This window comes from Ciconia boyciana, chromosome 2 (genome assembly GCF_034638445.1).
Source record: "Ciconia boyciana chromosome 2, ASM3463844v1, whole genome shotgun sequence".
Classification (NCBI taxonomy): Eukaryota; Metazoa; Chordata; class Aves; order Ciconiiformes; family Ciconiidae; genus Ciconia; species Ciconia boyciana.
In genome coordinates this window covers 25,222,070-25,366,248 of record NC_132935.1, presented here as the reverse complement: position 1 = coordinate 25,366,248, position 144,179 = coordinate 25,222,070, and the positions used below count along the sequence as shown (strand labels likewise).

Sequence of the window (144,179 nt, the reverse complement as noted above, 5' to 3'; positions counted from 1 at the left end):
GCCTCCAGGAGTAGCAGAACTTGTACAGTTCCACTTTGGAGAGGGAGGAGCTGAAGAACAGTAAGGCAGCATAGAGAAATCCACAGCTCCCTTTCGAATCCTATAGCTGTGTCACATGAAGGCATTTTCTCTAAGCATGTGCTCTGACTATGCTGTAGATCAGCACACAGCTGCCCTTCAGGTAGGAGGGGAAAGGTTTAAACTTAGAAGTTTCCCCCACAGAAGCTCTTCACTCTTTCTTCTTTAGATAAGATGGATTTCATCCTTAGATGATGACTAGCACTTTATGTATTCATTCTCTGCCATCTGGGAATATAAATCCTTTCACACAGGCATTTGAGTAGCTTTTCAGTGCTTTACGTCTTTGAGCACTTAAGAACTAATCCCATCCTCAATACACAGTTTTGTGTGCTGGATTACCTATGGCAGTGTGAGAGGAAGAACTTCTCTCCTGGCAGGCTGGAGCACCCTGTTGGCTGGTCTTTACTCCCTGGTAGGAAGGTGAAGCAAAGATTTCTTGCAGCTTCGGCCTCTAATAGTTCTGCCATTCCCAATACCCTGAAGCAACTATGCTCTGGGTTTGAACCGAAAGGAAACTTCCCCCCCAGCACACATCCCAAGACTGGCCAGACTGTCAAACACTGGCTGGGTTTCTAATGCTGCTGCCTCTCCAAATGTGGCTTCAGCTGCTTTCTGGGTGGTGGCATTTGGCTATTTGTCATGAATACTGACTGGCAAGCATCAAATGCTCAAGGAAACAAGTACCGAGCTTTAAAACAGTTGTATACTGGCTGGAGCCAACCGCTCTAGGAGGCTTTGGGCAGTCAGAGAAATAAAGAGTACATGTGGAGATGTGCCTGAAGACATTTGGGGTGTAGTTGGTGACAAATCAGATATTGTTACTCTCATTTTACACCAAGTACGTCTTTGCTGGCTTCTGGCCTTCTGCCCCAGGTCCCATGGAGACATACCATCCTGACACTGACAACTGCCAGGAGCTGGGGCCAGCTGGGGTCAGGAGGTGGTGGCAAAAGGGAAAAGGATGCTTTTGAGCTGGGGACACAAAGCAGGAACTAGAAATTAGAAATTTTGGAAGACTAGCGAGCTACCCCATTTAGTCCAACAGAGAGAGGAGCAAGAGAAGGAAAAACTGGCAAACTCCACGTAAGAAATGGAAAGACTGTTCACTCCTTCTCTTGAAACCAATTTGAGCAGGAGAACATGATCCCCAGAGGCCAAGGAAGCAGCGTGGTGGTGTGGGGAGGTGCAGGGCTTGTCTAATAGACGTTAACTCCCAGCCAATCTGGGAACCATATTTTCCCAGGAACAAGGCAGGCAAGGCAGCTCACAGCCATGCTCCCCCACCCTCCCAGCTGGGCCGAGCACTGCCTTAGCACAGCTGACAACCTAGCCCTTAATCTTGTTCCTCTGGATAAACGGATGACAGCCATGTATCGTCCTTCCCTTGTTGACTTTTACTTCTGGCACCATTTGTTTCCATTTCTTTTCAAGGTCAGTATGAATTGTCTTGGGCAAAAATTACTTAATAATGAAATTAATAAAATGAAAGAATGTTAAAGTAATACTATAAACACATCTTTTGGCAACCAGTCCAGCAAGAGAGGCCTTAGATCAGATTATTCTACAATTACTTTTTATAAATATATGTAAGCCATTCCTCAGCATAAACTTTCAGATAGCACAGGCACTCAACAGTCCCTTGTAGGCTGCGGATTCATATCTTTCAAAGAACTCGGCAAGGTTTGCTGCATGAAACTCTCCAGTCTAAAGACAGTGATATAACTGATTGCTTTAATATAATTTTCTAGCAGAATGTTCCACGGAACATTATGCCCTGAGATAGCATCTGAAAGTGGTTGTTTGGGAGAGGTGTAGGAGGACCAGGACTCAAGACTCTACGGCAACTGAAAAAATGGGGTCCCAAAGTCATAATAAAAATGATTCCCTGCGATAGGAAGTTCTGTTTACTCTTTGAAGCTGAGAGCAAGAGAAGAAAAATAGTATTTGGTATCTAACCAATTGGAACAGGTGGGGCATTTTACACTCCGGTCAGAGAAAGCAAGTATGTGTATCACCCTGCAAGAGAGCAGCATGAGGAAACTAATAGAAAAGAAAAATAGTTCACAGGAAGAAGAAAATAGCATCCCTATAAAAAAATTATTCCTTAGGAGTACATGGGTTTCCTGGCCAGAGTCATGGCAAATCACATCGCAGGCCGTGAAGTAGCCAGCCAGCCCACAGCATCATAAGGAGGAAATGAAGGCAAAAAAGGACTGGGGACACATCTCTTGAAGCAAAAAACATGGCAGCACTTCTGTCAAGGCTAAGTAATAACTGGGCCTGGAAGGGACTCATGAATGGACAAAATAGAAAATTATTTTCCAGAGCATTGCACATTGAGCAGAATCTCATGTCTGTACTAAAACGTGTAAAAAGTGATGTTGTTTTGCACAGATTACTATCTGAGGAGCAAAGCCCGAGACAGTCAGGTCTTTCATCTTGATAGTTACAGACAGGAACAGAAGAAATCTGATGATTTTCTACTAATGTCATGATACAAGTTTTTTCCTCCACAAAAAAAGATTAAGTGCATTCTGTCAATTAACTTCTACCCTTCTTGTAATAAGCAGTGAAAAAGTATTTTAACTAAGCCCAGCAGTAAATTAAAGATGTGTGTATACAGAGCAAAATTGCTTCTTTCCTTTTTACGGTTACAAAAAGACCATCTGACTCCAATGATAATCAGCCACTCCACATGATCCTCATTAGCTCAGTCCATGGAACACCTGAACAAAAGCCAAAGGAATTTGGACGTGTTACTCATTCTGCCTTTTCTTTATTTTTTTCATCTAAACATCTGTTTTCCCATGTTGACATATGAGCTCATAACTTGCAGAACAAAGACAAGCCGGGCCTTCATGTAGCAGCATGTTTATGTAGGTAACACTGGGCTTTCTGACACTTTCTAGATATCAGTTCTACCCTTTAGCCTGTTGCCCAAATTCACTGCTACTTTATGAGGAACGAGCAAGAGGCACTGAACGCTTCTTACGTGGGGTAAGATTTTCAAAACATAACCAGAAGTTATGGCATAATTTAATGAGGGATATTGGTTAAATATAGCTTTATAAGGAAAACTTGATTGTGATTACTTCACAAATAGCAATGCTATGACCACTATCACAGATCATGTCTATTTAGCTGCACAACACCATAGCATTTTCAAAACAAATGGAGCACATGTGCCCTATTCTGAAGCTCTTGCATTTTAGGGCCACGATCTTGTAAAAGTGTGCACTTTTCACAGATCATGGGGACCCCTTGCAATAACCATTGCTAAGTAAGTGTGTGTAACATCTCAAAGGACCAGGACCTCAGTCTCCCATGACTTAAACACAGAGCAATCCTACTGTATTTAAGATCACGGGATCCTGTGGAATGTCTTCCATGTGGAAAGCTATGAAAAGTGTAAGTGCTCGCAGATCAAATAAGTGAATTTAGAAACAAGATGAAAGATAAAAAAGTTAGAGATTACAAAATGGAGTACAAAGTGGAGTTGCTTTGGACTATAACATGGTTTGGACTAGTACTGCTGGTGTTGGCTTCTCTTTGTTTACATTACGAATGCTGTGCACCAGAACACACTTCCTCCCCCCTACATATACCCCAAGTTTAAATGAAGGTGGGTTCAATGTTAGGCATTGAAGTATTTTTAAAAGTTTAACACTTTACAGTATTAAAGTTTTTCTTGCACTAATGCAATTAATATTATCTTTAGATTAGAGTTTACATAAAACCAAATATCTTAAATTTATTCCTTTGTTCTCAATTACATAAGGAGAAGCTGGAGTATTGAGATCAAGAAAGTGAAAGGTAGAGAGGGACAAGAAGACGATAAAGGACACAGGAGTTGCTGTGGGAGGATCTTGGAAACGAATGAGAGAATGAGTATCATCAGTAGGTTAAGAAGGTGAAGCAGTAATAGTATGGATGTATGGATTTGTGGCCACCTGGGAAACTTAATTAATATGGAAATACTGACTACCAAACACAGTTCTGTGTAGTGCTCCAGTAATGTAAACAGAGCTGCAGGCGTCAGGAGTGCGGCATCTGGCTCCAAAGGTGCGGGCTTGTTTCAGAGACTGAGAGAGGCACCACTTCCAGCACCAGCTCCACAGAGCTGGAACTTTTGAAAGCTTCTCCAGACAGTGGTGGCACAGAAGTGGAGAGGACCCTGGTGCTCCGAGTGGCTCTGTATTCATCAGATGTTCAAACTGGGGAGCAGCAAATGTGGTTTCAGTAGACTTTGGGTTTATTCAGGTTTCTTCGTGTTGTGACTCTTCAGGCACAAATTGTTTTATCTCTCCTCAGCTCATTTCAGGGAGCCTGTACTTCCCATCACGGATTTCTGGAGATGCCCATTTCCATCATGTTTATTGATTGAAGGTTAAAGATCTAGTCATAATTACTAGCGTTTCAGCCACAAAAGATAGCCATAACTTCAAATATTAGCCACCACCACCCCATCAGCTACAGGAATGATCTCACACGTCTTTCCCACCTAGGAAGAGAGTTCAAATGCCAGTTTTAGCTGACACTGGTCTCATAACAAAGACTGACATTAAGAGCAACGGATTCTTAAATCAGATCTACGTACAGCAAATGCAAGGGAATGCAGTTTGTTTCTATTTTTGTCAAGATGTGTTGCATCTGAGATCAAAGCTGTGTTGTCTATATGGTACACACTGGGAGGAAGCATTCATGCTGTGCAGTTTGAGGGGAAAGCTGGGGAGGATGGGGAGTTAAGATCCCTGTGTACAGGACAAATGAGCTCCCCTGGAGCGTGACAGACCATGCTGTAGCTTCTCCACAGGCTCAGCATCTGTGCAGCACATCTGGCCAGCTGATGCTAAACAAGGCAAGGACACCCTCCTCTCATACCTCCCAAATACCTGGAGCTGTGTTTTTCATACCTTCTCTTGCGCTGGTGCTGGCACTGGCACTGCACTGACACTCTCTGAAACCCCATAACGAAGGGACCTTAAAGATCATCTTGTTCCAACCCCCCTGCCATGGGCAGGGACACCTTCCACTAGACCAGGTTGCTCAAAGCCCCATCCAACCTGGCCTTGAACACTTCCAGGGATGGGGCATCCACAGCTTCTCTGGGCAACCTGTTCCAGTGCCTCACCACCCTCACAGTGAGGAATTTCTTCGTTATAGCTAATCTAAATCTACCCTCTCTCAGTTTAAAGCCATTACCCCTTGTCCTATCACTACATGCCCTTGTAAAAAGTCCCTCTCCAGCTTTCTTGTAGGCCCCCTTCAGGTACTAGAAGGCTGCTAGAAGGTGTCCCCAGAGCCTTATCTTCTCCAGGCTGAACAACCCCAACTCTCTCAGCCTGTCTTCATAGCAGAGGTGCTCCAGCCCTCGCATCATCTTTGTGGCCCTCCTCTGGACTTGCTCCAACAGGTCCATGTCCTTCTTACGTTGGGGGCCCCAGAGGCTGAACACAGTACTCCAGGTGGTGTCTCACGAGAGTGGAGTAGAGGGGAAGAATCACCTCCCTTGACCTGCTGGCCACTCTTCTTTTGATGCAGCCCAGGATACCGCTGGCTTTCTGGGCTGCAAGTGCACATTGCCGCGTCATGATGAGCTTCTCATCAACCAACACCCCGAAGTCCTTCTCCTCAGGGCTGCTCTCAATCCATTCTCTGCCCAGCCTGTATTTGTGCTTGGGATTGCCCCGACCGATGTGCAGGACCTTGCACTTGGCCTTGTTGAACTTCATGAGGTTTGCACGGGACCACCTCTCTAGCCTGTCAAGGTCCCTCTGAATTGCATCCCTTCCCTCCAGCATGTCAACCACACCACACAGCTTGGTGTCATCGGCAAACTTGCTGAGGGTGCACTCACTCCCACTGTCCATGTCACTGACAAAGATGTTAAACAGCACCGCTCCAATACCGACCCCTGAGGAACACCACTTGTCACTGGTCTCCACTTGGACATCAGGCTGTTGACTGCAGCTCTTTAAGTGCGACCATTCAGCCAATTCCTTATGCGCCAACTAGTCCATCCATCAAATCCATGTCTCTCCAATTTAGAGACAAGGATGTCGTGTGGGACAGTGTCAAATGCTTCACACAAGTCCAGGTAGATGGCGTCAGTTGCTCTTCCCTTATCCATCAATGCTGTAACCCTGTCGTAGAAGGCCACCAAATTTGTCAGGCACGATTTGCCTTTAGTGAAGCCATGTTGGCTGTCATCAATCACCTATTTCCCATGTGCCTTAGCATAGTTTCCAGGAGGGTCTCCTCCATGATCTTGCTGGGCACAGAGGTGAGACTGACTGGCCTGTAGTTCCCCAGGTCGTCCTTTTTTCCCTTTTTAAAAATGGGGGTTATATTTCCCCTTTTCCAGTCAGTGGGAACTTCACCAGACTGCCACAACTCCTCATATATGATGGGTAGTGGCTTAGCAACTTCATCCACGAGTTCCCTCAGGACCCACGGATGCATCTCATCAGGTCCCATGGACTTGTGCACCTTCAAGTTCCTTAGATGGTCTCGAACCTGATCTTCTCCTACAGTGGGTGGTTCTTCATTCTCCCAGTCCCTCCCTTTGTCTTCTGCAACTTGGGCAGTGTGGCTTGAGCACTTGCTAGTGAAGACTGAGGCAAAAAAGTCATTGAGTACCTCAGCTTTCTCCATATCCCAGGTAACCAGGTCTTCCATTTCCTTCTGGAGAAGGCCCACATTTTCCCTAGTCTTCCTTTTATCACTGACATACCTACAGAAGCTTTTCTTGTTGCCCTTGACGTCCCTGGACAGACTTAATTCTATCAGGGCTTTAGCTTTCCTAACCTGGCTGCTCAAACAATTTCTCTGTATTCCTCCCAGGCTACCTGTCCTTGCTTCAAGCCTCTGTAGGCTTCCTTTCTGTGTTTGAGTTTGTCCAGGAGCTCCTTGTTCATCCATGCAGGCCACCTGGCATTTTTGCCTGACTTCCTCTTTGATGGGATGCATCGCTCCTGAGCTTGGAGGAGGTGATCCTTGAATATTAACCATCTTTCCTGGGTCCCTCTTCTCTCCAGGGCTTTATCCCATGGTACTCTACCAAGCAGATCCCTGAAGAGGCCAAAGTCTGCTCTCCTGAATTCCAGGGTAGTGAGCTTGCTGTGCACGCTCCTGGCTGCCCTAAGGATCTTGAACTCCACCATTTCATAGTCACTGCAGCCAAGGCTGCCCTTGAGCTTCACATTCCCCACCAGCCCCTCCTTGTTGGTGAGAACAAGGTCCAGCATAGCACCTCTCCTCGTTGGCTCCCCTATCACTTGGAGAAGGAATTTATCATCAACGCATTCCAGGAACCTCCTGGATTGCTTATGCCCTGCTGTGTTGGCCCTCCAACAGATACCAGGGTGGCTGAAGTCCCCCATGAGGACCAGAGCTTGTGAACGTGAGGCTGCTCCTATCTGTCTATAGATGGCCTCATCCACTCGGTCTTCCTGGTCAGGTGGCCTGTAGCAGACCCCCACTATAACGTCACCTGTCCCTGCCCTCCCTTTAATCCTGACCCATAAGCTTTTGGTTGCCTCCTCACCCATCCCCAGGTGGAGCTCCGTGCACTCCAGCTGGTCATTGACATAGAGGGTGACACCCCCTCCTCATCTCCCCTGCCTGTCCTTCCTAAAGAGTCAGTATCCTTCCATTCTAACACTCCAGTCATAGGAGCCATCCCACCACATCTCCGTGATGCCGATAAGAACACAGCCCTGCAGGCGTGCGCACGTCCCTAACTCCTCTTTTTTATTGCCCATGCTATGTGTGTTTGCATAGAGGCATTTAAGTTGGGCCCCCAATGAAGCTGACTTAGTGGCTGGAGTGGCTGGAATTCCTTTGTGCTGCTCTTCAGGTGCTCTGCTGCTGACCTGTGATCCTTCTCCAGGCTCTGGGCATCTATTGCTGGCACTGGCATCAAACTGGTAGGAGTGGGATGGATTGAGGTTCCCCTCCCCCAGCAACTTTAGATTAAAGCCCTCTTCACCAGCTTGGCAAGCCTAATACTGCTGTTGTGCTTGTGACCCAGGATCCTTCTGAAGTATCTGTTTCTTCACTGCACGGGGTGCTGAGATAACTCTTTGTTATAAGTTCTTCCAGAAAGAAAGTGTGATGGCAGCAACGGCTCACCAGGGGTAAATGTTGTGGGCCCAGACACTTAAGAGCTCTTGAGTCATGTATACACAGCTATAGAAACTTAAGAATATGGTTGTAGCAGGCCCTGCAGCAACACAGCTAGATGCTGCCCCTGCCCCTAAGAGACTTACAACCTAATCTGAGATGAGACCAAATGGAAAGGGAGAACGGAAAAACATCAAATAATAAGAGCAAATATAGTGTCATAGTTTAACTCTGGCTGGCAACTAAGCCCCACACAGCCACTTGCTCAGTCCCGCCAGGTGGGAAGGGGGAGAGAATCAGAAGAGTAAAAGTGAGAAAACTCGTGGGTTGAGATAAAGACAGTTTAATAGGTAAAGCAAAAGCTGCGCATGCAAGCAAAGCAAAACAAGGAATTCATTCACTCCTTCCCATCGGCAGGCAAGTGTTCAGCCATCTCCAGGAAAGCAGGGCTCCATCACACCTAGCAGTGACTTGAAAACACAAATGCCATCACTCCGAACGTCCCCCCCTTCCTTCTTCTTCCCCCAGCTTTATATGCTGAGCATGACGCCATATGGTCTGGAATAGCCCTTTGGTCAGTTGGGGTCAGCTGTCCCAGCTGTGTCCCCCCCCAGCTTCTTGTGCACCCCCAGCCTACTCGCTGGTGGGGTGGGGTGAGAAGCAGAAAAGGCCTTAATGCTATGTAAGCACTGCTTAGCAGTAACTAAAACATCCCCGTGTTATCAACACTATTTCCAGCACAAATCCGAAACACAGCCCCATACTAGCTACTGTGGAGAAAATTAACTCTATCCCAGACAAAGCCAGAACATTCTCCACCCCCTATTCAATACCATTTATGTCATGCTCAGATCCCACACTATCCAATACATCCTCATTAACCACCAGCCCCCTTCCCATCCTTTGATATAATACACAGATACCATTCCCTTAGTCTAGGGACCACCCCTGTAAAATGTCCACAAAAGTCCAAAAAATATCCATTGAGTTCATTTAGTCCATGATTTTGGGCTCCATCTGTTATGGTGGTCACTCCAGACAGGAGAGGTGGTGTGTTGCGTGGAGTTACTGGGCACCATAGGCAGCTCAGGTCAGGTCACTGTTGCACTTGCACTGCTTCTTGCAAGACTTGTCCTCCATTGGTTCGCATGGTTCCTGCTATAGTAATTCCTGTAACATGCAACTTAAATCATGGGTTACAACAATTTAAAGGTATATCCATTACAATGTCCACCCCTGGTCCCTTTGGGCCAGGTTATAGGGTTTAACGTTGCAATGAACTCCTCCCCTTGTTCCTAGCCTGGCTAGCAACAAGGGGTTCCTGCTATAGTAATTCCCATAACTTGCAACTCAGATCCCAGGTTACAATTTAAAGATATTTCCATTACAATCTCTACCCCCGTCTCTTTGGACCAGACCCTCAGGTTTAACATTGCAATGAACTCCCCCCCTTACCCCTGCTCCGGCTTGGACTTATCCACAGACTGCAGTCCCTTTGGGGTGTACCTGCTCCAAGTGGAGTCTCATCTATGACCAACAGCCCCTTCAGAGCTATAGCTGCTGTAGCACAGGCATAACCACAGCCACAGACACTTCAAGATGTACTTGCTCTGGTGTGGACTTATTCACAGCCATAGATGCTTAAGGGTGTACTGCTCCCACGTGGACTCATCCACAGGTCACAGTCCCTTTGACTCGAGTTCACACTCGAGTTCCAGCCTGTCCAGAACAGCAGCACAGAAACAGCAGCAATGCCCTGGCCATCTGCCAGCCCAGGCGCAAAGCCATTGCTGTTATCAAAATGTTCCCAGGCACAGCAGAGTCAGATGATCAGCAGTACGGCAGTACAGCAAGCAGCGAAAACAAAAAGCAGCCACTAACAAGCACTAGACTCTGATATACAGTAAGGCAAGCGAGCCCCATGGCAAGCACAGGAGCCTGCCAATTAATAGCTAAACAGCAATAACAGCTATAAATTCATTCTAGCACATTCCAATCAAATCTGTCATTATCTTGAACCCTTCAAGCCCCACGTTAGGCATCAAAAAGGACTGTCATGGTTTAACTCCAGCCAGCAACTAAGCACCACGCAGCCACTTGCTCACTCCCCCCAGGTGGGAAGGGGGAGAGAATCAGAAGGGTAAAAGTGAGAAAACTCGTGGGTTGAGATAAAGACAGTTTAATAGGTAAAGCAAAAGCTGCGCACGCAAGCAAAGCAAAACAAGGAATTCATTCACTCCTTCCCATGGGCAGGCAGGTGTTCAGCCATCTCCAGGAAAGCAGGGCTCCATCATGCCGAACAGTGACTTGAGAAGACAAACACCATCACTCCAAATGTCCCCCCTTTCCTTCTTCTTCCCCCAGCTTTATATGCTGAGCATGACGCCATATGGTCTGGAATATCCCTTTGGTCAGTTGGGGTCAGCTGTCCCAGCTGTGTCCCCTCCCAGCTTCTTGTGCACCCCCAGCCTACTCGCTGGTGGGGTGGGGTGAGAAGCAGCAAAGGCCTTGACTCTGTGTAAGCACTGCTCAGCAGTAACGAAAACATCCCTGTGTTATCAACACTGTTTCCAGTACAAATGCAAAACACAGCCCTGTACTAGCTACTGTGGAGAAAATTAACTCTATCCCAGCCAAAACCAGCACATATGTTAAATAAAAGCAGCTAAAGTCTTAAAGTTGCAAACAAGATTAAACATTAAGAAACACTTTATAAAGGTATGGACAACCTGGGAAAGATTGCTTGGAGAGAAAGAGTGTTTCATCCAGTTCCATGATTCTGCAGATTTGTATAATTCCCAGTTGGCCCAGAGGTTTCATATCTGACATACTCCTTCAAAGAGGGTGTAAAAGAGAAGAGTAGTTTCTTGCAAATCAATTCAGAAAATACAAAGGGGCACCTTTAAGGGGCACGCAGCGAACAGGCAGCCACAGCAGAGTGGATGGCTGAAGGAAGAGCAGTGTTACAAGAAACTCCGTTATGAAATGCTTTCACAGAAAATTTACATGCAGTGACACCCAACAGGAACAAGTTTTACAAATCTGTTTTCATGCTCTGCATTTATATTTAGGTCTGATTTAAGCATTTATTTCAATCATAGCAGTTGTACAAATTCATTCACATAGTTTGGTTCTGACTGTTCTATTTTGATTTATTAAAAAACCCACCATAACGAATGAGAAGTAGCCATCTATGTTCTTTAAACACCTTTCTGTACTGTGAACTCTGAGTGCTTCACAGTTATACTCACAGCCCTATCAATTAAGAAAATGCTGTTATCCTCAGTACTGTGAGAAACGGAGTTACTGATAGAGACAGACCTTTGAAGTTTTGAGGTACCTATCTCCCAATGAAAGGGAATGTGGGTGTCTGACGATCAAAGTGCTTTGCAGCATGGCTGAGAAAATTGAGCCTGCCTCTTTGCACCCTCAGATATTGTAGCAAGAGTGGCATCCTTCCTGCGAGCACTCAGCTGGATTCAAATTGCATTGTTCATACTATGTGTTGAGTCATAAGAGGGTTCAGACTATCCTTTCTCCATCCTTCCTTGCTTCCGTGTACACCCAACCTGGGAAATATTGTACATTAAGTTCCAGCAATGTGGGGATATAGGAACTTTGTGCTTTGGAGATCCCATGCCTAAATAAACTGCCCAGGACATGACCAAATTCCAACTTCATGTTATATATCAGATAGTATAAACAACTTTAGGTAAAGTAATGCTGATTATAATCCCACGGTGAAACTGCCAGCAGTGCTAAATCAGATTTAAACTTCAATAGTTCCTCTTACTTCCTGCTATTTTCCTGCTATATTCCGTCATGCTTTGGTCTCTATAGATGCATAGAGGTGAAATGATACATGTTCTAGATACACCACTATTTATGTCACATTTGGCTTATACATTTTGATTCAAGAAGAAAGAAAAATTATGTCTCCTAAGGTCGAGATTCTAATGAGAGGATTGTTGTTTCACTTGATGCATAAAAGCATTTATGTTTCAGCCTCCCAGCACCTACAGCAATGAACAGGGCAGAAGGAAAGAGAAGCAGAAGCATTTAGTCAGTCAGCCTTTATCTTTTTCCCCACTTTCGTCTTTCTCTCCTTCCAGGTGCATGAAAGGGGAAGAGCACACAACAGTTAGCTCTTAACAAACCAGACTAAAACCCAAGCAAATCTCCTGATTCTTATCAGGGCAATGACACAGCAGCACAGTATGTTTAGAAGAATGAATGATAATATTTTGCAAATAAGTATACACGCTCTTGAGACACCTATTTATGACCAAGTGTAATTTGCTTCCTATTCTTGATAGAAATTGTATCACACAAGAAATTGTATCATGCAAGAAGACCTACAGTGCATTCACTGCCACTTAGGTCCCCCATCTGACTGCACAGATAATTTAGAAAGACTAAATTCTAAATTCTAAATACTAAATTCTTCTTATTTGTGTTTGAAGTCTAACAGTCCAATGTTACATACTGATGTAGCTGCTACTAAACACTTCATGCTGTATTTCACACTGGCATGAAAGCTAGACTTTGCAAAGTGTTACATTTTTCTCCTGGACATACTTACCCCTGTTAGTTATGAAGTAGGAGACACCAAGACTTGCTAATGGACAATTTCAATACTTAACCTTTGGCATACACCTTGTAGGAAATTCCCTTAATTCAGAAACAAATTCTGAAACTCGTATTCAGATTAAACTGCCTTCAACATAAACAGTTGGTGTGTCACTCAAGTTTATGCTGGATAACCAATGGAGAAATGGTCTTATAATCTCTTTGTGATACCTTCTGCTGTATGGAATGGCTTCAACATTAAGTGTGGGTAAAACTCCTACCGACATAGTAATAACATCAATAGTAATAATAGTAATAATATCAATAAAGCGTCATCTGGCATTATCTAGTTTTGCCAAGAGACTTGCTATCATAGTAAAGAAATTAAAGACCTGTTTATTTCTATGTGTTCATGGAGCATTTCCATTTATATTCACAGAACCACATTAAGCAGCTATGTAACATTTCCCACTAAGAGCGAAGATGCTGCCTGGGAATGACACCTGTCCTGGCACAAGCTAATCATTCTCTAAAGAGTGTTCCACTGAAGAAAAGATCAGAAACAGGACTGAAGAAAATATAAAATAAAATACTGGAAAGAAATGGCCTCTAGAGTACCGTATAATCAAAAGAACCCAGCCAGCTAGAAAAAAAGAAACCCAGCTCCCAGGCAAAATAAGTTACAAAATTAATTAGTTTCCTTTGCATACCATTTTTAGGTTACCAAGGAAGAATAGTTTTGGTCTTCTCAGCTGCATGGCTAATGAATAAAAGCCTAGATGCTATAACATCTCCCATGTGGCAGCTTGGGAGCTTTGATTCAGAAAGTGCCAAAGAAAAATTAGTATGGAAAGCAAATTTGATATAATTTATATAGAAGATGGTCTTTCATACTGCAGCTCAGATCTGGAAAATAATTCAGGGTCTGCAAGAGAGGTCACTGAATTGTGACTGTTTGCAAATATCAAGCTATTTCCTACTATTTCCTTTGCCTTGTCTTTCCCCAGTTGGAACATTTTTCTTAAGCAGTAGACAAATAATAATAGAATGAAGCACATAGCAGTGAAATTAGAGCTCTCCATCAGCTAGTGTATTTTGTGCTTCTTACACCAGGAGGTGAACTTTACTGTAACTTCTCTGACTCTGAACTTATATAAAGGATAGAGGGAACTAACGAGTACAGTAGGATGAATGGCAGTAAAAATAGAGCCGATTTCAAGATTTACTGTGAAGTGCATCAGGGCTTTAAATTTGCTATATATTGGCCAATCTTGTATGAGTTGCTCCTGTTAAAAAATGCCCAATTGCCTTCTGGTCTGAAAGAATTTTGACTCATTAATTCACATTATCAGAGGCAATTCACGTGATTCAGGAAATATTAGTACTCAAATGCCTTAAGAGAACAGTTTCCCTTATTTTTGAACAGCTAGATCACTTATCATTACTTCACTTAAATATATTTTCCAAAAAGACTTCAGTAATGAAAGCATAACAGAAGATAAGCATACATCTAGGAATTCTGTACTAACTAAAAACATAAGAAACAAGGCAAACTTTAGTCATGCTACCCAAGATCTTTATGAAACACATATATCTCGAGGATCGGTTATTCAGGTTTTAGCTCCTGCTTTTATTGACGTTGCAGGTCCCACAGCAGCCGGACTGCTCTGAACGACAGGATTACATTGGATAAGCAATATCTGCCATCTGCTGGAAGGATATTTTCTAGCACTGATGAGGCTGGCGTCATTTGATTCGGTGGCCAAATACAGGAAAACGGAACTAATAGCATTCTAGAAGAAGCTGAGAAATTGAAACTTAATCTGCAACATAATGAAGACCTTCACATGCTGTTTACCAGCAGAGAACTGAGTCACGGAAGAGAAATGTTACAGAGCGACCTAATGGAAGAGGACTAGAGACTTGATCTAAGTCCTAATCCACTTTTCTGTACAGTATCCCACACTGCTCTCATTTTAGCTCGTAAACCCCACTAAAAACATTTTTGTATTCACAGCATTTCGACAGAACAATCTTCCTTCATCCACTCGGCAATTATTTGCCAGAAACATAGAATACAGCAATACTGCACATTCAAACAGAAAAGGGTCTCAGTCTTCTCTCCTTATTTTACATAAGAAGTAAAGCATTTAAGTTAATCTTGATGATAAAACATTTTAAAAAGGGAATCAAACTCAGTGTTCCCATAATGGTATTATTGATATAGATGGCTACTGTTACACACATATACATTACATACAGATATACTTTCACATTAAGTATCTTTGGGATTTTGACAGAACACTGTTATTTGGCTGTGCTTCATAATGCCTTTCAAAGTATTCCATTAGGCTTCAAATTCATATTTCCATGATGTGAATGAATGGAGTGAAATGTTATAATCACCTCTGAGCTAAAAGAAATTGCAGATTGCCTTTGCTACTCTTAGAGCAGTAGTACGCTACCTGATTTGGTTAATACATTAGTGTGTTGGAGTTAGATTGGTAGCATTAACTATTATGACAATTATCCATCAGTTCCGAACCCACAGCCCTGTTATCATCTGCATATAATTTTGCCACACATGAATGGTCCAGTCTGGAATTTTCCATGCTGGATGTTTGCCTTCGGACAATTTTCTAGAAAACTTCAGTCAAAAGCTTTCAGCTGTTTCTGAAAACATAACTAAGAAAAAAAAGAGACATTGTTTTGACCACGTTAAAAAATTCTGGCAGGCCTTTCTTTAAATAGCTTTAACATATTCATCCTTTGGTACAGGGACTTCCCATTTGCAAGCTGGGTGGCCTATTTATCAAAGATGAACTTCTTGCTAACCTCATGAAATTTTACCAATATTTGGCCACATTATAGACCTCAGAGCCTGTGCGTAACAGATGTTTTCAGTAGAGACCCCAATTTTGAATTAAACTCTCCTAGAGTCCATCCACCCGAGCAGGCTCCAACCTCCAGGCTGCATACAACTTTCGCCACGTTTCTGGGTCCGAGCTGTTGTCGTTGCTGGATGAAGTCTGGATGTGTGATCTGAGAGCAAGGATGCATGTTCAACAGTCACAACACTGGGTCTTGGTGGTATGGGAGAGAGAAAAGGGGAGCTGCTCAGGACGGGAATGCTGTGGTGAGTGTGGGTGGTACGGTACGGTACGGTATGGAAGCTGCAGCATGAGAAAGGAAAGCTGGAATGGGCTGACAAGGTGCTGAGAGCAGTGGGATGGGAATAATTGAGAGGAAAGAAAATGCTGGGGTGGGTAGCTTAGGATCTAGTTTAAGAAGGGATTGAGATGAAGATCTAGAGGAGTCTGAGAGTGAACAAATAGGTTGGTAGGAAGGAGGCACGAAAGCGAGATAGGTTTAATTAGTGATCAGATATGGTGGAAATGGTGGCAAATGTCTAGGAAAAGACACTAGAACAAGAAGCTGAGAGCAGATGACAAATCTAAAGAAAGAGTTTGGAAATCATTGTGAATGGGGAAGCTGAGGAAGAAAGACTAGCTGAAGAGTTAGGAGAGAAGGAACAGTATGGGTAAGCCAAGCATGGAAACGTGAGCTGAGGAATGAAAAGTGGCCAGTCAAGGAGATAGGGTGGGAGTAGAGCTAGGATTTAGTTGGATCAGAGATTAGTACTGTCTTGAGAAGTCTGTCAGACTGAGTATCACCAGCCATCATTTATTCCAAGACTCCTTGAGCAATATGGTACGTATGTCTCAGTGGACTATGTACTAGGCATGGGCTGTAGGCTGGGCATCCCCAAATGATGTCATTACACACTTTCTTCTCCTCCTGTTTCATTCACTGATCTGCTCTGATGATGCATTTACTACTAGTGTAGTAAAGGAAACTGTGGTTTTCGCTGGCCAAGATGTGCTGTGAGCAGAGGTGGCTGAAGTCTTTCATTTCAGTAAACATACCACCTATCAAAGACAGTATGGTTTTTGCTTGGTTTTATCACTTCCTTCTGAAAGGTTGTGCATGTCTGTGTATGCATGCATTTCTTTTAGGTTACCTTTTCTTCACAGAGTGGGAGGGAGGTATGAAGGAGGAGACACAGGGATCTATGACCTCAACCTACTGTAAAGGTGCCTCCCTCATTCTTGCATGCTTCTTTAAAAATGGACCTCAAGTATTTTCATGCTGCTTCTGGTATGAAGAGAGCTGAAAAGCATAAGCTCATGTTCAGAGAGTCAGCACATCGAGAACCACAGGCTGGAGAGGCCAAGATGCGTGGGCAGAGCTGTGGGCAGCTGGCAGTGAGCACCAATGGTTGACTGGAAGTTGCTGCATTTCTTGTCCTGGGTCATGTGAAGATCCCACTGTGTCCCTGGCCATGCACTAATTTTGTTGAGAAACCTAATCTCAAGAATTCCCCACCAGTTTATTCACAATTTTTGAAGACCACATTGGTCTCAGGGGCACTCTACTGATAGACAGTTAGTAAGCCGTTATTTTTAGATTTTCATAATCATGGTTAGAAGTTATTTTGTGACTTCAGCAACAAACAAGATGCCGTCTTCTCATGCGACTGAGGAGCAGGGGGAGAAGTAATGCAGAGACAAACAGAAGTTTTGTCCCTGTCCACTGAAGACTGTAGTGAAAATGCTCATTTCCCTGAGAGCAAGAGGAAATATAAAATACATGAGACTAGGGGAAACTTAGTCATGTGTAGAACATTATGGATGAGTGGATTTAGAATAGGTACTGACTCATTGCTCCCTGAAAAACTGCATATAAAATCTCTAACATTCTGTAAAAACGTGTGTTTTGCTAACTAGCAAAAAAAAAGGAAAAAGTATCCAAATATTTAAAATATTTCATGTGTATCTGGAGTATAATTTTAAGAGAGCCTTACTAAAGCTTCCACAACTGATCTTTAGTCTCTTTAGACTGGATTTAGAACAAACATGAAAGAACCCATGTTATTCAGTGACAGACAAGGAAGGCTTTTAAACTAAGTGGGTGATGTGTGTACTTAAAGGCTTCCATTGCTCTCTGGTGGCAAAGGTTCCCAGGCACCAAACCTTTCCTGAGCGGTCAAAAACAGAGGTTTTTTCCGCCTCCTCTAAATTCTAAGCTATTTCCTTTCATCTTTCTCCATCCACCCTTGCCTGTCCCTGTCTTGGGTTCATGTGAGTGCAAAGAGAGTCCTGTGGTATTGCTGCCTAGTACCCAGAAAAAGCTGTGCTGCGCAATAGCTGCTCTGTCTTATGTGCTGCAGCTAATTAGTGTCAGGAGGAACAAAATCAGAAAGAAAAAAAATGACATCTTGAAAACATTCTTTCTTTTTTTTTAGGATCAAAAAATTATTTCACTCTCCTGGGCTGGTGTCAGGAAGACAGAATCCAAATCATGTAAATACACTTCAAATGTGGGGTGATGTATTTATTCCCCATGCACAAAATTTCTCCCTCCCCCTCTTAGCTGGCAACATTGAGACAGAGCTAAAAAAAATCTTTTGAGACTCACTTGGAACTTGCTGCTGCCTCTCTGTAGCCCAGTTTCTGCATGGGCTTAAATTCACAGGCACATGCCAATACAAAGCCCCATATTGAGCTCAGTGGGATCATTTGTGACACTTCTCTTTCTTGATATGATTTCAAGGTTTTGGCAAGTCTTTATACCTCTCCATTAAGAAGAATTTCAATTCCTTGGTCCCTGAGTAATTTGTCTTTGTTTTAAACTCCTCCCACTTGTTATCATAAGGCCAAATTTCCAAAGCTACAGAACTGCTAAAGTTAGGAGAGAGGCACAAAAGGGGCAAGGGCATGGCAAACATTTCTGGCAGAGGGCACCAAGCACCTGTGTGGAGGACTGACTGTATCTGCACAGGATTCAAGCTTTCTGCATGCTGTGCCTGTGACCAAGGATAACATGACCAAGGATTGTATGTTTAATAAACACTTTTGAACCAAGTTGAGGGGATAAGAGATACCTACCAAGCTTTATCGTAAAGAAAGTAAGGTCTCAGGGACATGAACTGCCTTTTTGTTCTGTTTGTACACTACACATCTCAGTGGGTTCCTCAAGGGAACTCACTGCGCAATACAAATATAAGCAGGTGAAGAACTTGGATGATCCAAGGATCACTTAAGCAGTTAAATCACAGCCCACTTTGTGTTCCTTTTTTACTTCTGCACCTGCAAGGAGTGTTCAGCAACACCTAATGTTCAAGATGTGCAAGTCTAATGTGCATTTTATCTAAACACAAGCTGAATAGAAAAGACAACATTTTCAACACTGTCAGAATTGTTAATACTGAGTAAAAGCACAAGCATGATCGGCATGCTCCTCAGAAAGCAGAAAGTAGTGTGAAGTCCTGCTATTCTTTTTGGTGGCTTCTGGCTGAGAGGATTAATGCAAGACATGGAGAACTACACTTGTCCAACACTTTAATCTCAGCATTTTTCTCCAGATGCTGCTCGCCTGGTTTTTCTACTTGACACCACAGTGCAAAGCTCTCTAGGTGATCTGCATCATTTTTCAGCACTGGATAAAGCTGTTGACAGTCTTACAGCAGACAAAATTCATTAAATGGGTGCAAGTTTGGAAATCCTGTTTTCTAATGCTTTACTGCAGCATCTTAACAACCACCTCATGTTCCTAGTCACTGACTTCTTGTTAAAATGTCACATAACTGATTAGGAATCCTGATAATACAAGGAAAGAAGCCATTATTAGTGTCATTTTTACTATGAATGCAGCTCTCGCTTTCCCCTTGTACCGTAATAGACTGCAAGCAGTCACTACCATGGCTGATGATAATGAAGGGAGCACAGGGGACCAGATGAAAGGTTTCTTTTTAAGTCATCCCAGACAATTTCCCAACACTGTAAGTCTCTGACTACCCTTCATTCCCCTGATCTGCCTTTCTCCAGCACCATAGCATCTTCTCCTCTTTCCTGAGAATTAAACTACTCTAGTTCTTCCCTTCTTTAGGAGAAGACAGTTCCAAAAGCTGATTTGATTTCTACTGTATTTTTTTGAGGCTTGGATAGTTATCAGCCTAGACACACAATTTAACCAGGCTGGAAATGTGCCAGGTGCTCCCTAGCAGCCAAGACAGATACAAAATCTCTAAGGAAGAGCCAAAAATGGAGCATACTAAGTCAAGTTCTCTTTCTTTTTCAGGATGTTGTTCTGCTCTAACACATGTAGCAGATGGAGCCTCTTTCATACTTTTCCCAGACAGACTGATCCATTCAAGTATTTGGGTCCTTACAGCAGTAACTAAAAGCAATGTTGCAGAGGTGCCCCAAGGCACATCATGGAGCGGATGCCAGTGTACAAGACCCCACAAAAAAATTATAATGATGTATCAAAAAAGGTATTGTCCTGCCCTGAACAGTTTGCACTATAACACAGACAGGATAAAAGCAAGATGTAACATACTATTGTGGTTTAACCCCAGCCAGGAACTAAGCCCCACACAGCCGCTCGCTGACTCCCCCACAGTGGGAAGGGGGAGAGAATCAGAAGGGTAAAAGTGAGAAAACTCGTGGGTTGAGATAAAGACAGTTTAATAGGTAAAGCAAAAGCTGCGCACGCAAGCAAAGCAAAACAAGGAATTCATTCACTCCTTTCCGATGGGCAGGCAGGTGTTCAGCCATCTCCAGGAAAGCAGGGCTCCATCATGCCGAACGGTGACTTGGGAAGACAAACACCATCACTCCAAATGTCGTCCCCCCCTTCCTTCTTCTTCCCCCAGCTTTATATGCTGAGCATGACGCCATATGGTCTGGAATAGCCCTTTGGGCAGTCGGGGTCAGCTGTCCCAGCTGTGTCCCCTCCCCACTTCTTGTGCACCCCCAGCCTACTCGCTGGGGGGGTGGGGTGAGAGCAGAAAAAGCCTTGACTCTGTGTAAGCACTGCTCAGCAGTAATGAAAACATCCCTGTGTTATCAACACTGTTTCCAGTACAAATCCAAAACACAGCCCCATACTAGCTACTGTGAAGAAAATCAACTCTATCCCAGCCAAAACCAGCACACATACACATGGAGTAACTGGAGTAAAGACTAACAAACTTTTTAACTACATGATATTCTAGTTCTTGTTTCTTGTTCAGTTATGTTATATATTATAGTGGCATATGTTTAAATAAAAAAAATCAGAGAGTGAGTTACAGGGACTATACAATTAGGAAAGGGCAAGAGTGCAGGCATAACTCTGGAATGAAAAACATGGCAGGATCCAGGGGAACAGGAAGAGCTAGGAGGAAGGTAAGTCAGAGGACAAATAGATGAGGTTGCAGAAATGGCAGTAAAAGAAACAGGGTCCACAAGAAGGCAAAAAACACCTAGCATCCACTCTGGAGCACACAGTATGTCATTTGTGTCCTGTTGAATAAATGAACCATCTATTGGCTTTTTTTAAAATCTCCTCTTTTCATTACTGTTTGAATGTTACTGCAAGAAATGCAGTATTTCAGAGCAATTTATCCAGAGAACTTTGGGAAAAATGATCACCATAAACAGAAATACTTTCAAAGATTATCCAGACATCAACATTCAGAATTGCATGTAACTGTTGGAGGCACTTTGGCATCTGCATAATTGTATGACCTTGGATTTTAATAGGAGTCCATTGTCTTGTAAAGATTTTTAAGCATCTGTTATTTCTTCCCTAATGCACACAGACTGCTGATATCCTGAGAATATTTTCTTATTATTGTTCAGAATAATTCCCCAAAGAACATCCTACACTTCATGAGAGGATTTGAGAGTATGATTTTAATACAGGAGATAGAATGTCTATTTTAGACACAGTAAAAATGGAGCAATTGTTGAATAGTCTCCATAAATGACACATAATAAACCTAAGTATCATAAAAGCTAGTCTTTAGGTTAGAGGACTGCTTGTTTTTTTCACTTCAAAGGGACTTTACAAATAAAATGGAAAAAAGAACACAAGGGAACATGCAGCATTTTCTTAAAGTCAAAGGCCATAGGCCAGTAAGATGTGCTGATAGCACGGAGATAGCACAGCTGCAGGTAGAAAGCTGGGATTCTGCTCAGAAATTCGGCGTGCAGTCTGCAGCGTTTGCATCATACTGGTTCATGATCACGAACATGCTTTGAAAAATAAGTGGAATTAAACATCTGTGACTTTTTAGGTCTTCCTTTTTTTAATGAAACACTTAGGCCTGTTCACCTTTGGAAGGTGTAAAATGCTTCTTAAAGTTCAATATACAGAAGAATCAATTAATAGTGAGTTCAGTAAAATGGAACTAGAGGGAAGTGTTCATGAATTTGAGTCAAACTGCTGACTAGCAGTTTAGCTAGAAGACAGGGTAGAAAATCCACATAGGTTGAAACAGTTCAACTTCTTTGCAATAAAATATTTCTGTTCAGAAATGCCAAAAGCTTTAAAACACTAATTTTTGTTCCAAAAGAACATTTTCTCATTTTAAAAATAGCCGAAGTTAAAACAAGAAAAAGACTAAGTAAAAGACATAACTCTAAATGAAACAGGAAAAAAGGCATGTTTCACATTTTGATTGGCCAAAATTGTTTCTGCCTTTTCAGAAAGGAATTTTTGCCATCGTCCCCACTGTTCTGGTTTAGCTTTCAGCCCAAAATATCTGTTTACTTTGCAGCTTTCTTTTTATTTACATACTGATTTTCAAGATCTACAAGTGTATTTTCTCAGTGTAAAATGCACTGTTTTTTCAGTATTTTTTCAATACTTAGAAGGCTGGACCATATGACATAGAAGGAGAGTTGCTTTTGGTTAGCCTGGGAAGAGAAGTCTAAGAGGAAATTAATTGCTGTCTTCACCTAAATGAAGAAGAGTAATAGAGAAAACAGGGCCAGACTCTTCTCAGATGTGCACAGCAAAAAGACAAGGGGCAATGGCTGCAAGCCACATCACAGGAAATTCCAGTTGGATATAAAGATAATATTTTTCACAGGAGTGTGGCCAAGCACTGAAACTTGAAACTAGAGAATCTGAAAAATCTCCATTCTTGGAGACTTTCAAAACCTGACTGGACAAAGCTGAGCACGCTGACCAAACTTCATAGTTAGCCCTGCTTTGTGCAGGGGATGGGAATAGATGCGTCCCTCCAACCTAATTTACTCTGTAATTCTAAATGTGAATGTTTTGCACAGTAGTGCTCTGGTTTAGATCAAAACCATACACGGAATGATTAAGTAACATGATTGTACATGTTACCAAAGGTACATGATTACTGAAAAGCATGGGTCTGGCAGTTAATGCATGAAATCTAGGTGGTCTTTCATGCTCTACTTTAGACTTTCAGGTTGAGCTTGGCTAACATCCAGGAGGAAATTTTCAAAAGCAAACACTTCTTTTCAGTACCTATGTTAGACATTTAGATAGATCAACTCATATAAATAAAAGAGGACAAAGAGTAAATTTGAGTAATTTACTGTAAGCATTCACAGTTCTTAACCATTAGTTTGCATCCTGAGTTTGTTTTGGACCACTCCAACTAACTTTCCAACCAAAATGCAGACAGCATGCTCAGGATAGTTTACTGCAAGCACTGTTGACAAGGTTTGGCTTTCTCTGACCTACAGAGTCTTGTGTTGAAACATCTTCACAGATCCTTATGGCACACAGCAAAGCATACATCCCTCAATTTCATTCTATAAAAACCTCACTATGTCAAGCTGCAACACAGTCCTCACACTGTTTCAGACATCTTGACCGAAAAAACCTTACAAAAAACCAGCAGTTATCTCTTAGGGTCATAGGAACATCACATGGTACCCAAATGAAATCCAGAGGCACAACCTATTCAGTATGGACACAGTCCATCAGCTATAGGAGTCTTAAGCAGCATGGGTGTGACCCAGCGTTGTGCCACCCCAGGGCCAGGAACTGAAACGATCCCTGGGATTATTTTATTGAGCACTATAGACATACACACTATAGACAGTGTGATCTTTCACAGAGTCAGGTTTTGATGAGTTTTAAAGGAGGCTGAGGTTTTTAGTCTGTATAGGAATAATTTCAATCTGAAGTAGATTTTAAAATCAGGAAAACGTTTTTTCTTATTTGATTTTCTAAAAAGTCAAATTGGTATGTAAATTCTCACATTAAGAATAACTAAGAATGCCAAATCAAGCACCCTAAAGTTAGGAAATGCCATCTCCAGCATTGATGGTGCAGACTGAATTAACATATATTCTATGTATTATTCATAGTTTCATGACTGACTGTTGTTTTTTTTTTTCTCCTCCCATGTACAGCTTTCCATCTACTAAAAAAGGGACTGAAAAAACATTATATCCTAGCTCAGGCAAGGGTTTGGGTTTTCCAGGTTTCCAAGAGTACAGCTGCCCAGAACAGGTCTTCTCTGTGGTAGACCTCATAGCCAAGGGTGCTCAGGCTTCACAGCACCCTGCTATACAAGCCATCAGGGGAACAGGACCAGATTAGGCTTCCTGTGAGAGCCCCAGGTGTGCTGCATGAAAAGCTCACTGAAACTGAGACATTTCCCTCCATGATTGTAATTTCCTGGAATTGGAGTATTCTGGTAACATTTGGTATTTTGGAATATTCCCAGCTACTTCTAGGTCAGAATGACAGAAACCAGCCCAAGCCTATAACAAAATTACTTAGAGTAGAACATAGAGGAACAGCTAAAAGAGCTTGAATATGTCTACACTGATGTCCCTGCTGCTTCTGTCACTAGCTAGGTCAGGTACTGACAGTGCAGGAGAATCAGCAATGTAGACTGCAGTGCAAAAGGCTAAAAGCATAAACGAGCCTGCACATTTGGATTCTGTAATTGTATTGCTAATAAATGAACCACATGGTTTCAAGCTAACTTGGTGCCACAGGTATGAACAGCAACCACCTCTTGATTAAAATGCTGTATTAGGAAAACTGTCTTGCCTATAAAATAAAGCTGTGAAAACTCTACAAAGATAAATGTTAGAAGACCTGTTACAGGAGATATTTAATGTACACCTGAAAAAATACAGAGAACAATTTCGTATAACCAGTGATATGAGCTAATAGGCCTATAATTCGGTGTTTGCTTTCTGTTAATTCGAAGGATTTTTTTCCCAGCTGGGTAGCAAGTCTTTGCATATTTATTTTTCTCAGTGCTTAGGGCTGATAGAAATTTGAACGTGAACAGTCTGCCAAAGTGTTCTTCACCTCCCAAGACACTCATGAGCTCTATCAGTCATAATGACAATTTTGCTTTGATGACTAAACACTATTTATGTCAAAGGTTTAATGAGAACAGACTTATCCTTCATACAGGGAATTAAGTTTATGATTTTTGTCAGAATGTTTCTATATTTGAATTATATGGTTATGCACAAGAATGTGAACTATAATGAAAAATAATGTAACATTAATAAAGACTTTGAAGAACACAGTACTCCTTAACAGTGAATTTTGACTTAGGATTCTGTGTCAGCTCAAAAAGCTGATCATGTCAACAGGAAAATTAAATAAGGTCAAAGCGGGACATGGATTACTCATCTTCTAACTGAACTGTCCTCTTCCTCTCCCCTTAGGTGGGAAGAAGTCCTTCCTGAAGCACTACATTAGAAAAACTGAACTTGTTCAAAGACTTGCTGAGATCATTCGCTACTCTGAGAATAGGAGGTCACTGAGAGCTAGCCCAGGTGCCCCGGCCATAGCCCAGATGAACAAGTTCTCAGGGGACAAATTTTTTTTGCAACCTACACCTTCCCTCAGAAGCCCCTTTTGAGCCTCTCTCCAAATGGAGCTCTGTGCTCTGTCTCTCTCCCAACCCTCAATTTGTGTGTTGGTGGAGACTTAGCCCCAAATACCCCAGACATTGTGTTGGATGAGACGTAAGGCCAAAATGTCCTAGCCATAACTCAGATAAATATGTCCTCATGTCAGCTGAAGCTCAGCACAAGATTTCAGCCATGGCCCAGGTGGAAAAGATCTCAGGAAAGAATCCTTTTGACACCCCATTCTTCCCTTTGGCAGCCCCTTTCCAGACCACTAAACTGCAGTTCCCACTCTTTGTGTCTCTTCTAACCCTTACCCCAAACCTAGGGGTCAGCTGAGCCCTAACCCAACATCCTCAGCCATAGCCCAGGTGAACATGTCCTCAGGGGGAACATGTCCTCTTTTTGTCCCTTGCCCCTTTGGCAGTCCCTTTTCCAATCCCAGTCCAAGTGGAACTCTAGACTTTCTCTCTTCTCCCAACCCCAAACAAAACCAGATCCCTAAGCATAGGTGTGGGCCGAGACTTAGCCCAAGGCCCCTAACCATCAATCAGATGGAATCAGAGGAATTTCTCAGAGGGTAATGCTTTTTGAAGCCCCTTTCCTGCCCCACTCCAAATGGAGATCCAAACTTTGACTGTTCTCTGTCCCTAAGCCTAACTGTAGCCCCAACTCTGACACCTCATATCAACAGAGACCAGCCCAAGACCCCAAGTCATAGCCATGATGATCAAGTTCTCAGAAGATAATTCCTTCAGCAACCCTTTCTCAGGTTGACTCGAAGTGGAGCTCTAGGCTCTGCCCTGTTAAAACTCTAACTTTGAATGCAAAGGATGGGTTGAGCCTTAGCTCCAGACCCTGAGCTAGCACCCACATTAAAAAGATCTCAGGGAATAATTATTTTTTCAGCCTACCCCTTACTCTGGCTGCTCCTTTTCTGCCCCACACCAACTGTACCTCTAGGCTTTATCTCTCTCCCAACCATGTATGTAACATTAATGCTAACCCTAACCACAGATATCAGCTGAGCCTCTTCCAACATGCCCAGCCATGGCCTGAATGAAAAATGTCTCAGGGAATAATTCTTTTCATGTCCTACCCCTCTTTGGCCACCCTTTGTAGCTCCACTCCAAGTGCATCTCTAGGCGTGATGACTCTCCTGCTCCTAATCCAATCCTTAGCTCTAATCCCAATCCTCAACCTGGGCCGAGCCTTGGCCCAAGGCACCCAACCATGACCCAGATGAGTAATTTCTCAAGGAAAACTCTGTCTGCAGAGTGCCCAACCCTTTCCTGGCTATTTGTTAACATTGCAAAGGATGGTGATTATTGGATCAGAGATTTTTTATTGCTGTTCCCTCCTGCAGGATAAATAATGAGTATCTGCCTTAGTATTTTCAATTATGTACTCAGTTCACCTTAAAGCAATTTGGAGTCATTGTCTATGTGAGATAGCATAATTGCCTATTGTTCAAGATTTTTTCAACTTCCTGACACAAGAGAAACCTTGAATGTGTTTTGTTGGGATTCTGCTCACTTTATTTAAATGCTGAGAAGCTTAATTTGCTTCTGCTGTATCCATATGACTTCTAGTCTAAAGAATATCTAGAGCTATAAGACATGTGGCTTCAATATTGTTTGAGATGATAATCATAAAAAACGCGTGGAACAGGTATTTGAGATCTAGTACCTTTTTCCTCATGCCATGCCAAATGGCAGGTGCTGAGTTTTAAATATGGTTGTGAAAAGGTATTATATAGGGTATATCTAATAGCAGTTGTGGTAAAACCAGGAATGTTTGCAGGGACAAGATAGATTACATTAACAAAAATTTAAAATTAAGCTTTGTCTTCATTTGTTTTGGTTTTGTCATTATTTTCTCTTTTGTAATGCGTCATTCAACCTTCTCCTGTGATGCCTGGGAGAATGACATGAGAAAGATGTTTTATATTCAGCACTGCCAGAAAGATTACTCGGGGCAGCTTTGGTCAAATCTATTAAGACATTTGAAGATTAATATTAAACTAATATTAGTATTAAAATTAGTATGAAATAGAATGTTTATTTGATGAGTACTGTCAGAGTAGTATGTATGTTCCCGCCATTTTTAATGAGTCACACAAACTTTCTTCAAAATATTTCAATTTGCTACAAACTGTATGCCTATTTATGGCTGTACCTCATTAGTTCAGAATAAAAAGGTATTTATTAGTTTCAGATTAACTTGCTTCACCAGCCTAATCAACCCAAAAGTGGCTATTCTCAAGTGAGGATCTGCTACCTTTTTTCCCCACATAAATCGGTTTCCTACGACTCCTCGGCTATTCACGATGGTGCCACTCGGTGGTGCCACGGTGCTGCATTTAAAAAGCTTCATCGGGTCTTAAATTCAATCACTTGTATTGTGGAATTCATTCCCACCAGGTTATTGCAGTGTTTTCTTTAAAATGAACAATATCTGCTGTTCTGTGGCCTCGGTTTAAAAAAAAACAAAACCACTGTAGCTGAATGATGCTTTCAAATTTGTTATGCATATTTTTACAGATAATGTATTTTGAACTAAAACTATGTGATCACAGTTCTGTCACCTCTATCTATGTAGGGCAACATCTTAAACAAAGAAACTACTTATAGAATAATTTATTTGACATGCTAGGGTGTCTCAGTTGTGCAACAACCAGTACAACGACAGTTAATATTTTCCAATAAATGTGCATCGTCTATGCTAAAGCATAAAACACTTATAAAAAAACAAAGTATTGTGACTTTGAATAAAAAAAGTTAATCTTCAAAAAGTATATAAATGTCTACCAGTAAAATGCTCTGCTGAGATGGTTGCTACCTCTACTTCCAGCAATATCCTTCATTCCAACTGAAGTGAATTAGAAAAGAAGGAATTGACTACCTGGTGGTATCATAAAAAAAACCTAGGACTTAGAAGCAATGTAGGAGTACTTTAATAAAAAACTTTGAGAAAAGTAAAAACATATAAATACTTGTATGTGAAAGATACATTGACTTTACAAAATAAAGTTATGAATATATGAAAACAGCATAAGCTATCACTATACTGTTTAAACAAACAAATTTTATTTTACATTTTAAATTTCAAGTATCCCATGCAGATTTCAATGCACTAAACCCAGACATTTTTCTAGCAGGTTATGAGAGGAACATTTTTTATAAGTAGAATTGCAAATGGAAAGAATGGGATACATTACTTTCCAGCAACGCACCACTGCAGACTACAGTCACTGTAAAGCCACCCAACAACACCAGCTCTGAGGTTCTGACAGCTCAAATTCTGCAGGAACTCTGGATGCTGTGAGACTGGATTTCTGAAAAATCAAGACATGCATTTGGAATCAAATTTTTTAGAGTTCATTGTTAAAGTACGTGGAGAGACGCATTTTTTTGAGTTCCCAATGACAAAACAACTCCCACTGTGATGTACACAGTTGTATTTTACATAAGCTATTCAATTTGATGTATTAATCCAGTTTGCTGGAGTTAAGCTCTTAGAAAACATGGTGCTCAGAAAATATCTATGTGGTTATATTACCTTGACTGGTACATTTAGAGATAACTAAAAGCACACCCATCTTTTGGCGACATTTTCAAATGCTTTCTCTGCAGAAGAGATGGCCTCTGAGGGGCCCTGACCCCAGCCTCTGAAGCCTGACAGGAAGGAGCATCTACCTGCAGGTCCGGGAAACCTCTGACGTGGCCCCGCGGCTGCTTCTGGAGTTACACCGGTGGCAACAGCACCCACAAACCGGCAGTTAACATATCCGCACCGGACCTGTGCCGCCTCCCTGGGGCAACCGCAAACTAAAATAGAGCTGATTAGTGACCGTTACCGTGGAAATGCACCCACGTTACTGCGGGTCTGGGAAGGCCCCGCTGGGGCAGCGCCAGGCCACCAGCGCCGAGGCCGTCCCTCACCCGCCGCCTCAGCACCGCTCCGGGCGGACCGGGGGCGGCCCGCTCCGCGCAGCGCTGCACGTACCACAGCACCGGCACGGTGCCCACAGGGGAAGGAGCACGGCCCGCCGAAACGGCGGGAGAGGCGGACAAGCGGCCACCTCAGCCCGCCGCCCCCGGGCGCAGCCGACCGCTCCGGCCCCGTGCGAAGCGCCGCGGGGTCTCCCGCCCCGGCCGCAGGGGCGACGCGGCCCCACCGCCGGGCGGCGCCAAGCAGCGCCTCGGCCGCCCCCGCCCCTCCCGCCCCGCTCGCTGGCTGCCACGTCGAGGTTGCTCTGCGCGCCGCCCCCTGCCTTCCCCGCGGGCGCTGAACGAGGCGGGGCGGGGGAGGAGGAGGAGGGCGCCCGGCGGCCGCTGAGGGGGCGGGAGGCGGAGGGCTCCGCGCCCGCCCGTCAGGCGTCACACTCCGCCCCGCGCGCGGCGGTGATGGCGGCGGCGCGCTGCGGCAGGCGCTCGGCGGGGCGGTGACGTTGCGCGCGAGGCGGAGGGCGGGGAGGAAGAGGAGGAGACCCGGGCGCCTCCGGGGCTGAGGCAGCTGCGTCCCGCCGAGGCTCCGCTCCTGTCCCGTCCATCTCCGCCACCCCCCCACCCCCAGCGGCTCCGGCTCGGGCAGGCGAGCGCGGCTCTCCTGAGGCCGCGATGCGCTCGGCCTGAGTGCTCCCTCGCCGCCCCGCCCGGTTTGGGCCTCTGCGGGGCAGGGGGCCGCGATGGCTGCGGGGAGCTGGCAGGAGACGGCGGCCCAGCAGGCCGAGGAGGCGGCGGCCCGGGTGCGGGACGTCCTGTCGGGCGGCCTGGGCCTGCTGCGTGCGGAGCTGGGCCTCGAGCTGGGCCTCGACCCGCAGGGCCTGCCCACCTGGCTCGCCCTGGTGGTCCCGGCCGCGCTGGGGCTGGGGCTGCTGGGGCTGCTCCTGGCCGTGGCCTGCGGAGGCGGTCTCCGTAAGAAGCCAGCGCGGAGCACGGCGGAGAGGAAGGGTGATGAGGCGGCTGGCGCGGGCCTGACAGCCGGCGGGGGCCAGGGCAAGACGGCGGGCCCGGGCCCCGCGCAGCTGCACCTGAAAGGCGACGAGCAGAAGAAGCGAAACAAGAAGAAGCTGCCGGAGAAAACGGCGCGGGTGAGGGGGGCTGCGGGGACCGCGCCGCTCGGGAGGGAAGGGGTGAGGTTATGGTGGGGCGGGGGAGGGGGGATGAAAGGCTCATTGACGGCGGCGGGGTTTGCTGTGGCAGCCGGCCGGGCGCGGCGGGTCCCCGGCGGGAAGGCGGGGGGGAGGTCGCGGCTGACGAGCGGCCCCGAGCGCGGCTGCCTCTCCCCACGCCTCGTCCCCGGTGCCCCCTGCTCGGTGAAACGCCTGCTGGTCAGATAGGCACCGGTGAGAAGGGGAAGGACCGGCCGCAGGGTCGGGAGGCCATAGAGCTCCCCCCGAGCCGCCGTGAGATTCACCTGGGTGCTGTTTGCCTGTGTAAGGGATGGGGCGGTCCTGACTGTCTGCTGTGGAGCCGTCTCGTGTCGTCTGGGTTACTCGGTTGCTTTGAAAACCTAGAGGAGCAGCGCGCACACACGGAAATTGCACCTTAATAGTCCTGGGTGACGAGGAAAACGCTCGTTTCTTTTTGGAAGCTTTTTCATGGAAACAAGAATTATGCAAAAGCGTTAGTTGTGTATTCATCGAATGCTTGCAGGCTTAGGAACCAGTAGTGGAGACCTTAGTATGGCTTAGAATTTCAAGCCAATTGCAGTCCAGGCAGGTATAGACTACTGGAAGCAGCATTGTAAGCCCCATAAATGCTGTGATGATTCAAACTTGAGTAAGGCTTTTTGCTGTGGCTTTTCGACAGAACACATTAACATCAATCTTGTGGTGAGCTTGCCTCAGTAGGAATATGTCTGATTTGGTTGTTACAGTAAGGATCATCTCCTTTAATAAGGAAATCTCTGTCTTAGTAGCCCCTTAAAAACAGATCATTCCTGTCTTTTTTTTTTTTTTTTAAATCCTCAGTGTGTGGTGTGGGAAGGTTCCATCTTTGCCAGTATGCGTGCACTTCATGAGAAAATTAGTAGAATACAGAAATTATCAACTGTCCTTTTAAAGCTTCCAGTTATCGTAGTTTTGGGCCTTGAAGGGATTGCTTCTATAGCTTTTATATTGTTAGTCTGTTTGTAATCCTATTTATGTCCAAATGGATTATAGGAATGAAAGTGCAGCAGATGTCCCCTGCCTGTTACAACTTGTCTTTTAATTATATATTGCTCTATAAAATCTGAATTGTTTACCTCATGACCAGAAAAAGGAAAGAAAATAGGTTTGTACCTTCATTTGAGCCTGTGGCAGTATTAAGACTTGAGAAGTTTGTTGGTTTTTGTTTTTTTTTTTTAAATGAGAACTTGAGGCTAGAATATCTTAAAACAAAAAAAGTCTGCATACGCCACCAAGCTGTCTTTGAGCAGTGAACTACTGAAGTTGATTCTGGAAGTTGCAAGAGACTGAGCGCTGAGCACCAAGAAGAGGAAGCATTGTGATTCAGAATCTTTCCAGTGTAGCAAGGTCTCCATTTTGGAGAAGGCACGTTAAAGATGCAATTTTTTTTGCTATCTTGAACAGCAAATCCTTCAAGATATAGTAGATCTGTTATGCCTTCTTGAAAACAAAGAATAATCCTGGAAATAATTTAGATTTTGCTTGTTTTATTTTCTTTAAACTTCAGTATAAAAACAAAGCATAAACTCTTGCAAGTCATCATTGAAGACATTAAAAAATGCCTCAACAGGAGATAGAGTGAAGAGTTAGATACACTGTTAACTTGACAATGCTCTCTAGTGTAGGGCTTCATAAAAGCAAACTTTGTATTAATTTTATATAAAACTTAACTAACTGATATTTTTGGTGAATATAAATACTTGTACGCAGGCACAAAATAAAGTTAAGGCTATGTAAGAGCAAATACTTTCATAATCAAAAGAGTAAAATAGTATTTCAGCTGTCAAGTTGTCATTCTGTATTGTTAAGATTTTTAAAGTTATTTTTATAGTACTTTGTATTCATTATTTCCATGCAGAGGTGAAAAAAAAAACAAAAAACACCTTTTCCAAAAAGAAAATGCACAAACTGAATCATTAACTGTAGTGCAAATAAGTTTATACCAGTGGCAAAGTTTAATAGGCCTGCCTCGTGCTCATTTTCCAGGATAAGTTCATAGAGACCTGTATTGGCATGTCCCAATATTTTCCAACTTTCACATGAAAAATTCTCAAAATATCATTGGCAATTTAAAGATGCAACAAAAATTCTTACCGATTGCTGCCTAGTCATTTTTGTCTTGTGTTTTTGTACACTGTGATGCTAATACTGAGGTCTGTGAAGGGAAAAGAGTAAGCCTATTATCAGTAGATTTACTACAGGGTTTGCTATGCCAGGGTCTAGATTTCCATTGCGGGCATTTCAGAAAGCTTAGAGCAATTGGTCTGTAGGATTAAAGAGCACACTACAGATGTCTAATTAAAAGCTGTAGGGTTACTTTAATACAGAATTACTGAGCTCATTGTATGCCAGGTGATGTGTAACTCTCATCAGTCAGGATCAGAAATGTTCTTCACTGTACTTTTTCTGAGGAAGAGTATTATTGCTTTGTTTCTTGCATGTGGCTTTATTCAGTTCCTGTATAGGTAGGGTGCAACTTAACTGATATTTTTAGTAAAGTAAGTTTAGTTGAATAGCACTGTGTTGACTCGATACAGTAGCAACTCTGAGATTCTGTTTATTTACTTGCCGTGGGCAGACTGAGGAAAAAAATGAAGCTGAAACGGTTTAGCATTCATTAACATAATGGTTTACAAGAGCCAGTTCTGGCTTTCTTCAGCTGCTTGGAGCAAGGTAGTATCGTGGTATCCTTACTTTAGATTCTGTGCAGTAAACCTGAAGCCTCTTCTTTTCTTTTTGTTTTAGCTCCTGGCAGGGGCAGAGCTCTTTGTCTCCTGTCACAGAGTTCTTTGGCCCCTGTTAAGATTTTTTTTTTTTCTTTCCAAAAATCTCTTGATATTTAATTTTAATTTCTTTCTCTTCTGAATAATTGCTGTGCCTCCCTCTTCTACTTTTTAAACCTTCAGCACAGCAGAAAAAGGTGAAACTGTTTCTACATGGTTTCTCTACAATCTGCAGAACACCATAGAAACTTGAGAGTAACCATCTTCTGTACTCTGCTACAGCATTAGAAAGCTATTCATACCATCTATTTGTAGATGCAGAAAATACCAAATTGACTATGTACTTCCTATTGTTTGAAGTACACCTGGACAGTAAATGCTACTACACATTTTAGTAAAAGCATTTGCATTCATTTCAGGAAGTTTCCTACTTGGTCTGCTTGAAAGAACTTTTCAAGCTATGACTGTTTTATGCTTATTGCACTTAGAAATAGCCTGCATAAAGACTTTTTCATACTTTCAACTGATACTTGCATGTTGGTTTTGTGTATATGTTAATTGTCAAATTGCAGGAGAAGTAGGGCTGTAGGATTCTCCAGTGCTCAAAGAGAAAATTGGTTAGTTTTTTTCTTAAGATAAGCTTACAGCAAATAATATTGGCAAACAGATTCTTTCATTAGCCAGAGATATTCTAAGTAGCCATATCTTTATAATGTGTAACCAAGGACTTCGGCTAATACAACGTTGTAAGACTCAAATGATAGCAATTTTATTACTGCCATTTGAAGTGTGAAACTGAGTTATCCATTATGCTGTACCATATTTAAAGAACAATATTTTTCATTTTAACAGTCCCAGCAGAACCTTTATTCTACTTTTGGATTATCTTAAGGCCCTCGAATGTGTGTGAAAAAGTTTCATTTAAATACTGGGATTTTAAGGTCAGCAGGCAAGAAATGCGTTCAGAAATCAGTAGTGTTATTGACAGCACTATTTCTGCCTTGTTCCATCTTCCCTGTAGCTTTTAGGATGAGAAAAAAAAGATGTCAAATAATAAATTGCACAATTTGAATCAATTAATATTGTCAGTGGATGTTTAATATATTACCATAAAGTTTTAAACTTAGTCTTTTTGGCTGTAGTTGTCTTTTAAAATAAAATTTCTGAATACTATAGAAAAGCTTTTTTCTTTCCCGCTTCTGTTACTGGCTTTGGTATATCCAAAAATGGTCACATGAATTTTGATTAAAATTCTATGATTCATCTGTGGGCAGAAAATAAATGTGGAAAGCTTCCACTGAAAAGGAGACTACTACAATTAAGGGAGAAATGTATCAAAGTACAAGTTTTTAAACTTATTTCTCATGGTGGTTGTTTACATGATCAGATGATCAGACAGTGTTTTAAACAGTCATGTGGATGAATTTTTCCAGAGGGTTCTTAATGGATATGAATTAATTTATTAATTCAGAGAAACAGCTGATTTTTTTTTTTTAAATTAAAGATTAAAACTTTTATCTATTGAGTTCTTGAGAGGGATTAAGAAAATGGTTTTCAGTTTAAGGTATGTATGTAATGGCAAAGAAGCAAAGCAAGGTACAGAATTTAAAAAGTTAGTTGGCTGTAAATATTTTTGACACAAGTCCAATACCAGATGCAGCAAATCTGTTATCTAACTCTACTGCTAAATAACTTAGACGTAGTGATTCTTTCTCCAGCTTAAGATCTTAAACATCACGGGTACCAACATGGATTGAAAGACATCACACCACTAATAATATGGCTGTGCGGAATCTGGAGAAAATAGAGGAGTTCAAGAACTGATTTTTGGCAACGGGTTATTTTCAAGATTGAATATCAGGTCATTGGTATCCCTGTGGAATCAAGTACTGTGAGCTTCATTGAGAGGAACTTTAGAGAGAGTTTTGAGATGCAGATCTGTAAAATAGACTTCATTTTCATAATGCTGAGAGGAATGTACTGCATCTTAGATATGAAAAGTCTAGTTTAAAGCTGGTTGTTGCAGGAGTAGAAGGGTTAGGTGACCTGATCTTTCCATTTCTATTAATAGTACAAAATAAGAAGTTGGCATGCTGGCTAACTACAGTAAGCAATACTATGTTATGCACTGGTGAAAGCATGCCAAGGGTGATTTGTAAGCATAATATAACAAGGCAAGACTTATATACCTGTACCAGTTAAATTGGGGATCGGATCTGATATTTGAAGGAATAGGTCACGCTAAGCTGTTATATGGCCTTTGTTTGACTTTAAAGCAATCGGGTTCATGTGATGCAGAGTTAAAATAGCTTTTGGTTTTTTAATAACAAAAATAACTAAAGATAATATAGTTTAAACTTTATTTTAAAAGAAATTGAAGAAATTAAAGTAACTAGGAAGTAGTTAGTTATGCTTAATGTCTTAATTTTCAGTTTTAAATTTATCTGAATTATTATGAATGTGAATCAATATGAAACTTGTGTGGACTCTATCAATTACTACTCTTGACAGTTGTTTTTCACTCAGTGAAATCAATGGCTAACAGTAGTATAATGTTTTGCTTATTTTCATCTTTTCTGCAGTTAAGCACATTAACTTCAGTCATAGCTTTTTGTTAACAATAAACATGACTTAAAAATTATCACATTTTTGCATAGGGAATATATAGACCAAGATGTATGCTGTTGCTGCCAAAGGTGATGATAAAGACTAATTTAATGACTGTCCAGAGTTTTAACTTTATATGTTAAATAATACATGTTAATTTTCTTTCCTTTATTATGTGAGGGAGAAATGGTAGACTAGCATAACGACTATAATCAAGTCGGTCTGAAAAGAACAATGGGATATCATGCTTAGTCATGCTTTGTGTTTGACTTCTAATTTCTGTTCTACTATGAAGTTTTAACTTGTGAAGGAAATGAGCTGTGATGGATATGCATAGGTAGAAATTGCAGCAATGTGTTCAAGGTAGAAATGATTTTTAAAATTCAGCCCATTGCTGAACTGCTATAAAGTGGTAAATGCGTTCATTTAATTAGATAATTTATGGCACAGACAACTGTATGTTCTGAATCAGTTTTTAGAAGAGCTGCAGAGAACTGTAGCTGGTCTGAAAGCTGGTAACTTTCAGAAATTTACCTTTTGATAAGCAATTCCTGTGTTAAGTAGGATTGAGATGAAATTAGGAGACTTCCGCCTTCTTTCCTTTCTCATTTCTGTTTGGTAAATATAGAATTGCAGTAGATATTTTGAGTATCAATCCACAATTCTGTCTGCTTTACTTGATAATCTTGCAAGCATTTTTCAGTCAACAAATAGTTGCATTTCAGTAATAGCATAATTTGAGCTTTGCTTCATCTGCTTTCTCCAAATTTTTTATTATTCACCCTTACTGTTTACACAGCCTAATGGACGGTCTTTCCTTGATGTATCTGAGGATGAAGTAATACAAACTGTCCGTAAAGAAAATATAAAGCAGCCTGTGGATGCAGAAAAGAAGAATGAAAAGGTCAGTTATGGATGTGAAATGACAATGTCAAAGTTTAGTGCACGTTATTTTGATGTCTAATAACTCTATTTGTGATTTGAAATCCTGTTACTTACTGAGTGAAGAGGCTTATTTCTTACTATGAAGAGTACTAATGTAACTTGGTGTCAGAAAGAACTAAAGTAGTATTTTCTTAACTTCTGAGATCATGCCTTATCATGGAATGTTTGCATCAAGCAAACTCCCCTCCCCACACCCCACTAAACACCGATATCTCTGTTCGCCATGTGAAAATGTTAAACGTACAGAAATTAAGTTTGTGTTTCATCTTTGCTGGCTTCAACGGAGATGCAACATAACGATAGCTATTGTTAAGTGGCTTGAAAATGGCCTAACAATTGCGGGACTACTGTTCAAAGGATTAAGACCATGTGCCTGCTTATTTCTTTTGTCAGATGTATCCATTAGTGATTAGAGTTCTTAATTTCTGATGACAAATATGGGCTTTGAAGTCTGGTGTGAGCTTTTTGTTATGCAAATTGAATAGCTACGTTAAAAACATCTTTTTTAAAGCTTGGTCTGTAGCTTTATCTAAAAGGTAACCATACTGATGGCAGTGTTATTTTTTTTGTATTGTGAGGACTAATATCTTCTAGCCTTATTGTAAATGCTGTCATTTGTAGGCAACGTGGATATGTTTATGTTAGGCCTTTGAAGATAATTTTTGGCTTGGTTCTTTTGTTAACGTTGTGCATGAAATTTTCCTACTGTCATGGACTTCTGATTTATTTTCTTCAACAAAATACATTTGTTCTGACTATACTGAGGAGTATTGGAAAAATAAATGATTATGCATAAACAATCAGAAACCAGCAGTTGATTATTGTAATTTGTTTAGCTTGTTCAAGCTTTAATTAACTTACTTGACTATCCTCTAATAACTTGTTTTGCAGTTAGTATGTTGGCTAAAAGACTATATCCTGTTAGTTGGCTGTAGGGCTCTAAACGTTTTTAGCATTGTCAAACAGAAAGACTTTTCTGTGAAATGGCTTTGCCTTAAAACTTCATGCTGTGCATTTTTTTCTCTTCTCCATGTATCACATATCAGATTGACTTTGTGGGTTTTTTTCAAGAACATAATAAAATTTTATCCTGAAGGAATAACTATATTTTTCTTTTCAACTTTCACTTTATCTCAAGCAGGTTTCCAAGTAGATAAGGTGTTTAAATGCTAAACTCGAGCTTTACCTTAAAATGGCAAACATAGTGATCTGAATTTTAAAATGTTAAGTTGAAGTTGCAGCTCCAGGAAATCAGTACCACTATATGGATACAGATGCTTATTCAACTGATTATGTTTTCATATTGCTTTGGGGAACCGTGGGCAAAGCATGATTGCCTCAGGAGTTGATTGTTACCCTTAAATTAAAAATATACCCAAGAACTTTCTTTAAACTACAGGCAACTTTACAGGCATCTAATTATTTGGTTAAGCCTCTCAGGGTATCTGTTACATTTGTAACATTATAAACCTGCTAAGAAGATTGTAAGGGGGCCTGTGTATGTGTCTTTGGTAGCTTGGGATGGGTAGTATAAGTCAATGGGTGGGATTTAAGTAGTATGTGCATGTGTGTAGATATATGAATATATATAATCTATGACCTGAAGGGTATGATTTTTTTTGTGCTTGAATATATGTTGTCAATGAAAATCGCACTCCCTTTGTGTTTCTGTATTTCTTAGCTGCTTCAGGGTTGTGAATTTCATGCATGTTTTTTCAGGATAGTTATTTAAGTTGTATTCTCTTGTTCTGCTTTGGGGGAGGGGAAGCTTTGGGTAATGTCTGGATTGTGGCTGCTCATAGGGTTTATGATTCTCTTGACACTTTGAGTAGTTTCTTCCCTTTTTTCCATTTTAGTGACTTGCACAGTGCAGGGGTTTGGGGTTTTTTTCTTAGTTTTTAGTGTAAGGGACTGTATGAAACAAGTGACTCTGTGGAAGAGATTGCAGGATGTTAAAACTTCATTGCCTATTCTGTTTGCAAACACACAACTGCCTTGTGTTGAATACTAGAAATAAACAGACCACTAGGGATGAGGAAGAAAGGTTTATTTTTCTATTGTTCTTGCATGGGGGACAGTGCATCTTAAAGACTTGAAAAATTTTGGCAGGCCTGCCGAGTTCCTCATGTGCTCTTTGGCTGGTGGCAGAGCCAACACTGGCAGCTTTCTGTGTTGCAGAAGGTGACACTTTGAATGAATAGGCTTCTGCAAAATGATTGGCTGTCTTGCTCAGTAACCTTTAACATCTCTTGCTGTTTCAGTCAGTTTGTTACTGAGATAGAGACTGTTACAGCACTAAGTTTGGCAGTTTGTGAGTAAATTGGATAAGTAATTATGGTTCTGGTTTCTCAGATCATGTTCTAGTAATTCAGGTTAGGAAAGTAAATATATTTTCAAGATTTGAATTCTTGATCTTTTTAAAAACAGTGTTTGTTAGTAACAAACTTATTTTTAAAATTGTTAAACTTTGTTTTAATGAGAAGTGTAAAATTTGATGTTGATACCTCTGTAGGAGCTATTTATTTAAGAAACTGGAGTTATAACTTGGAGGAGCAGTCATCTTAAACTGCTGTCTGGGAGACTTCTGAAGTCATTTCAGGTGTTCTCTTAATGCCAGAGGACAGTTGGGTAGTTATGGCTTTGTGGGTGGGAGATTCTAAGACCTCAACTTCCATTCTCAATGTAGCTGAAAATGGGAGACATAGGTACAAACTTACTAACCTTCCCTCTGCTTGAGCTCCAAGAAGCAATTCATAACTGTTTTTCATGCTGTTTTTCACTTTTCTTCTTAATTCTTTCCTTAGAAGGTGCTCTGGCAAATAATTTGGCTTGTTCATGTTTTTAGAACCCATTCTTCTCGGGTTGCTTTTGAAACCAGCCTTTCTCTTTTGGAGGCTTTTCAGAAGTTAGATACCTGGTATGTTGGTAAAGGTAGTCTACTGAGCAAGTAAGTGAGATAATTCAGTTTGGGTGCGTCTGTATTGTGGGTCCCCTAGTGCAGTAAACCATGTGCAAGTCAGTTCCCTAAGTGTTATAGGTGTGTTGGCACAGCATTGCATATAAGCAGTGAAATTTTTATTATCTCTGGTGCTGCGCTAACAAGCTCTACTGCTTTCAGTACCTGTATTGAAGCTACATGATACTTTTTTGGGCATGCCAACTCAAAGGCATGTGAATTACATGCCATTGTGGGCCCATAGGATATCTGCTGCAGCTGTGGTGATAATTTGGCTGTTACCAGTTATGAATTCTAGAGAGATCGTTATACTCTTCTTGGACATCTAAGACTAGAAAATCATATAGTTTGAACTCGGGTATAAAGCTGACAATTACTAGTCTTACTCTGGCAGAAGCATGTATTCCAGAAAGACATCAAGCATTCTTAGAATATCCTTATTCAAATATTCCAGAGACGGTGAATCAGTGAATAGTTCCCCTTATAGCATTTGAGTGGGTAACCATCTTTCTTTAAAAAGTTTGGGTTTTTTCATTCAGGGTTAACTGGTAGTTCTTACACCTTTCTTCACTAGATTGAAAAGCTTTTCAGTACTGTATTTTCTTTGTAAGAAGGTAGTCAAATCAATTTGCCATCACTTTAGCTTATCAAAAGATTAAACTCCAAGGCTTTTTGCAATATACCGTCTCCCAATATCTTGGGTCATTTTTCATCTTTTTTTCTCAATATTATCTTTTTAACACTTTATATTGCTACCTGTTGCACCAAAACTGCTCACAGAAGTAGTCATCTTTGTTCCTCTTTGTTCCTCTTATCTCTGCTTGTACAGCCAAGAAGCCATAACTGGTGAAACCTTGGGGAAAAAAAATCTGTATATCTATTGTATGGACTCTATTCACAGTTCCTGTTTTGAAGTCATTTTCCAAGCTGGAATTCTCTTACCCGCTTTTTTTAAAGGAATCTTTATTCTTTTTATTTCTGCATGTATAATGTTATACTTGCTTCTGCACAAAACAAATTTTGCCAGAGTGGGATCTGCCTGCCAAATAGTTCATTACTCCTCTGTCACTGTGATGCTATCAGCGTAGCTTCTTCCACCAGGCTTTGTGCTCTGTAGCATAAGTAATTGTTGCTCCCACTTTCCATTTGTGTACTGCATAAGTCTTTCATGTTGCTTCAATAGCCTTAACTTAGGTTTAGGCATTAGTATTGTTTAGTACTCCTTTCAAGGGACTGTCCATACAGAGGGTTGTTCAGGAAAATCTGTTTCAAATTTACTCCTGTATTTTGGTGGGGGGGAATTCTAGATCACTAAGTAATTAAGATAATGTTTTATTTTTATTCTAGTCAAAGAAAAAAAAGAAATCAAAGGGAGATGCTAAAACAGTTCAGGATATGTCACGTCTAGATGGAAAGGAAGTTGATGAAGGTACTGAACACAAACACACACAAAAAAGCAATGAGACATATTTTGGCTTAAATGCTGTTTAAGATTTACTTGTTTGTGCTTCATAAAGAAGCATAAGAAACTCATTTTGTCATAACTCCATAGTCTCATATTATGTCTGGAAATCTGATCTTTGAAACAACAGTATTTAATAACTTCAGCTGATTTTTTTGAAGTTAAACTTACAAAAACTGAGAAGTTGTGAATAGCAGGGCCCTCATGTTGTTGATGTTTTGCTCTGCGAAGCAAAGTATTATCGCATTGCATCCAGAAAAACTTACCTTTGGCCAGTTGTTCATGTCTTCAAACTAATGTTGAAGTTGACTGCCATGTTTGTGATTTTTAAACTGAACCTGTACTTGGACTTCAGCTTGATATGAAACAAGCTAAAACTTTCCTTTTTGCTCTCTGACTTATTTAGTGATGTTTTCATTTGGGGGATGTTTTAGGAACCTGGGAAACTAAAATCAGTAACAGAGAGAAGCGACAGCAGCGTAAGCGAGACAAGGTGCTGACTGACGGTGGCTCAGGAGAATCAAACCTCCAAGGGGTGGAAAATACAGTTACTGTTTCCGTTGAGCAACTGATGCCTACACCATCGCTTCCGGTTGGTCTCAGAAAAAATAAAGGTATGATGGTCGATAGGTCTGTGAACAAGTCTTAGAAAGATAACTTTACTTGAATGCTTAAATAGTGACTCTGTTTTGGATGTGTGGTAGGTATATTTGGAGGTGTAACTCTTGAAATTATTTCAAGCTGTGTAAAGGTACTTTTCATAGTGCAAAACTCCCCCTTTTTTAAATGAGCCACCTTTTGGGAAAGGTCAGGAGAGAAGGTTCTGGAGTAAGTGGCTGAGAAACTGGCTTCCACACTGGTGCTCTGTCAGTAGCTGCACAGCTGCATAGGCATATGCCCCCATTCCTTCACTTGTGCTCTGCTGACTCTGCCCTTCGTGTTTCTGGAAGCTTCAAAGGCACCCTCAGCACTGCTGCAGACAGCACCAATGCCTTAAATTTTGAACACTTCCATGTGGGAAAGTTATGCCCATGAGTTCTCTTTACAGATTATTCACTGCTTATCACGTAGACATTTTTGCCAACATAGATTTAGTAGTACCTGTACTAAAGCTGTTCGTAATGGTGGGGCACATCTGGCTGAGATTTAGTAATCAGTTATTATAGCTAAGGATTCAAGAAGGAAATGTAGGCTTTAGCTTCTATGGCTGCTACTGTTTCAGAAAAAAATTGCATGGGCTGGTTTAAACTGTGTAGGCACAGGAATTCATATTTGTCTGCAACTGAAAAATGGTTTAGGAAGCAAAAAGAATCTGAAGACACAAACAGTTCAGCTTTCTAACATACTTTTAACTTACTGATATATTGGGTGCTTTAATTAGATGAAACTTGATGTTCTAGCAAAGTGACAAAAAGACTGAGCCTAGCAACTGTCTGGTACCTTGTAACAATTTATTGAAATTTGCATGTCTTACCTGGTGTTTTTATTGACACTTGTTTGCATCTTGATTCAGTGCATGGTTCTTGTCGTTGAGGACTAGATCAATTGTTTCCTGTCTTCTTTTTCTGTCCATTTACACACAAACAGCTTCAAGAAATGGTAATTCTGTCTATATACTCTGTGGCTAGCCGTAACTACTGTAACATGTCTAGCCAGAGTCCTTTATGCATCATATGTTCATTGTACCAGACTAATCTGAAAAGAATTCAGCTGTTGTGTGTTCTAATGTTTTAATGGTAAGGTAGAAGTTAGAAATAGCTATATATTTCTGAAATACTTAGAGCTGCTCATTGCTTGAAAATGAGAGCCTCTGTTTTAGATTTCTGCTCGCCATTCTTGGGGAAACTAGCTAGAGTTCTTTGAAATCTGCTTTTACTTGTTTTATAGGCTCTAAATCAGCTTTGAGTTAATTCTGTCTGCAAAATAAACACAAATAATAAAAGAGGATTTCAGTTTTATTCTTAAGTTTTCTGGAAATTTCTTAATTTACTTTGAGGTATTTGATGTGGTTTTTTCTTAAAATATCAGTGATGGATAATCTTTTAGAAGATTTTTACAGGTGTTGCTACTTTGAAAAACTTATTCTGGCTCTGTTTCCTCTTACGTCTTAATCAGGTGATGCACTTCTGAATGCGCAAGTTAGCAGCTCTAAACCTGCAAAGGGGGAGTCATCAATTCCACAAGGTAAAAGGCTTTCATTATTAGGCATCCTAATTAACTAGAAAAGTGCTTTACAGAAGTGAAAACACAAATTGTCAGTGCAGGATTTTGTGCGATCATTGGTGTGGAACTTTATTATGCAGCTTGCTTTTTTGGGTATGCAAATGTTATACTTCTAAGTTGCAGTTACTTCTTAAAAGGTTGAAAACAGTCTCTCTTACATGTAGAAAAAGGATTTGATGTATAGAGTTTTCAGCCAGATTACCTATTATACAAATTGTTAGTTACAGAACAGTAAAGCTTATTCTCAAGCTCCACTTCAAAATTCTTTATGCTAGCTTTTCAAACTTACTCACTTTTTTGTGTTCATGAACTGATTATTGGTTCAAAGAAAAACTTAATGCAGGTAACTGCAAAGAGCTCAAAGATACCAGTCCTGATTATTGTAAAGTTTGCACTTGTTTCAGATTGTATACACAAGAGTTACTCAGTTCTTTACATACTCTTTTGAGAGGCATACTTTAAATACATTTGTTTTGAAAGTATGTAAATATAAGTGTAATATGTTAATAAATAATTTATAAATAAATATACATGACATATGTCATACACATAATTGTTAAAGTATTTGGCTATTTTTAGACTGTTATCAACTACTGAATCTTAGCAGTTTTCTAATTAAGAGATACTGCTGTAGTAATACTTGAAGTGAATTAGTTTGGCATAATAAATCAGGATGGCTGTTTCTTACTCATAGCCAACATTAGCGGTGTTGCTTTAATGAAAAGTAGTCAGTGCAATTAAGCAAGTCAACAAATGAGTTATTAAAAGCACCCAGGTCCAGAAAGTGAATAATTTTGTGCTAGTTTTTGAGAGCTTTATTTCACATGCAAACTTCCTGGACCATAGCACAGAAGGAAGGAGCTGTATTTTTCGGAGATGCATAATGGGAGGGCTGGAGGCAATAATCAAATTTCAGTAAGGGAAATTCTGACTAGCCATGAGGAAAAAACCTCTTCATAAGGTTGCCCGGACATGCTTTGAACTATCAGCCTTTATGATTTCCAGAACTTGAATAAAGTGGTATACTTTTGAAGTTAGCTGTGCTTTGAGCAGAAGGTGGAACTAGGTGACTTTCAGAGATCCCTTCCAATCTTAAGTTTTCTGTGATTCTGTGAAAAGTCGCTGGTCATATAGAAGGTAAATGTTTGTGACGGGAGAGTACCATGATAAACACAGAATAATCAAGCTCCTGCTTCAGGACTTAAGCTGTTTTTTGCAAGGTTGCAAAATAGTTTTTCTATCAGCTACCCTTTGGTTTCCGTCTCTGCTATTTTTGTTGTTGCCTTCCCCTAAGATGTCATATTACCCGTAGAGGACATTGACTGACATGAACCATGTTAGTGCTGTGGAGTTGTGTAGAGAAAGGGCAGTGTTTTTAGGTATAGCAACAGTGACCTTAGAGATGTCTGTGTTTGGAAATGATTTGTCTAAGAAAATCTAGGCATATCTCACCTAATCAATTCCTTGCCAGTGGGGCTGCCTTGAATGTGGTATGTTCATGCTGCCTGAGCTATGAGTTCATTTGAGGAATGAAATATTTGGTCTGTATGTTGGCGTATGATACTGATTTACTTGTGCATCAGGTTTTGGCTGACTGTTTAAGTGTTACACTTGCAATATGCAGATATTTCTTAATCATTTGTAAATGAGAAGTTTTCCTGTTGTTTACATTGCATATATAAAAAGAGAGGATTGGATATACAGAGCCCTTTGAGAAAGATTGGTGATATATAAGAGGTCAGGCTGGGTGCACCAGGTGACCATTAGACTTTGTTTTATAGGAGCATAAATTAAAAATAATGTAAGTTTTATAATGATCTTTATGTCTCAGTGTACTACGGACTCCTTTCACAGTATACATTAAACTTGCTATGACTAGTAATTCCTCAGCAGGATAGGCTGTTGCAGATAGACTTGTGGTCTTTTACCTTAATGTAATGTAAAATATATTGCTTATTAATTATTTTGAGAGTGTTACCATGATTTTTTTCCTTTAACTTTGATGGTCTCTAGAGTCAATATGATAGCTGTGCTCTTTGCAAATTCTGTGTAGTATTTGGGAAGCATTTTCTAATCCTTGGTAATTTCTTCTACTTCCTGCCTAGAGAACTGCTGTATGCAGTTATGAAACATTATTATCCATTTAGTGCATTGGGCTTTCCACAAATCATCACCATACTGTGTAAGAGAAATTACCTGGCAATGTTGGAAGCACCCCCACCCCCCACCCTTTTTTTTTTTTTTTAATCTAGAGGGACTGGTTCACCAAGATATCAGTCCTATAAAGAAAGGGACACAGGAAGGAGAGTGCATTTTGGTGCTGTTTTTTCCTCACTCTTCAAGTTAGTAGACAGGTGGTGCATATCATCTGAACTGGAAAATCAGCTGAGACAGAGCAGCAGTTCTTCTGTATCACACTGGTGTAGCAAAGCTGCTGGTCACTTGTACTTTTTTAATTAAGTGTATGTGCACATAAGTAATATTGTAATTCTTCATCCAGTTCTTATTTTATATAATGCTTTCATTATGCTTGTATTTAAGTTTCTCCAGGGTTGAGTGAAAGCCATACAGTAAATGGAGGAAGCTGGAATGAGAAGTCTGTAAAAATCTCCTCACAGATTGGTGTAGGGGAGGAGAAATGGACGTCTGTTCCCTCAACTGCAGCTGGGAAGAGGAAGACTGAGACATCAGCTTGGGGCCAGGACACTGGAGATGCTAATGGAAATGGAAAAGACTGGGGTGTAACCCTGGTGGGCAGGCCCTGGAAAGAGCGCTCTTTGTTCACTCCTATTGGTAAGCTATTCTGAAGAAAACTTGCTTCACTTAGGCGTTTTTACATAAGTATATTTTTTACTAGTGAAGCTCTTAAATAGCTTTATGTTTATATATTAAAAAAATCTTGGAGTGGTCTAGTGAAATGTGAACTAAGCAGTTTCTGTTTACTCTAAGTTCTGATGGCTTAACATCTATGTCTCTGTTTACAGTTTAACTGGGGTTTTGGAGTTTATCTGAAATAACTTTATTTCTGTGAAGGAATCAAATTTTTTGTATCACTCCTAAAATTCTGAAAGTGATTACTAAGTCATTTTAAAGTGTAACTTATTTTTTTAATGAATGTCTTAAAACCCAGGTCGTAAGTCTATTCTGTTGCTCCAACATGATCAAATCAACTGTGTTTGTTTTTGGCAGATGTTTGTTTAGGCTCCAGGCATGAAGATTGTTCAGCTCTCATGACAGTTAGTGTTGCACTGTTTTTCTCACTGGAAATTGTTTTTAGTCTTCTCCAGTACAGTTTTTTGCCTTTATCACCTGTACTGTCCATAATAATAATGGAGAAGAGAATTCTTTGTTTCTCTCTGGGCAACAATCTTCAACGTAGTAGTAGATGATGTAATATCATCCTTCCCGCTATTCAGTCTACATGATCTTTGTCTCTTCTGGAAAGCAGTGTTCCTTTGTAGTGAGCAATGTTTCTTTAGTCTACACCTCTTTTATTTGTCTCAGATGTCTTGAAATGTGGTGCCTGAGGCTGGACCTGCTATACCATTGGAAGCTTTACTGTTGCCAAGTAGAGGCAAAAGACTTTTTTCATATTCCAGTTAGCTGTATTCTGCTGTATATTCTAATAAGGTAGTTCTTGGTGACTGTGACCAGCTGCTTGTTGTTTTTGTTACCAAGAATACGTTATGCCTGACCGGGCTGATTTGCTTCTGGTAAAATGACTAGTTTTATGGGTGAGGGGAGAGCAGTGGGCGTCTTTTATGATGACTTTAGTAATGCTTTCAACACTGTCTCTCACAGTATTATTATATCCAAGTTAGGATGGTTGAAAAACTGGTCAGGCTCAAAGGTAGTAGTTAGTGAATCATACTCTACCTGGAGGATGGTAACAAGGGGGATATCACAGGACTCTGTACTTAGAGCTGTCCTGTTTATCATCTTTTATAAATGACCTGGAGGAGGCCACAGAGTGTCATTCACATCAGATTCCCAGATTACACCAAACTTGAGTGAGGAGGGGGAAACCAGTTGATACAATCCAGATCATGGGTGCCATCCAGAGAGACCTAAGCCAGCTGGAGAAATGGGCTAACAGGAACCTGAGGAAGTTCATTGAGGACAAATGTGAAGTGCTGCACCTGGGTAGGAAGCAGCCCTGTCTGGGTGTCTGGGGACTGACTGTCTGGAGAGCAGCAAAGGACACCAACAGTATTCTGGACTGTTAACAGGAGTCAGTAGATTGCGGATAGTGATTATCCACTTCTTGGACCACATCTGGAATACTGTCCAGTTTTGAGTGCTCACCCCCCCCTACTAAATAAATATAATTCTAACCAGGTGTTTCTTTTGACACATTAGTGCAACTGATTATTTCTGCTTATTTTCTAGCTTACACTTAACAGAGTCAAGTATATCTTCATTTTTAAGCAGTATCCCCTATTTGTCAAAAATTGTTCTGAACTCAGTTCTATTCTTCAACATATATACAGTTTGCTCTAAGCTAGGTTCCATCTGCAGAGTTAATAAATATGCTTTTCAATAACTTAGATGAGTGCAATAATGGGAAGAAGAATAATAGTATGGGGCTCAAAACATAATTTACTTTTCCTTTGTGAGAAGTTCATCTATAGAAAAGGCTGTAGAGGGAAGAAGGTCTTAGAAAGCTTGAAAATTGTTTCAAGCTGAGTGTTCATACAGTCACATCTCTGTCAGCACTGATTGTCTGATGTAATGAGCAAAATAATGCCCTCAGTTGTGTGAAGTGTTAAGATGGCTGGAATGTCCACTGTTTTTCTGACCTTATTCATAATTAAATAGATAACTTTTTCAACATTGCCAGCAGTGCGAAGTTCTTTTTTCTTTTTTTTTTTTCCTCCCCCCTTCCTGCACAGCTGCTTGGAATGTGGATGCAAGGATTAATACCTCTGAACAGAATTCTACTTCTTTCTCTTCATTTGGATTAACTCCTGGAGTTTCTGGTATGTATGCCCTTCCAAAGATTTTTCCACTCTCTTCTACCCCACCAGGTGGAAGTAGAATTTGCCAAGTGTTATTAACATGCATCTTTCTCATTGTTCTTTGAATATAGTACTGGTAACTATAAACAAGTGGAAGATACGTTTTATGAAAGCCTAGAAAGCTTTTTTGTTATGCTCAAGTCATGCAATAAAGTAAATGTTTTAAATTGATAATCAAAAGCTAGATCAGTAAGAAGGTGATATTTCTTATTTAGCCTTCCTGTCGTGTGTTGAGTCTAAATAATGGGCATAAGAGATTGCTGAGTATTGCTGTGTCTCAAGTTGGAGAGCAGAAGATTGCTTTCTAGGAAAGTCTGTTTACCCTGATCTTCTGGGAGGTTTGTTATTTGATGGTTGGGTTTTTTCCCCTTCAAGGAACTAAAGCACTACTTTCAAAATATGTTCCATAGGCAGAACTTGAAGTCCTCAGTCTTTTCTCTGTATGATGGGTGGGAAAGCTGAGCTCTGGAGTTTTCTTGTTTTGAAGGATGAAATGGCTATAGAGTGCAAACCTGGCTTCATAACAGATCTTGTGTGTTAAACTACTGACATAAGTGTTACAGTGATTTATTATATAACAAAGGGACCATGTGTCAGGTTTTCTGCTCTTGCTTGCTTACTCCCTTTATCTAATGAGCTTGGTATGGCTATTTTCTTTTAGGAAGTAGCTGGCCAAGTGCTTATGCACTTAGGCTATGTTTACTTGCATTGCAGTTTCCAGTCTTTTAACTGTGGAACTTGAGCTCAGTGTCCTGCAGCTCACATGAGTGCTTCATTCTCTGTGCACATCTGAGCCAGGATAACAAAGAAGTTATAAATGCCAAGGTCTAATTTATCAGACTTTCCAAAGAACAGTTCATTTAATGAAAGCTTACAGAAACCTTGTGTTAAAGAAAAAGAAGAAACAAAGTCTTAATTGTACAGAGAGTTTTAATAAAATAATATTTCCTAGGGGATTCACTTGAATTCAAGTTCAGTCTCTAGGCTAAAACTTAAGAAAGTTTAGTTTATAAGGTGGGACAACAGACTGATCTGAGATTCATCTGCAATACCACCATTCCAACTTTAATTGAAAAAGAAGTGTGAAGACAGTGAAGTATATTCGTCATCTTTGATGCACATTAGCCAACAATGTTTTAATGCAAAGGGACCACACTAAATATTTACTTCTGACTTGTGACTCACTAGCAAAAAAATGAGAACATGTCAAGGTTCCTGTCATCTGAGGTGTCTCTTACAGTGGTGTTTATAAAATAGACACACAGGTAGCTGTAGTCCTATTTAAACTTCACTTCAGGAGTATGTCTCACCATAAAGTAATATTCAGTCTCACAATTTAGTGGGTTTGTTTTATTTTTTTTCTAAAATGGTTTGTTTGCTGATGCCTTATTTTTCTTAAAATAATGATGTTAGATGTCTAACACTTTCTGTTATCATGACTGATACTGGTCTTACTGTTGTTTGTCATGCTTCTTTTATGTTCCTGAAACCTTTTACTTGAAACGGAAATTGAATTCTTAGTAATGAATAATTTAATTGCTGTATCTGCAATGTAATTGATCAGGTTTTTTTCTAGTACTCTTTTCTTTTAAGTGTCTCCCTGTAAGAGTTCTTACTGATACAGAGTAATAATTTTACTACCCATAAGATTTCATTGTATTTCTCAGTTTGAGGAGACTGTTGTAAGCCTTATAGACTGCTGTTATTCACCTTCTTATCTCTTTTTTCCATATTCTTCTCCTGACTTAATTTTGTCTTCCTTCTTCGGTTCCCTTGTTTTCTGAATATATCTCATTTTCAAGAGCCTTGTAGTTTTCCTGTCCTGTGCAGTCCTTAGAATCAGATTTTTCTTTGAGCCTTCTGCCTTACTTTCCTATTTTGATTGGAATTTCTTTACCCAAGAACTCAGGAAGCTTGTTAACTTACAATTTTATTTATTCCCTTTCAGGATCCAACAGCGAGTCAGTTTCTCAAGCTGGTACTTCTGATTTTCAGTGGGATTTAAGTCATGCTCAACCCCCTGTTGATGACGAATGGTCTGGGTTAAGTATGTTCCTCTAAAACGTTCATTAACAAAATTTTGTTAATTACTGTTAAAGTGTAGTTACTTATATTAGCTACTTGTATTAGCCAGTTGTGAGCATCTGAAGAAAAACCTGGAATGTTTCACTTCTGTAAAGCTAATTGACAGTTTGAAGAAAGCAGGAAGAAGTATTTTGACAAAAGACAATAGAAAATGGTTAATTTTTAGGAAGAATACTTGGATATTGAAACTCAGAAGCAAAAGAGAGCTCATGCCTTTTAAGGTAGTTCTGGCTTTTGCTAGAAAATCTTGGTAATCAATTAAAACAGTCTTACTGCAAATGATGAGAAAAATCTACTGCAAGTTTACAAATGACTGTAGGTATTTGGCGGATTTGCGTTTGAGTCACTGAGTTTGCTTTTAGATGTTTGTACCTTACTGAAAACTTAATGTGACATAAGACTCTTGTATTTAGTCTAACTTACTTTCTAATTTAGCAAACATTAGGAAGTTTTTATGTGTATAGAAAGCATATGCAGGATAGAAATCACTGAAATTACTTGGGAATTGTAGTAAAATTGGTGTTTACTCTCCCCTTTCCCCTCCCTGCCAATTTTAAAATTTTCTTGTAGTTCTTACCAGAGTCTCTCCCTAAACAGGGCTGTAGTATAATAAAGTTAAAGCCATTCCTAAATATTTACTAGTGAAACAGTACCTGTGAAGAAAGCTTTCAGCCTTAAATTCACTTTTTGAACTGCCTTGTAATTGATATCTTTATTCAGTCAGATCTAAAAAAGTTGTAAGAAAAACAATTTAGTGCCTTTCATTAGGTCATTGACCTGAAAAATTGGTCAAGTTGACCAGAAAAGCTGCCTTGCATGTTACCTTCTCTCTAAGAACAACTTCCTGTTTGACTGCAAAAGTGGAATGGATTGATGCAGTCCTTGATTCCACCAGTTTTGGCATGACTGCTCTGATACCAGATCACTTTGAAACTTATCTTTTGTCTTTTATCTGGTTTAAGGATAAGGGAAGCACATTTCAGTTAATCATTTGAAAGTAATCAGTTTTACATATTATCAAAAGCATAGTTTTATTCACATTTCTGAGCATAGAATGTTTATGGCTATAGCTTCTGTTAATACAGTTAATTTGGTCATGGATGTCAACTAAGTGTACAGTAATAGAAGTGGGGAAATAAAGGAAGCTTAGGCCAATGTGATACACAGATGTACCTTGCTGCTTTATCAGGTTCCGGACAAGGAAATTAACTTTATGTACAAATACTAGTAATTTTTATTATTAATAAAAAAGAATTGATTTTTTTTTTAAGCAACTAGTGAGAGGGCAGTAGATAAAGCATAAAGTGTTATGTTGGGCAGTAACTGTTTTTTCAAACCGGTAAATTTTAGTGTCCAAAGTAAGTGTAATTGAGGTAATCATTTTATATGAAAGCAAGAGGTGGAAAAGTATTATAGGTAATCTTAAGATCTCTTAGTGTATTTTTTGTTTCATAATGTTTGCCAGTAAATTTAATTGGGTTTATTACTGCTTTTCATTTTGACTTAATATTCCAATGTTTAAACTGAATCCTGCTGTAGTTGGCAGACCAAGTTTGCCTCTTATTCGATTTGGCATAGACTGAGGGTGAGAAATATTTGTGATGTTAATAGAAATGTGAAATGAAATATGATCTTTTACAAGGTGTTCGTTCTGTTTTAAAATTGGCTTGCTGTACCTTTCTACTAAACAGACAGTCCAAGGCTTAGTTCTTCCCTTCAGATTTTTTAAATTTTTATATAACTGACCCTATAAATCTGTCATTCCTGTGTGGCAACGTAAATATGTGCCATCATAAATGAACGATAGCAAAATGGAGCTGGGACTTAGAGTCTTAGAAAAAATAAGGTTATTAAGAAATGTGTTACAAGATGACTTTTGACTCAGTAAGATTTACACTTCAAGATATATCACTTGTAAAGGATTCTTACTAAGGTAAAATTGATGAGTGTTACAGTTCATCTTAATTTTTTTCACAAACTAGGAAGAAGGTTTAAGATGGAGAACAACTCTTAAATTTGTTCCTCTTCACATAGTCTAGAAAAGTATCTCAAAGCAATTGCATCTAGCTATCTGCTACTGTGACTAGTTTGTAATCTGATTGCTCTGTAAAATAACCAAGTCTTACTCATTACTTACACAAGTATTCCAGCTATCATTAAAATCTTTACGTTTTTTCAGAAATACAGGAAATGAATATTTGTATCTTGATATCAAGAAGTGGGTTTATGCATAGTTATTTTTTTTCTCATTTTTAAACTGTCAAAGAGCACCTGTGAAGTAAGGAGACATTCCTGAAAATCTTTCTAATCTTTGTAGATGGACTTTCTTCATCTGATCCCAGCTCTGATTGGAATGCACCAGCAGAAGAGTGGGGAAACTGGGTAGACGAAGAAAAAGTTGCTTCTGTTCCTCAACCTGAAGAGATATCTGATGTTCAGAAGGTAAAAGGTGATATTTTCTCCTTAGCTCCAAGACTTTGCCCTTACCACTGCCATTTCTTAAAGTAACTTAAGGGTGATAATAAAGGTAATCTCTCATCTCTTTTACACTGATAAGAGTAGCACAATTGTGTTTAATGTGTATGCAGAGAAGGAAAATTATTAATGTTGTTATTGAGAAAATAGAAGCCATTTAGCTCCATGTCAAATCTTACTGTCTCACCATAATACAAGGATCACCTTATTGTTGTAGACTGAGAGGATTTAGATCTGTTTTCATAAATACTTCTTAACAATATTTAATTCTGTATGAAAAACAGCATTTTCATGCCACCAGTACATGGTGCTCTCTTGCCTTTTTCATTCCCAACTCCTGTACCTATATTACCAGATAGCATGTAAAGAATGTGGTCTTCCTAAAATGAACTGTACAAATAAGATTATGTTCATTTATACTTTTATATGCAATTAAATTCCTTGTAGATACTAATTTGTGTTTAGTCTATAGAAGGCATGTTTCATTGTAATTTTAAATGCTAAATACCTTGTATTCCTATATGAAGGCTTCAGATAATGAAAGAGAAAAAGCAGAGCCAGTTCTTCAGAGTTCTACAAGTGGCAAATCCAAGAAAAAGAAGAAGAAAAAGAAGAAGCAGGGGGAAGAAGCTAACTCTCCTGCACAGGTAAATGGAACAAAATCTGGATAGCCTGCAAGGCAATTGTGAGGAGTTCACAAAATAACCTTATTTTTGTATATTAGTGTCTAAGCAAAAATTATTTTGGGGAAATTAATTTCCTTATGGTATTGGATTGTCTGCTGTTGTTTCTCAAGAGTTAAAGTAATCCTTCTCTTACTAGGATTTCCGTTAATTTGAATTATTCCATATTTGACTTGTGAATATAATGTAGTTTTGCTGGATTTATGGAAAGCATGAAATATGTGGAAAGTATTTATCCTGAATTATTTATTTTTTATCAAATCAGGATTCTGTACTGTAGGGATGCTTCCAGGAGGAACTTTCCTCTGCAGAGGAAGCCTTCTCCTCCTTCCTTTGAAAGACAGCTTCCTTGGTGGACATAGCTAGCTAGGAGAACCTGAGAAATTGAAGTTTTCTCTTAGGCAATCTTAAAGTACAATTCTACGATAATATAGTGGTTTTCTGAAGTACTGTCGTAGCTTGATTTATGTGAAATGGTAAGTATCAATGCCTTGAACTCAGTAGGTGGAGCTACTCTGAGTCAGATTTCAATGAGATAGATAGTATTTGCAAACTGAGGATGGTTGGAGTTTTCTGTGTTACTTAAATAGCTTTTGAAGAATTATATTGAAACAGATTTGTTGTAAAAATAGCAAAAGCAGATTGCACTTCACTTGGCAATTGAATCATGTTTGAATAGATGAAAACAAGTACTTTCCTAATAGGAAAAAGCTTTTAATAGCTCATGCTCAGAATACATCCTGCTTCTGCTTGTAGTGACAGCCATTCATAATTTACATTCTTTACAAAATGTTAAATGCTCAGTTGAATCTGACTAGGTGAATTGGAGAGAGGGGGAAAACATTACTTCAGTCATTCTTGCTTTGGATTTGCTTTTTATAACTATCATGTTTTCAGTCTGAGATTTTATTAAAACAATTTTAAAAGATTAAATTCCTATTACATAGAATTCTTTTAAAGTTGTCTATGTCGAGGTGGATGCTTGTGTCAATTTGCAGTGGGTTTTTTGAGGCAAATTCAAACTGAGGGTACTAGGATTGCAGCTTTTTCATGATTGAAATCTGTCATGTTCTGGTATCTGCAGTGACTCTTAAGTGTAAGTCAAGATTAATAGGTTACAGTTAATAGGTGTTTGTGGATGTCTTGCATGGATCTTAAGGTCAGGGAGTGCATCTGAAATTATTTTTTTTTCTGTTGCCTGTGAGCTGCCTTTTAAGTTGTGTATGTCAAATGGAATCGTACTGCCATATTAACATAATGAGATTCATTTATTCTACCCATTGGTCTCCAACCATTCTGATTTTGTTACTTTTTCTTTCAGTCCATCAGTCTATGAGATCATCAGTTTAAAGATGAGAATTTCTCTGTATTAAATTTTTATGGAAAATTGGGGGGGGTGTTGCTTGATAGGAGCAGACAGAACTGCTAATACATCAGAGATAAGTTATCCTTGTTATAGCAGTTTAGTAATTTAACTTGCCAGTCCTACTTCAAACTCACTTAAAATTAGTATATTTATCCTCAGAAAATTGAACATGTTCATTTAAACAGCATCATCTTTCTCATCGATTATACTTAAGTGTTCACACTTGTATTTGTTGACTTCAGTGTTTGTCAAGGCAGTGGAAGCTACCTTCAGAGCTATATGTAAGGCAATATATTTTCTTTCCTGTCAAGAATCAACAGTTAGGTTGTGACTGTGTTTTCACAAGGTTCCAGGGGAAATAAGTGAAGGAACAATATTTCAAGAGGTACTTCCAGCTTAATAGAACAGAGGTCTCTGGTTTTTACTGTTCACCACCACAGGATTCTTCTGGTGCTATAAACAAATGTAACTACTTTTAATTCCTTGTGTAAAATGAATACTTTCCACCGTTAGAGTCTTTAAGGAGTAAAGATTGAGACTCTTGGATACTTTGGATATATTTTCAGCTTCTGTACCAAGAAGCTTGTTTTACAGGTGTCATGGCAGACTAACTTGAGTTGCAAAAATATTATTAAAGCTTAATATATGATCGAAAACCGCACAGGTTAATATGCAGAGCTTGCATTTAAAAACATTTTGCTTGTAACAAAGCACAGAATTGAGAGCAGTCAAGTCTCATTGTGATACTTTTGCAAAGTTTTTAGAGTAACTTCAGTTTAATTTCACATCCTTATAATTTCACAGAGTGTGAAGTGCAGTTTATTCAGAGATTGGGATTTTTGTTAGTAAATTGCGTGAAGGGTACTGCTTTCTGGGCTTTATTGGGTTCTATGAGTCTTCTTGTATTATGTTGTTCTATAAATTTTGAGTGTGAGCATAGGCTAATATTGGCCCACTACAATTTTTTTTGATAGATTTTCTTAGCAATAGAAGCTGATTATGACAACAAAACTGATGTGCAGGGAAGAAGAGTCAGAACTTTACTGCAAACACAGGCTCTTTTTTTTTTTTTCCCACCCCCCACCCACCTCCCTTTTGTAGGACACTGAAGAACTGGATAGAGAAGCTGGAGAGGAATTTCAGGAGGATACCTCAAAAGTTCAACCACAGCAGGAAATAGCTTTTTCTCTGAAGACCATAAGTACTAGTGAACCAGCTAAGGTAGGGATGCAAAATTGGGTTTATGTTACAATTTCTGATTTGGAAGTGCTCAAAGTCCGTGCAAACATTAATGTGTGTAGGTAAGGTTACAGTAAGAATACTGCTTCAGCCTATATGTTTTATGAATATAAAGGTGATTGAGAGGTTGGGTTTTAGATAAGGGTCAGTTATGAGTTTTAAAATGGCTGTCTACTCTGAAAAGCAGTCTCTTTAAATCAGTAGTCACTTTCGTGACTGTCAAGTTATTTTCTTGTTTGAATATTCAAGCAATAGTTTAAAACTTTTAAATCAGGAAACCTAAGACCTAATAGGTCTGAGCGCAAGACTAATAGCATGTTTTACTGTTTCACTGCCCCAGAATGAAGTGTTACTGACTTATATTCTGACTTAAATGCAGGCTAAATTTGATTTTTAATGGCTGTGCTGAGCTTAATGTTAATGACTGAATAAGAAAAGTTTTTATTTGAACCAATTCACAAAATGTTTGCTTCAGCTCACAGTTGAAACAAATTGTCTAGAGAATACAAGTTCTCTTTAATATTTCTCCAACTAGCAGCTTTTTTAGATACTGTTATCCTACAAGCATCCCATTGTAGGAAGAAGTAAAGTATTTAATATTTCTAGTGGTACTAGTTTTGCGTTCCATAAAGAGTGAACAATACCAGTGAGACAGCAGTTTGGTACCACAGATTATCTGACACAATATTGAGTTTTACTTTTTAATTGTTAAGCATTTGTTTTATAAAGATAACAAGGTCTTAAGATTCAAATGAAAATATTAGAATGGAATCTTTTGCAAGAGGCTGCAGGTCACCAAAGAAAAAGTACAGAAAGCGTTTATTGAGAACATGTGCCTTGAAAAGCACATTCAGATGTACTTTTAGCTTATTCTAAATACCCTACATCACAGTACAGCTTTTACTGTAATTATTTAGTTTACATTCAGTTCAACCTTTATTCAAGGCTAGCAACAGCTCCCTATTCTATCTGACTAGTGCAGAGTTGGGTTTTGTGGGTATTTTTGAAGCTGTATCTGAAAAAAGACATCTGCCTATGTGTGCAAGTGGCTTTATTCCTGGCAGTGTGTGTTTTTTAAAAAAACTTAAAAGCAAACACATTGTTTTGTATTGGAGGCCATAGTTGAAAATGTGTAGACAGAAAACTCACATTTGGATTGTGATATCAAGGTGGTTTTCTTGACATCCAGAAAGAGGTGTACTGGTGCATCCCAAAGGGCTATCTTTTGCTGTTTTGAAATCTAAATTGATTTGAGAAACACTTTTCAGCTACATGTAATGATTCTTTTGATCTGCAGTTAGATATCTTGTTTTTTCTCATGAGGTGTCGGCACTGCCAAAATACCAGCCCAGTTTCAGTAGACTTTGCTCAGTTGTTTAGTGTTTAAAACCATACCCAAATTCCTAGGTGACTTGATGGCATCAGCTCTGATGTAGACCTACACTGTGCACTATTTTTGCGGGGCTTGAGTGCTCCTGTTACTCTTGAGTCTTAAATTCAGTCTGTTCATATATGTGCCTATGTATAGCTATGTTAGTGGCGATTTTGTGAAACAAGACATAGGCTGTATTAAACTTGGTGTGGGGGTAAAGGACAAACAAAATTATTGCTAACAACATTCTCTGGAAGTTAGTTGGACTTGGTAAAGGACAATTTGTGAACTGTTTTATCTGACAATGCAGATGGTCTATCAGTCTTTGTCAAGTCTCCTTGCCATCAGATTTGGCTTCATTGTAATTTCACACATGCAAAGATGCCTTCTGATGTTGTTTGACTGGCTGTTCCAAAAAGTTTTAGAAACAGTCTGTGACTGATGTGTGAAATGGATGACTTAAGTTTCCAAGATAGGTAATCTAGTCTTGAGCAAATGCTCCAAAACATGAGAACCAACTATGAGGAAAAATAAACTGAGTACAAATAAGTTATTATCCAGAATATCCTCATAAAGACCAGAAACAGCTGAATGTTGAACACTTCTGATTTTTATCTGGTGATTATATTTTTCCTATATTATACATTGGGCTGTGTGGAAACCTTTGGCATTTTATCAGCAGGCACAGGTTTTAAATGAAGAGATATCTTTGGAAATCCTTCATTTGTAACAGTTTCACAAGTCACTACTGCATTAATAAATTGTAGAATTATGCATATAGCTATTTATATTACCAAAGAGGCTTTATTCATTGTTTCAGTTTTCCTTTCTGAACTGATTTGTTAACACAGCATATCCTAGCAAAAAGTAGTACCCAGTTCTTAATGTTTGGTATCACTATCCACTTCCTCTCATCCAAAATTCAGACAGAATTACAGTATTTGGAAAAATGTCCAGGTAATGCTGTATGTACCTGTATCATATTTGCAATAATACTGTGTGCTTTAACATTCAAGCTGCAACATGTTTGTTAGTCAACCTGAGACAGCTGTATGCCATTTAAATCTTAATTGAGTTGCTTTACCTGCAGGTGGAGAGTGACTCTGTGACCTGAATCAATTACCTTGCACAACTAGGCGCTTTAAGTCTTCCTTCTGTTTTAGGGGCCACATCCATTTTGTTAGAGTTCATGTATTTGTGTAGCTGATGATTGCTAACCATTAGACAATGTTAGAATTGGCTAATCTTGGAAATCCTGTAGGATGGGAGTTCATTTTATCAGCATAGCTGGTATTAAAAAAAAAAAATCCAAGATTACCATATTTTCAGTAGATTAAGAGAAATTTTGCAATTATAGTTATTAAAAAACTTGTTTCAGCTGATGTGTAAGGGCACAGCAAACTCCTCTACTCATAAAAGGTTAGAGAACTGCTGCCCTCTAAATTCATGTGTTGGGTTTTTTTAATTAAAGCTGTTTAACTTCTTGCTCAGTACGATATGATTTAAAAGAAAAGTTAAAAAGTATCTTTTTGCTCTTTCGTATGTTCTGACAATTTTTTAGATGCTTACATTACAGTGATGGAAACAGTACAAACTGGTGACTATAATGTTGGATCTGTGTACATCCACATCAAGGGCTGGATGTAGACTTCACTGTTTTGTTGTGATAGTTCCAGGTCCTGAATGCTGTGGCACAACTACAGCCATGACTTCTTAATAACACCCTAAGGTTTGGGGTTTATTGCTTGACTGAGGCACTGTTTTCTAATACACTCTTATTTGAAGCCTTTTGTCAGTAGGTCACCTGCTGTGGGATCATATGGTTGTTTTATGTTCTGACTTTCCTACTGGAATGTCAGAAAGTTTTTTTTCCATTTTGACTTCTGTTTTACTGTACTTTATTTCCAGTAAGTGCTACACAGTAAGCTACAGTTAGAGCTTGTGTCTCTAGTGGGAACCTTCAAAATAGACTGGATAATTGGAAAATACTAGGAGTATCTTTTACTTGGCAGTTATTCCTACAGTAGTTTCCATTGAAATACTTTGACAGCTCTCACAAATATCTGTTATTCTAATAAAAGCATAAAGAGTGTTTTGAGCAGTTGATAAGAATGACTGCAAATGCTTTCTAAATATTATAAAAGTTTGATTTATTTTGGGTTTTGAGGTGCATATTTGGACTTACACAGCTTGCCTGTTTGCCTTGCAACTAAATGCATACGTGTCACTGTCTTGCATCTCTTCTGAATATGTATTCTAGAATCTTTTTAGGATCTTAGTGATTTTTAGATTGTTCTCCCTTTCTTTGCATGTCATGTATTTTAAGAAGAATTAATTTGTGTGGTTTATCTTTGCTTGTATGCAACTAAAAGTTTTGGCGCTAGATGGCAGTCATAGTCTTGCAGCCTTGATCTACAATTTTGAAGGATTTTAATATTGGCTTAATTTTTCAATGCCATCTTTCCAGCAGCTGCTAAGTATACTGCCAAAATAACACCGTATAAGAGTGTTTTACTGTTATATGACTTAAACTTTTGGAAACTTTTTCTGTTTTTCAAATAGCCTGAGGAGGCTCCTTCGCTTGCTGTTTCTACTGAGCCATCTGTAATTGTATCAGAGAGTGATTCTGACAAGATCGCTTCCCAAGTGCCACAGATGCTGCAAGAGACAGATGTTTCTAGTCCCAATATTAAGCAAAACAGTGTGCCTCCTCCACAGAGTAAGTATCTCAGTACAATTCCTTCATCTGAATTCAGAGTGTACTTTTTTCCCATAGAGTGTATATAGCCAGAATGCTTTGCCCTGAGGTTTGGGTTTAGAGTGCCATATCAGGTACTGATGCATTTCATTTATATATCTTGCCATATTGCAGCTTTCGTTGAAGTACTTTGACAAATGTGCTTTCACTGTGAGGAAAAACTGGCTTCGTATGCTTGAATAACTGAAAATGTCTGTTGGCCTTGTCCAGTCCTTAACAGACATTTGGATGTACTCTTCACCATCAGGACTGGAGCTCCATGCTGTGACTAAGTAGTTCTGCCAACACTGTTTCAAAGACCTGCTTGCGAGTCTTCAGTGGAACAGATGGGTGCTAACATAGCAGTTGACAGGATGTTTAGCTACCAGAAATTTGGAAAAAAATACAAGCAATTCAATTTTCAACCTACTGGGGGTTTTTTGACTTATCAACTTAGCTCATTAACATCTTTTTCCATATGCTTCCATGAAATATAGTAGTCATGGAGGAAAACAGTTGCTAACATGGGAGTAGAAAGGTATTGGGTGATACACATATTTTTGTTGTAGCCAAACAACACATACATCAGGCTGAACTACTGCAAGTATATTGCTTTTTGAAAATATGCTGTGCCCAGAGATATCAAACATATCCTCTGTTGTGCTCAGCAAAAGTGTTTGTACTGAAGTACTCACCCAGTAAGACAGAAAAATTGGAATGGAAATCAGGATGTGAAAGGCAATGCTTTTTTTAAAAAAAAAAGGTGTTTGAATTAGACTTTTTAATGAGATTAATAAATACTGACATTTTGTAAGAAGTTCCTGGCTAAGTGTTGAAGTACTAAACCAGTTTTTAATGACTGCAGGAGAAACTAGATGATTTTGTAATATTAGTCTCATTCAACTACACTAATTGGCTTCTTGGTTTTGAATATATTAACAGAATCTTTCAAGTCAATGTGTCAACTTACAACATTTTGTTCTGGTTCTGAAATATGAAGGCTTTTGTGACTGATTCATGCCTCAGCAATTGAAAGAACACCTCTTATGTTCAGCATATAAAATATTTTACCTGATTTACCACTTTTGGCAGCCAGCATGTTTTAAGGCAATCTGTTTTAATAAAATAACATAGTGCTGCTTTATTTGATTATGGATTCCATGTAACCACATCTTTACGTAGTCCATTATTTTTAAAAATACTCTTCTGACATGTCACATTTAGTGGTTAAAAACAGTGTAATCTGATAAAAGTGAACAATTAATGTCAGTTGTGTACATGTGCATTATTTCCAGTTAGACAAAAAATAATAATAACCTTACTGTAAATAATACATCTAGAAAATGAATGACCTTCATTGTGTATCACTCTTTGTATTTGTGGTGTAAAAAAGTAGCTTGAAATTAGCAAATGCTGGTTTCGATGCACTTTAAATTAGACTATTTGGGAGAAGCAGGTAAATATAACTTTCCTTCAAAAATCATGCTAGTTGATTGTTCTGAATTACTTCATAATAATATGGGGTGTACCGTCCAGGATTTTAAAAGTCAGTTCTGTGTAAACTTCCTCAGTGCTAACGCTGTAGTTATGTTTTGTTTTTAGCAAAGTCTGAAGAAAGCTGGGAATCCCCCAAACAAGTTAAAAAGAAGAAAAAAGCGAGAAGGGAAACGTGAACTTCCTGAGATGGACATGTGTTGCTGAATACTGTCATGAAGATTATGCTGTTTATGCAATAATTTGTGAACATGTACAGAATTTTATATAAATTTCAAACAATTTTTAAAAACAGAACTGCTGTGAACACAAACATCTTTAAAAAGGAATCAAAGGAAAGTAACTTTATGATATAGCAAACAGAACATGCTACACCTGAAAGACACTCTGAAGAGTCTGTTTTTTCCAACTTTTGGAGAGAGATCTTAATAAAAAACTGGTTTTACAACACAGTGCCCTGTTTACAACAGATTATACTCTCATCTACAGCTGCGGATAAAAGATTAATTTCAAGGAAGGGTTTTCTGTAAAAATAATTGTCTGTACAATAGTGGGTGTTTCTTGCCTCTCTTATGAGTGATGCATTAGAAGCACAGAATGTCAACCATTTGAATTTGTTTCATGCCTAAATCAAAGTGCTTTGATTAAATACATAATCTGCCATATCTTTACAGTAAGTTGGTTAGCAACTCTGCTAGCTGTTACAGGAATCACAAGTGCAAATCATTAACCATTTGTACAGTCAAGACCTTCATGGTTTATTATATGAAGTTAACACAATAAAACTGCTTTGGGTTAAAAGTTTGAGAATGTGATTTGAAACTTGAGTATGGTTCATGAAGTTATTTTTGATAATGTCTATTACCTTACTTGAATTGTTGAAGATAACAGTATATTTTTAAGAATGCAGTAGTGTGCATAAAATTGGTTTTCTCCTTCATTCCCTACAGTCCTTGGTTGATTCAGACTCCCGTCTAAAACTGTATCCTTTCAACTTTTAAACTTATGGAATGAATTGAAATCAAACGTTCCCTTCCCTTAACACTTTTTAACTTACCATACCCAATTCTGTTCTGACATACCCAATTCTGTTCTGTTCTCTATTACTGAAACTCTGATGAAAGCAAAGTGAACTTTTTTCCACTCACAAATTATTTGGGATTTCAAAGATCTGTTGGAGAACTTGAGTGGCTTCAGACAGCTTTAATTGACATTGTCAAAACCAGTTATCAGGAACACATTTTTTTACTGCCTTAACCTGTAGTATGTAGAATGTGTCTAGACTTCTGGACAGGAGTTAGTGTTTTTATATAAAAAAATAAAAATTCATGCAAGTATAGCAGTTGTAAAATAAAGACCATTTCCCGCTTGAAACTGTTAATTAAAATGGTGTTTAAGATGTGTTGTCATTTTCAGGCACTGTGTAATTACATGGTATCAAACTGGCAGATGTGTTTGTGTCTGTAAGGTGCATGCTCAGCCATGTACACTGTAAATAGCCTCTACAAAAATTTGTTTGATAAGGATGGTAATTAACATCACCTGGTAAATTCAGTTAAAGAAAAGCCAAGATTTTTTTAAATGATTGAATTCTGATTGTGGCACAAACAGAATTGTTAACAGCTGTAACACATGGTACTGATCAACAATCTTGTACTCTTACTGTACTTGACTGCAGTTCTAATAAATGGATACTAACTTGCACAGGTATTAACCCCTGTATATCAGGAACATGTGACAGTCTAAATTGATTTGTTAAAATAAATTGAGCGTATTGACAGTATTGATTTATTTACTGGGAGGGGAGTAATGCCTGAGACTGATACCTGTCAAGATTCATGTAAAATAAATTTAGAACTGAAGTACAGGTTTTCAGGGAATATCTTAAGGCAAACACAAAAATAGGATATTACAAAATCATGCAGAGTCCTTTGCATGTAAATAATATTTTAATTTTACTTGTCTTCTTCATAGTAAAGGTTACAAAGAATACCCTTTGAATTCAGGCTTGTAATGTATGTCCAAAATGTCTGTTTCCAATCTGTATGTTGTGCTATGAGCCTCTTTTGTAGAAAATAGGAAGATTTTATGTAATGAGAGAGACTGCCCCCAAGGGCTTTCACTGCATAAATTCTTTTTTTTTTTTCCTCAAAGATAAAATTGGTGATATTTCTGGGTTAGTAAGCTCTAGCTCTTGAATAGCTTGTCATTCTGGAAAAAAGAAACAAGCTAGCTAACAACATAGGAACCCTGCTAATTAACTGCTACTACTAAGCAGGATCATATAAATACATAGCCTTCCTTTCAAAATGTTATTACCTATTTAGCAGCACCTCTTACTGTTTTCTTAATGTGCAGTTTCAATGTCTTAGTGAAACTCGCTTTATTTGACATTCATTAAAGAGGTAGTAACTGTATAGCATATTGTCTATAAATAGAAACTTGGTTATCTATGTACTGTCATGTTTCTATGGCTCAAGCAGTGGTTAGTCTTAATGATACACTGAATCCAGACTTTGGTACTTGGACAGAAAGAGAAAACACCATTTAAAGAAACTTAATCTTTTTTCTTTTTTTTTTTTCTTTTTTTGTTGTTGAATGCATGGAATGGTTTCATAAATCCAATATGTTGGGTTTTTCTAAATACTCTGGAATTATTTGTATGCGTAATTTAAACTTGTGATTATGTGTAATTGGATAGTCATGGCATATTTTTATTTCTTTTGCGGGGAGGGAAAGGTGTACAGAATTCATATGGGCTTGTTACAAAGATAACTGTGCACTGGTTTGGAGGGGGGTGAAAACTGTATTTCTGATGCCCTTTTAGAAGTCTAAAGAAAAAAGTGCAAGAGAAAAGCACTACTTTAATATTTACTAAGAAAGAATGTACATATTAAAAACATTTCAAACTTTATAGAAATACTTCTAGTACTGTTGTGTTGTAACTGAATTGTATCTCATTGGAAACTGCCTTATTAATAGTTCCTAGCCATGGGATTGTCCTGTGAATAAGGCTTTTGAAAAGTGCAGACATCAGAATACATGGTTTAAGCAGGCTTTCAGCTGTTGTTAATCATAGTTGTTTTGCCTTTAAATGACTCAAGTTGGTTGCCAGTCAAGATTTCAGTTGTCAAAAAACATGCATGTGTCTTGCAGTCACTTGTACCTGTGAGTCTCCTGGTGACCGCTGAGTACCAATGAAGTTTCAATTTCCAGGCCAGTACTGAAAGATTTCTTCATTGTGCTGCTGCAAATGGAAGAAAAAAAACCTGGAAAATGGAATTACTTCTTAAAAGATACTGCTAAAATTATTTTACTGTTAAAATTCCAAGTGAAATTGCTTCATTTAAGAACTGAGAGCATCAGTTGAGTCAATTTGGGTGGGGGGAAGGACCAGGAAGGGCTGTGTGGCCAATAGTTCTTAACCTGAAAGTAGTGCAGTATCACCACTGATTTTATTCCCTGCAGGACTAACAGAACTGCTGTTAGTCGGGATGGATGTTGGGAACAAAGTGGGAGAACTTGTATTTTGTCAGATGGGCGGGGACAGGGGCATGGAATTATTGTTTCCTGTAGTCTATAGCATGTTGCTATTAATGGCTCACAAACTGTTCCTATTGAAACTTGAATGGCTAAAATTGTCTAGTCTCCATATTGGGTCCCTTTGGTTTCTGAAACTGTTGAACTTCTTTTAAATACCTGGATAGTTGTACCAAGCTGAAGGTTTCTGGTTCACTGAAAATCAGTTTCTTTACTGAAACTATGATGTGTCTAGTTCTGGTGTATTCTGGAAAGGAAAACATCATTTAAAACTCTTAACGTGGAACTACTGGTTTCAGGGTTTCATACAATGCTCTTAAAAAACCATCCTTAGGAACATCTGCAGCTCAGAGCAAGTACATTTTCTATCCTGATTTGTAGCATCAAGTGTCCTCATAACTTGGCTCAGTATTTTTAATTCAGTCCATGGCAGAGGGTAAGCCATGGACCACTCGGAGCCAGATCACCACAATGAATTCTTAAAACTGATGTTCAAGACGGTTCCCTGTTTTCTCAGGGACAGCAGGTCTTTTACACGCACAATGATTCCACTTAGCTGTGCAGTAGGCTCTGACTTGGAGTTAAGTGAGTCCTTATTTCAAATATCTGATTAAGTATAAACCAAATACTGTTACCAAGGGCTTTGTTTTCGGAGGCCATTCTGACTAAGGCTGTCACAGCTTGTTTTTCATGACTATACTGTTTCCTTGACCATCCTTATCTGTGTGGCTAAGGAGCAGAGCGTGCCTTGAGCTACATCTGCAAGTGAAGCTCTGGATGGGAGATCACTCCTCTGATGTGATACTCTAACTTGGACTCACTCACTCTTGGACAGCCAGGCTTTAATGTGTCTTTTGAAGAGGCATGCTGGACTGGAGATGAGTGTCTTTCTGAGCCTTAGCCACTTAGCTAAAAGGATAGGAGCTGTATCAACTGATGGTCCCTCTGCTGCTGAGGGGCTGAGTGGCTGGGTGTATATCCAAGGAGATGTACAAGGTTTGCTTCTGCTCTCGGAAGTCTCCAAAGGCATTGTGAAAGACTGGTAACCTTGCATTTTCACCCATACATGGAGGCAGCTATTGTACGTGGAAAATATCTGCAGCCATATCGGAAATTACTACAGAATGAGTTTTCTTTGGCAAGAAGTTGGCAAGAAGTTTGGCAAGAAGTTGCCATCGTTGGAAGTTCAGATCTGACCCAAATCCAGTCCTTAACGTGAGCACAGTGCAATCATATGTGAAATCAATTTGATGGCCCCTTCTGGTTTATAATCTCTGGTTACTAAAACCAAGGCAATGTCTTTCTGAAGGGGAAAGAGACAATCCTGAAGCTGTCATTACAATTTATGAAGAGCTACAGGCTGGATTCTAGATTGGCTGCAAGAGTTAAATCATCCTGATTTAAAGTTATTTATAGCTCAAATTAATTAATTTTCCACTTTTAGTTAGAAAGCTAGTTTGCTAACGAACAGCTATGTTGAATTTCCTACTTGTATATACTGTGATCAGGTATTTCCTTAAACTTTTCTACATTGCTTTGGAAACTGAAAGGCTGTTTAGTTCGCTCTCCCTTCCTCTGAGGCCCCTCACCTTTTTATTTTTCATTTGTGCTGCACACACGAACTCCTGAAAGGCTCCCAAATGTGGTTGTACCAATGTCAGCCGCTATTGCTTTGTGCTTGCCTGGGAAAAAAATAGGTGATACTCCATGTATCCATAATAATACATGCCCTGGGAGCTGGGACATTTCAGGGATCTAGCACATGCTGAAACTCTTGTTTTCTTCATTTTCGGTTCATCTCTTGGTTCCTCATCTTGCTTATTCAAAGCAGAAAGGCACACTATGATGACTGGCAAGATAATCTCTTCCTGACTGAACTTGAAGTACCCCAACATGGAAATGTAATTGACAAAACTATTTTTGCAGCCATAATGTTTTTATCCAGTCTCAGAAAAAGGAAGAAAAAAAAAAAAAGCTTTTAAGATTACTTTGTGGAGCTCTCACCCAGAAGAGTTGGAAGACCGTAAGTGTTCCTCATGCAGACACCTGTTTTGCCAGGTAACCCAGTGATGAGTCCTCCTCTGTGCCCAGGGAGTTTGGAGCTGTATGTTGTGCCTTAACTGAGGGACTGTGAAATCTTTAGAAGATGTCTCAGACCAAACATAAAAAAAACCAAAACAAAACAAACTGCTTAAGCTGGCTGGTTATTCTTCCATATTGTTTGAATGCAGTAAAATTATGAGCAGAAAACACAGACTACTATAAAATTCCGCATGACTGCTGCCTGGCTTTCCATATGTGTTTGGATTTTTTCTGTGGTATGCATAAAACATGTCTCAATAGTTGTATGTTCTGTCAGTCAAATCCTGCATGGACTTTTCAAGGTGGTTTTCTCCAGACATTTGGTTGAGAGTCTGGGAGGTCCAGGTGTTCTTCAAAGACTGTACTGCTTTAGACTAATGCAGTGTTAGACAGCATCCTTTTCATAACCACCAAGAGAGTTCAGATGCTTCTGAAATACAGAAGAATGTAACCCATCAGTATTTACTTTTCTGACAGTGTGGGGGAAAAAAACCACCACTATAGATTCAGTGAAACAAAGGCTGTAGTCTTGGCCCAACTGAGTTTTGCCAGGGACAGTTTAGGACTGGGCAGCTACCTCAGGTGCCTAGTTCAAGTGACCTGTCTTACAAGTAACCCTGCCGTGCTAGCACCATCTTTCATTTGACTCTTGAACTATTTTGTTCTAGTTTTGTGTCTTAGCTACACTGGCATTTAGCTTGGCTGCAAAGCTAGGGTCTTTCAAGTTCTTTGAAACTTTTTCAGATAAATCTCTTTCTCCATGCTTGCCAGCACGGTCTGAGTAGACACTTCAAGAAGAACCAAATCTGAGATTGAATGGTGACTCGTGTGCCCTTGCAGACCAACCAGCCAACACCCTAGAGCAGCGGTGCCAGTTCGCCCACACCCGCACCTACCCTGGCTGGTTGACTCACGTCCGGAAGGTGCAAGTGTAGCTGTTAAATAAGGTTAAGGCTGCGGTGGTACTTGAGAGGTATTCTTACTCCAGCTGGCTCTCCAGTATTTCTGTTGTAAGTCAAGTCTGTGGCCTGTGTAGAGTAGGGTTAATATTGGTGTTTAAGTATAAGACTTTCACAGTTGATTTTAACAGGGGGGGAGTTCCCCCTTCATAGATACCTTTCATTTTTTTTCTGTCACCGCCATGCCTGGCTGATTATTTTTAAAACTTTTAAAAATCTTAGTCATAGTAGAGATTTGAAATATTTTCTTCCTTTTTGCTGGAATTCTTTTCTGCAGTTTCCAGGGACAGAGGTTCAAAGAGTTGTCTGCTCTGAATTAATGTGATGATTTAATAAAAAATTAAAAAAAAAGGGAAACCTGTCTTTGTAATAAGCAAAAATAATGTTACTCAGATTTGACCTAGGGATTGAACACTTTTGAACAGTAGTAGTAGTAAAATGTATTTAAGTGCTTTTCTGGAGTGGGCTCAGAATGCTCAGCACTTGAACTGAGGTGAAATCAGGCAGACCTGAGCTGGAAAATCAATACTGTGCTATTTTATATTCATATACTACAGAGATGCAGTTCAAAGTCATCCAAGTCACTCAGCCTGCTGTTAACCATGGAACTTCTTTAGGATGTTTTAGGAGCGTGTCTTTTATTGCGAGTCCTTAGTAGGCACACGGAACAACAGATTTAGTGATTGTTTTTGTAATGATTAAAACACTTCAGCTTGTACTGCCTTGAATATAAGAAATACTTCGTAGACTGTGACAGAGATGCATAATTGAAGGGTTCCAAAGCCTGGCATGTCAGTGACTGAGAGGGGCAGGTTTTACGTACCCAAGGATGGCCATATGTTTTGGATTTCTGCAGTCACATCATGCAAATACTGGGCTATGGGGAACTTGGTCAGAAGTCGTTTGTGTCACATCAGAAGATAGCTTTTTGCCTGTTCACTTCTGGGCAGAACATCTGTCATGCAGCACAAGGTCAACGTGGAAGCAGGATCGCAAGTGCTTCACTTTTCATTAATAATTCCATCACTAAAAATCTTGACTTTGTGCTAGTATGCCGCTGGGATTCATCACTCTCTGCTGCCAGAGAACATCGTGCTGGAACACATTTTCTTATGTAAAGACTTAATGTAATGCTAACATCTCTTGAGAGCACCCCATATTGTCTTTCACACAGTGTTTTACTTCTGCTTTGTGTTGCTACTGTATGGAGGACATGATACAGTTTGAGGCTTTAAACTCTTTTAGACTTAATCATTCCAAATATTTCTTGAGCAGTCCACATCAGAGAAGGTATTTTGACAAGTTAACCAGGAGAAGAATTCCTGACTGCAAATTGTGTTCTTTCTTTATGGCAAACCAGTGGCTCAGCTCTGCTCCAAATGAAGTGAGCTACCAGCAGGGCGTTCTGCCAGGGCTTTAAGGATGTCTGCATCAGCATGGCAAAAACTCTCAGTGAGGGGTGCTGACTATCTCTCAAATATGAAGGTGTCTTATGTGGCAGTTAAGTGGTTTAAGGGCTCATATACACTAAACATCAAAGGGGAAGGGGAAAAATATGCAGATTTGCTTTTCAAAGTATGCTTGGTTTTGGAGAATGTCATGTTGGTAATCAGTTATTTTTATGTTAGAACTGAAAAGAAAGTTGGATGCTGAGAAGTTGAGCAAACAGTGATAGGTACTTCACTACAAGAGTGCGCAATAAGGAAGCTGCAGGATGCATAGTAATGGCATTGTACTGTTACATACCTACCGACTTGCCCCACCAAGTCTGCTTTAATTTCAGAACACGATCAGAATCACTTTAAACATTGACTGAATGAGATGCTGAGTTTAGTACGAAATAGGAGGTACTGCTCTCAAAGTGACAAATGTGTATCATTCTGGTCTGCAGAGATGGGGTTTCTGTATGCCATGCCTAAGCCACTTGTATTCCAAAGGCTTGTACATAGATGTTGGACACTAAATGAGTTGCAACAGAGACGATGAGTTAGAATTGTGTATTATTGCAATTAAACATTCTCTGTGCTTTTACCAGTCCATTACTGAATACCAACGTGAGTTGGGAGATCTCTGCAACATTGGCTCGATCAATATTTCCCAAAGTTGTTTCAGACTGTAATCAAACGTGTTCAGATATGCATGCCTATAAAATGCTTCACAGTCACAATACGGTAATATACTTTACATTGATAACCTATATTGGGACACACAGCAGAAAGCAGTGTGATTGTGAGACATGCTTTTGGAGTGATGTTTATACAGCACTTGGGGATCAGTTGCCAAATAATGCTGTTTCAGTAGAATTATATTGGTATTTATGATGCCATTTGCTATAGAAAGTGGAGGATGAAAAATTAGGCATATGACTTAAACTATCAATGTTACTTCTGGCATAAGGGATCCTAAGAGGACATTTTGGACATTTGGAGGAGCCTGTGATGAAGAGAAGCCAAGAATATCTTTGGTTTCTATAATTAGAAGGACATTACCAGCCTTGATCTGTCTCTCTTTAGAAGAGACAATATAAAATATGCAGTACTAGAGAGCTTCAGCCTCAGCCCACACACACATACACCTGGAACTGATGGCTCCATCTTATGTAGCTTTTAATCTAGATTTCCTAGCTGTGTTTCCCAATACATACAAAAGATTTATAAATTGGAACAAACTTCATCGAATTAAACTTTCGGCACCATCAGCACCATAAAGAAGTGTTTTCCTTGCTCTTCAAGTAACAAATCTATCTGTGCTGTAACTCTGTACTTCATGAAGGACATACTATGGACCTGTAATTATATATAGCGTAAGTTATATATAGTAAAAGGTGTTACATTGCATGTATGGTACTTCCAGTTTGCCTCTGCATGGGCTGCAGAAAAAGGCAGGTATTGGCTGACTGTGTTTGAATTTCTGTCAAGTGCTCAGCAAGTCAACCATCAAGGGGATTCGGGACAGACTGCTGAAGGGGGCAAACCCAGTTGACATTTTCACAGTATAAAGCCACCAGCTCCTATGGCATGTTCTCCAGGCTTGGCTGGCAAGCAAGTGACCTCCATTGGTGACTCCATATTAAGCAGTAGATGGCTAAATTGGCAGAGCATGTGACACTATGAGAAAGCTGAGTGCTTTTCTTAGCACAGAAAAAAATAACATGGGTGAGACTGGAAGTTTCTGTAAAGCTCCGTGGCAAACCTCTGCCTGTGGTGAACAGTGGTGGCATGCCCTGAAGTTTGCTCAAGAGTCCAGCAAACTTGGAAGAGAGCAGGAAAAGAGGAATAACTCCAGAGTTATTCAAATTAATGATGGTGATGCTATTCAGTTGCTTTAAAGTTGGTGATAGCTCAAAGCTCAGGGTTTTGGTGCACATAGCTTAATGTACGAAAGAATAAAGCACACCTGGGGAAAAGTCTAAGCAGGCCCCTAAGTAAAGTGGTGAGTTACTGCTTGAAACCTGACTAGCATCTAAAAATATGAAACTGGGAAGTGTTTGCTGTGTAAGTTACAGGCAGTAATAAATTACAAATGTGGAAGATGTGTTGTTTTAATTCCTCTTAACTGTACTTAAAAATCAGTGTTGGTTCTCAGTAGGATGGAAGAAAATGATTTATCACTAGACTGAGATTGTTAATAAAAGACAAAATTATCATGACTTCTACTAGATATAAGTAAAAAAAAATCCAAACAAATATGTAAAGAGAACATGCTTGATGAGCAAAACTGGGGGGAGTACATTCTTCTACATTTCAAAAAAAAAAAAAAGTGAGCTTTTAAAAGAAGGGGAAAAACCCATAATCACATAATGAAAAAGGGAATAAAATCTGGCAACATTCCCGGTGTTAAGCCATACTTAAATGAATCCATAAATTAAACATTAACTAATCTAACTAATGGAACTAAAAGGAAGTAAATACTATTTGATGTATATTAGCTTTTCTTAGAAGGTCTGCCTCTCCTATCAATCAAGGACCTGTGACCTCTCTGACTACAAACTCAACACAGTATTAAAAACTGTCACTGAGATTTCCTTTGCTCAAGCGATCTGGCAAGCAGTGAGACACTGCTGGCAGCACAACAACCTGTTTATCCCACAGCTCCATCTTATCCTCGTATGCTGTATTTCATGTTCTATAATTGGCTACAGACTATGGATAAAATGTACCAGTCAGTTTAATACTGTGTTCAGTATAAGCATTCAGGCCAAAAGACAAAAAAAACCCCACACCTGACCTTCCACTGGGTCGCTGCAGTAAAAGGTCAAGTGTAAATCCCAGGATGTTTGCATCTGAGTAGTGAAGAGGAATGGGGGTACAATCCCAATACTGTGTCTATTGATTAAATAAATACTGTTATGTCTGATGCCTGCAGTTTTAAAGGCTTTTACAAAACTGTCTAGATCCCCACACTAGTGAGAGAAGCAATAAACATACTTAAAGGACTGGAAGCAGTGTCTGATGAGTAGAGAATTAATTTATCAAAAAGACTTGGAGAAGACTTCATTGTAGAGTAGAAGTTACCAGGACAGGAGGTGCTAAAGGGCTTATTAGCCTGATGGAGGAAGAGATGATGAGTTTGAGTTGGATACAAGACACCTGCGCTTACCAATTTGGTTGATACTGGTTGGAACCAAGCTGCCAAGATTCGTGGTGGTGTCTCCACTCCTCAGTGTCTTCAGGCATGCCGAGCCAGCGGAGGGGAAAAGCCAAAGCTCTGCCACCCCCTGGGCGTAAGGTGGGCCACAAGGTTCACGAGCTCTGCTTAGCTGGGAGAACTAAAGTTATTACAGAAATTCGCGGACTTCTCAAGGCAAAGGAGAGAATTGATGTTCTTTATTTATTGCTAAGGTACTGGTTAGTGGTATAGAAACACTGCAGGGTAGAAAGTTTCAAAGAATAAACATGCTTTTAACACATTGTACTCCATCTTTAGATGTACTTTTCACACTCTGTTTGACTTTATATACTTTGCTATCACATATTTATCTCGTAAGCATTTTTACTAACCCAGTTATCTTCAGTCAAACTTGCATTGGCACTTTTAAAATTTCCACTGAACTTGCAAATTATTACTAACCGAAAATTATTCTAGTGACTAAACCAAATGCTCAAAATTAGTAAACTTGTGCCTTTATTCTTCATTTAATCCATATCTAGATCAGTCCAACCTACTTCTGTAACAAAATAGTTCTTGTGTACCACCACGGTAAGGTTCACTTATGCTGCATGAATTTCTTTGGTCTATACCTTCTGTGTTTGGACGTTTAAGAAGGAACTAACATGTATGTGTCTCCCCATGACGAACACCAGGGCCAGACAGAGCTACACTTGAAATTTTCAGACGCGTTGTGTCTTCTGGTTTGGCAATGTCACTAGGGAGGAGCTGAGACTTGTGATAGTTCCTGTCTAACCCCAAGGGAGAAAACCTCCATTATGAGCCACAGCCAGGGTTTCTAGTGGTTAGTGGCTGCAGAACCTGCTGTCTAAAGACACTCTTGTGTAGTAGCTGGCTGGCTAATTAGTACCCCTCAGTTTTGTTTTAAAACTGATAGTTGCTTCAGGGGAAGCCCTTGTGTACTGCTTTCCCTGGTACCCCTGCATGCTTTTCTTAGAAATTACCCAGTGAGTCGAGTAGGTGACCCACATGGGGCATGAGGAACATGAAGGAAGGAGCGGCCAAAGGAGGCAGTTACACACCAAACCCAAAATCCCAAACCTCTGGTGCTGCTGTGAAACCCCAGGATATCAGTGTGCTGTGCTGCCATGGCGGGGCCCAGGGCTTGCCGTATGCTCCCGGTGTGGCTCTGGAGGGACCGAGACCCCTTGGTAACATGAGGGACTTGGGCTGATGGCCAGCTAATGGGTGGTGGCTCGAAACAGCAGAGCTCAGGGTAGTCCAGGACCTGTGCCACTTCTAAATACTGCCCTGCACAAAGGAGGAGGGCTTTCAGGTCTGCTGATGGAGGGAAACATGGAGCAATTGCCCAACTCTGCCGATCCCACAAATGAGATGCCCCAGTGAAGGGGCTGGGAGGAGTTGCAGTTGCTTTGACTGCTGGAGGTCCCCTTACAGGTAAGGGGCCCTGAAATGGTGGTGAACAGTAATGCCATGGCCTGAAAGTCCTGACAGCTAGACATAGTTACAAATGCCCCTGGGCTATCACTTGATGAGCTGGTGGGGCATCCTGTTGGTCAAGGTGGGATCTATACCTATCAGACTGGGGGAGCACGCATGAGGAACAACTCCATTAGCAGCACGGCCAAGAATAATACAGAAAATCCCATAGTGTGGTTGACCTTGAAAAAAAGTGTCAAGGAAGGCTGAAAACTATCCATGCTCTGACCCTACAGGCTGAGACTTACAGATCTTCCAGAAAGATAAGAGAGAGGCCATGGCAGAATGGGGTGGAAGGTCCTTTAGAGATCTGGGACCATGAGCCAAAGACTTGCACAGGGGAAAGGTCAGAGCTCAGCTAATGCTGTTGGAGGAATTGGAGCAAGATATCAAATCTGTCTGACGTGTAATTTTGCTCCCCAAAGAAGGAAATGCCCATACTGCATCAAGTGAACACTGTTTACTCTTCTCTTCAGGTCTGGATGAAGCCCTACTGCTATAGGATTCGTGAGCCTATTGGTACCCTCAGCAGTGGTTTTAATTGTTGCTCATACTATAAGAATCATTTGCTTGCTTTCTAAAATATAGTAAATTATTTAGCCATTATATTCTTGGTTTTGTGTCTTGCAGGGGCAAGAGGTGAAGTTTGTAATAGATACTTGTTTAGTCTGTTAGGGTGTTAACCCCTGTAGCCTGGTCAGCAGGGAAGAGGGATGGACTCCGTGGTAAGTGTATGTTCAATTTGTAATAGTGCTGACCCCATCATCTAGTTCTAGGGGTGGAACATATTGGGCATAAATTGCAGGGTTTTAGTAGCTGGGGGCTGCAGGGGTGCCCTGTGTGGGAGAACTCCATGCCCTGTGCTGGTCACAGCCAGTGCCAGATGGCTCTAACTCCAGTGTAAGTATCCTCTGCGTGCCAAAACTTCAGTGAGGGGAGCCTGTGGCAACCCTGTGCAAACACGCTTAAGAAAGAACAGCAGGGGCAAGGGAGAGGAGAAAGGGAGGGGACACAAAAGAACCACCTGAGGAGAAATGGAAGAGACACGTGGAAGGAGACATGGGGCTCGTGCTTTTGGAAGGAGGCGCTCCATGCTGGAGCAGGTACGCCTCTGAGGAGACTGCAGCCCACAGATAGCATGTTGAATCTGACACTGAAGAAAGACTTCCAGTACATGTTACCAAATTGCAAATCTGCTGCCAGGCAAATAATTAGATAATCACCTAACTTATTTTTGAGGATTCTAGTGAATGCAGCACAGATGGTTTCTTCTCATGCAAAATGTTAAAATTAATCTGTGAGGCTAGCATCAATGGGAAGGCCAGAAGAAAAAAGAAAGATCTGGATCTCAGTGTACTCCAGAGATCACCAGCCTTCTTGTGAGTCCTATATCTTCACAGCAAAACAGAGAGGCTTTCAAGTCAGAAAAGGGGAAAAGGAAGGAGGCAGTAAGGCGAGCTTTTTCTTGGAGAACATTTGAGCTCTTGGTTTTTCTGATTTACGAGGGCAATGAATCAAAATATTTTAATGATATGTTTTTTAAAATCAGCAACTTTAAAACAGAATTATGAAGCTGTGGCCCAAGGCAGCTAAAGTTGCAAATGCAGTTTACCATCGTGAAATAAAATGTGTAAGTATATCCGTTGTCTAAGAGATTAGAATCACTATCTTCTATAAGGCAAATCATGACAAAATATCCCAGAAGTGAGCCAAAAAGGTCCAGGCATTTCTCTCAACAATTTTTTTAAGGTCAAAAGAGAACTTAAAAAGAAAGAAAGAAAAAAAAAAAAGAAAATAATTTGTTGTCCATTTTTTGGTACTGAAACATGGGAATTTGACTAGTTCTATGCAAGCGGTTGCACACCAAGCTGTGTCATTGCGGTGGCTCTCTTATAGGCTTCTAAGATATATTCTGAGTTCTAACATGCTGGAGAAAAACACTGTTCTCGCTCTGATCTTTTTTACACAAACCAGGAGAAAATGACCTCTTGAACCCATTTTGAATTGTGGCAGCAGTCCTATTTTATTGCATGTTGGCCAGTCTTTGTGGCAGAGAGATAGTGTCAGACATTTATTGGAGGGTTACTTTTTTTAGAAAGCAGGGTGTTTTTTAAACTTTGTTGCATTAAATATTTCTGTAGCCCTGAATACTTGAATCATTTGCAGCCATCCTGAAACACAGGCTCTGAAGCAAGCCAAACAACAACTTGGACTCTTAAAAAGGCTCTTTACTACAATCACAGTCAATTTCCCAATGTTGTCACCGCTCTGTGCCCAGATGTATACCCAGACCTTGGTTTGTGGACAATGTTTAACCCTTTTCTTATCTTGCCTTAATCTGGCCAAATACAAAACAATTAACAACTTCTTTGCTCACTCTGGAGCACGTGGCTAATCCTGCAAGCAGAAGATGTGGTTCCCTTGAGCTGCCCTTTTGTGTATGTGCTGTAGGCAATGCTGGGCAACAGTGTAATTGAATTATTCAAGGCCAATTGAACTATGCTCCACCATCTCTGTGGACTGTGAGTACAGACAGAAGGTGGGAATGATAGGCAGCATCCAAGCCACCTACCCTCATCAAGCTATCTTGTTCAGATAGCTTGTTCAGATAGCTATTAAAAAGGCTGGGAAGAGGAGTACAAGTAACCAATTTTAGTGAGCACTAGAAAGCACAAGAAAATGCCAAATGGATCAGAGCATCCTCTGGCAGGAGGGAGCAGTTGTTCCCTGAAGTGAGAAGATCACGGGGGACACGGGGGAGTACGGAGCAGAAGCAGGACACAGAATATACTGGATTTTTTTAACAGCTTGCAGCATAGAGAAGAACTGGCAATGAACCGAAGTTGGGCTGGGTCCTTCCCCAGCTGGCTAGCGTAGCTCTCAGGGTGTGCTGCAGGGAACGAGCGGCTGTACAAGCTGAGTTTAGGGATTTACAGCTCCGCTGTGGTAAGGAGAAGGCAGGCGGGAGCTGCGAGTCTGTATTTGTCTTCTACAGCCTAGATGCCGACCTGTGGCTGAGCAAGGGTGTGTCCGGTTTTGACCCTGTTCAGTGTTTAATTTCGGAATCAAATGTTCCCTTGGAAAAATTTCTTACCATATCATGCATCCCACTGGAAAGATCATCTATTTTTTCAGCACAACTAAAACAAATGCTTGTAAGTAGGCTGTTGATTCATTTGAGTTTATATCACTTTCTGCGCAAGGCAGCGATACTGGTCCTGTTCAAGTTTTGATGTATCATCTTTAGATGATAATCCGGAGTGTCTCTTGTACCTCCAGGAACCTTGACAAATCTCAGGTGTCATTTGAGTTGTCCCTGGTTGTCCCAGTTCAGAAGTTGTCCCTGGTGCATCCTAAATGGTCTTCCACTGTTCTGGGTGTAAGATCAGATATGGTGGATTCCCAGCCATCTCTGTAAGAAGTGTTTGTCATTTCCTGTTTTATAAGGCAAGGTGAATGGCATGGAGGCTTGAACTACGGAGGCTGTGGTTATGGGTCTGTAACTGTGGCAATACTTGGGCTCTGAAACAAATTGGTAAACACCGAGTTTTGTATATTTCTGAACACTTCATTTCTGTTGAATTTCTCTCTTGATACACACTTGACAGCCTACTTCTAAGGCCATTAAAGGTCGTGTAACAGTACCAGTAAGTGGGTTTCCTTCTGCTAAGCAGTGGCTGCTGAAGGCCACTCAGTGCCAGTGCTAGCAGAGGGGCTCACGGCAGCGGGGGCTGCCTGTGCTGGCGGTCAGGCCTGGAAGGAGGAGACCAACATGGTGCCAGCGACTGCCTCCGACAGAAACTGCCTCCAGGTGCTGATGTCCTGCCAGCCAACCCTCCTTCCAAAGGGCTCACTCAGAGACAAGGCAGGAAAGCAAATTCTCCTCTGGATGAGGTTTTGCAGAGGAAGCTGCACACTTGACTTGAAACAGCCAAAATGTCTTCTCAAAATCCATTTGCCTGCAAGAAAAATGGGTTGCTGTGCACTGGAGCCCAGTGACCTCATGCTGTAACCTGTGCTGTGACTACCCCCACTTTTACTGCCCCTTACACCTTTTTGTTTTAATTCCATTTGCAGCTATGTCTTTGCCTCCCCAGCCGATAGCAAGGGGAGTGGGCTGGGAGCAGTGGGTGGGTCTCCCCAGAGCCAGTGGGGCTCCATGCAAGGCCACGGCAGCGCTTGTGCCTGTGCAGGCAGTTGCCGATGAGAGCTGAAGGCTATAATTGCTGCAAGGCAGGGACTAGGTTCTCCATCTGCAAAGTACGTACTATGCCACAGAAATAAAAATAGAAAGGAGCAGATAGGACTTCACTGATTCTCTAATATCTGCCTGTGATTTCTTCTCTGGAATTCTAGAGTTGGTGTGGTGGGTTGACCCTGGCTGGACGCCAGGTGCCCACCAAAGCCGCTCTGTCACTGCCCTTCTCAGCTGGACAGGGGAGAGGAAATACAACGAAAGGCTCGTGGGTTGAGATAAGGACAGGGAGATCACCCACCAATTGCTGTCACGGGCAAAACAGACTTGACTCGGGAAAATTAATTTAATTTATTGCCAATCAAAATCAGAGTAGGGTAATGAGAAATAAAACCAAATCTTAGAGCACCTTCCCCCCACCCCTCCCTTCTTCCCAGGCTCAACTTTACTCCTGATTTCTCTACCCCCTCCCCCTCAGCGGCGCAGGGGACGGGGAATGGGGGTTGTGGTCAGTTCATCACACGTTCTCTGCCGCTCCTTCCTCCTCATGGGGAGGACTCCTCACACTCCTCCCCTGCTCCAGCGTGGGGTCCCTCCCACGGGAGACAGTCCTCCACGAACTTCTCCAGCGTGAGTCCTTCCCACAGGCTGCAGTTCTTCACGAGCTGCTCCAGCGTGGGTCCTTCCCACGGGGTGCAGTCCTTCAGGAACAGACTGCTCCAGCCTGGGTCCCCCACGGGGTCACAAGTCCTGCCAGCAAACCTGCTCCAGCGTGGGCTCCTCTCTCCACAGGTCCTGCCAGGAGCCTGCTCCAGTGTGGGCCTCCCACGGGGTCACAGCCTCCTTCGGGCATCCACCTGCTCTGGCATGGGGTCCTCCATGGGCTGCAGGTGGATATCTGCTCCACCGTTAACGCCCATGGGCTGCAGGTGGATATCTGCTCCACCGTTAACCCCCATGGGCTGCAGGGGGACAGCCTGCCTCACCATGGCCTTCACCAGGGGCTGCAGGGGAATCTCTGCTGCGGTGCCTGGAGCACCTCCTCCCCCTCCTTCTTCACTGACCTGGGTGTCTGCAGAGCTGTTCCTCTCACATATTCTCACTCCTCTCCTCCGGCTGCTGTTCCACAGTTTTTTTCCCCACCCTTCTTAAATACATTATCCCAGAGGAGCTACCACCATCGCTGATGGGCTCGGCCTTGGCCAGCAGCGGGTCTGTCTTGGAGCCGGCTGCATTGGCTCTGTCGGTCACAGGGGAAGCTTCTAGCAGCTTCTCACAGAAGCCACCCCTGTCGCCCCCCCGCTACCAAAACCTTGCCACGCAAACCCAATACAGTTGGTTATAAACCAGGAGTGTGATACGAAGCCTGTTGTTTCCTGATCCTTCCCATCAGGCTTTTGCAATGGAAATTAATAATTATACAGGAAACTGCTCTGAAGTAATTAGTGTTCGCCTTCTCATTCTTCCTTCCTTTTTCTTCTGAAGATATCCAGATTAAAGCCATTGATGGGAAACGGTAAGCAAAAGAAGACATGCAGTTAATTTCTCCTTACAGAGGTGAGAGCTGTGTTGGGGGATGCTACAAGCAGCTACAGCCTCCAGCAGCTCCAGAGCCTGGGGTTCCTCCTGCCCAGCTGCTGGAGCCCAGGTCGTTGTGCCCATCCCAGGCTGATGGATGCGGCTGCTGCTTTCCCGCTTGCAGGCACAGGACACCGATGGGGACAGCTACGCAGGTGGCCACAGACAAGATTCTGCCTTCAGCTGTGCCTCCTACATGTAGGACTTGCGGAAGACCCAAGTACAGACCAGCTGGTCCAGCTTGACATTTGCAAGCAAATAACACACACACACACATGGTTTGGGGCAGATACAGACTCTCACCCCCGCAGCAGCCAGCCCCAGGCACACAGGCCGTGACCCATGGTCCCACTCCAGCTGCCGGCACTGAGCCCCTCGCTCGCCTCGCTCACACCGATCCTCCCAGTAGCTGGCACTTACTCCTTGCAGCCTCCGCACACGCTGTGTGGAGAATGAGAGCACACAGAGAGACAGTTAAGAAAGGTTTTATAAGAAGAGAGGGTGATCAGGCACAAGGCTCAGTCAGACAAGTGTACTTTACACATGACTGACCCCTTTTATACCCCTTTCTGTCTGATCCCCACTTTGCTCCTCCCCAGTCCCCTTCCCCTAATCATTCCTTCCTAAGTTTTGCAGAGTCCCCCTCAAATATCCCCTCAAAAATTCCTCGTTTGCCCCTTCTTATCAGTTACAAAGTCCAGGTGACCCCCTCCAAAGCTGCGCCTGGAGCTCTTCAATGGCCCATCCGTCAATCAGTAACCAGAGACTTTTGGTCTTTGGCATTGTCTCCGTTGCCCCTTGTCCACCAGATTTGCATCTGTGTGTCCTTGTTTATCGCATTCCCCTTTACTTATTATCCCCTTTGCTTTGAAAAGGTCAGGTCCTTGGCCAGATAACCTTCATGAAGCAGATGCTCTTACCTTCCACGTACACTTACAACGTATATATACAAGGGTTTAGTCTCTAACTTGCTTACTTTCTGGTATTAAAGGACAAGGTCTCTCAAGGTTACCAGTGAGATAGTCCAGACCACATTGTTTGGGATTTTCCTTTGGTCTCCTGAATATTTGTTTTATCAATATGGATGTTTCATTTTACTAGAATTTTAGTGTCTTTTTTGATTATGAATCTTGAAAATACAGTATTTGGCTTATGCATATAATCTAGTCAAAATTATAAATTCAGTGCCAAGTGGCTTTTCTCTTTATGCACAACCCCCCCCCCCCCGAAAAAAACCTTGGAAGTTTTATAAGGACAAGCTAAGAACAGAGGTTATGTAAAGTTCATACTTAAAGTATTGTAAATTTAATTTACTATAGTGGCTTTACAAGTAGGGATAAGGCATAGTTAGAAATGTTCCTCCATGCCAAGTTAGCTTTGATCCTGGCATTCCTGTTCTGTGCAGATGTATGTATGAAATAGAGAAGAGCCCCAAAGCAACCATACAGGGAAACATTTGAGTACTTTTCAATGTTATATTTTGATTATAAATTGTGGGATTTGGTAGGAAGCCAAGATAGATGGCAGTAAATAACTTATTCTTAGGGTCAGGCTAGGCAAACAGACCTCTGTAGAATTTTCTTCATTATTTCCTCTAGAGAACGATGCAGGTCTCAAATAATAAAATATGAAAAAGTCAGCCGCTTGGCAGCAAGTTTAGCTTCTACCTGCATCAGTGCCCGAATACGCAGCATCGGGTCCTTCCTCCTAATGCTGCTTCCCCCACCACCGTCAGGGCATTAACTACAGGTAGTGGCATTGAGGTTAATGTTAACTTGCGTATCAGTTACACGAGGCAATTCCAGCCTCCTTAACAGCAGCAACTTTGGGGGTGGATTAGGAGCGCACTGTGAAAGAGAATAAATGCTCATGGCTTCCGAATTGGGGGCAAATCCAAAGCATTCCATGATCTCCTCCGATATTACCTTTCTTTACAGTGAAATGGAGTTTTGTTTCTACTGGTTTGCCAGTCAAGAATTGCTAGACGAGCTGCAAGCTTTGCTAAGGAAGCACGGTCATGGGTTCGCTCTCCTCACACCCACTCCAGGCGCAGCCGTGCCTGGGAAGGGGTGGGTAGGACCACCAGGGGAACAGAATGGCCCTTCTCCACCCTTCGTGACACGCCGGGGACACGCAGGCCAGGCTCTCAACTCACCGAATTCCCTCAGCTTTGCATTGTAAAGCCCTTCCGCGCGTGGGTGTGATTGCTCCAGTGCTCTGGGGTTTTTTGGTTGGTGGGTGGGCGTTAGTGCACGGCCGGGCACGGAGGGGTGCGAGGGCAGCGCCGCGGCCTGCAGCGGGGCACCCACCGCCCGCGGAACCGGGGGGCTTCCCGCCCGCCCGCTCAGCCGCCCTCTGGGCTGGGTCCCTCCGCTCTCGGTCCCGCCCGCCGGGAGGGGCGGCCCCAGCCCCGGCCCCGGCCCCGGTCCCGCCCCCGCGGAGCGGCGCGGCGAGAGGCGCGGAGCGGCGCGGAGCCCGAGGAGCCGCGGAGATGCTGAGCTCGCCCTGGGCGCGCTTCTACTCCAACAGCTGCTGCCTCTGCTGCCATGTCCGCACCGGCACCATCATCCTCGGCGTCTGGTACCTGGTAAGCGTCCCCCGGCTGTCCCCGGCCCCCGGGGTGTCCCCCAGCCCCGGTGGCTCGGCACCGGCTGCAGGGCAGCCTCAGCTGCCGCCATGGGCATCCCCCTCCGCGGAGCCGCAGCTGAGGCTGCCCCTTGCAGCCCAGGCGTTTTTTGGAGATAACCCTCCGAGGAGTCACGTTTTTATTAGCAGCGTAATGCTCGGCGAGCTCCAGCGATTCCGCGCTGCTAACCCACGGGTTATCCCCCGGCAAGGCAGAGGCTGGTATTTAGACTCTGGCTAAATTGGGAAATGAAGCATGTGCATGTTTAAGGGTCAGGGGAGTGGGAGCAGGAGATACGGAGCACGGGCAGGCTCACCGGGGTCTCCAGCAAAAAGCTCTTTCGGGCATGAAAATGTGACGCGTGAAGATCCCTGGTGTGAGGGGTTTTCCTGGCTCCCCCAAACTTCGGAGCGGTGTTTCTCAGGCCGGGTTGACTGCAGCACTGAGGCCCCGCTGGTGCGTTAGCTCTGGCAGGGCTGCCCAGACCCTGACCACACTGCACAGAAAAGCTTGTTTTGTCATCTCTGGTTGCTGGTTTGTGAAGAAGTCGGGTGTTCTCGTCGCTGCTGTTCCTTGTTTGTCAGATAACTGTTTGTCAGTAGTATCTTGGTCTGCCTGGCAGAGAGCTGAAACCTTTCAGGCAGCTGCTATCAGGTACTAGAAAGACTTCTTTCTTCCGTCAGGGTTATAGGACATGAGTGAGGAACTGACCCTCGAAGCACAGCTTTAATAGGTTATCATCAGTCCCAGAGGTTGTTCGACACCCGGTTGTTCAGCCAGGGGAAAGACTCGGTGAGGAGGAGGCGCATTAAGCCCTCAGTTCCTCTCCTGTCTTTGACAAGCTTTTCTCAGTCCCTTGGGTAGCAATGCAGGAAAAGCAGCTTTCCCAGAGGCGGCCCTGCCATAGTCGCAGGGTTTGCAAACCTGTCACAAGAATAAAAAGAGCTGGTTCGTTGCTTTGGGTTGTGTAGCTGCACTTCTCAGCCTGCTCAGTCTTCCCCGTCCCTTGGTGTGAGAAATCAGTCTCTGTCTGATGCCAAGGCCACGCAGAGCTGTTTGCCAAGCATCATTTTTCAAATGATTGCAGACGGAAGCAGATTAGATCCGGGCTTATTTGCTAACTACTGAAATTCCCTTCAGAAGCAAGTGAAAAATGCAGGGCTGGCCTCCATTGTAGGACAGCTCATTAAATAAATTCAATCAGCGTAATAAAAAGGCTAAGTTGACATTTATGTCCTAGAAATCATTTAAAATGCTGGATGTCCTATAAAATACATATTTCACCACTGAGAAAATGGTGCATTGGTTGAACTATTTCTTGCTCCTGGTTTAATAAAATATAGTTAAATGCAATATCCACAGCCTGTGGTGTCTGGAATACTGACAGTGTTGAAAAAGATGCCCCTCTTTTCCTGGCTGCAATGAAGTTTCAATAAGTTTTAATAGGACCTGAAAGCTTTTGAACATTTCTTCCAGGATGCTTGTTATTTCTTTCTGCCTTCAGCTGAATGAAGCCTTTTCACATTGGCTCCACAAAGACAGGGATACAGATATTTTAGCTGTTCAGTGGACCTAAAGATATTTGAGGAAGAGGGAATTAAGTGCATCAGCTGGCCTTAGATACAAAGAAAAGCCTGACAGCTTTTTAGACGTTGTTACCTATTGAGCTTCTAACATTTAAATACCAATGCCCCAATTTCACTTAGTATTTTTCTGAAAAATCTGCTTTAAAATTTTCTTTTCTAACTAGCAGGTATTTCCTGATTTACACCTCTTCGTACTTTGCTTCTTTTGCTTTCATAGATTTTTCAGGGCAGATTTCTGAATGACTTCAAACTGACAATAACTCACAACATGTCAGGGTGCACATTTCCGTGCTTTCTCCTCTATTGCAAATATTTAGATTTTTAAGGTTAACTATCCGGAATAGAAATTTAGATGCATGTTGATAATAAATGCTAAACCATTTTGCTAGCTTACAAAGTTAGGAAGCAATAAGTAAGGAAGGGGTAGCTCCTTGAGTAAATAGCTACCCTGGTTGAAAGGTCTGGTTTACAAAGTCATACGTGAAAATATTGTTTTATCTCAGACAACAATTATGATTTGATACCATGTGCTGTTGAGGGTTTACATAAAAATAGAGGCTGTCCTGGTGGCAAATTTTTTCTTTGCATGCATTTTGGGTGGTTGCATTACTCCAAACCACACGTGCGCTTTGAGCATTACCTCAAATAAAGTTCACATAAAACCCCCTTTGATTTTTCGCCACGCCTACATGTATTCTGTATACTGTTTGCCTTTATGCTTCACAGGAAATTACTTGAGGAAAAAACATGCCCTGAGGGAATGAATAGTTTTCTTGTTGCTTTTTCATATCTTACTACCTGTGAAGTGTAAGTTTTATTAATTCTATGACTATGAATACAATGATTCAGTAGTAAAGGCTTCTGAAGGAGGAAAAAATAATAGCTTAAAAGTTTTGGCAGGCTTTCAAAATAACATTTTCACATGTTGAACCAGTTTTGAGTTAGTATAATCTCAGAAGGCAGAATTTCTTGTCTGAGTAAATGTGGAAAAAATAGTGCATTTCTCTGGGATGATGTTTTAGCTCTTTAGTTTTAATGTTTTAATTGATGTTTGGGATCCTACAAATAGTGGAGAGAGTGGGGAGCTGAGTGCAGGTGGAGTCCTCAGGGCTGCGTGGTGAGAGCACTTTCCCACACAGGTAAGGGGAAGGAACGCTGTGTGCATTTCCAACGCAGGCCCAGCAGCCACGGACACTTACAAAGGTCTCATAAAGTATCAATAGGTGGGAAATACATATTTAACTTTGCTCTATTTTAGAACATAATGGATCTCAGAATGCTAATGTTTCTATAGCTCTTATGTTTCAGTAGTTTCTTCCTGGTAGAGCCATAGGTACTGCATCTAAAACAATATAATATAATACAGCATTGCATGATATTGCACTATAGTATACATAATACAACATACGTACTATCACAGAGCACTGAGGTACTTCAGTGTAAAAAGTAACTAACTTGTAAAGGGTGGAGCAGCCAGAGGAAATATCCTGAAAAGGATATCTAATTGGGTTGCAGAATAGCCTGCACTTCAGGAACTGGTGTGCTGCCTTGGAGAGAAAAGCTTAAGAGAGGGTACTGCAATGTTGAATACAAACATTATGCTGAAGATTAAGATGGCAGTAATATGGCTGGCTGGGGGGGTAATACTTATTTCAAAACCTGAGGACTGGTTAGGTTCAGCTGGTTATTAATCTTTGGTTTTTATCCTACTGGCATGGACTTTACACTTCCCTGCGTTGTATCAAACATGAAGTCAGATGTAACAAGTAATAATGCAGAACCATTTTGGGCACGAAAGTCTTACAAGTGTCATATTTTGAAGAAAGAATTAAGGAAAAGGAGAAAGTTACTTTCAGCAGCTTAGTTTTGTTCTAGACAGTTGTATCAGCACGCTGTTCAAGGCAGGGACACCGCTGAAATGAGCCAAGTTCAGCTCTGATCTCCCCTGGGTGCTGGGTCCAGGGGAAAGCTGGCACTTGTGTTAGTTCCAAGCAACCCAGTCGGTACTGGTGAGTCAGAATAACATCCCCGTCGGTAACAGCATTTATAAACACAGCATGTCTTCTTCCTGAGTAAATGGGCTCCACGTTCTTTATCTAAAACACAAAGAAGAAGCAACGTCAGATGTGCTGACAGTGTCACAGAAGGATTTCCCCCTCTCCCGACACATGGCGGTGGGGTTTATGCACACCCCGAGGCTCCACCAGCACCACCTGGGACAAGGGAAATTGTTTCCCCTTGACTTGGGAGGGGGGAAGGACGAAACTTCAAGGCATCAGTTCAGAAAAAAGAGCATGAAAACAAGGAGCTTTCATTTTTGAGCGATGTGTGCCCAGTGCCGCCTGCTACCCGCCTGGCTGCAGCAGTGCCCTGGGCAGGGGCTGCTGCTCCCCACGCTCCCCACGCTCCCCACGCTCCCCACGCTCCCCACGCTCCCCACGCTCCCCGGGAGCCGCCGCGGGAGCTGTCCAGCCCCGCCGGAGCTGCCTAGGGCTCAGCGCCGCCGCCTCCACGCTCCCCGGCAGAGAGGGGCTAAAAATAAAAACTAATGGACGACTGAGAAGCTTTTGTAACCGCCAGTTGTCAGGTTGCACGGCTCCCTCCGAAGGGCGGGCGGTAAGAAGGTAAATAGAGCGAGCCGAAGTTTTTAGCCAGGGTGGCTTCAACGTTTGAGCTGCTTTTTGTGAAAGCTCAGCATGGATTGCTAGTCGTAATATTTCAGATCTGGATTTTTCTGAATATATGTTGAAAATATATAGCTGAAAATGTGCATCATTTCTGTCTGCATCCCACTCGTTTTTTAATAAAAGGATTGAATCCTAATGGATGAAAAAGATGTACTGGTAGTGGCCTTTTTATACTGTGAAGCAAAAGAAAAGCACTGGTTGCTATGGCCTCATTGATTTACAGGTTGAACACCCTGCTGAGATCAGTAGAGTGCACTTGACCTGACATCAAAAAGAGAATCAAGGTATATATTTTGCAACTGGGCCACACTTATTTCCTTGTCTTTTTCAAGCCCTGTGCAAAACAGCATGTATGGCAATGTGCTTAAATACCGGTTAGAAGATTACTGAAATCTTGGCTTACTTGGTAGGGAGTAGAGATCAGCATGACTGCTCGTGTAAAGAAAATATACCTACACTGGGGTCCTTCCAAGCTGCTCTGTCCCCACTCCTGCAACCTTTACACTGTCTGAGACTGCTCACAGCAGCAAGGAGTTGTAAGCGGGGGTCCCTTGAACAGGGCGGAAAGGCCCTTTCAGGGAAAATAAAGAAAGTCTAAGAAAAGATGACGTTATTAATTTTTTTCAAACCTGTGAGAATTGGGAGATCTTGAAAACTGAAAAAAGAACTGAATTTGTGAAAAGGGGAAAATTGCATCATTAGAAAGCCTGATGTTACAGGGAATTGGAAACTTTGTTATCCCAGTGCCAGGTTGTGGGAATTTGCATGAATACAAGTATGAGGCCTTGTGTTTTACTTAGAAAATTAGCTTGCTTTGTTTTTATATGGAATGAAATTGGCTAAGAGTAAAGGATCTCCAACTTTATCTACATACGAATGGTCATAGTGCATCAGCCAGCTCACTGAAGGCTCTATTCCTTCATATCAGCCAGGGGTGTCGCTTCCCGTGTCGTGCCAGTGTGATAGAGCTTGGGTGTTGGGTCAGGTTGTCCATCAGGCAACACTGCCTTTACCACCTCCACTAACAGTCCAATACTGGTGGCACTGGGGAAAGAAGTCTTGCAGAATGGGGCTCTCTGTGGGTTCACCAGGTGATTGCCCCTCCATGGCCCAGACCTAGGCAGTATAATCAGGGGGAAGAGCTGGATGGTGCCAATAACATGGCTAATTCCCAGCCCTTGGTAGGAGATGTAGTGTCAGCAGCAGGTGAGATTCCTCCACTGGCAGGTGAAGGGGTCAGGACATAATCTGAAATTACTTGAGATTCCCAATTCTTGTAGTGGAAATGGCTGCAGTGACTAAATATTTATGTCCCAAGTGCCATGTGTATAAAATTATCATTAAATTTTCTATTGTCTGTACTTCCTTTCATGAAAAAACAGCTGACATCTTGAAAAAAAACAGTAGCATTCCCAAGTAACTCATTGGAGACTTGCTGCTTTGTGCACATGATTGCTTTTGAGGAGAGTGGAGAGGGAACTTGGAATTCATTATGAATAAAGAAAAGTATGAAACCTACTTTCAAAGGCTTCCCTGTATGATTGATGTACATGTTGAATATGCAACTGAGACTGGAATCGGAGTAGGTTCAGGGTATTTGCTCTTGGAGTGGATCGCATCCATTTCATTATCTTCTTCAAGACAGCAGGAAATAAATGACTGGTCCTGCACACAAATACCCGCGCAGGGCCTGCATGGTACTTTCTTAAGAAACTGAAAATATATGTATGCATTTTAGACATGATAGAGCAAAGAATAAAGACCACCACTGATCATTAGCATGAACAAAATGTATCTTGTCTGAAGAATCTTCTCAATAACTACATTCTGATTGTAACTTATCTAGAGAGATGGTATTAAATAACATAACAACTAATTGCTTCAAGAATGGCTTCTGGAGAACTCCTTAAATAACTCCTTCCTACCATGTGCAAAGCCAGATTGGTTTCTGCAATGCAAGACCTTATCCCACCTCCTTCCCTTCTCCTTCCAATTCATGTTTCAGAGGCTCTTCAGTTAAATTACAAAATAAAGTACCATATGGGGAATTTAAATTGCACAATCAATAAGACAGCTTGCAAAGACCCTAATCACTCACCTCTGGGTGACAGAATCAATCCACGAACAGGCCAGAAAGATTATCTGAAAAAAGAATGGATTCATAGGTGTTATCTGTGCTTTCTGTTCTGAGTGAAAATAGCCAGGTTTGTGTGTTTCCTGTGTTGCAGAGAAGTGCAGAAACAGCATTTTGTCAGTCCTCCCCAGACTCTGTCACACATCAGGGTGCTTATTAATGTTTTTGTTTTAAAAACTTTTTAAGACATTGGAGGGCTAAAATTTCTTGTAAGCATCTTTTGGGCAGTCCATGCATTTACTGAACTGTTTCTTAGTCTGTAATACAACACAAGGATTTCTGAAAACTTCTTTAAGCTCTAATCTCCTTACATATGCAAGTTTTCTTATATCCCCAAATACCACAGTAGGATTTTTCACAGAGTATATAAATCATTGCAACTATAGCTGATAATCTGCATCAGTTGTCCAGGATAATGACACAGTTGTCTCTTCTAATCAACAGTGATCAATTCAGAAAATGTAAACTTTTGTAAAATACCCTTTTTTTTCTTAGTAAGGCCTTCAACTGGATAATAAATTCACTGGGATTACAAAGAACAGTTGTCTCCCTGCAGTGAGAAAATAGATGGTTGTTTGTCAAAGGAGCAAAGTTTACGTAAATGCTTGTTAAAGGAAAGAAACCCGTTAAGAGTCCAGTATGCTATAATTACATTTATTTTTTATACAAAAATCATGAATGTATTTATGGAAAGGAGAGGAGGTATTACATTAATCAAGTAAAATGTGTTTAGAAGTTCTGTTGAAGGTTAATATGTATCTCCTAGTGAGCCAGAGGAGAACACATTAAGCTTCGTAAACTGATCGTTGATTAGACTGACGTCAGTGAAAATGCAATTAGTCTTATATATTCCTGGACATATGGAACGGATGTTGCAAAATAGCCAGGAATTCATTTCCTTGATTGCTTTCTTTTTCTCTGGTTTTACTGTGAGGCCCATGCTTTTACTGTAAAACTCTGCAAGTTTAAAGTAGCCAAGTCTTGAAAACGTGCATGGGAGTTTCTGTGGTATTCTGCAGCTGGGCTGGAGGTTTCAAGCCCCAAATCTCCAAAGAGCAGAATAGGAAGAGGAAAACCACGCTCGTTGCTGAAGGTGCGAGAGAGTGCTCCTGGTCGATCTGAGGTATTGCATCTGCCAGCAAGGCATCGCCGAAGAAATAACCTGGACTTGAGCCTAGTGCACTCTTCCTGGACCTCCTGTGGGTCTGCTCTCTTTCAGATGTCTGCAGTCAGCTCTGACTACCGTCATCCTAGTCCTCTGCCTTAGAAGAGCTTTTTAAAGTGCTGTGGCTGTTTTTCATTTCATTCCTAGCTTGTGCTGAGCAAGGTCTTGTTCTGTCAGGAGATGTATTAAGCTACTTAAAACAGACAGGACAAATGCTTTTGGCAGAAACACAGGTTTGTGGGAGATTTTCACTTTGCGGAGGTGCATTTTCCCGCAGTGAAACAGCTGTGCCCAGACAGATCGGATACGTGTGATCATGTTGTTTACTATTTCAGTAATTATCTGTACTGTACCATCCTTTGTGGTGTGCCCGCTTCTTCCTTGCATAACTAAATCACTGCCTTGGGTTGCAGAGTGGAGCAAGGATGCAGTTTACTGCTGACAGCCCTGATCCCTTGCATGCTTACTCTGGGTATTGCCTGTGGTGACTACATAAGAATAATTGATCAAAGGTTTCATGTGGTTTGGTGTTTGGTTTTTTTTTTAATTAAGTGGGCATATGTGGCTCGCTGTCACAAGTTGGGGCACACTTGTCTCACCAGTGCAGTAACACATGTCCAAAGAGGCTAGAGGTGAGTCTGAGCCCAGACAGTGTCGTGGGCTGGTGTGGGTAAGACACACAAGCTGCTGGCCATGGCCAGCTGCCTTGGGCACTCCAGCCCAGGTACTCAGCTGTTCAGTTACAGCTGCATTGACTGGCCCATCCTCTATCATGAGTCCACACTAAGGTTCAAACCCACAGGAGCTGCCACAACTCACATCAACAGCGACACTTTCACAGGGCTGCCCTCAAACTTTCACAGTCACCTGCAAGACTCAAAAAGAAATTTCTGGAAGTCAAGGACAAATCCCAACTGAGCAGTTGAACAACTCTTTTTCTAATACGGTTTTAATGCATACCAATTCTTTGCTAGCTCTCCATGTAATACTGAACCGAGATGTGCTTTAGTAGAAATTGTGAGTCGGTCTGGCAAAGTTATAACTTGAACATGGGTATATGATTATATTTCCCCAAGGCTGGGCAGAATACCTCAGCAATCATTTCCAGGATCTTCCTCAGAAACAGGTTCAACGTTCTTTAAATACAACGTAAAAGTAACAAAGAATCCACCGACAAATTTGCATACAAATATCCTGTGTCCTTAAACCATGACAGGACTAAGATTAAGTATATAACAAATTAAATTCTATCTCTAAGGAAGCAGAAGCCTCCAGTGTGCATCCTGCACAGTTTGTCCATCTAATTTTTCTTTCATAAATTTAGTCATTACCATATTTCATTAGTAACAGACCTCTTGCGGTTTGGGTTTTAGGACTGTTAAAAGGCTGGCAGTAGGCAGTAGTTGAGTCACTTGTATAGAAGAGTGCTGATAAATTATGCTGGACTTCCTATATCAATTTAATCAGCGTAGCCTTTAAAGTTCAATGCTTAGTGTCATTATAATAATCAAAGTTGAGTTTATATATAAAGTCTGATTAAAATATTTTATGCAGCTTTCTATTATATGCTCTCTATAATATGCACTCTGTAATAGGCTAGTCTGAGCCTGCCTGGATCATTCTTTGACTTCTCATGAGTAATTTGGAAAAATAAGCAACAAGAATTGCAGACTCTACCCTGTCTTCTACAGATTAAAGAACATAAAAACTTAATTGCCGCTCCTGATCTGACTAATGCTCTCCCTATTCCAGTGCAGTATTTCAGGTAGCAGCTAGAAACATATGCTTTGAGAAATCACAGAGGGAAGTAAGAAAGAACGACTTGTGCAGGGAAGACATTTTCTTTTATTCTACTGTTATTTTAAGGTGGGCAATAACCTGAAGCACGAAGGCTTATATTTTGTTTTTAAGATGCTTTGTGATACAACTAAGCACTTGCATTTCCTGAATAAACAGCTCATCCTTTTCTGTATTCCTCCAGCCTTTTGATTTCAGTAATAATGTCTGATAATGACTTTCACTGGTGAAAGGGGTGAAGGATTTTCTTTGACCCAACTCTACATGGCCATCTTTCTGTTTCCCTTCAGACTGTTATGTTTCATTGGGTGAAAAGATAGCTAAGTGTGCCTGGGTTTTCTTCCTTGGACCATTCACTATTTTGTGTATCACTAACACATCTGCAGCTTGTCCCCCAACATTGGAGAGTTGAAACATTTTCATTAGCATGAGGCAGAAGGCTTACACAGAAGAAAAGAGAGAGTTATCTACTCTGACAGCCAGGATTCTCCTGCTTCTCCTTTCCTAGGAGTTCAAGCCACTGAGTGAAGTGTGCTCAGATGTAGCTCCTGTGTCCTATGAGCCCTGAGGGGGAAGATGACTGACTGGTTGCCATGAGATCTGTAAAAAAACTTGGGCACACAGAGGGGACACCTCGTTCCTTCTCATGTTTTCCTGCTCTCCACAGCAGTCAGACAGCTGTAAAACCTTTATTGCTAAAATTGCCTCCTTGTTTCCTCTTTAATCAGAATTCAGAAAAAAAAAATACTTTGCCTAACAGGGAGAGAGAGAGAAGAGAGAGAAAAATCTGCCCATATGGGGCAATAGATCATAAACTTTAACTCATCATCAATGCTAACAAAAGAAGTTTGGGAAAAGCGCCCCAGATAGCACAAATCTACCCTTAACTATTGAGTTAAACTTGACTTTTTTTTCCCTTTTGTAGGGTTCTTTTGTCCTCTTGATGAACAAAAGTGTTCTTGCTTTTATTAATGTCTTCTACGCTAGAAGAAAAAAGCAAGGAAAATGCAAAGAACGTGCCAAGTGGGAAGGCAACGGTAGATGGGGAGAATTAAGGATGTTGAGTTAGCTTAACGAAACATTTTCCATACATTCTTACTTTTTCTAACAGTAATACTGACTTCAAATATCCAAGTATTCTAAAATATTTACAGACTTCTGTTGTTAGTTTAGTTTCAAGGAGCAAAATAGTTTAAGATTGGGGGTTTGTTTCTATAGAGAACAAACACTTAGAGCCATAAACTTACTTTGAGTTTTTTGAAGGCCAATGGAGGGTATGGGGTTTTGCTTGAGGCTTTCTTCGGTTTTATTAAAAACATTTAGGATTTCTTACTAGTAAAATTAATGTCATTGGTGATTTGCTTCAATAGTATCTCTGCAGAGCGCAACAAACTAAGCCCTGCCAGTTTTGTGGGTTTTTAAAAATATGCTACAATTGTGTGCACCAGTTCAAAACCTGACCAAGGTTTAGGAGCCTTGGTCAGCAACACCCCGAGGTGGCTCACTGTTCAAAGTCTCAGAGAAATCTGCTGTTATTTGCTGCTCAGTCACAACCATTTTTGTTCAGAAATGTCATCTCCTTTTTCATCTGGTAGCTCATACTGTGTCAGGTACGGGACTATAGAGTAAAAACTGCAGTGATGTTTTTGGTAACTACCTGCCTATATCAAGCCCAGTATTATAATCCACTAATACAGATTACAGACAGTTGGGTGGTTAACCCAGAATGACTGTGTTTTCATTAAATCTGTTTTTTCATTATTTTCTATACCATAAAACCAAAGTTTATCTTTGCAGTTTTCTATTTTTTCCCCCTTATCTAAAAGTATGGGATTTTTATACCTAAATATTACTGGGATGTTCACTGTCATTAAACCAGCTCTCTGGAACTGTAAAGGGCCCCTGACAGGGAGTACAGGCGGTGAGTTAGTGCTCCACCAACGCAGAGATTTAAGGAGTGTGCTTAAGTGGATCTCTCTTGAGTTCAGTGAGGCTGAAAACAGACCCAGAATTAACAGTGTACGTACATCTTTCACTGCATACACAGCATCCAGACCGTTACACACATGGATTCAGTTATAAATTGAACTCTCAATATAAATAAAGCCAGGGGGTTTTCTTTTTCCTGTAAATATAAGGAACTCTCTTCACTGCATTAGGAAGTCTTGGGAGAACCGTAGTAGAATATTTGTAGAGGGGACCTTGTGGACTTCAATAGAAACATTGGTGTATTTTTAATGCAGTGTATTCTAAACTCCTTTATCAGAGCAATCTTATTTCAACTCTTGACTGTAAGCTGGAAGAAGGCAGGGACAAATTAAGCCATTGTAAGTCCTGACAATTCTTTTAGTATTTATGGACATCTATGTAAGTCACTGGCTTGAGCATTTCTCTGTCTGCTTGAGTTAGGGATCAGCAAAAAGATCTGTGTTAATGGCATGCTCTTAGGAGCTACTGGAACTAATTTTATTTTAGGTAAGCTGGGATAGATATGATGCAGCTGCACTTCTGTGAAGAGTCTGAAATTGTAGTGGTACTCATTTTCTCATCACCTGTTGATACAGTGGTTCCTGACACCTTCCCTCCCCTGCATTTTATCTCCATGGGCCACCACAGTTCACTGCTGATCTGTGGAACAAATGATGTGGGAAAGAAGACAACTCACTCATTGGTGGCAGAGGTCTGAAATTTTAGTGCATTATATGGTTTCTAAATGCTGGATGCTGTCTGTGGAAGACATGAGGTTGCTTCCTTGCATCCTAAACGCTGCATGTTCCCTCTAGCAGAGCTGCCTCACATCGTACGTAAGCTGCTGGTTCTTTATCACAGTACAGATGGAAGCAGTAGCAGTGGCTGGTGGTGCCAGTCCTACTCTCAGCATATGCTGCCTTTCTCCCTCATGCCTGTATGCACCTTCTCTCACACAGTTGTTGCTGTTTAAAATACCTTCTACTCAAATCTGAAACTGTGTTTTGTAAGCCCAGAGCAGGAAATCCAAGTAATGCTCCAATATTTGGACTAGCTATCCCCTCCATAATATGTCCTGTTTTCCCCTTTTCATTACATATTCTGGGGTCTCTACAAAGCAGAGTTATTTTCCTCCTCTACATTGACAAGAAGGTGGATGTATTCCACCTGGTTGCCAGAGAAGCAAGGTTTGGGGATTTTTTAAAATTATTATTTTATTTCTGTATCAGAATAAGAGGGCAGTTGGGTATTTCTATGACTTTCTGTGGGATCATTGTCCAATCTCTTGTTAGGGCACTCTGGGCACCATCCTGGAGGTGCTGAGCCTGGGTGCAGAACTGGGGGCTGGTAATGGCGTCCATCAACAGCCCCCAACATGGCAGGTGATGAACCAGGGCCAGGGGCCATCGAGGGAGCCCAGCCAGGGGCTAAAGACGGCAAGACCAGGGGCACAACTGGAGACAAGCTACAACATGCCTTCAAAGTGTCCATCCAGGAAGCATGGCTGGAGACCGGCACTCCTGTGGTGCCACTGGGACAGGGACTGATGACCCCAGGCTGAGCTGAAATGGAGTCCTGGGCTATGGGCAGGGGGGTGGGGAGGCCCAAAGTGGGGCTGGGCAGGGCCAGTAAGGCCTGTCAGTGCCCCCGGGGCTCCGCTCCTATAACTCTGGGTAGCACTGTGGCCGTAACCAGCTTCAAGACCCAGTGGCCACAGTTCTGACTTGATAGTGCAAAATCTTGCATTTTATTCTTACTGCTGAACACCACTCTGCTGCACGTTCATGAACATGTTTCTGTTTCTCCATCTGTAAAAGGAGGGTGACATGTCTCATTGGAAAGGTATAGGGCTTAGTTGCTTACTGAAACTTTGCATACTGAAAATGCTTTCTAAGCATTGTTAATTAGTCATTACATTATTTGTTGCTGAAGGAATGTAAAACATCTTGAAGGAAATCTTGTTGATTGAAGGAGAGAGCATAAAAATCTCCTTTGCTTTTCCTAGAACAGAGGTTTCAACTCTCATACCAACTGCATATATCAACAGGGAATCACTGTGCTCATATCCTTGATATGTATCCTTGGAAGATGCTACATCAGTAAGTCTTTAGGCACATTAAATGTATGCATTAAACCATTTTTCAAAATTCAACAGTTGCATCACTTTCAAAACAAAAGAAAAACCCTAACAAATACAATACACCCAACTGTGCACACATTTCTTCTGGAGAAAGAGGGTGAACAAATAAACACATGGTGTATTTCACTTGCACTGCTGACAGCACAGTTGGAAGGTGCTCAGAGATCATTATGAGGATCTCAAGAGAACAACCTGACAGAACAGAAAAGTGATGCACTAAAGAGCATTAGAGAGATTCCTACTTACCACAGCAGACTTCAGATCAGGCAAACACAATCTGTGTCTTATACAGAGACTTAAAGGCAATGCTGACAAACACATAATCAGAATCTGGACATATCCATATGGAGAAAGTAGAATGCTAGGTCAGTATTTTATGAATCTTCCTGACTATATCTGTACAAAAGATTAAACTTGTATGCCTTTAAAATAGCAACGCTATATACATTTATAGTTTCTGATTGCTTGGTTATTTTAAGTACTCTTCTTAAGTAACGTATTTATTACTGGCATATGTCCTCTAGCTTTCCACAAAAGAGTATAAAGCAAGAACTAGATTGCAATATAAAGTTATACATAATGTTAAAAATTAGTAGGATTTGTGGAATATAACTTTGAATCTTGACACTCATCTGATCTGCCTTCAAAGCCAAGCCAAGACTACCTATGGCTACAGCATTCCCAACACAAAGCTATTTAACTGTTCTATGAAAAAATGCGGTAATGAAAATCTCTAACCCCCTCCAGACAATCTCTTCTGCTGTCTGATTGTTCTTATTGTTCAGCAAGCTGCCTAACCTAAATTTCCTTTTGCTGTAATTTAAATCTGTTACTTTCCTCATCTCACGGTGGATCTGGAGGAAAGTCTATTGCCTCCTTCTTTTCCTCACCTTTCTGCATATAAGAGACTGAGAGCATCTCCCTCCGCCTTCTCCTCACTAAACAATCCATTTTTTTCCCTGTCAGTCACATTTTCTAGATGTCCGATCACTCTCTGTTCTGTTGCAGGATCCGCCCCAGGGTTTTTCTTGGTACATTGTTAGAAGGACTTTGAACTGGGCCCTTTCTGCAGAGGCCCTGTGGAGGGCGAGTGGGAGGATGACTTGTGTGTCTAACACGCAGGTTTCTGCAGTACTGCCCACCACCATGCAGCCGCAAAGATGAGCTCATGGATGGCACTGAGTCGTGTTCGGTTTATTCACTGTCACACCCAGACTCCTTTCTGAGGAACTGTTACCTACTCAGTTATTGCTCCTCTTGTTCTTCTGCAGTTTGTCACAAATGTGATGCTCTACTCTTGTTGGTATTGTATTGTGCTCTATTGTCTGAATTCTGCCATAGCTGGTCAAAATCTCTTAAGCTTATCTCCTAAAGTGCTTACAGCTTGGCATTGTCTGCAAATTAAAAAAAGATACAAGTCACAAGTGACTTGAAATACCAAGTATTTCAACAATACTGGAGAACCCTAATCAATATAACTTCTGTACTGGCTGCGAGTCCTTGACAACTATTATTTCATTACAACTATCCAGCTGGTTGTGTACTCGCCTTCCTGTACTTTCAATCAAACCAGGTTTTTCTAGCTCATTTATGAGAACCTCATAATGTCAAAAGGCTTGCTAAGATGCAAAGAGATGATATCTACTGCTTTTTCCCTGTCCACAAGGCCTCTTAGCTTGTCAGAGAAGGAAAATAAGATGAATTCATTACGGTTTGTCCTTGACAAGTCCGTGGCGATTGTTGGTTATGACCATACAAATTTGAAGTGCTATTGGGGAGAATGCTTGATTATCTGTTCTTGGGTTTATTTTATTCTTAAATCTCACAATCTAGCCAGAAATTCTTTATATGCCTTTCTGCTTTGTAAAGGTATAAACTGTGCTTGCGCTTTCCCTGTCATGTGAAGTCAATCTATTCTCAACAATTTTTCAGAGGTCATTGCTAACAGATATGGTATCAGCTAAACTTGATGGAATTTGCCTATCAAAAAGTATTTATCTTACCCAATAAATTTTCTAGCCTGCTCATGTCTTATTACAGCCCGTGTTCCTACACCTTTTTGTTGCTGTTAGTAACCTGTGATCAGATTAGGATGACTTCGAAGTGAGAACCAAAGCAATAAAAATCCATCTTTCCCAGCTGATAATAGAGTGCTATTATCAGCTTTCTTCTCTCCATTTTCCTGTTCATCAGTTATCTTCCTAGTTCTGTAGAATAATCTTTTAGCCAGGCTGCGTTATTTCGTGCTGAGCAATCTTCTTTTCTGCAATTAGCCCTCTTCACTTCAAAGTGATATGAGCATTGTGTTCAGATTTGTTTTAAAATATAGCTCTTGGCTACCTCTGTGTTCCTCTCATAGCTGATACTTGACAACCTGCTTCTACTGAATCACTTGATACTATATTCTTGCATTTAAATCACTTATTGCATTTCATAGCCAAGGCCTCAGTGTATATGAATGTCTCTCTGTGCCATATGACACGGGAACGTGTGCATCAGACACTGGGCTCATGTTGCCACCTACTCCTGTCTCCCCAAAGCCTCCTGATTTAGCAGGTCATGTCAATCAGCTCGTCACTCACGGCCTCTTAAAATTCAGCCTCTTTCAGCAAATCAGCTCCTCTTTGATCATCTAGCAATTTCACAGGACCTGTCCCCAATTCCAGCTCTGCCATGCTAATAATCCTTGACTACAGCGCTCATTTGTAATAATCTCAAAATGGTTGGTTTTAATTGATTTTAGTTTTTGCAACAGAACAAACTGAAATGGATGTGCTAATATGTTTTATAATCTGAAAGAGCAGCGGTAACTTGTCTGATGGTGTGGGAGAGAGTTAGAACATAAAGGGGTAATCCACATTTTGTTTCATTTTCCTGCCACCATGTGGGGAAGAAATAGGTCCTGTTTACACAAACCCAGAGAAACTAATTACAGTGTTAGTTAAATACTACAGTTTTACAGTTGGAAAACTCCATAGTTGGCATGGAGTGTGGCAGGTATATCCTACACAGAGCTTTTCCACTGATTACTTTCACAGTCTGACCCTTTTCCCTTTTTTCTCTCTATAGATTATCAATTCGGTGGTATTGCTGATTCTGCTGAGCGCCCTGACCGATCCTGACCAGTACCACCTAACCAGTGCTGAATTAGGGGGTGAATTTGAATTTATGGATGATGCCAGTAAGTACAAACTGCCTAAATACTAGCACTCATTGCTCCAGCATTTACATAACTGTCCTATCATTTCAGTAATTATTGTCCTTTAATTATTGCTTCACCTTGTTATCTTACAGATGCATTTTTATTGTGAAAGGTGTATTCGTGGCACAGTTCAAATTTGTTACCTAGTAGTAACCTTATCTGTTACCTATTAGTAATCCATCTGCTCTGCTGTGTCCTGGCTTGGCAGGGGTACAGCCAACCATTGACATGGAGATATTATCTCTGAGCACGATGCTGAAAGCCCCAGGGGGATTTTGCAAGACACAGGGAGATACGGAATCTCTGCATCTCCCAGCACCGTGTCCAGTAGTGCCTGCACATGCCCATACTGCTGTTTGCGTAACTGGCTGAATGCGTTCATTCATGTTGTACATATTTACACACCCCCCAGGTGCACATGGCATGACTTGCACAAACCTGTTGCCATAGATGCAAGTATAAATACTAACGGTATAGTCATGGGCGTATTAGTGATAACACAGGGCTGCTTCCTTCTCTCACCAAAGGATATCACAGAAAATCTTCAATACAGTTTCAGGGAAGGATAAGCCAGGCTATTTATATCTCCTGCAAAAACCTCCTGTCCTTTGCAAATGCTTCTTTCTTCCATGACTGTTTCAAATTATTTGGTGATGTTTTGTTTGTTGATTTGCTTTAACCTTTTAATTCATATCTAGAAAAGTTTTCCCTTAATGTGATTTTGATAAAAATGTCTGTGTATTTTCATTTCTGCTCACAAGGTTGTTACGTTCAACATTTCTCACGGTAATCTGAAACGAGGTCTCCTACTAGCTACACTGGTGTCTTGCTGCTCAGAATCACACCCATCCACAGCAAAAGGCTCAAAGTTCTTTCCTCATTCTGACTGAAGTCAGTAAAAATATCAGTAGGAAAAGGAGTAGCCCCACACGTGAGAAAAATAATTGCACCCATGGTGTGTCAGAGCTGCTGGGTATCAGTTAAGGGATGCTTATTTCCACAAGTTCTTTAGTGCAGATACGCCTTGAGGGCCTACATTTAATTAATAATAAGGGACAATTGCTACTTTATTGTGTCTTCATTGAAAGGCCACCTACAACTTCCAACTAAAAATCTTTTTATATAACTGGATTTAAGAAAGTAAGGCCCATAGTAGATACAGATGGGCTCCTAGCTGATTCTGACATATTAAAACTGACTGCCTTGTCCTAATTCTCAGAGATTAACCTTGGTAATGACTGTCTGTCAGTGTGGTTTTATATAGCCGACATCAGAGGCCTGCCAGTGCCCAAGGCTTTAAAATAGTAATTCTGTTTTGTAATGCAATAGCTGTCAGATCAAGTACATTGGGGATTTCCATCTACACTTGAAAATTGTATTTTCTATATTTTTTTATCAAGGCTTCTGAAGTGAACCCTGCAAGACTGTAAAAGGATGGCTTGTGGGCCAAGCGACCTCATTTCCATTTGGTAAAGGGAACATTTCACAGGCAGTTAAATTACAAATGAACATCTGAATTAATGTCTCCTTTTATTCTTTGGCTCCCTCTGGTTTAATACCTTACTGAGTAAAGGCAGCTGAATCAAGCTACTGGCTTTTATAGTTACTGGAAATAGCTGACAGGAGATAATTTTTTTTTTCTTTTTTTCTTTAAGTGTGACTATATTTGTTCAAATCTGAGGAAATGTTTTCTTATGAGATAAAACATCAGACAAACTTCCACATGCTCTTCTCTTGTCCTACTTCTATTTGTCTTTTTTGAAGAAATGTTTCCCAGGTTAGCTACGTGTGTTGAAATTCTTACATGTGAAACCATGAATACCACATACAGGAGGATACGTTAATTTTTATGCTAATGAGTGTCCCAAAGCAGTTATCTAGATGTACTTGTGTTGACAAATAATAATGATGAAAATACTAGTAGCCATTATTCTCATTACTACTTTTTGGTGCTCCTATCAATAGCAAACCAAAAAAGAATGCAGACACAGATTTTGCATGTAAAAATTTTCCCTTTCCCTCCCCCCTCAAATAGGCTCTGTCATAAAACATCTGAAAATACCAACTGGAAATAAACTTACCAGCCAAGTCATAGTAGTGGGATCATGGCTAACCTGAAGTTAATGACCAATTTCCCTTGACTTCCAAGAACCAGGATTCCCCCAATATTTATATTCATATTTATTTCTGGCTGTGCTCAGGCCTGGTTTATGGAGAATTTTCAGTTTTCTGTTCCAGCAGTGGGAAAAGTTCCTTCCACGTGTAGAGCCAGAACCAGTCTGGGGCAAAATGCTTGAAAATGCCAGTGCAGCATCAGTTCTTCTGCGAATGGCTGCTCAGCCTTAATTTCAGGATTTAGCATGGTTCCCAGGGCATTACCAGAGGCTCCAAAATGCCTGTTCAATTAAGCAGAGGAAGGATTTACCTGAGCACTTACAAAAAGCTGTAGGTTATAGCTTTTCCCTTCTAGTCTAGAAAAGGAAACAAGGGGGAAAATAATCTGCCAAGACTTGCCATGCGGCAGATGGATGTACTGGAAGACACCAGTGTGTGTGGTTTGGCTGGCTCTCTGAGACATACATCTGGGAGCCGGGGAAAACACTGGGCTTCCTCCTGTGCTGGATATTCAACTGAGCCCATTTAGTCTCATCTTTCTTTTTATTATTTCCTTAGGGCCTGAGAGAGTTTATGAACTAGAAGCTGGACTAGGAAAAATTAGAAACGTGTGAGCTGCCCAATGTAATACTGCTGCTGTTAAAAGACTAATAATGTCTGGGCAGGAGATGGAAAAGCCCTATAAATCATTTTGACTTCGCAGAGGGTTTCACCTGAGCCTCCTGCTCAGCTACTCCAGATACACAGACCATGATCCTGACATGTCAACAGCCCAAACAAGCAGTGAGCGTTGCTTGGTTTTATTTACTGCCTTCAGAGTGTCACAGATGTGTGCGATGATACTTCATAAGTCGTATGACAGCTAGAACTTAAATCCTATGTATGCCCTGTAGAAATTGATGGAAACTTTGACACCGGTGTCAGCAACTCGGGCCAAAATCAGCCTGTGTCCCTGCCCTGGGACTGGCAGACAAGACAAGCAGAGGTCTCGGGGCAGAGTAATGAGATGGTCTCTCTGCAGAACGTGACATGCATCTGGGGCATAAAAAGACTAATTCAAATAGAAATATTTTTATAAGAAAACCTACAGATAGCAGGCTTGGACTTCTCTGGGGGGTAAAGGGTAGAGCACATACCCTTCCTGCCCCAATCCATCAACACCAGCCAGGTAGCATGAGCCCCATGTCACAGGGAGGGGAAAAAAACTAGATCCCTGCCCCAATGTAGCCTATTCAGGGCTGCATCTTCCCCTCTAGCCTTATCCTCTGGAATAAATGAGCTGGGCTCAAAGGTGCAGAAAGCTCTTTCCTTCTCATTGGCCTCCTTCCTTTGCTGGAGAGAAAATGCCACCTCCGCACGTGCTGCGACCCAGGAGGCTTCACGGCAGCTCACAGCAAGCTCACGCAAGCAGCTTTGAGGAGAGAGCAAAGCAGTAATCCTTAGCTGGCAGTAAGGAAGCCAGGCTGCTGGATAAATAAGGCTAGGAGGGTGGGCAAAACTGCCTGAGGATTGTAGGCTGCAGTCTGCCTGAGGATTGTAGCTTTCTGGCCCCTGCTGTCAGAGCTCTCAGCCAGCAATTAACTCCAGGACTAGGGCAGGTGATGAGCTGGAGGATTTGAGGTCTCCATCACTCCACACAGGTCCTGGCTCAGGGACTGGCCTCAATGGCTGCTTCTCCCTGTCCCTGCAGCACCCACCACCAGCCTCTTCTGCAAGAGGAGAGGGGAAGGGAAAGAAATGCTTGTGAGATGGGTTTGAGAGAGCTCCAGCTGCAGAGCTTGCCATGCATGCAAGCACCCCATGGCAGGAGCTCTGCTCAGCCCCAGCAGCTTCTTCTCCCCAGTGTGGCAGGAAGGTAGGATCTCACTGCAAGGTATAAGAGGAAAAAAACCCAACTGGTTTCTTTAAAACCAAGCTGAAAACTCAAAATCTGTCTAGGACAGTAGGCTGTATAACCACTGCAGCGGTCCAAGTACCACCCTTCTAGCCATGAATGCCATGGAAAGTACAGCATGGCTGGAAAAAAATTCACACACCCCTGTTAGCTTCTCATTTAATGTGCTACATATCTAGTTTCATTCTCATTAATTGAAGCCGACACAGCTCAAAAAACTCAATGAAGCCTTAAATGAGAAAGAACCAGCCTGAGCCAACTAGGACTTGAGCCAACCAACACAGCTAGAGAGACACCAGAGACAGGGAGCATGAGTGTGTCAGACCAGAGCTTCAGTGTCAAGTTCATCGCAGTTTGCTAGGCTCTGGCTCTGAACCAGCGCTGCCATGGTCACGGGCAAAGCAAGGCCTGTGACTGCTGCATCTGCTGCAAATGACAATGACAGCAGCTTCCCCTTGGATACAGGGAGTAGGTGACTGGGATTAAGAACGGACAGAATAAATACATGAGCAATGCCTTCAAACTGATGGTTAAAATAAAAATATTGATCCAAGATCCTCTTTTATAAGAGGTTCAATTGAGGTTAGTGGCTACAGGCAGCCATTTCCACTTCTTTTCTTTCATTACCTCAATTGTACCTGGTCTATTCAAAATAATTTTGATTTCACAGGATGTATGTGGGCAGCCAGAGCAAAGTGCCACACAAATAAGAGTGTCTGAAGAAGCTGCAGTACCTTGTATCAGTATGGGTTTGTTTTGTGGGTGCTTCATCCTCTTGAGGGCAGAATTCACATCAGCTCTAACAGGCACAGCACAGCCTTACAGCTCCTAAAAACCTGGAGACTGGTCATGGCAATGCAGCTCAGATGCTTACACTGGATGTCCGGATTCTCTGCACAGTCAAAGAGGTAAAGGAGGTGCCTCTGAAGAGCAGTTGGGGATGAAGAGCAATTTGGGATGCACTGAGATGTCATCCCCTCCTGAATTACAAGCAGGGAGCCCAGCTGCCTCCAGATGGCATTTCCAAGTGCCCGCAAGCCGAGCTGCCTAAAGCCACTGGCTAGGAGGCAGTGAGTGCAGGGGTGCAGCTGACCTCAGCGCTGAGTGCTGGTGCCTCTCCTGGGTGAGACCGGCTTATTTTGACAATAAGACAAAGATTCAAGCATTTGCACTGTGAGTAAGGACATCTGGACTCCAGGCCCTCATTAGACTATAGTAGTTTAAATTTGCTCCTCCAAGTGTCCAGGAAAGGGGCCCCATCCATTAAATGAGGAAGAAGCCTGCAATAGGGCTCACTCTGTTGCATTTGAGTCCTTATGCAGTCACAAGGACAAAATTTGGGGGCAAGAGTGAGAGAGCAAGAGTCCTGAAACCCAGGACACAGGCAGTGTCCTGGGAAAGGGGAGACCTGGGTTCCTAAAGCCTTAATCCTGCCATTGGAGGTACCCAAGGAGCCTGTAGCCCAATGTCCATAAGCAGTCTCTGGAGATGCCCTCACCAGCCAGCAACAGTCTCCTCTTGCTCATTTTTCTGCCAGCTTCACAAGTCTCGGGTTCCTCTCTACTTCAAGGGCCAGCAGAAATCCAGATTAGTGCCGGCAGGAGCTCTGCACTAGTGCAGGTTTGTGTTCCTTCAGGTGGAGGAGGGTCAAGGACTGGGTCCTTTGTCTTCTACATGGATGATCGTACTGGTAGGCTGGAAAAAATGACAGACAAGACTTAGTGTCTGTCCTTCCTTTTCAGCCATGACCCAGGTGAACCTGCACTGCTGCCTGGTGGCAGTAGGTGAGACCTGTCCACAGCTACCAGATCAGGACCTTTCAGAGACTTTGATGCAGGCTCCAGGGCACCTACCCAGAACCTCATTTTGATGCAGCCAGGGAGGTGGAGGGACCATCCCTTGCTGCGGGAGGCTCCTCATCATGTGCTGGAGTTAGATGTTGTGGCAACTCTGTGATCAAATGGAGGCACCTTCACACTTTGAATGCCTCCAAAGTCAGGCAGTGATGGGTGGTGAAAAGCCTGAACACCATCACGTATTTGTGTGTCTCAAGTCCACCAAATGTCTCATCAAGGCAGGTAGTTTAAATGCACCTGGTGACAGCAATGTGAACAGCAGGTATCTCACACATACCCACAGAGCTGGGTTCTCTAAAGTCACGTCCTATATACCTCACATCCCCTCTCCTCTTTGGCCACTGGCTTAGCCTCGGAAAAGTAGTTGCAATGTTGAATTGCACTCCCAAACTGGCTATAAGGTTGGGCTCAGAAATAACACTTCTGGTATCCTGACTATGGGCTGTAATGATATCAGGGGAGATGTATAGGAGAAGGCCAAACATTGTAATTCTTTCCCCCAGGAATTTCCTCTTCCAGCTGTTTGTGGCTTAGGAACTTCTTAAATCTAATGAAAAGTTAATTGAAATCTGAGCAGCAATAGAAGAAAAAGATAGAGTCCTGTAATTACTCCAATCAAAACCTTAAAGAATATATTCCTTCCTTTACTATTTGACCTTTCCTGACAGTTATACATTTTCATTAATAAACTGTATATCTCTGTAGTATTCTTGGTTGAAATGAAAATTTCCAAGATGTTATTTCTGCTCTAAGATGCCTCTACTTGGCACTTTTGCTTTTAAAAATTCATTTCTCCTTTTCCAAAGTTTTTAGAGATATGTGAGCAACCGTATACAGAAGCTATTAGTGCAAAAACAATCTGTAGTGCGGAAAAGCAGACACTTTCTGACTACAGATGTCATCATCACTGGCAAAATAGTTTTCTAGCCAAGTCTGCTCCTGATTTTTGAAAATCCTTAGAAAAATTAAACTAGTCGTGGCATCCCCACAGCTGGGAGGTGCCTCCATCACCACAGAGAGGCTGCAGAGGCTTGCGCAGTGTAATCACTGTTTGTCCTCATATTTAGGAGGTTTCCCACGAGAGCCAAATGTTTCCTCCAGCAATGGCTGAATGATGCACCTGCCCCCATCTCCACCCCCCTTCCCACCCTGGCCTTTGAGATGCTCTGCACGAGGCAGATGGCAAAATAACCGAACCAAGCTCTGAATTTATCTGCAATCATTTTGATGTGTTTCTCTTCCAGATATGTGCATTGCCACAGCAATTTCTCTTCTTATGATTCTGATCTGTGCAATGGCTACATATGGCGCATATAAGGTAATTAATTATATTTGGTAAAGACATGAATCAAGTGAACTACACAACTCTAGAAACAAAATTAAGAAAATTGCTTTCTAACAATTTCTTGTTTAGTTGTATAGCTGAACATGGAGAGAAAAAAAAAAACCACAAACAGTCAAAGAGGCAGCAAAACAAATTGCTTAGATCAGTGGTATCCCAGGGCCCCATGCTGCAAGCACGAGGACTGCCCCGTTGTGTTTACTCTCTGCAGTTTCAAATATGAGTAAGCTGTGGGCAAACTGTGAATTCAGAGAACTGAATCTTGTACCTATGAAAGTTAAGGAAATTTTTTTCCATTCACCTCCCAAGCCTGTGGTTTGTCCCAGTATTAATCCTATTAATTAGGGGGAAAAACTGTCTTGTGGTTTCTAAATGTCCTAGTATAATGAGTTGTGGGACTTACACCACACATATTACTGCAGTTCAGCAGCCAAGCTGGCTTGGCCAACTCTTTTGGCTGAATGTCGTATTTCTTTTAGCTGATTTAACAAGTTCTTTTCTCTTATGGCTTCATGAAATGTAATGCATTCTGTCAAACATCCCTTAGATTTTAGTGCAGAAAGACATATATCCTTCTATTTTAGCTTGTGGCTGATGACTTTTTATTTTATTTCCTTTTTAGCAACATGCGGCCTGGATCATCCCTTTCTTCTGTTACCAGATCTTTGACTTTGCTCTCAACACGTTGGTTGCCATCAGTGTACTCGTCTATCCCAGCACAATTCAGGACTACCTCCGCCAGCTGGTAAGTCACTCAATGTTCACAAGCCTTTGGGAGCTTTGGGGAAAAAACCGTGCAAGGTGCACTGTTTGTCCTATATTTCTAGCCAACAGTTTGCTGTTAACTTCCTATGCAGTCCTTGAAAAGTCCTCTCAGTCCTCTCAGTCCTTGCTAGCCTGTGTTCAACATCCTTGCAAGGTTCTATTACTAACTTATTACAATATTTGTGCAGAGCTCTGGAGTTTTGCAATGTTGTGGAAGCTCTCAGCGTCACTTCATTTAGAATGAGACTCATATTGCGAGACACAGATAATAAGTAATTGCTTTTGGATTCGGAGTTATTGTGTTCATATCCAGTGGCTTATTTTTGGTGCTATTTCAAGGATGTTTTGTTGCTCCTTTTAATTTATTTGGTGGCTTTAACACAGATTTCATTAGGCAGGAGTTTGACTCAATGTAGGTTTGTTTTTGCTAGAAAATATTTTTGGATTCTGTCTTAGGGACAATTAGAGGCTCCCTTCTTGCCGTGGTCTACTTTGGCCAAACATCCATAGGCAGTATTACATAAGCTTACAAGATATGATTGCAACCACCTAAAGTAAAGACAAGAGCCCACCAGCCTCTGTCTCATCACAGGGCCATGTTCCATGTCCGGCAGGGTTCAGGTGGAGTTGCAGAGCTCTGGGAGAAGCTAATGCTGCCTCTGTCTCTGAAAATCTGCCTTGAGAACCTGAATACAGATTAGCTTGCCTGTGAACTTTGTTATGTGGATGGAAAACTAGCTAGGGCAGTATAAATAACAGGTAATGAGAAACAGCAGGCAGATAAGTAGCCACACAAATCTGCGGGAAGAGGCAATGTGTCAAGCCAGCGGGAGCTGGGATGCATCAGAGGCCTGTTATCCTGCGCCTTATTTAACACCCGCCTGCATTCACGGCTGATGCTACACTGGAAGAGAAGCAGAGGAGTAATTCAAAAGGTTCTCAGAGATACGAGTGGAAAAGAGCAAATTATGGACATAGCTTGGCAAGTGCTTGAAGCTGGCATGGCCGCTGGCGGGAGCCTTCCTGCCCATCCTTTGCCTGCAGTCCCCAGCTTCTGCATCGGTGCCAGCCCCGCTCTTGTGGCAGCACAAGCATCTGTGTGGCTGCAGGACCTCCATCTGCTTCCCAGAGCATGAGTTGTAACCAGGTTTTACTCTGTCTTGGTCACTGTACGAGAACGTGAGGGGGACGTGAGCAGGCTGGGAGCTGCGCACTGAAAAGCCCCCTGCTCTTCTGCTGTAAACCTGGTGCCACAACTGGAGCTGGGCAAAAAGCAGCTGATTCTCTCAAAATGTCTGCTAAAACATCACTGTCGTTTCTGCAGATAAAAAAATAATAGGCCCTTCCGTAGCAGAAATACAAGGAGCAGGCTTTGGAAGGTATTGGGAACAGTACAGCAGAGCACTTCATGAGCCGCGTTGCTGCTCTGGAGCGTTAAAACCTCTGGTTGCACACATCTTTGTCTTGCTGTTGTAAATCATTTTCCGGACTAGTAATGAAATGCCGCAAGACTTCAGGAGTGCTAAACTGTCAGTGCTCAAAAGGGCAAGGGGGATTTCCAGGATAATTATAGGATGATTAGGCTGACATTGCTACCAAGCAGAATAATAACAGAAGTGCTGAGATGAGAGTCAATTGGTAAAGGATTAGAAGAGAGGAATATGATTAATGACTGCCAGCACAGTTTTACAGACAATCAGTCCTGCAGGCAAACTCATTTTCTTTCACTGACAAGATTAGTGGCATTGTCAATAAAGATGAGCACAGGCATAATAGACTTCTGTAAGATGTTTGACTTCGTAGCATGATGCTCAGAGCAACAATAAAGCACTAGATCGATAAAGGATGTATCAAATGGATTAGGAGAGGTTAGCTGGCAGACTGCAAAGGGTCGTGGTCAAGCGGACCATCTGCCAATGGGTTTCTATTTCGGGTAGAGGAAGGTCTCCAGGAATCGGCAGTAGGTCTCATGCTCTTCCTGACTTCCATTAATAACCTTGATACCCAGGAGGCCATTCACAAAGGCTAACGTCAGCCTTGGGAGAGCTTCACCAGGCTCACGGTCTAGACGGATCGAGTCCTCTAGCAGGAGGCTGAGAGCAGGAGCCTAATCCAGCTGTTCTGTGTCATCCTCTGAAAGACCCTGTCCTTGCATTGCCCAAAGTGAGCACATCTCTGCGTTTCCCAGAGTCAGTACTTGTGCCTTTTCCCCGCAAAATCACTTCTAATAAAACCTGTGGCTGACACAGAGATTAATGAAGAAGTAAATAACACTAAGGATGGAGCCATTAATCAGAGCTAGACTGACTGAGAACCTGAATTCAGTCATTAATGTGTGCTACATTGCTAAATGCAAAGAAATGTAAAAACATGAGGAATACAGATGAGCATACAGTATGGCAACTGTACCTGGGATGCAGTGACCCTGTAAGCAGTCTAGGGAACTAAGTGCCGAAACAAGTCTCCAGGTTTTTCTGCTGTTTGCAAAAACTGCTCATGGGATTTGTGGACAGAAAAAAACAGCAATGAATAGTAATAGGGAGGAGACTTCCCTTCTCAGTTGGTGACATAGGTTTCATCTGTCTACTTATGGTGTCTGGTTGTAAAGAACAATGCTTAAAAGTCAGAGAACATGCAGAAAACTTCCTCCAAACACTATATAAAAGCTGGTTACATTGTAGTATGGTGAGAGACAATCAGCTTTTCCTGTTTCGTTTACCAAGAAAGGAGACCAAGAGGTGATGCTGTTAGAGTTTTCATATGCAGAATAATAAGGTATTAAAAGGCTGTTTAAATGAAATGAGAGGCATAATGATAGAGTAGCTAAAAGCTAGTCCAAGTTAAGTTCATTTAGAAACAAGGAGTCATTTCTATTTTATCATTCACAGTGGAGATTAGTGATTGGCAAAAACTACCAAGAGCCGTGGTGAATTTTGTACAGTTAATGTCACCTGTTCAACAAAGTTTTGAAGCTGTTTTGAAGCTGTTCTGCATCAGCTTTGAAGCTGTTTATGCCTCCTGTGTCTTAGCTGTGGTCCCAAGCACAAGTGGCTCAGCAGGAATCCCTTGGACCCTTACCTGGAAGGGCCACATCAGTTGGCAAAAGGATGTCACGTTTGGTTCAGAGCAAATAATACAGTCTCTCTGAGTGGGCAAAAGTGACAGGGAGAGGTGAAGATCACATCCACTGGTATCAGATACTCAGACACACAATGAAACGAAACTAAAAACAAGCTTTTCAAATTTTTAGCAATAACACCATCAATGCAGTGCTAGCGCCCAAATATTGTTAAACAGGCTTGTACCCATGGACTTGTTTCCCTACCTTTTAATAATACGCATAGCAGATAGGTTTGTTATCTCAAACACCACATTTAGAACAAGACTGCAGTTAATACCCTTGTCCCCATAGGTGAGACCTGAGTCATGCTAGTTGGGTGTGATCCCTCCTGGCGATTTATAAATAAGCCCTAGAGTCATCTTGCCCTCACCCCCTTTGCAGACATCTGCCAAGATAGGCAGAAAGCAAGGGAGGGGATTGTGTTTCTTCCTGGCATTCTTAAAGCTTTTGTTCCTCTAAACCTGCTTTGAATTTGGGGAATGATATTTTAGGGAGCACAGCTCCATAAGGGAAATGAAGAATCCCAATAGTTCTTCAAATCCATTACTGAATATCTGGAAGAAGGTATGCATTAGGTAATAGAATATATTTAACAGTCTCAGAAGAACATTTTGTTCTTGCTCTAAGGTCAAAACCCCATGTTTTTAACCATTTCTACTCCCTACACTAGTATCCAGAATTATGTTATCTATTTACTTTGGTGCACATCTGCCAGATTTCAGTCTATCAGTGGTGAGTTGCAAGCTACTGTGAAACCCTCCATGTGCTTTTAGCAAGATGATAAATGAGTACCTATTGATAGAGTAGGCAGAGCCCTAGCTGAAAATGTTGCAATTGTAATATACAGAACATTGTGTTCAGAGGGTGTTTGGTACTGTCAGCCTATATTGGCTGCTTCTTTCAGAGGTGCAAGCGTCTTTGGAAACTTTTTGTTGCCTTTTAATACCCAGTTGCACAGAGGTGTGGCACTTAATTCCCATAAATTGCAAGAGCATCTCAGCATGAAGGCTCATGTAAAATAAGTAGATGTTACAAATCTAGCATTTGAAATGTTGTATGGCGATCACATGTGATAAAACTTTCTAAGGGTTATGTTGGACGTCTTGGTCATTATCACTGTCACTACCTTCACATACATGCAGCATGTATAAAATAAAAATCATTTTGGTTCTTGAAGCAGTAGTGGTCTAAAGCAGTTTGACCTAAAGCACTTTTATTTTCTTTAGCCCCACTAAATCTTTGATATATGGGCTTTCTAAAGCCTTCAAATTAAACACTTCATCTTCTGTCATCTGGTAACAGTATACAAAATGAATTGAAGCAGAGGTGCAGAACAGGCTAGTCTGCAACTGAGTTATGCAAACTTGTTTTTTATTAAAGTACAGGACTATTAGACTTCATCTAAAGAAAATTTCAAAGTATATTAAATGGCTTTACTATGGGACTGCCTGCAATACTGCTGTCTTAACAATTCAGGTGGTATCAGTCATGCTTTTTAATCCTAGGGGAAACATCTAGAGAATGTAAAAGAGATTAAACCTAAATAAATTTTTCCTATAAACTAAAGCTTAAAAAAATGTCCTTTCTGACATTTTTAATGCCATTTTAGAATTCCAAAGAAGAAGTGCTACTAACTTCATAGTAGAGCTTTAAAAATTCTACAGGCACATTACTATTTTCTTTCTATTTCGTAAGATTCTGATACTCGGAGGATTGTAACTGTTGAATGAGAATCCACACCATCTTTTAAAGTGGATTTTTTTTGTGGGCCAAGGAGAAGGAAGACATGAAAGGTTATGCAAGCAGGCTGAGGGGATGAAAGGGCTTCAGCCTTGGACATTTTATTCTTCTTGTGCATTTGTACAATATTGATGCAGTAGAAATATACTTTCCATGCAAGTTTTAGATTCTTTTTAAGTGTCTAGTAGAGCTTTGCTATGTATAAGCAGTAATTTTTTTAAAATTTAAATATATTACACAGGTATATTATTATGCATGCAGCCCTCTCCATGTCCGTGACAAGGTTATAAATGACACTTTAATTATGACTTTAGCATGCTGGTGCCACACCACTACAACTATCTCTTGTTTGTATAGAAAATTTCATCATGTCCTGCTGCAAAATCACTCCTGTATTTCCAGTGATGGGCTTGATTTTTCCCACCCAGCCATATTTCAGTCTCAGCTTCATCAAACCTTGCACAGGTTTGCACCATTTGACACTGAGCTTTTCCCAGAAGTTGCAGCACTGAGCCCGGCGCCCGGGCCCTTCCCAGCAGCAGGATTTCAACTACTGGTCTCCCCACAGGAGAGCAAACCCCCAGCACAGGAGCAGAATTTCTCTTCTCGCCTCATACACCCACATCGGTGTTTAAGCTCATCACTGCAGTCGGTGGAGGGCAATGGGTCTTTGATTCATCTGAACCGCTGTTGGTACCTGTTTTCTGTGGGACTGAATGAGATCTGGGAGCGGCTGCTGCTGTGGGAGGATCCCAAGGGCCTCCTGATGGCACCAGCTCCATGATGGTGCCTGCACCAGGCGAGCCTAGAGCCAGCCAAGATGCTTCCCATCATCTTTCCTGCTTCTTTGCCAAAAGCCGCAGGCTTTATAAATTGCTTTTCCTACTGCACTGAAGAGGTGTGTAGTTACGAGTCCAGATTAGGTGGCTCGTAGGCCAGCCTGGGCAAGCCAGCGTTAAATGTGTTCTGGTCAGCAGGTGCCACCAGCCCGGTTAGCACACAAAGGGAGTTTTTTCCACACTGACCCGGGGCCCCTGGGCTATTCATCGCAGCCCCAAAAGCTTTTACTCCCACACAGCAGGCTGGGAAGCCCCAGGAGGGACCAGCTTTGGTTTTCATGCCCTGCACCAAGATCTCCCAGACATCTGTGGGTGGGATGACCACCGCATGGGTGCCGCACCCACCGCCTCGCTGGGGTTTGCTTGCACCTCACATCTTTTCAGGACAGAGACTCAGCAAGCTGAGCACAGAGGGGACAAACCACAGCATCTGCTCCTCACGTGCTCTCCCAGCTTGCTGCTTTCAGTGCTGAATTACTGTCCTTTCACCCGAAACCCTGACGTAAGGGAGGGCCCAGTGCTGCTCTGCAGCACATGCTGCTCCCAGACTTGGCCAGGGCTCACGGCTCCAGCAGATGTTCCTGCTCTTCAAGGTAGTGGGACCTTTCTTGGTCATTTTCCCGCCATTTTCCTGGTTCAAATTGGGTCAATTTCCTGATCTTGCCCCCGTGCAAATACCAGTTGAGTAGACGTCGGGAAACAGGCCATTAGGCTATGGCCAAGACCCCAGCATGCAGTCATCCAGTCTTTGACCAGTGGCTGCTCCCCAAAAACCAGAGCGTAGGAGGACCAAGGCCTCACTAGGAGTTTTTTATTACATTCACAAACTAGTTTGACTAGTTTTTTAATGGTAGGTCAGTGCTAAAAAAATTGTTTTGGGGCAGTTTTACTGTAACTGTCCTTAACTGACTGGACTTTCTAACCATATGCACAGCCTCCCCTCCTGCAAGCAGGAGGGCAGGCTGTGGCATTAATACTTAAATTTTCTGCATATAAGGTTTGTGTTTATTTTTCAGTGCATCTTTTCTTGGCATATACTCTTGCTTTCTTGGTCTCTGGGTGACTGCATCCACTATATTTAGCAATAACCTTCTGTGGAAAAAAAAAAAAAGGCAGCAACTTATTGAATTATAGCAAGCTAGTTTCCTGCAAAAGCTGTACCTCAACAAAGAAGATAACGTGATAAAAACTTCAGCCATGAAATTCAGTACAGGAACAGAAACATTGCTGTCAAGAAGCAGAAAATGTAGTTATGTAACATTTATCTGCAAACGGTTACAGCTGCTGTTGATGTTAACCACTCTGAACAGTTCATGGAAGTGCTAAATAAAGAGCTATTCTCACTAGCAGCTGCCCAAAAAAAGGAGAACTTCCTGATGCAGTGGGCTGAGTTCTGGTATAAGGGGTATTAAGGGGTTACTCTGGATTTACACCATCATCGCCCATAATACAGTTATAGCTCGGTCTAGTTAATTGTCCTGACAAAAATGCAGAGCTGGCCTGGTTAAGTAATTAGACCTGTAAGGACAAAGGGGGTTGTGTGTGGAAGGAGCTAATGCATTCAGTTATAATGAGCTACTGTTGCAGTGGTGCTATCTTTTGTGGAGAACAGCTCTGTCTGAGAACAATGGTTTATTCTAACTGAAACAGGAACTTGTGCCTTCCAATATTTCAAAATGATTTGGAACATTCATTTTAAAGGGTGTGTTTTCTTGAAGCAATAACAAATATAGTAAAATATTTTTAGAGGTTTTTCAGCCAGTGATTCTAAATTGTTTCACAACTGTAAATCACTAGAGCCTGCACTAAGTAGGAAGATTCATTTTGTCACCTCCATTTCATGTACGAGATAACAGAAGGACCTGGAGCACATTTGGATTTGAAATCATGACATTACCCCCTGTAGGACCCATGCTTCCAGGGGCACGCACTCAGACAGCAGCACTAACAAGTGCTCCTGGAGAAGTAGTCCAAATTTAGCCAAAATAAGATGGAGCAGAGTAGACCCAATGTCTTTTGATCAAATATTTAGGTGAAAGGACTGTGCTTTCCAACTTTTCCTGCTTTGACTTTCTGGAAGGAGCTGCCACTGGTCTTTGGCAGCCAGTGCCAGTATACGATAATGATTAGTTAGTAAGTACAGGACTTGCCTGCCATTGCCTAAGATGGCAGATTTCCTGCTGCAAAGCTTGCAGAGAGATGTCTTTTGCTAGTTTGTGTCAGATACACAACCCATGTGCGCAGAGGAAAAGACAGCCCACACCACATAAAAAGCAAAACGCAAACCCCTCAGCCCTCCAGTGAACGTTTGGCAGCTGAGTCTTTGCAATGCCTGTTCCAGCCCAACTTACCGAAACTGGTTATTGGTGCGGAGAGCTGCCGATTTAGTAGACGACAGCAAGTTTTGGAAGCTGTTAATTATAGAGTGCACTAATTGACTGTCTCTGAAATGACTTGTGAGATTACCTTACAGTGTTTTACTTATTTTTGCTTATGCAGCCCACCAATTTCCCCTACAAGGAAGAGATTATGTCTGTGAACCCTACATGTCTGGTTGTGATTATCCTCCTTTTCATAAGTATCATTTTGGCTTTTAAGGTAAGTGCATTACTGTGTATAAAGTTTACTTCTGGTCATGGGTGGAATGTCCCTTGCTGGGAGGCCTGGCTTTCAAATAAATCTAGGGAAGTACAGACCAGGCAGCCTAACAGCTGTACAAAGCAAAGTGATAGACATTATGGAAAAAAAGCAGAAAATCTCATAGACAAACACATGAACATGTAGGTCACAATGGGGAAGCACAATGCTTGTAGGGGGAGCTCATGACACATAAATCCTTGGAAGGAGGGCGTCATCCAGTGGACAAGGAAGAGCCTGTTGATACAGACTTCGTGGTTTTTCAAAAGGTGTTTGGCAGAGTCTCTCGTCAAAGGCTTTACAAAACACCCTAAGATGTGTAGGAACAAGAGAAAAGGTCATCTCACAGACTGTAGCTAGGAAATAGAGAATAAGGATAAATTACCAGTCTTTACAACAGTGAGACCCATGCTGTTCAGTACATTCCTAAAAGATCTGGGAAAGGGAAGGAAATCTAACAACAACATTTTTTTGCAGTGTCATTCAAACTAGGGAAAACAATCAGCTAAGAAAGCTTTGCAGAAGGATCTCATGGCACTGAGTGACCGAGCAATGAAATGGCTGAGAAAATCAGTGGTGATAAATTCTAAGTGGTGGCCACTGAGGAAGCACAATCTTGTTTCACAGACACTGCAGTGGACTCTGAGCTAAGCATGACCACCTGGAAAAGGGATCTTGTAGCTGTAATAGATAGACCTGTGAAAATACTAGCTTACTGCTCAGTTCTGGTTAAACAAGTAAATCAAATGTTAAGAATATTAAGAAAGGAATAGAAAAACCAGAAATCTAAAGATTTCTTTCCAGTTTTGATGCCTACTGCCTCTGGAAGCATACATTCACTTCTGGTGCCCTATCTCAACAAGGATGTTGTAGAGCAGGTAAATAGATCCAAACAATCCCTCCTGGGAGGGACAATGTAGAGGACTGTCACACCAGGCAGCAAAAGGGCACAGGGAGTGGTGATTTATTTGCTGTTATGCAAACGTCACGGCTGAGAGGCCAGGAGGTGCCAGGTACCAGATGAAAGGGATGCATAGCATCGCCCAATGCAGCTGGAAAGGGCTCATGTGAAACCCCTGCACCCAGGTTCATGGTCCAGCGAGGTGAGTCCCCACCTGCTGCGCATGGCATCCAAAGGAGCTCAGAATAAGATCAGGCAAATCAATGTATGAAAAACAACCAGCTATGGGTCAACTGGTCCCCTGAGGCTTGGATCTCTTGGAAAGTACGCTGGTATGTTTGCCCTCTTCTTGCACCCTTCTGCAAGTTTCTCACAGTGCAGTGCTGCCATTCTTGTATTTCTCATATTGGGTTTTATTTCAGAATAGTTCTTACTCTTTCTCTGCAGAGCAATTACACGTTAGATTAGAGAAGTCCCAAAGAGCCACAGTGACACCAGGGATGTTGCTTCCGGACAACACATTTGACAACATGAACAGGGAAAGTTATTGTGACAAAAGAGGTAGATTAGATTATTGAAGCTACTTCAAAACTGAAAAAAAAACCAGATAGGGTATTTTAAGGTGCTGTTGGAAGTGATATTCACTTTTCTTCTGTGATGTAGCAATATAATTTAGCCTTCTGGCTTTATGCGTTCACAGCTGTACAGTTGATTTTGTTTGCACCTTTAAGAAATATGTATGATTTATCTGTCAGAATATATCTGTCAGGTGCCACAAGGGATGTACTCTTTAAATTTCTCAGATGCAAGCATTAGCTCATTTTTACCCCAGGTGGGTCTGGTATTTCATTGACTAAGTATGGCAAGGAATTCTCAAACTTATAAAAAAAATGCAACTAAAATGACAAAAATACTTACTACAGAAAAAAGGAACCTAAGAAATTAATAGTGCGAAAGACTCATTTTGTTTTAAAGTGACTAACATGTTTTTTCCAAGAGTATATGTGGTTCATATAATGCTCATTCTAGCAACATATTATCGTGCGAATGAGTCACAAAAAAATATGACTCACACAGAAACACATGCTAAATTCCAGTTAGCATTTTCATTTGAATTTCTTGTGTTTCCCGAAGAGCTGCTATGCAGATTTATGGAATCTGCTCCATGAAAAGAAAGCTGGACACTATCAGATGCATCACACTTTATCATTGATAGACTTAACAGATGGTACCACGTTTATATACTGAAACTGAAAAGGTACTGTGCATAAAAATATGCCTGAGCTCCCTCTCCCTCTGGAGTTCGACTAGAAATAGGGAGAGAAACCAAAACATTGTAACCTAGGAAAAACTACATTCAGTCGGAAAAGCTGCATTCAGCTGGTGGGAAATATGAAACAGAATCACATAATTCCTCAAAAACTTTTGGCATCATGACACTTTTGTTTTGGGTGAAGCTACATGCGAAGGAAAACACTATTGAGCAGAAATCAAGATATAGCAGTATTAGATGGTAGGTTTGTGCTTTGCAGTCATGGGATTGTGAAAAGGGAAGGGGGCCAAGAGAGGGTAGTAAGAAAGCGAGCCAGCTAACCACACACAAGCACTTGTCTTTTTAGTCCTTAGGATTTACTTGGATCCGAAGCAGCTAATGGATATTTCAGGCGGTTTCACGCAGAGTCTTTTTTGGAGTAGACCAAAATGTGTTATTCCATTTAGAATCATAGAATCATTTACTGTGTTTGTCTAGAAACTGAACCAGAGTTACATACCATGAAACATAGGTGTTTCCTATCTGGCTGAGGAAGGACATCCAGCAGCACAAATTTATTTACATACATGTATACAGGACTTCAAATGGCATATAGCCAACACAGTGGCTTTCGAATCGTGCCCTCCTCTGCAGCTGGTTTGGGGAACAGGGCCTCAGTTTCCTCTGGCCAGCCCCAGCTGCTGAAGCAGAACGGTTGAGGCTTCAGCCTCCCCCTCCCCACCGTGGGCAAAGCCCCCCAGGCCCAACCAGAATAAACCTTCCCCCCAGGCTGCCCTGAGCACTCTGCAGCTGCAGAGTATGGCCTCTTCTCTTCTTTTTTGTCCTTTCTTTTTCTGGAGAGGAGGTAGGAAGAGGTAGTTGCCAGTGGGGCAGCCGAAAAGTATTCCAGTTCAGTGAGACAGGCTGGTCTTCAGCAAACTGAATATTAACCCTGATCTCCATAATGTGCCTATAACCTGCATGTACAAGGTGTCAAGCCTGGAGATGAGACTACTCTGCATGTCCTGGTGTCCTCAGCAGATCGAAAGGGTGATGCAGAATGAATTTCTGTGCTCACCCTGAGGACTTTCGTGTCTCAGCCCAGGGGGTACCTGCTGGCAGAGGAAACCCAGACCTGCAGCACATCGCCCCTATGTCTGCTACCTTCCCGCAGGGGCAATGGAGCAGCAGCTGGGACCATGAACACAGCCCCAACAGCCAAGCTCTGATCCCCGCTCCCAGGAATGGCCAACACAGAGCCACAAGGTTGCCACCTGTTCCACAAAAGCCTGGGACAAGTCCCAGCACTGGGCTTGCTGGTGGCAGGGTACTTATAGGAGAAGCAGAGTCTAAAGCAGGGTCCACTTGCTTTAAATTGCATACGCTAGTATGTGTGACTGTGAGCCAACCTAGCCTGTATAACGTGCCATTTAAAGTGTTGCAGGCCAGTGGTTTGGTTTGACATCATTAATTCTTTTCAATCATAGCATTTCTTTGCCGTTATAAGGAGTGGTTCTTGTACAGCCTTTTTATACTCCCAAGATACACATTCTAGTGTGCTGGGAAGATGGATTTAATTGCAGATTTCATCAGCACAGCAACCCATTGTTTCTCCTTCTGCAGCACCAACATGTGAAATACACGTGGCCTACTGGTCTGCCATTAGCATCCCTCTGAAATCTTCATATAAATTTCAGTTTGTGTAGAAATCTTTATCTCATTTTCACCAGTTACTAAAGACCAGCCCAGTTCTGTCAATAGAAAATTCAAAGCAGCTGGAGAATAAAACAAGACTCAGTGCAGACGGCTCCTAACCCACGGGTGCTCTGTTGGGTCTGCGGCATTCACCCTGCGCTTGCTGCCAGCGAGGGAGCTGCCCAGAGGGCTGCTGTGACCCAGATCGGCACAGACTTTTCCTTGCTCCATAACAAGAAACAGCAGGATACAACAACCTCTAATTTCCACAAAGACGCTGGTCAGTCAGCTGGTCGGGCACATGTCTGATGAGCAGAAGTCGTGCAGTACTTTACTGTTGTTTTGCAGCTTAACAGGTGCATATGCAATAACCACGGTGAGAGGCAGGGTTATGAAGTTTTGTGGGTTTCAGTTCCTTAGGGGCTAAAGTCGTTTACCACCGTTCAGAAAGGAAGACTGAAAGCTGGTAGGAGTAGGCACGGTGCCTGTTTCCACACTCAGCCCTTCTTGTGCACCCATCCTTTCACATGGTGGCTCTTGGGGCTGCCCCCCACAAGGCGTCTGTCAGCAGCCTGTGCTGTGGTATGCGTGAATACCACTAAGGGAGGATTAGGCTGAACTGACTTAGTGCCTTTATGTAGGGCCCATTCCAAATGTGAACATTGGTCTCTCGAGAGAAAAAACTGATATATTTATATACTGTGTGTCCAGCCACACATTTGAAAGCAGTATTTGAAACCTCAGCCAAGTTTTTCAGGAAAAAAACTGGTAACTGAATCAGCAATCCCGTTTAACGGTGCATCAGCATCAGTAGAAAAGTGATAAGGAACAAGTTTAAAGAAGAGGTTACAGGTTGAGGAAAACAAGTTTCCATGACTCACAATTAGCAGGCCAGCAGCACATATCCAAAGCACTTGGACAAGGACGTGCTCCGAGCTGCCGCCACTCTCAGCTGTATGTGGGTCAGTGTCTCGGGGCCAATTACTTGGTGTGTGCTGGCTGATGACCTCTTTAATTCAAGGGCTGGAACAGACCTCACCCACTGAGAAACAGCCTGTGCATGCAGGAGCAGGGCTGATTAGACCTAGGGCTCAGAGCTGGAACAGCTGTAGGTGTTCATTGTGGGGTTAAACATGTTTTATTCACCGCATGTAATGGAATGGGAGCATTCAAAAATAAATCTCCCACTAGCTTCTCCCAGATAAGACGGTATTATCTGAAATGGGGCTTCCCTCAGTTTGGATTTTAACAGGAAGTGTATAGAAATTGGTTTGCAAATAGGTAGGCTTAATGTAAAGGGTTTCTTACAAAGATGGGTTGTGTCCCCCAGAAGTGTATATGTATATGTATGTATATACCTTTACACCACTTGGTTCAGTAGCCTCGGGCAGGCTTGCATAGCCTGCAGCTCAGGCTGTAGAGCCAGCCTAACCTTCTCTTAAGACTCAGCTCCCTCCAGAAGCCTTTTACTCTCCCTATTTAATGGTAGAAAGTATTGTCAGTCTGCGACACCTCAAAGTCATCCAGGGTCTGTAAGACTCCATAAAGAAGAGGAAGCAAACTTACTGGATTTCAGCCAGCTCTGCCCTGGTGGAAAAAACTCTTCTTGATCTGCAAGCGAGCCATCAGTGAGTCATGTGGCATCCTGAAAAACCCAGCTCGTGTGTGACAGCTCTGCAGAGGGAGGAAGCGCAGGGCAGCTCAGAAGGATAAGAGGCTTTTGGAAGGTCATCAGTGCAAGTGAGTCACAAAAATATGACTCATTTGGAGTGAGACACACATGCAAATCCAATCAGTGCTGGCAGTTTAATTTGCACACGCTAGGTTTGTGAGAGAACTGCTGTGCAGAACCTACTAAGTAAAAATATAGGTTAGGCACTACCAAAACACATTGTTCTCCTCATCACTGTCATGTGTGAGTATGTGGGAAGCAGAAGGCTCCACAGGGAGCTCCCTAGTCCCACCAGCCTTGTCCCTGGCATACTAAGGATCTGACTCCTGCTCCTCCACATGTGTTATTGCCTCCTGTCTTCCTTCCAGTCACTTTGCTCATCTCTGCTGGCCAGACTGGAATCTCTGCTGGCCAAACTGGAATCTCTCCTGCTGGTGAAGGAGGTGATGGATGTCAGCACTTTGCCCAACCAGTTAAAAAAAAAGTGGAGACAACTAGTTGTTTGCCAGGCAGCAGCCCTACCCAGAGCCAAGTGAGCTCCAAGAACAAAACCAGTGAAGTATATGATCCTGCGGTAGGATTATTGCTGCAATACATTTTTTTGCTTTATACTGAAAAAACAAGAAGTATTTATAATAACAGTTAAAAGGTCAGAAATAATTTCAGATTTCAAGAAAAACTTTTACACTGGCAGTTTTCTCTAGTCAGGCAAGAATAGGAAGACCCCAGACCACTCAAGTCATATGGAATACATTGTTTTAATGTCACATTAAGTGAAACAGAGTACTGGAACAATGCACGTGATATATAGGATCATCACATGGTCATTGGCCAGGCTTTCACTCACAAGACAAGGAGGGTTTCCTGTAATTTACTTGACGATTCTTTAGTCCCCACCCTGCTTGTGCCCTTTTTACTGGGGTTTGCTTCCACTTCCTAATACTACTAACCCCCAGTTGACAATATTTAGATATCCTTACCATGGAGGAATCCAAAACTGGTTTCTGTTTACTTTTTACTGATATCCCCAAGAGATTCTGCATCTGCACCACCTTCTCTTCTTTGTCATGGTCTAACTTGTACCTTCATTTTATGTTGTAAAACTCACCCCTGCTGGCACGCAGTATCCAATGCACAGTAACAAGGTGTCTGACTGAACTCATATCTCTCTGTATTTCTAGAGAGCTGTAAGAAAGAAAGCCGGCATACCTGCTCATTTAAGTAAAATGGAAGTTATATACACAAAATTATGTTACTTTAGCTATATTCAGGCCCAGAGAAACTCTTTCTTTTCAAAACAATTAGTCTATATTAAGTATGCTGTAATATTAAATCTCTGGAATAGTAAAGTTCAATCTAGGTCTAGATTGCAGTATCCCTGCCTAGATGGAGCGGCTCATAGTGCAACACAAGTCTCCGTAATCACAGAATCATCGAATCATAGAATGGTTTGGGCTGGAAGGGACCTTTAAAGGTCATCTAGTCCAACCCCCCTGCCATGGGTAGGGACATCTTTCACTAGATCACATTGTTCAAAGCCCCATCCAACCTGACGTTGAACACTTCCAGGGATGGGGCATCCACAACTTCTCTGGGCAACCTATTCCGGTGTCTCACCACCCTCATAGTCAAAAATTTCTTCCTTATGTCCAATGTCAATCTACCCTCTTTCAGTTTAAAACCATTGCCCCTTGTCCTGTCACTATAGGCCTTGATAAAATCTCTCTCTCCATCTTTCTTATAAGCCCTCTTTATATATTGAAAGGTCTCCCTGGAGCCTTCTCTTCTCCAGGCTGAACAACCCCAGCTCTATCAGTATGAGGAACAGTGTTGGATTATTTACAGAATTCCTACACGTACTTACAGTCACTGCAACCAGCAAAGAGACTGTCCTGTGCTTCTATCAGGCTCATATTCTTATTTATATAAGAATAGAAATGCTCTAGCAGAAAAATGTATATGGTTTATTTTCTGCACAGAATAATAAGTCCCTTTTCTTTGCAGGGTTACTTGATAAGCTGCGTGTGGAACTGTTACCGATACATTAATGGCAGAAACAACTCGGATGTGCTGGTGTACATTACCACCAATGACACTGCGGTAAGGATGTTAGATCGCAGACATTTGTCTAATATTATGCATTTAATAGATTTATTTTATATTAATTTCTGACTCCTTAGTTAACCATCTTAATTCCTTTGAGAGTCCTCATCTGTTGGTTATGTTTAGACTTGAGATTCAACAGACTGGTGTGCTATGGTTACAAATCACACCTATTGCTAAAATACTGGTTTTATTTTATGCATATAGTCTGTTGAAGAATCTGTGTTAAGCATAAACTACAGCTTACCTCATGGAACCAGGAATGACCCCCAGTTCTGAGCTCTGCAGCTGTGTGATGATCTGGACAGAGGGGGGACTGACTAGGAGCCAGGGATGCCATGGTCTACACCTGCTGTGAAATGTGGATTTAGCTATAGAAACTGTGATTTAGGACACTCAGCATCTGGTGTAGTGCTTTACACACTCACAGAGAGGAGCTAAAAGACAACAAAAGTTCAGTGATTCATCTCCCAGTGCATGATGGATTTTTTATAGTAAGGAGACAGAATGAAACAAGGATCGACATGAAAGAAATGAATAAACAGATTTTAACCTCAAAGAATGGAAGGTGTCAGTTTATAGTAGTTTAGTGCTGACATGCGTACATGCAGGGCATGACTGCTAAGCAACATCTTGCTTGTTGCAGAAAGCACTGAAAGAATACAAGAAGAAATAGTCCCTGGAAAGAGCTAGTTCTGTTTGCAGCGGTATCTCCGTGGAGCTGCTCGGTTCCACCCAAACTACATACTGAGGGCACTGTGCCAAATCAGTCCCTGGGGTGACTCCACTGTCTTATGTAACAAGGGTCTTTACATCATTTACATAACAGAATGAGAGCAGCATGAACTTGGTCCTTTGGATCATCTGGGTAAAATTTCAGGATTGCCTTCCTCAGGTTTTCCTAATCATGGGCGGTCTCCACATGCTGAGGTATTAGACCATCAACTTTAAACCACTGGAATGAGTGATTCCTGTGCAGCCACAAGGGCTTAGAAAACTATTCCTACTTTTACATGAAAGTTTTAACTCTTGCATAGTTATTTGTCTTCAATACCTGGAGCTTTAAGAAAAGCATAAGAAGTTTTATGGACTATGATCAGAGCTGGCAACCAGGACATTTAAGTATAAAAATATAGGTTTATTGAAAGCTAAGAAGTATTACTACTTTCTTTACTGGAATCTACTTTGAGTAAAACCAGGAGTTTTATGTGAAATAATTTTGATAGCTCTTTTGCACAGCCTGTGGGTAGTTGTAACTCAGCTTCAAACATTGCTAACTCTACAACCCACAGAACTGGCAGGCTCAGTGGTGGGAGAGCATCAGCTGGATTATCTGGGAAACTAAATTTACCAAGGCTTTTTAAAAGCTACATTAAAACCACCTGCTCCACTGCTGCCTTTACAAAGCAAAAGACTTTGGTTTTCAGAGATGCCTGGTTACCAAAACTCCTTTTGGTACTTTTGTATTTAGTAATTTCCAAAGTGTTCTGAGCTGCCTCCTCATCTTGAAAGCACATGTAAGTGTTTCTGTGAGGAAAGGAAGCCCTTTTATCCCATTTACAGATGGCATATTCTTGCACTGAGAGTTGAATTTAACTTTGCTTATCTTGATCTTACAAGACAGCTACAGCAGAAGCAGGTTTTGAGAAAGGCTGTGCATTCCTAGCTAGTGCTCTGACCATTGGACTCTTCTTCTTTCCTCAATATTTACATCTCCTTAATTTGAAGATGGTCAGAATCTCTTGCTTTCAGGTGTGATGCATTTGTTGTTCATTCTTTCTAAGTAAGTTCAATGAGATGATGTTAGATCAGGTCCTATAGAAAGAGCTGTTTGGGAATTTATCAGCTAACCAAAAAAATCACCCAAAAATTCTTGTTCAGGAGTACAGAAAGGCTCAGGAGCAATGCTGCTGGGGAAGAGTTTCTCAAGCCCAGCCAGAGAGGCAGGACGAGAGAGAGTCACCAACAGCCTGGGTTTTGAATTATTTATTTGGGGTGGAGGCAAGCTTCATTCAAACCTGTGTCTGACTGCTTCTCTCCACTCAGGATGAGCTCCTTCATCCCTAGGTGACACAGTCGGTCTCCATCTCTTGCACATCCTTCCCTGACAAGCTCCATGGACACCCACCAGCACAGTGCACTCAGCAATGTGATGGAGGAGCTGACGTGCTCCTGAGCAGCTGCTTTCTTTCTTCTGCCCATTGCTGAGCTTCAGCAAGGAACAACAGTTTGTAGGGTTAAATCCTTATCATTCTCCACTGTGAATGAAAAGATTGTTCTTCCCTCCCTTTACACCCCCGGCCCCCAAATCACAGACTCAAAAAGGTTTTTTTCTATGTCTACATTGAGAGACATCAGCAAAAACCCCTATTCGCATGACTGTAAAAAAGTAAGCTCAACACAATTGGATAAAAATTGTTTCAAAATGAAGTGTGGAAGACTATGGCTTTGAAAGTTGAGTGCTGAGGACCTTTAAGAGTTTAGGACTCTTGAAGAAACCTCATGAAATTTTGAAATGCTGTGATAGGTCACTGCTGTCTGTTGAATTGTATAATATTCCCCCAACACTCAAGTATACTTTTGTATTAAAACAATGATTTTTCATTCTTATTCATGCTGGGAAACTTCCTTCGGCAGGGCTCCTTCAGCCAACATGCCTTTAAATTATAAACTACAAGTTTCTTAAACAATGTGGGTCAATCTCTACCTTCTGCTTTGAAAGAAATGTGTCATTTTTAGAATCAAACCTGCTACCTGAATTCCAACAGAGCTGCAGGTCATACCCACAGGGCGTATTCTCATCTTCAGGGATGGTTTTTTGATATATACTTATCATTAGCACTAGCTGAAAGAATACCAATCTGTACAAATGGAAGTGAAAATGTAAGCTTAAATATGGGACTGGGCATAATAGCTACAATTTAGAGTAACAAGTTTTAAATATACCCCAGCACTTCCAATATCTAGAGATCAGATCCCAGCTGCTACCTGCTAATATCCCTTGTACTGCATAGTAAGTAATGCATCTCACCTACACTCTACACACAACATTTTTTTTAAAGTTATTAGGTTTGCAAGTGCTAGACACTGTATTACAAAAAACATTTAGAATGGAGTTTAGATATGGGCTAGAGTATGGCTTAGTTTACTGCCAGACTTAAAAGATCTATGTATTGGGATGATTAGAAATTCAAAGTCTTTCTGCAGTTACATAAATATTTTAAATGAAGCTAAGAAATTTATTACTACAAACATTTTATTACTGTGTCTTACAATTTTTTGGGAGACTTGTCTTCGAAAAATATCTTAAAAATGAAAGGTATACCTTATTTCTATTATAATTTGCACTCAGGAGAAAAAAGAAATCTCTGCCTTCAATAACAAATCCTCAACAAATTCATCCTTGAATTCAAAATTCTATATACCTGCAGGATTTGTACAAAAAATGGAAAAGGAATGGGTAAACTCCTGTCCTCTAATAACTCTAATTACAGACAATTAAATAGCCATATTTAATTGCATTTGTGTTATGATTACTTGATGATTGTTGTGTGCCATTTTTTGAAGGGAGACCTATGTCTCTTGTAAGAGAAGGCATGTCAGCTACAATAGTTATTCTTATCTCTGGTCTATTAACATCTTGGCAAAATCAATCCAATTCTTGGATCCTCCATTGCCAGATAAATACAAATATACTTATACCTTCATAAAGATCATTATTTTCCCTCTTCTAACTTTTGAACTAGGAGTTGCCTGTTTTACCTGCTCAGAACCCTTGAAAAATATATCTAACAGTTTCAATTTAAATGGAAATATGACATTAATGACTGAGCTTTTCTCGAGAAGAACAATCAAATCCTTTCTACCTGGGATGCTGTGGCATGAGAGATAGGAAGGGTCCACAGTTACTTGCTGGCTGCAGCAGCTTTGAACCCTTCTGAGATCTTTGAATTATAGGTCTCTTAGGAAAGAAGGAAACTTCTTTAATATAGAGTGCTAGGATTTGGTTCAAAAGAGTAAGTAGCTGTGATTGTATATAATTGGTTCTCCAGTCCAGAAGGTTGTTCTGAAAATGATAACAAGATTATCTTTTGTTTTACTGCATTTCTTAATTTACCACTAGCAAGATGTGTAAGCAGACTTACGTATCACGTCCAGATTCGATTAGGAGAATGGATAACTCCTCAAGCACGGCCGTGAGGGCCTGCTTCTTGTTCCTTGTTCCTCGGCTCTCTATGTTCAGGAAGTCCTTGGTGGGTCTCACAATTAGTTTCTCCTGTTTCTATCTAAGGCAAGTCCATCATAACTCTGTAAATTCATGTTGAGAGTGTACAGGTCTCAACAGCAGTATTCATCCGTCTTCCTCTTGGCTGGTTGCATGGTGGAAATCTACTGGTACATCCTTAAGAGATGAGCTTTTGTGTTTTCTGTCCTCATACAGGACTGCTCTGCCAACTCTGGTCACTGGCACTCTCCTGCGTCTGTTGTAGCTTCTCTCACGCTCCTTGTGAGATCCTCTCTACAGTCCCCTCTGTTATCAGCCCCCAATTCAGTAATACTTTATTTTTAAAAATATTCAGCTGTCTTTCTGCCTTCCTACTAACTGTCTAATTTTCATACCGCTAAAAGCCCTGAGAACAACTTAAATGTGGACTGATCTGGGGGGGAAATTCCCAGCACATAAATTTCCAGTTAGTTCCTCCTGATCAAACTGGTTCTTATAAATAATGCTCATATATCTGAACTGTAACTGACCTGATAGCTGCAGTTATTGGCTACTGGATAATCTGACTTTTGTCACTCAGTGTAAGTGGTTTAAGCCATCCTTTTTGCAAGCATGCCATCTGGAACAAACGAACATCCTCCTCACTGCAGGCTGTGAGCAGCATATTCCCGCTGCCCCTGTTAGGCAAGAGGTCCTCCTTCTGTGGCCCTTGATCTAAGTTTGACACCGCATGAATGTACCCAGCTCGGTTCCATGACCAGGCTGTGTTATGGGGTGGGAGAACCAGCTGGTGCTGGGCTGGGGAATGGCCTGGATCCCAGCCGGTGAGAAGACATGACCCTCTTATGCTCCAGGGGCTGATAACGCCAGGACCTGGGGATCCAGCTCTGTACCTTAGTCACAGCAGAGTTACTTGGGGATATGGTATCATCTCCTCTAAGTGTTTTTCAAATACTTCTCTCCCCTCAGTTTCTGGAGGCATCTGTAGGAGATTTTGGCATGGCAGTAAGGTGGCTCCCCTGCAGTGAACCATAGTAACCTGAAGATTATTTTTTCCACTTTCCCAATCTGGGATTGCTTTTTCCTGCCAACTGCTCAAGCACGCCATGGATGAAGATTAATTTTCTACACTAATTTAAACTGTGACAGCAGTACCATGGAAATGTTCATCCAGTTTGGAAAAATTGCCAGTGTATGAGTGCAGAAGATAACCCAAAGTGAGACATTTTGTTCTCCGGAGCAGGAACAGCTCCTTTGTGCTCTTGGACAGCCAGGGGATTTAATTTTGTTTATTTTTAACTGTCACTGAAGCCAATCAATGGAAGTTTCATCTCTGGTCATGCTGCCAGTGGGGATAAAATGTAAAGCCGTAAATCTCTCTTCAAAGTGGTATTTAGATCCTTACGTACTTTATCAAATCGCTCCAATGGATCCTATCTGACATACATTTATCCACAAAGGTTAATAAGTTACTTGTTTTTTCAATGCAGATACATTCCTTCTGTGGACGTGACATCAACTAATTAGCCTGTAATTAATCTGTCAACGCTTTTGTTTGCTCTTCCTTTTTCAAAGCAATAGGAGACCTATTTGAGAAGTGCAAAGTTAGGTCTTTCATCCCTGCTGGATGATTCCTCTGAGCAGAGGAAGAACATTCTTTGGTAAGGTTGGAAGAGCCATTCTTTGTGTTATTGTGTTATTCTACATGTGTGGAAGGTGATTAGTTTGGCTATGGACGGAGAGAAGGACCCTTAGACTCATTGCAATTAAACAGATTGAAGCATGAGATGGAGCCCAGAGGCAGACAAACCATGCGCAAGAGCTCTTGTTTCTGACAGGTGCTTTGGGACCTGTGATTTCCAGCTACTGAGCCAGTTTTGGGATGGCACATGTCAGAATAGAAGACAACGTGGAGAAAAATCCTGTTTTAAAGATATTTTCCATAACGTGGCATAAAAATCCTACAAACTTGGCAATGTTCACCAGGTTGCTGGTCTTGTGTGGCAGTTTGTATGCATAACATTATTACTGGGCCACTAGAGCAGAGACATCTTTTTCCAGTGAGCAGTAACCATGAACATACTTGAGAGAACACCACAAATGAATACCCCTGGCATGACTCACTCTCTAAGCCCTTCTCAAGGCTTCCAACTCAGTCCAGGCAGAGGAGCTCTGACCTTCCCTAGTGGAAACTGTCTGATAAAACCTGCAAGAGGGAAAGCAGGTAAAACAGGAGGCAGAGAAGAGGAAGAAGAAGCAGGGGCAAGAAGAAAAAAGCATATAAGCAGAACTACCCAGTGCTTGAAGTAAAGGGGGTGATTAGTTAGTAACGACATGCAATAGTCTACATGAGACCTGGGAGTGTGGTTTAAATGCTCTTTTTCTGCAGAACTGCGCTTATAAATTGCTCCCAGAGCAATGCCTTTAATCAGAGAATCTTCAAAGAGCTCAGGCTCCACGTGGGTGCCAGCATTCATGTCTTGCTAGTGTGCATGTGCCACACATGCACTTCCTTCTCTTCTGTTTGATTTTGAGTTGCAGAAAAGTATCATGACAGTCTGCGTCTGCCAACAAACAGCCTTTCAGCTGCTCCAGCATTTCATAACTCTACCTGCAGTGAAGTCCCATCCCTTGTCAGTTGTCCTTTAATCTTAGCAGAGATTGTTTTTTCTTCTTTTTTTTTTTAACTTTCCCATCTTATCATCTGTACTCAGCTCTTTCTTCCACTGCTTCCTTGTTTATGGAAGGATTTTCTCTTAAAATCCAGCATTTCCTGTGGTCTGAATTGCTTCATGCTGCCTGTTTGCTCTGTTGCTTAGTTCTACTTGCTAACCACGCTTCTTGTTATAGGTCTCGCCTATTACTAGGTGGCTGCTGTCAGAAGCCAGCTGCGCTGTTTGGAATAGGCTATTAATGGTGTCTATTTGGAGCAAATACCCTCTTCAGTTTAAAAAGAAGACTTCCAAAACATTTTCACTTGTCATTACAGTCATTACACTTACTTATGAGTTAAATTACAAGATCAAAATATACATGTTTATCTATTTTCCCCAGTAGATTTTTATTTTAAACACAAAAACTGTATTTATGTTTGCAGATCAAATACTGGAATTATTCTAATACATGACAATTCGTAAGAGATTTGCAATAGAAATAGACAAATCTGGTCTCAGTATTCCTAATTAGATTAAAAAGAAGACAGGAAATGGGGATGTGTAATTTAAATCTTCCAAATTTTTTTGGATTCACTAATTGGGAGTGTTGCAATGTAGGAAAAAACAGAGTGTTTATAAAATTGCAGTGTTTCTTTGCAGACCCTTTTTTTCTAACAGGATTGATTCATTACCATCTGACAGCTGCTGTTTTGTGGGCTTCAAAAAACAAGTCGAAGTCGTCAGTATAATTCCAAGGATATGTATCAGTGCGGCAAAAGCCGATGACAACTTAAAACCCTGTTGCCAAGGATATATGGGTGTATAAGCTGAGCTGTGTGTGAATTTTCCAGGTCAGGCTCAAGTCGTAGTTACATTGTGCAACGAAGGATGCGGGAGGCCTGAATTCACTCAAGCGGGTATTGTTAAAATGGGCAAATGCAGCAGGGTGCAAGAGGCCAAGTCCCGGCAGCAGTGGGCTACGCTGTGACTTTATAGTCGTATAGTTGGCCCACGCTAGAAGCCCTGCCCTTCTGCAAAGCTGCTCTTCCCAGAGGCGGTCCTGCCTTCAGCTCCAGCACTAGCTCCTCTGGTATCTTTGCATCGCATCCCCTTGCGCAGCGCAAGCCTGGCCTTTGCCAAGCGGAGGAGGAACTCCTCGCACGTCCCAGTTCCTCCAGCCCCGAGCCCTTCTGCCGAAACTTACCCCACAGCACCAACTCTGCAGATGCAGAAAGAACACCAGCCGTGGGGTAGGTGGGAGGGAGCCGCTGCGGCTGGTTCAGCAGGTGGCATTGTTCTCCCAGAGACTGCGGGAAAGCGATGCTCGGCTCCCTACCAGGGAGGAGCACCCAGCTGCGCTTGTTTTGCTGAGGGTGTGACAATAATGGAGAGGTCTGGCTTCCTGCGGTTATTAGAGGCTTCTGGTGATTTCTGAACCATTCTTTCAGTCTGATTCATTAAGTCAATTCACTTTAAACTCAATTCACTTTAACGGCTCCCATAGAGCAAGTGTGCTCTTCCCAAGCCTCCCTCGGGACTCTTTATGGACACAGGACTATCCGCTGCAGCCTGTCCCGAACTGCACAGCACTTGTGGTTTTGGCCCTCTGTCTTATGAGCAGTGAGGAAAGCGAGGTCTCCTTTAAATGAACTCTGTGACAAACGCTCAGCTTCAGAAAGAACAAGGCTGAGCGGGCATTCATGTACCAAATTTAGAAGCTCTGCAAAAGTTTGTGGGAGTTTCTGGTTGACAGGTGCTTTACAGATGTGATTTACTAACATTAATGGATTTTTATATAAACATAAGACTTCTCCCTCAAGCTGTCAGTTCCTTACCTTTCATGACACTAGTCCTTTGTAGTTTTAACACAGTATTATAATAATTTGGTTATAAACAAAGGCTTCCCTTCAGCATTCACTAGGAAATGCCTAAATACACTGTGCAAGAAAAACTGGATTTTATATGGCACTATTATGCCTTACTTTTTAATAGTGATACCAAAAGAATGTGTTTGTAGAAAAATAAAAATTAGTGAAAAATACATATGGAAGAGAGAACTAGAGATTGGTCATCTCAAAATCCCAGATCTTCCTGCTCCCAAATATTAAAATGAGACTTCAGAATCTACCTCCAAACTTTACAACTGACCCATCTCTCTGTTGTGGTTCCCAAAGACTGACATTGGGTCACCCCATGTCCCTAGGCATATAGATAGGGAAAAATGGTCCATCTGGTGAGATGAAGATAAGACAGAAGCCTTTCCAGTAATATCTGTAATGCAAGCGTGGCTGTGATTGATAACCACACTCTGGGAGATGACCAGTCCTGTTAAATAATTTGTCTGCCCCATGTGAGCTATTCCTAGGTTCCTGCCTTGTTAACTCTTGAGTGGGATACACAGTGTGATTGTAAGAAGATATAAGGTTAGAAAGAGATGCAGGTTAGTAATTAAGAAGTCCACTGAAAGATTAGTGCTCTGTCACAGCCTCTGCACTCAGGAGAACACATCAACCATTTGTTACACAGAGTCAAAGTATATTTCAAGTCTTCAGTATTGATGTTATGCAGGCAAGTACCCCCTGAGAAAGCACATGCTCATCCAGCAAATGCTCATTTTGAAAAAATGAAGGAAAATTTGAAAAAATAAATATGTTCTGTCCGTACAAAATCATGGTGCGCAACTAGAGATGCAACAGTAGAGGGCTGGCCAAGATGTAGGAAAGACTTCTGTGGCCTGAGGTAGACTATCCCGCCATGCCTTTGAATGGAGAGGGTAATTACACCATTATTCTGGATGACTTTTATGAGGTTGCACATGATGGAAAAAGACAATAGCTTCCTGAATCCAATTTTCTTCCCACGCAAGGGTAATCACAATCTGTCCCTAAATATTGCTGTGTCCTAGTAATATATACAGTTATTCCTCTATCTGGAGTGCTGAAAACATTGTGCTGCTTCATTACAGAAATCCATAAACTCATGTAAAGTTTCTTAAATAGCGTCTTGGAGAGCTGGTGGCATGGAATAAACAAGCAGTTTTGTCAAAGGAAAACAAAACATACCAACTCTAACTTTGCACAGATGATTTTGCAGCATTGAGGCCTACTTCTTTGCAGAATGGGGTTATAAATTCTCTCTGAGCTATTCTGCTTCCAGTTACTCCATCTGTAATCACTCTAGTGTGGTTTCTAAAGGAAATGCATACATATAAACATGAAAATGCTTCCTGTCCATGTTGAAAGGAAGGTCTCTTGGGATTTATTTGACAGACAACGTATCATGAAACCCTTGAATAGTAATTAACCAGCACATTTTGGACAAACTTTTCAAGCAAAAGCATCTGTGCATAAAGCAAAGTAAAACATTTCTCATTTCATATTAAATATGATTTGGCTTAGATATGAAGCTTTGGCCCTATACCCAGGGCTTTTTTATCTGGGGACAGGGGAAGGAGAAAAAGAAAGATGGGAAAGGTTTTTTGTAAACATTGCTCTCTGACTTCCTCAGAAACAGTTGCTTTGACTGGACTCATTTGACCAGAGCAGCCATTTACATTGTAAACAGCCACCTCTGAAGCAGATAATTATAAACATTTATTTATAAGAATTGCTTCTAAAGTGCAGTTGGTCTTATCTGGAAGAACATCTAAGACAGGTCAGGTGGGTGAAAGTGCCTGCCACTCTCCTGAGCATGAAGGAAGCTTCATCCAGATGGAGATCAGCTCCCTCCTGACTGTAATGCTTCTCTACGTGTCTGGTCTTGGAGCTCTCTCTTCAGCCTGGACCCAAAACTGTCAAGTGAGTTGCTTAGTATGAAGAAATTAACTGCGGACCGCACTGCAGGGGAGCAAGGATGCTTAGTGGGATGAAAGAGGGACAGAACAAGAGAGAACATGATAGAGGTCTTTAAAATCATGAGTGGCAGAGGAGGTAAAGGAGGAACAACTGCTCACTGTCTTAGCAAAAGGACTAGGGGACATTCAATGAAATAGCTAGTGGCAGGTTTCATAGCAAACCAAAGAAGGTATTTCTTCATGTAACACCTAGATTAGCTGTGGGACTGGTTACCACAGGACATTGCAGGTGCTAAAAGTCAACATGGGTTCAAATGCAGGCTAGAAAAATCAGTCGAAGACAAATTCCTATAAGACATGACCAGTAATTCAGCAAGTCCTTGAGGTTCAAATTTCTGACAGTTTGGAGAATATTCTGGGCAAGTCGTGACTATATATGCTTGCACTGCTCTTTCTTAATTTCTTTTATTGTTCTGTCTTGCACTTCTCTTTCTTCATCATCCATCACTAATCGCTGTGATCTGGATGGGCTTTTCACCTGATCCAGTAGATCTGTCCTTACATGCACGTGCTTAGCTGCAGCATGATGAAAGCTAATCCCTACTTCTTTCTCCAGTGCTTATCTTGTATGCAACATTTGACTGCTTCTCACCACAGAATTATTATTATTCCTGTTTCTTCACTACTAGGAAAAAGCTGCCTCTTCCCCTGAAGGCTGTCAGTCTTTTCATACAGTCAGTGTAAAGTGTGTCTTCATGTTAAGGGGTTAAAGAGAAAACTCTGAATTCTCAGTGGATTTAGTTTTAATACTTCCTAACTGTTTCAGTCAATCTCTCTCTCCCTTGATTATCTGAGTGTGTATGATCTACTGTTCTCCAGGGCCACATATTACCTACTTTTCTGAAGTTACCTCAGAGATGACCAGATCAGATGACCCAAAGGTGCAGTTTGCACCTGCAGTTTCTTAACTGAATTTTTAAAAGTAGCAGAAGACCTTGGGTGACTCACTTGTGAGACATCTGAAAAGCCTGGGGCTTAAAAACTCTTGGGCACCCACTGTAGAAAAAAAACATTTTTTCAGAAACTCTTGATAAACACTACTTCTTCCCACCCTACGTACAGAAACGTTAGAAACTTTTGAAGACTCTGCCTCAATAAAATCCGTTTATATAGTAGCTTCCGGTAAATTTTGTACAGGAACTAAAACGTGCTACATTAATAGGCTTATTTCCTTTCAAATAAAATACAAAATTATTTATATAATCAGTGATATTTACATATAGTCCAGTGCTCATTTTCATACATAGTACTAAAGGAAGTAGCTGCCACCTGGTTCCTTGAGTCTCCAAAACAGAGCTCTACTGAGAAGGTCTGGATTTCTGAAAATTGTAAGCAAAAGATACATCTTAATTTTATATTTTCCTCTGTAATCTCACACTTCTCAGAAGAAAACCACATTGTCAGACTTGACAGGAAAATGTTGCAAAGAGAGAATTATTCTCAGCCTTTCCTGCATACAGAGTGAAGCAATCAGCCGGCTATAGCTGTTTATGCGCACAGAAATCTTCTGTTTTTCCCAGGTGATCTTCATAATATTTGCGTAGTCAAGAACCCAACAGTACATGAGGGCTGTTGGGACTATCTTGAACTGGACAGGTGGTCACGTCAGCAGCCTTCCCTCTAGAGCTGTTTGTAGGCTTGCTGCTTGCCTCGGTGCAGCTGAGCATGGTTTAGATTGCAGTTAATGGTTGCTCAAAGCACCGCAGCTGTGGGAGGAAATTCCACTCCTCTTGGCTGGGTGAATGACAGGAGAACAGGGAAGTAAACACGAAATCAGTAAATGTGATTGATTGCATACCATTAAGCCATCTCCAAACTGCGCAATGGTATCAGTTGTGGTACAAGTCGGTGGTTGCTCTCAGGCTGTAATCACTGAGATGAAATGAACCTGGAGTAGAGGACTGGTGCCACTAGGCATGTGCTGTTTAAAACCTCATCTTTCAATTCAGTTGTCTCTGAACCTGACGCATCAGCCCTGTGCTACATTGAGGAGAACATTTATCCTAAATTAGGAAAGGAAAGGCGTGCGATGACTGTATTTCAGCCTGCAGCTGTGTTAGTGTTTGTCCCATCACCAGGCCAAGGGCTGCACATTGGACAGAGGCTCCTGGACAAGGAAATTCCTGTGATTCAGCACTTTTACCTGTGAAATGGTCCAGCACTGGCTCTGGCATACTCTCGCCATCTGCTGCCACTATTCACCTTGTGGTTACCCTCCCTCCCTTTTTAAGTAAACAGAGGGTAAGGCTTGAACCCACTGACACTTTGTATGTGAGCTGTGCAAAACAAAAGGCTCCTTTTGCCCTCTCTCCCTTTCCTCCCTGCGTATTCGCACAGGCCTCCCATAAGGATTGCTGGTAGCGGTTTGGGTGTCTGAAATGTAAAGGTCACTTCTGCAGAAGAATGATATGTAATGTGTACATAGCTGTGGTGAAGAGGTTGGGGTAAACATTTCCAGGCACAGGCTGAAATTTCTGCAAATATATATTTCATTTGTAAATATTTCCACAATTTAGTCCCTGTCTCACACAGTCATATGCAAGTTTCATCCAAGAGAGTTTTAAATCTGTCTTAAGGTTTCCAACACCTTTTAAGATGTTTCAAATAATATGCCTGTTTTCCAATGGGAGATCTTCCTAAGACAAAGTCAAACGATTTGTCAAAACTCAAAAGGTCAGCGACAGGACCAGGATTAAATGGCAGTAGTGATAACCCTAATTCCATGCAGCTACTCATTGTCACCTGTCCCTGTCTATATACTGTGTATTGATGCAATGTGAAGTCCTTCAGTGTAAAGGACTGGAGTTGTTATTGAAAAGCTAAAGTTTGAGAAAACATCCTGAATGCTTACTACAGCCATCAGCACTTACCATAAACATTTTTATTCTATAGCTTTTTTGGCATTATCAAGTGCATTTGTTCTAGAAGGTGTTAGAGAAAAGTATGTTAGAGCTGTCTCTAACAATGTTTGTTTCTAACAAGACATCAACAAGGTATTTTGCCATGGGAACTCACAAAAGTTTCATATAGCTGCCAGCCAAAATGCTGTTCAAACTTGAAGCTGTTATGTGACAATTGTACCATTCCACCCAGTGAAGAATACAAATGGCTCTGGGAAAAAGCAATCCAAAGCTCTCTGGAGACACAGAAAGATTTCTATTGAGCTCAGTGAGTTTTAGGTGAGACCCTTAAGAATGCAGAAATAATCAATTAATCAAATATTTAAGTTTACTCATACAGGACTAAGCACATTTTCTCCTCTAGAAATGTACTAGACACCAAACAGATCTAAGAGCTTGAGTTCAAACAGGAATAACTGCAGCAATATGAGAAAACTTGTACATATGCTTAAGAAAGAAAATTTTCGACTGGAAGTTCAGGTAAATGTGGAATCAGCTGCAAAAATACAGAGTGATTATTGAAATTATGCAATTCCCCCTCCAGAAAACACCTTTGGGCCAAGATTAATTCCAAACTGTTTGAATATACAAATATTTGCCTGTGTTTCTTCTTAGGCATATTTCTAAGCAATGTCTTTAAAAACTTATTCTCCAAAACCAGATTAACCAGGATGTAAAAAATAAGAAATGACATATGCTTATATTAACTGAATATGTTACAGCCGTTGGCAAACTTGTATGGTAATTATTTCTTCCAGAGAAGGTCATCCTGCATCATGTGCTTTATAATAGAGAGATGCTTATGTAATACAATTATCCAAACCACTTGGATGACACCAGCTAAGTCAGGACCAGGATTTCTTATGGGTCAGTTCTGGATTATTTCTGCTTATTATACAAGAAGACTGCTTATCACAAAATGCTTAAATGGTATTGGGAGCAAAGCCCAGCGGCCAGGACTCCCTGTCCCACTTAAGCACCCTCACCATGGGGCTACATAGCCACACTTTCTCCTATTTTCTTTCTTTCCCCATGGATTCTTGCATACTTGGCTTCACTGTGACAACAGGAGGGGGGAAAATGGTCCTTCCAACCTAACTGAAAACTTTGTGTCTTGAGCATTCATATGGCAGATAGGAGCTGTGGGCTTGAACCCTTGGGGTTTGGGAGCCCCTAGAGCTCTGATCTCAGAATCTCTGTGCAATGCTTTTATCACCAGACAGCTATACAGTGAGTAATGTCACCTCCTCCTCTGGCTTCATATTAAAGAATGATGATGTTAAAATGCTACATAGTTCTTAAATACAGTTATAAGGGTTGTGAAAGAAGTTAGGAGCTTCTGTCCTTTGGATTTTAGGCATCCTATAGGACTGAACCCTGCGACCATCTAATATTCCAAACTTGCTTGCTGGTCCACTGATAAAAAGCCAGAACTTCTTTTCACAGGGATCACTGAGTTCCAAAAAATGGGGGTCCTTTGTACTTACTTTTTATAGTAACTTGTGAGTGACAATCTCAAACACTCTGTAAATGTTAGTCCCAGAGCATCCAGGGGAACTAACATACATTTTTTCTCAATTCACAACAAACACGCAAGGAAATGCTCAAATGTAGCACCTAGGAAGTAAAATGCATCAGTTGTCCTAGTGGATATTCTGCCTTGGGGATACCATGAGCCTGAAATATGCATATATTTTTGTCCTTCATGAATTATTTTAGACTGCATCCATTCTAATTTGGTTCTTAGATAAGACTGAATAGTGAGTTTCTGTCTCTTTTTCCAGTTTCCGAATTCACCCTTTGGCTTAATGACTGGCTTCCATTTTATGTCTCTGGAGAGCATAACATTCTGCCTGAATAACTATGCTACTTTATGTCCAAGGCACTACTCTGCTTCCATTAAGCCTTGTTGAGATTTAAAATTAACACAAGAGAAGGAAAAAGTACTCTGATGCAAATTTTCATCTCAGCTACTTTGGTATAAATTCAATTATTAAAATTCTAATGGAACCTCTTTTCCTTGAGATTTTTGTAAACTGTAAACTTTTGTAAACCATTTCAACAGTAAACAGTTAAAAGGTGAGATAATTCAGGTTTTATCATATTTCTCCCTTTTGCCAAAATAGACTTAATTGAGAAAAGATGGAAAAATTATTAAGGGAAAGTAAAGGCCTGAAACTCTGTTCTTGTAAAAAATAATTAAAAGGTAGTCTTACAGAGGCAAAGTTGCAAGATTTGTAATTATACAGTGGTTGCAGAGTTATTCAAACTGCCATGGAAGCTGAAGGATGATTATTTAGACTTACGGTTGACAGATGATTAAGTAACAGTAACAAAAACACACTGACTGAAAGTAAAACAGTTAAATTAGTTTAAAGGACTTTTTTTACTATACTAATGACGTGAGATACTTGGGGTCCCAGCCGGGAGCATGTATTCCACAAACTCTGAGTGCTTCCTTCCAGGTGTTCTCCATCACATTCATTCATCTTAACCTTTGTTTAATATCCTGTCCATATTTTCTTTTTCTAACTCAAACACTGCTAGGCAAAGGTAATAATTTTGAATTCTGCTCATTCTACACTCCTTATTTTTTATCACTATTCTGTTCCTGTCAGGGAAATGCAAGATCAGGATATTTAAATATTTAAACACAAAAATGTGTGGGGAGTAAGCCTGTAAAGTCTTCACTGATAGAACTGTTCAGACAAATAACCTTTGCCAGCAGTAAAGTGACCCTAAACCTTACAGACATATGACAAATGCTCTTTAGCCTTCCACTGTAGATATTTTCTTGTGAAACTTCTGAACCTTTTTAGTGGTCTCCCCAGTTCACACCCCACACACCTTGAATATTCCTTTAGAAATCCATATGCCTTAGGATTTAGCCAGTGGCTTCTCCAAAATGCCTCCTGTAGGTATTCCTATCTCCCCTCACTTCTTGTTGAACTGTTGATAAGTGAGAAAGCATCTTCTGAAGGTCCTCGGGGCCATTGACCCACGTATGAGTTTTGGGTCCATAGAGCAAAGTGGAGTGCTCACATCCCAAGAGGTAAAAGCCTCACCAGGAGGCTGTTCTCCTACCAGACAGAGCTTGTTTCATACAGGAGTGAAGGGAATGAATAAGCTCACTCATATCAGTAAATCCTCCAGGAGACCTACTGCAAATGACAGTAGTCTCAATGCTGAAGTAGTAATATTGATGTAACTACAGTAGTCTTAGGACATATAGCTCTAAAAGAGGATCAGAGCACAGGAAGAGGTACTGTCCCTTATCAATCAGCTTGTAGACCTGGAAGACGGGCAGCTTTTTGGATTGCGTATGCTGTCATTTCTTATCACACCTGATGAAATGGACTCTGAACCTGAAAGGAATGGCCCACAGTTTGGGGCTTAGCATTACAAGAGTGCAGTGAGATGGCTAAATCTTCACAAAGTGAACTTGATTCATTTTCAGAGTCATCTGTAGATCAGATTTAATTACTAATTATATTGCTTCATAAGCAACTGATGAATGTGTTTCAGTACATTTGAGCCTTTTTTTGTAACACAAGGATTTTACTAGAAACCCTGTTATTAAACTAATAATCAGCACTAGGGAGAGATCTCAACTGTAGTGTTTTTCACAGTTTACATGCTTTAGCAGTGTGATTTACTGAGGTTACATTGAAAAATATATTTATGATTTTTATCACAATATTTATTTGAAGTTCTGTTTGTTGTCCTAATTTCACTAGATAAGTAGTCTGCCATAAGCTGTTTGCACCCTTTAAAGTTGACATAATTTATTAAATGTTTTTTGATACAAGGCTTTTTAGATTATGTGGTGGATATGTGCATAGTATATTGCATTTACAAGCTCAAACATATGGTATTAATAAAGAGTGATGGCTCTGACAATTTCCTTGTCTAAATAATGAAACTTTTTTGATTAAGGGCTGAAGATGCCAGGGTAGCCATTCTGTAATCTAACAAACATGTGCACAGACATATTTGAACACATGGTCACCAATGCATGTCTGTAAACTTATATAAGTATAACGTGAATCACACTTGGAACTATCCAACAAAAGCCTGATCCAAAGTCTGTTTAAATCTATAGAAAGATTCCCACTGGTTTTATGTTGTGGATGAGGTCCAAAAGGGATTATTACAGATGTTTCTTTGCAGAAGGTAGGTTATCAACTTCTTTAAGAACTGGTGAAATCCACTCACAGCAAAACTTCCATTGACTTTACTGAGATCAGGATTTTCCCTATGTATGTTTAGCCAATCAGCTTTATGTGCTCTTTTAATGCTCTTTAATTTATCAGCGATGCTCATAAATCTGGAAATTCCATCATGAATAATTGATCTTCAGCTGCATAAAGTATCGCTGCCAGTGCACTACCACTGATATTCTTACACGATACTGAGTTATTTTAGGGAATGTACACTCATTCTTCATTCAGACATCTATTTTATCCTCAGTCATAGAATCATAGAACCATAGAATCAGTGAGGTTGGAAAAGACCTTTAAGATCATCAAGTCCAACTGTTAAACTAGCACTGCCAAGTCCACCACTAAACCATGTCCCTAAGCACCACATCTACATGTCTTTTAGATACCTCCAGGGATGGTGACTACACCACTTTCCCTGGGCAGCCTGTTCCAATGCTTGATAATCCTTTTGGTAAATAAGTTTTTTCCTAATATCCAATTTAAACCTCCCCTGGTGCAGCTTGAGGCCATTTCCTCTTGTCCTATGGCTTGTTACTTGGGAGAAGAGACCAACACCCACCTCACTACAACCTCCTTTCAGGTAGTTGTAGAGAGGGACAAGGTCTGCCCTCAGCCTCCTTTTCTCCAGGCTAAACAACCCCAGTTCCCTCAGCCGCTACTCAGAAGACTTGTGCTCTAGACCCTTCACCAGCTTCTTTGCCCTTCGTTGGACATGCTCCGGCACCCTTCTTGTAGTGAGGGGCCCAAAACTGTATTCGAGGTGCGGCTTCACCAGTGCCGAGTACAGGGGGACAATCACTTCCCTAGTCCTGCTGGCCACACTATTTCTGATACAAGCCAGGATGCTATTGGCCTTCTTGGCCACCTGGGCACACTGCTGGCTTGTATTTAGCCAGCTATCAGCCAATACCGCCAGGTCCTTCTCCGCCAGGCAGCTTTCCAGCCACTCTTCCCCAAGCCTGTAGTGTTGCATGGGGTTGTTGTGACCCAAGTGCAGGACCCACCACTTGGTCTTGTTGAAACTCATGCAATTGGCCTCGGCCCATCGATCCAGCCTGTCCAGATCCCTCTGTAGGGGCCTTCCTACCCTCAAGCAGATAGACACTCCCGCCCAACTTGGTGTCATCTGCAATCCTACTGAGGGTGCACTCGATCCCCTGGTCCAGATCATTAATAAAGATATTAAACAGAACTGGCCCCAATACTGAGCCCTGGGGAACACCACTTGTGACCAGCCGCCAACTGGATTTAACTCCATTCACAACTCTTTGGGCCTGGCCATCTATCCAGTTTTTTACCCAGCAAAGCATATGCCCGTCCAAGCCATGAGCAGCCAGTTTCTCCAGGAGAATGCAGGAGAATGTCCCTGCTGGGATTCACAGACCAAGTGCTCCTTTGCCTTTTCACACACAAGCTAATTAATATCAGTGCTGGTGCCATTAAAAATTGCATGATAGCTAGTATGCTTGCCTAAAGAAGTCTACATCTTGGTTCAAATCCCTCCTCTGCCCTGTGTGGCCTGAACTTGCATCTCCCATGTCCTAGGAAGCTGCTTGTACTCCTATGAATGGGGATGATATATGATTAAAGCTGTCCTAATTTCTATCATCAGATGTTTAAGTATTCACTGAAGGGCTTATGGGAATGTAGGTCTTCCTTCTCATGGCTGAGTGCCCCAGAAGCACAAAACTGGAGATTTATTTAGACATTGGGTAACTTGTTCTCCGTTTGCTTTCTTTCTCCCCACCCCAAAATAGTTATTAGCTATTCCAGGGAAGCCTCAGAAAGAGAGGTTTTCAGGACTTTTCTCATTCTGACTTAGCAGTTTGAGCGTTCCTCCAGGAGACATGGTTTAAGTGCTCTTGACAGAGGAGAGCTGCAGAATAAGCAGCTACTGTTCCTGCCAGATCAAACAAATTCAGGTACCAGCAATGAATGATCTTTGGCTGAAACCAAGCTGACACTGAAGTCAATAAGAAATGAGAAAAAATCACGTTTTCCTTTGTAATGAAAACAGGCTCACAAATTGAAAAGGAGGAACTTCAAGCTAACACTGTTTCCTTTTCTAACTATTCTGCTCCTGCTTACTAATTTACTCTTTTTTGTTATTTTTTAGGACAAGGCCTTAAGAGTTTTCTTTTCTGTAAATTTTATCAGCTGGCTTCTTTTTAAAAAATATAACCTTTTTTTCCTTTCCTGCAGGTCCTGTTGCCACCATATGATGATCCTGTGAATGGAGCTGCTAAAGATCCACCACCACCTTATGTGTCAGCATAAGTGAGAGAGTGCTATGTACCTAGGGAGGATAGCTTTACTTTTCAGACATTGGAGCAATAGTTTGATAATTTCACTTCCAGGATATAACCTCTATGGGTTATACATTGCTGTTTTGCTGACATATTGAAACCTAAATTGTATGATTAAAAATCTGTAGATAGTTTTAATAATTTGCTGCAACTACAGTAGTGTTTCAGAAACTAGTGAACTAGTTTCAGAACAATTCTGGGTAGTGCTAAGGTTATGGTAGTCACTGAATAGCTTTTTCCACCATGTCTGACATGCAGTGCTAGAGAACGTAGAAATTTGCATTCT

General features: G+C 41.4%; 2 protein-coding genes and 1 long non-coding RNA gene across 4 annotated transcripts; 2 read left to right on the top strand and 1 right to left on the bottom strand.

Annotated features, from left to right (window-relative positions):
* Positions 1-28,318: 28,318 nt before the first annotated feature.
* Positions 28,319-29,820, bottom strand: LOC140647486 (uncharacterized). Its single transcript, XR_012040787.1, has 3 exons — positions 29,481-29,820; positions 29,171-29,302; positions 28,319-28,809 (listed from the first exon to the last, which is right to left on the bottom strand). It is a non-coding gene; the product is annotated as an uncharacterized lncRNA (long non-coding RNA).
* Positions 29,821-29,848: 28 nt separating this feature from the next.
* On the top strand, positions 29,849-63,813 carry MTDH (metadherin). Of its 2 annotated transcripts, XM_072852136.1 has the most exons (13): positions 29,852-30,567; positions 36,778-36,882; positions 41,227-41,308; positions 41,776-41,955; positions 43,457-43,525; positions 46,106-46,357; positions 48,457-48,543; positions 50,531-50,629; positions 52,985-53,109; positions 53,670-53,789; positions 56,293-56,412; positions 60,365-60,521; positions 62,142-63,813. In XM_072852136.1, the coding sequence occupies exons 1-13, from the start codon at positions 30,163-30,165 to the stop codon at positions 62,210-62,212; spliced, it is 1,872 nt and encodes a 623-aa protein (XP_072708237.1). In that variant the 5' UTR covers positions 29,852-30,162; the 3' UTR covers positions 62,213-63,813. The 2 variants fall into 2 exon arrangements, with proteins under 2 accessions (XP_072708239.1, XP_072708237.1); XM_072852138.1 differs by lacking the exon at positions 56,293-56,412 and having other exon boundaries at positions 29,849-30,567.
* A 19,123-nt stretch (positions 63,814-82,936) lies between these two features.
* On the top strand, positions 82,937-143,888 carry LAPTM4B (lysosomal protein transmembrane 4 beta). Its single transcript, XM_072851187.1, has 7 exons — positions 82,937-83,082; positions 99,668-99,779; positions 106,910-106,983; positions 107,630-107,752; positions 115,972-116,070; positions 123,634-123,729; positions 143,790-143,888. The coding sequence occupies exons 1-7, from the start codon at positions 82,987-82,989 to the stop codon at positions 143,862-143,864; spliced, it is 675 nt and encodes a 224-aa protein (XP_072707288.1). The 5' UTR covers positions 82,937-82,986; the 3' UTR covers positions 143,865-143,888.
* The last annotated feature ends 291 nt before the right edge of the window (positions 143,889-144,179 follow it).

Coding starts and splice junctions, on each gene's coding strand:
- MTDH (XM_072852136.1), top strand. CDS start 30,163: ATGGCTGCGGGGAGCTGGCAGGAGACGGCGGCCCAGCAGGCCGAGGAG. Junction 41,309..41,775: donor TGGAAAGGAAGTTGATGAAG/GTACTGAACACA, acceptor GGGATGTTTTAG/GAACCTGGGAAACTAAAATC. Junction 41,956..43,456: donor TGGTCTCAGAAAAAATAAAG/GTATGATGGTCG, acceptor CGTCTTAATCAG/GTGATGCACTTCTGAATGCG.
- LAPTM4B (XM_072851187.1), top strand. CDS start 82,987: ATGCTGAGCTCGCCCTGGGCGCGCTTCTACTCCAACAGCTGCTGCCTC. Junction 99,780..106,909: donor TGAATTTATGGATGATGCCA/GTAAGTACAAAC, acceptor TTTCTCTTCCAG/ATATGTGCATTGCCACAGCA. Junction 116,071..123,633: donor GTATCATTTTGGCTTTTAAG/GTAAGTGCATTA, acceptor TTTTCTTTGCAG/GGTTACTTGATAAGCTGCGT.